Source organism: Paroedura picta, chromosome 1, assembly GCF_049243985.1.
Source record: "Paroedura picta isolate Pp20150507F chromosome 1, Ppicta_v3.0, whole genome shotgun sequence".
NCBI lineage: Eukaryota > Metazoa > Chordata > Lepidosauria > Squamata > Gekkonidae > Paroedura > Paroedura picta.
In genome coordinates, this window is record NC_135369.1 from 166,360,492 (window position 1) to 166,498,563 (window position 138,072).

At 44.8% G+C, this 138,072-nt stretch overlaps 1 long non-coding RNA gene across 4 annotated transcripts; it reads right to left on the minus strand.

Annotated features, from left to right (window-relative positions):
- Positions 1 to 1,197: 1,197 nt before the first annotated feature.
- Positions 1,198 to 119,009, minus strand: LOC143824154 (uncharacterized). Of its 4 annotated transcripts, none has more exons than XR_013226716.1 (7): positions 118,790 to 119,009; positions 108,524 to 108,626; positions 106,942 to 107,042; positions 83,078 to 83,251; positions 75,749 to 75,867; positions 2,284 to 2,390; positions 1,198 to 1,353 (listed from the first exon to the last, which is right to left on the minus strand). It is a non-coding gene; the product is annotated as an uncharacterized LOC143824154 (long non-coding RNA). The 4 variants fall into 4 exon arrangements; XR_013226713.1 differs by having other exon boundaries at positions 117,847 to 119,009; XR_013226715.1 differs by lacking the exon at positions 118,790 to 119,009 and adding an exon at positions 111,232 to 112,448.
- Positions 119,010 to 138,072: the final 19,063 nt, after the last annotated feature.

The following is a 138,072-nucleotide window of genomic DNA, read 5'->3' on the forward strand; positions in this document are numbered from 1 at the left end:
CAATGGCCATGCCTATTTGACATGCAAGTCTCAGCTACAGGTTTTGTCCTAAGGGCGTTTGTTCCATTTCCAAATTCTTCTGATGCTCCAATTGACTTCTCAGAGCTACCTTACTGTAGAAACACCTGAAGCGAGAGAGAAGTTTTGTTTCAAGAAATGCAGCTTCTGCTGGGCAATATGTTTCACTTTGATACGTTGCTTTCAACCCATATAAATCAGTTCCCCTAGTGTTAGGAATAATTGGGTGAGGATTGCGGCCCAACACAACTACAATAATTTCACTAGCATGAATGTGTTCCAGGAGAACAACAGCTCAACCCCTTGACATGTACATTACCGAATCGTATAAAGCCTAGGGATACTTGATCATATGCTGGTTCAACCTGCATCCTGCTTGCTGTTTCTGAATAGGGAGCTTCCTGGTTGCTGAGCTGTTCTCATATACTAATTTAGATATGTTAGCATAGATGTGGGTGGGTAGCTGTGAAGTCCAGGGGCACCTTGAAGACCAATAAAGTTTTATTCAAAGTACTAGGGGCCAAGCCCGTTGCATTCAGGAATACAACGGGAGCTAGATTTGGCGGGGGGGGGGGATTCCGCAGATGGCCTCTCCCTCCCCCCAGGGCTTGGAAGGGCTGCAGGCAGCTGTTATGGAACTGACTGGCAGGGACAGCTCTCACACTGCAGGGATCTGCAGCCTCCAAGTCTCTGAGTTAAGTGGAAGGAGGAGGGGGTGGTCAGGGTGGGGGACAGAAGGCCATTGGCTGCCCGGTGGACAGACAGGCAAAGTGGTTGGAGGAGGAGGCATTCAGGGGCGGGACAGCCTCCCTGAGTGAGTGTTAAGCGCTGAGTGGCACTTAAGGCATGAGACACGTTCCTCCTCCAAGCGCTTACCAGAAATATATCATGCGGAACAGATAAGCCAGGCTTTGTCAACTCGGGTTTCCTGGAAGGGCTTCTTGAATGGCTGGGTGTTAACAAATGTATACGTGTGTATGTGTGTGTATATATGTGTTTATTTTTTACATTTGTTAAACTTTTTTTTAATTTGGATTTTTGTTTGACAAAGTAGGCTTCAAAAAATAAAAGAGTTATGAAACATCTGCTGTAACATAGCATTCAAATAAACCCACCAACATATTTAGTACATATTAGTTACGTTTTAATAAATATCAAAATCTTGGAGATAAGGGGGAAGAAGGTCATTAGTGATCTCCAGCTGAGGTCCCTTTTTCAACTGCTTGAAATAGCCTTATGGAAGATTGATGTCATACTGGATTCCTTTTCGGCTTGGCTTGGCTCTTTGTTTGTTCAATAGTCATCGAGGTTATTGGATGAGGGTGCCTGATATAACTAGGAAGAGGAGAAGGACAAGCCAGGATCAGTTTGTTCAGGGATTCATTTGAGAAGGAGAAAAGAAAAAGAAAAAAGAGACTACTTATTGGGTGATATGATCATATATGGCAGTGGGTCCCCAACCTTTTTATCACCGAGGACCGGTCAACACTTGACAATTTTACTGAGGCCGGGGGGGTGGGGGGGTTAGTCTTTTGCTGAGGAACGTTGCTGCTGCCGCCTTAGCCCCTGCTCCACTTGTTTTCCCGCCGGTGCCCCGACTTCCCGCCACCCACTGGGGTGCACTGCCCCAGCTATGGCAGCTGCCGGAGAACACCAAAGGTGAGCTGGCGGCAGAGCGGCAGGGCAGCCCCCGAGGCAGCAGCCGGGGAGGAGGATGAGGAGGAACCGCGGCCCAGTACTGACTGATCCACAGACCGGTACCGGTCCCCGAACCGGGGGCTGGGGACCACTGATATATGGCGACCTATCCACCCCCTCCCAAAATGGCCAATGATGGGCCTAAAAGGGATGGGAAGGGGAGGGGAAGTGCCCTGGTTAGGCATGTCCACAGTTATGCTTCCCAGCCATATCCTGCACGATGGCACCACATCTAGAGTTTCTTAAAGCCTGAAGGATGTTTCAGGGGGTTCTGAATGGTTAGAAAGTTGGAAAAAAGCTGGTATAAGCTTTTATGTAACCCTGACTTGGTTGGCCCAAGCAAGCCCAATCCTGTCAGATTTTGGAAGGTAAGCAGGGTTGACCCTGGCTAGTATTTGGATGGGAGACTTCCAAGGAACACTAGGGGTCCTGATGCAGAACCACAAAATGGCCAACCACCTTGGAATGTCCCTTGCCTGGCTGCCAGACAATCCTCCTGGCTGTATTACATGAACCATTTGATAAGGAAATTAACAAGCTTTTGTGTGCATGCATGAAAGTTTATACCTGCAATCAAACGTTGTTGGTCTTACAGTGGCCCTGGCCTCAAACTTGCTTCATATAGCATGGTCAGACCTCTGTCTTGTAGTTGCCTTCCCACCTTTCTATTGCACCTAATTGTTAAAGGACACATTGTTAAAAGAGAGGGGGAGAAATCAATTTGAGATTTTTTGAGCTGTGACTTACCACTTAGAGATCTCTGTGCGCCTTCAGCCTCTGATCACAAACCTGACTAACCCTGCAATCTGTTGTTCTGATTACTTCTTGAACAGAAGCTGCTGAGTACACAAATGCCAAACGTAGGCAATGTCTGTCATTTAAAGGATGCATCTGATTACACAGATACAAAGCAGAGATGAACCATAAGTGATCCCATGGTAGGTAAGTCGGTCACTTTAAACGACCCGGCCCTTATCCGTGGGGAGAATGTGCCTCTTTAGTTGGCAGACTGTGAAGCTCCAAAAGTTGCAGCTAGTTACATCTGACAAAAGCAAGGTTTCTCAACCAGGGTTTCGTGAAAATCTGGGGTTTCTTGACAGCCCTGGAAGGGTTTCCTAAATGGGTGAGAGCTAATATTTAATATACTTTATAAATTTGGTAAACATTTATTGGGTGATGTGACCCTATATCAGCGATTCTCGATTGCTGTAATGCCACAACCCAAACTGCAGGGGCGGCAGGGGCAGCGCTCACATGCATGGGGGAAGGGGGCGCGCAAACCTGCTGATTGCATTCGTTTAAATTGTGTAGCCTGCCTTAAGTCTCAGTGAGAAAGATGAGCAACATTTATTTATGTTATGGGATGTATGTAGTGTAGCCAGGAGATCTGACGTCTGGCAGCCAGGCAAGGGACGTTCAGAGAGGTTTGCCATCTCCTGGGTCCTCATCATGACCCTTATCATTCCCTAGAGCAGCGGTCCGCAAGCTTTCGGCCGCTGCGGACCGCTGCTCCGGAGTGGGGGGAGAGGGCGGCCCGGGGGCCCGCACACGCACGGCAGCCCCAGCACAAACGCGCATGCGCGTTTGCGCCGCCGCTATGTCGGCGGCCGCGGCTTCCCTTCCCGGCCCCTCCAGGCCGCCAGCAAATCGGCCGCTAAAGCGGCCGATTAGCTAGCAGCTCAGCAAGCTTCTCTTCCCTCCCCTCCCGAAACAAGAAGCTTGCCGGGCCGCAAGCTAATCGGCCACTTTGGCGGCCGATTTGCTCGCAGCCGGGCGAGCTTCTCACTTGGGGGGGAGGGAAGAAGGAGCCGTGGCCCGGCGCCAAGGCCTTCGCGGCCCGGCACCGGGCCGCGGCCCGCGGGTTGGGGACCACTGCCCTAGAAGAAGAAGAAGAAGAAGAAGAAGAAGAAGAAGAGTTGGTTCTTATATGCCGCTTTTCCCTACCCGAAGGAGGCTCAAAGCGGCTTACAGTCGCCTTCCCATTCCTCTAGAGGAACTACCACCCAATTCTGTGGATGTCTCCCATCCAAATAGTAGCAGGGTCAGCCTAGTTAGCTTGAGGTATTGGGCTTGCCTGGGCTATGCAGTGGACAGGCCAGGGCACTGGATGACAAATAATGAACAATAAAGTAAAAATTATTTACTACCACCCAAATCTGTGGATGTCTCCCATCCAAATACTAGCTAGGGTCAGCCCTCTTAGCTCCGAAGAATATGATGGGTTTGGACTTTCCTGGCTATCCAGGCCAGGGCAGTAAAATACCAGCACCATACAATGAAGCAAGAATAAATTAATTAATCTTTGCCCCTGATGCAGAATGGGGAGAAGATACAGAACAGAGCAAAAGGCCTGCATGCACTTGTCAAAATAACTTCCAACAAATGGCTTACACTTCGGAATCGTTGCCCTATAGATCACGTCTTGCTGATAAGGGAACTCGGGGTGAACATCTGAGTCAGGTTTCTTTTTGACTGGGTGCCTGCCTGGGTCCCGCTGGCTCCTTGCCCTCCCGGCTCTTGTCGCTTAACAGGTGTGAAGTCTATAAAATGTTTGGGCAGCAGCTGTTGAAACACATGGACCAAGCTGCAGCCGCGGCTGGAGGAAATGACTAGTGGGCATCACATGGGCTTGCTTGTTGTTGGCTGGAATGTTGTCAGCAAGCTCCGTTCGGTCTGGGGGCAATCGGGGCACGGCGATGCATCATCCTGTGCTGAAGGGCTTCCGGCCAAATCGGAGGGCGCACAGGCCGCCTTTTGTTTTCAGGCCCGACCGGGGAAGGCGCTTTCTGATTCACTATAGCAACTGCCACGGCCCGGGTGTTGACAGTGGGAACTAAACGACGCTAAGTGAAACTGAATCGGCTTGGCTGGAAGGAGAGCAGCATTCCTAAAATATTTGACAGGGCATTAGGCCAGAAGGGGAAAGAGATCTTTTATCTGGATTGTCTTTCTTTCTTTCTTTCTTGGCAAGAATGTCCATAGTTCTAGCTGTTTAAAAAAAAAAAAAAAAAGGGAGGGGGGGGCTTCTTTTCCTTCTGGCTCTGAGGAAAGATGAACTCTCCTGTGAAATTCACCTGAAAATGAACACGGCCTTAATCCCAGATTTGGCGGGGGAAGAGGTTGAATCTGAACCTGCCAAGGAGGGGGGGGGGTTGTGGGGAAAGGCTGGTGCACAACCACATTTTGCTACCATGAGACGGGCTTTCCGCCACACAGCCTGTGATAAAATGTAGTCATAACTCTTCAAGCAGGCCCGGTTTAAGGATTCACAGGGCCCGTAGTACCTGAGCCAGTTTAAGAAGAAGAAGAAGAGTTGGTTCTTATATGCCGCTTTTCCCTACCCGAAGGAGGCTCAAAGCGGCTAATGATCCCCTTCCCTTTCCTCTCCCCACAACAGACACCCTGTGAGGTGGGTGAGGCTGAGAGAGCCCTGATATTACTGCTTGGTCAGAACAGCTTTATCAGTGCCCTGGCGAGCCCAAGGTCACCCAGCTGGTTGCACGTGGGGGAGTGCAGAATCGAACCTGGCATGCCAGATTAGAAGTCCGCACTCCTAACCACTACACCAGACTGGCTCCCACTTAAGAATTTGTGGGGCCATAGCAGAGCACAACTAATGCCGTTACTTGTGGTGTGACAGCAGGGCACCCTTCCCAGGGAGAGTTGGAACTTTGGAAACAACTGACAGCTTCACTTGGCTGAAAATGTGTCTCGAAGCTTCGCACATATGTGACTTTTGGTCCATGCTCTATGAGCGATGTGCATGCTCAGTTACTAACAGAGCATGCGTATCCCTTTTTTTTTTGCTTCTTGTGGTCCACAAGCTGTATATGAAGACCCTTCCCTTCACAATCATAGTGTGATGCCCCCCATAACTGTATAGCACTGCGGGGGCCCTTGGACTGTAGGGCTTGTAGCAGGTGCTACTAGGATAACCTGCTCCTGTCTCCATGGGGTAACCAACATTTTCTGCCTTGTTGATAGGACAGCAACTCATACCTCTCACCAAAGGCATGCAGGTCCCCAGAGATTCATCAGATTCAAGAGATTCATAAGACTAGTTGACTATCCTCCAGTTGTCCTGGCTCATAGAAATAAAACAACATTGTATTTGTTTGCCCCACTATGCCTTGCCAGCAGTGGAGGACAACGAACCATACAGAAGCTGCTTGCGCTCAAGATCTGGTTTTGAGACCTAATCTAAATGGCATATTTCTCCGTATTTACGGGGGAAAATGGTTGCCAAAGATGCCTTGCTTTCCAAGTACGGGTGCTGAAGCAGCAGCCCTGATTGGCTCATGTCATTCTTGCCTGCTGCAGCTGATTGGCCAGTGGGCCATTTTGAGCTGCCTGAACCTAGTCCAAGGCTTACTCCCTGGTCGCTCCAACTTAGATGAAAAAGGAGCCATAAGAAAACACTGTGGTTTCCCCCCTTTTTAAAATTACTGTCTGCTGTGAAGCTCAAAAGGACAGAGGGAAACAGATTTGTGTCACCTTGAGCTCCTTGGAAGAAGGACAGGATAAAAATGTAGTCAATAAATGAATATACTCATTGAGACTCTCCCCTTTATTGTGGTACTTGCATGCCCGGGCACAATTCCTCCCTCCCCGTCCCAATGACAGGATTTGTAACCACAGATCAACAAGGCACAGCGTTAAAGCACGAGGTTGACACCTTCTCTTTAGAAAAATTCAGCCCTGCAGACATACTAACAAGAAATGAAAAAGCAGCCCGGGCAAAGACACGATATATTTTTTTTTTCTCAAAGAGCATCCCAGAAGGCATGAGTTTCCCAGAAGTGACGCAGGAACGAGAAAAAGTTCTCATCGGCTCGAACTATGGCTAAGCCTCTGCCAATTATATTTAAGCATAATGAAAAATAAATACAGCTGAGCTATTAGAATAGCTGTGAGAGTTAAAGGTCTGTCATCACCTCCATTGTAAATCTAGTTTTTCAGTGGCTTAAACGTGCAGTAAAAATGGGTTCCAGGCCTAAACTTGGCAGACAGTTCCTGCGGTTTCAGACATTTTTTAGAGGAGGAAAATTGGGATTGGCCTTTAAAAAAAAGAAAGAAAAGAAAAGGCCATGCTGCTCTAATGGTAGACACTGACGTTTTCCAACCCTGGCAGGGTTTTTTTTTGTTGTTTTTGTTTTAAGTTCCTCTAATTCGAAGAAGACTTTGATTTAAAAACAAAACGATGCAAGTTATTACGGCCCCATAATAGGAACTCGACATGTGCAGCTTTTGGTATCGGTCCAAGACTTTAAAAGGCCCAAAGAGTTCAGCGATGGGTCAGCAGACTAAAATAATGGTAATCCTTTCGGGTGGGCTTTTAAAAGAGCAGCTCCACGTCCACCTAATAATTCAACCTGTGCTGGCTGTAGCCAAACCAATGCCTTTTTCCTACCACAACCCGGTCTGCCGTCTTGTTCATCTCACCTCTTAATCTTTATGTGGCCTGTCTTTAGATAAGAACATGCTTTGCTCATCTGGCATGCTAGAGGGTAAGCACGATATTTTATTGACGTTATATATGTCCACCTTGCTCTCATGGACTCAAGGCGGATTACATATAGTGAGTCAGTGCAGTTAACACAAGGGGACATTGCAGGAGCATAGAATGAGTGTTGATATGACATATTAAGCGGTACAGAAATTACCACTCACAATATGCAATAAACTAGCCTCTCTCAACTTTTTTACCGTCGAGAAACCTCTGAAACATTCTTCAGGCTTCAAGAAACCCCAGAAGTGGCGCAATCATGCAGAATATGTTTGGGAAGCAGAGCTGTGGACACGCCCAACTGGGGCCCCTCCCCTTCCCACCCCCTCTAGGCCCTTCGCTGGCCATTTCGGGAAGGGGTGGATGGGTCAGCATGACCATATATGGTCATATCATCCAATAACACATTTTAAAAATATAGAAAAAAAATTGGTGCCCACCCATTTAGGAAACCCTTCCAGGGCCATCAAGGAATCCCAGGGTTTCATGAAACTCTTGTTGAGAAAGCCAGATATATACAGAAGAAAACATTGATTGTTTCCGCAGCTGTGAAAAATGCTACAATGGCCTCCCTAATGTGCTGCGGAATAACAAACAAAAAACTGGGCTCTTAATGAGCAGATCTGAATGTTTTCCTTGTTTGCCATGTGGTTTGAGAATACTCACAAAAATTAAGTTCTTCCCACAACCCTGGGAGGTAATTTGTGCTTATCCAGTGAGGAAGATCAGGATCTGAGTCTGCTTCCTTCTCCATTCCCTTCTCAAGTGATGACATATCAACTCTGACCAATCATCTGCCTCTCCTCCCCCCCCTCCCCCTCCATAAAATAGAACCATAGAATTATAGAATAATAGAGTTGGAAGAGACCTCATGGGTCATCTAGTCCGACCCCCTGCACTATGCAGGATCCTCACATCCCAATTGCTCATCCACTGTAACCTGCTCCCCCTTGAACCTTCACAGAATCAGCCTTTCCGTCAGATGGCTATCCAGCCTCTGTTTAAAAATTTCCAAAGATGGAGAACACACCATCTTCCAGGGAAGCCTGTTCCACTGAGAAACTACTCTAACTGTCACTAACTTCTTCCGGATGTTTAGATGGAATTTCTTTTGAATTAATTTCATCCCATTCTTTCCAGTCTGATTAAAATTCGAAAACAAGGACTCCACAACCCACCCGCCTCCCCCTCCAGCATCTAAAAGCACTTTATGATTTAAGGTTCAATGGACCACTTCGTAAACAGTTGTGTAATCACAGCTGATGTGCTTTGTTTTCATGCATGCATGGTGACTGAGCGCACATCAACACAAGGCATCCCCCCCCTTGCTTGGGTGATTTGATGGAGATGGGGGATGTGATTCTTTAGAAATTACAGTACTTTTGGTCACATTATGGCACGTGTGTTATTGCACATGCTCAGACTCTCCCCCAAAAGGGGGTGAGGACAAGTAAATGCAAAAGAAATGCCACAATTAGAGTCCTGACCAGTAATGGGAGAAAATCACAGGTGCAGAATGCCAGGCACAAATCTGGAGTCTTAGAATCCGATGCAGTGAGAATGCACCACCAAATCATACCTGCAAAAACTTTTTACGTTGCTCCTGTAATTTCAAAGTTGACATACATAAGAATTCCTAATTCAAACTATTCTTTTAAAAGGCATTCTATTTATAAAGAATTATATAAACCTCCAACAATTATTCAAGACAAATCAGCCTGGTCCATTAGATACCAATATTAAATAGCACTACTCCCTGGAGTATATAATACCAGACAGGGCTCAAAAAAACCAAACCAGGAACAAATTGTTCGGGTTCTTATCATTCATAAAGGTACAAAACAATCCACAGTCAATCGCGTATCAGATAATATTTGTAGTTATCAATTGTTATCCTTCCATTTCTAAATTCGTTTAAGGCTGTCTTGTAGATGAATCTCCAATAACAGGGTAGCGGAAGTGTTAATATGACAGGTTACGCGGCGCAAATTCCACAACAGGATCCCATTTTCACGTACAGCAGAAAAAACTACAAGTGGTTATCGATCCATTTTGCACTGTGCAGGCATATTACCTGCTCAGAAAACCTTCTCGGATAGTCCCATGTTATATAGTTGGCAGAAGGCCAGGGTGGGAGACTTCCTGACCTCCTCAGGCAGACCATTCCACAAAGTGGGAGCCACAATGGAGAAAGCATAATATTTATAGGCCCTTGTTCATTTTACCCATTTGCAGAAACTCTTGTTAACACGAGTGGAGTTGGGTGCCCACTGAATGGATTAAATCTACGGCATGGCTCGGCTTTTCAGTGTCGAGCTCAGGATTGTTGGGTATACATACTCTAGACCAGTGGTCCCCAACCTTTTTATCGCCGGGGACCACTCAACACCTTTTACTGAGGCCCGGTGGGGGGGGGGGTAGTTTACTCCTCTACTCTCAACCACTGCCCTAACGCTCTCTGATCGCTATGGTAATGTTTAAACATCCCTTCAAAATAAGATACAGACACGCCACAACAATGAACATAAGGAACATTTTATTTTCGTGGAAATTTTAACTCATGACAATGACAAATCAATGGGAACCCTGAGCTTGTTTCTCTGCAACGAGATAGTCCCATCTGGGAGTGATGGGAGACAATGACACCCAAAGTGTGTTGTAAAGGGCCGGGGGGTGAAGTAAAGGGCCAGGGGGGGAGAAGGCCCACCTCCAATTAGTCGAAGGACCACATGTGGTCTGCAGCCCACAGGTCGGGGATCGCTACTCTAGACCAGTGGTCTCCAACCTTTTTATCACCGGGGACCGGTCAATGCTTGACAGTTTTACTGAGGAGAGGGAAGTAGTCTTTTGTGGAGGGATGTTGCTGCCGCCTGAGCTCCTGCTCCACTTGCTTTCCCAACGGCGCCCCTGACTTCCTGCCGCCCACTGGGGGTGCTGTCAGCAGCTGCTGCACAGTGCCATGCCGAGGGGGATCCCCAGCCACGGCGGCCGCCAGAAAACACCAAAGGTGGGGCAGAGTAGCCCCCGAGGCAGCAACCGGGGAGGAGGACGAGGAGGAGCCGCGGCCCGGTTCTGACTGATCCACGGACTGGTGCCAGTGTCCGGACCGGTTCCGGTCCGCAGACCGGGGGTTGGGGACCACTGCTCGAGACTGGTCACTGAAGACTGGTCTACTGACGTTTTAATTAGCTCCACTCCCACATGGATTTTGTCCATGCACATCCCCTGATCATAGCCTTGCTGGTGGTCAAAGAGACCCCCCCCCCTTTCCCTTTTTCACTAGCAGAAAAGCTGGCTGAATCCAACTCGATAACCTTTAATTGTGCATTGCGAAATCCTTTTCCTGAGTATTGTTCTTAGTGGTTGTTGCATTCTGGAGCTGCGCTTCACCGGAAAGGTCACAAATATCTCCAAATTAGCCGCCTCGCCCACTTCCAGATCTTTTGCCCATGGTAACAACATTGTTCTGGAGAATCCCATACAATCCTTCCTAATTGCATTCTTTCCACTGATGGAGGACATACACCTGTAATCTTCTGCATGTAAAGATGTTTCCAAGATGTTTAAGACATAATGGAGTAACCAATGGTAACTGAAATTCTGCTGGATCTCTATAGTCATCTGGAAGGTGCAAAAATGGTAGCCCTATGTCAAGCTCTCTTAATCAGACATTAGCCGGTAACTGGCAGGGAAACCAGAAGTATATTTAAACTTTCAGTGCAGGGATCCCATTTTCTCCAGTAGCACTGTATTCAGCATAATATTTAGATTTGTCTGGTATTTTCGCTCCCTAGGACCAAGGTGGTACAGTCTCAGTAATTCTTACATATCTGGCAATTTCAGAACCACATTATTGTGGGAATCTCATCCTTTAAAGCAGACTTTACGGAAACCCTGGGGTTTCTTGCCAGCCCTGGAAGGGTTGTCTGGATGGTGGGAGTTAATTAATTTTTAGATATTTTAAAAATTTCTCAATTAGGTGATATGACCATATATGGTCATGTTGACCCACCCACCCCTCCCAGAATGGCCAATGATGGACCTGGAAGGGGTAGGAAGGGGAGGGCCTTGGTTGGGAATGTCCACAGCTATGCTTCCTAACCATATCCTGTATGACCGCACCACTCTGGGAGTTTCTTGAAACCTGAAGAATGTTTCAGGGATTTCTCAATGGTTAAAAATTTGAGAAAGGCTGCTTTAAAGAGGCAGCTTGGTGTACTGGTTAGAAGTGCGGACTTCTAATCTGGTGAGTTGGATTTGATTCCCCGCTCCTCCTCCATTTGCTGCCAGTTGGGTGACATTGGGCTCGCCACGGCACTGATAAAGCTGTTTTGACTGAGGCTCTCTCAGCCTCACCTCCCTCGCAGGGTGTCTGTTGTGGGGAGAGGAAAGGGAAGGCGACTGTAAGCCACTCTGAGACTCCTTCTGGTAAAGAAAAGCGGCATATAAGAACCAACTCTTCTTCTTCTAAAGAAATTGTTTAAAAAAAACGCAGTCAATTTGTTGGAAACTACTCCCCCCCCCCCGCAATATTAGCACATTTGACCATTTATTCAGGTATTGGGACACTTTTTCCAACTCCTGGCAATTGAGATATCTTTGAAATGTGTTAATAATTTACAAACCTCCCCCCCCCCCCATATTGTGCCACCTGCCCGTGGAGTGTTTTAATGTGCAAGTGAGTGTTATTTGCACTGCCTAAGTCAGCCTGCTCGAAGCTTTGCTGGCAAAAATCTGTCGGGTTTGTTCTCACACAGTATGGGGATTTTCCTCACATCATTTTTATTTGCATAATAAGGTGAGTTGAGGATAAAGGATCAGACTGGTGTGTGTGTGTGTGTGTGTGTGTTTTAATTTGTTTTAAAAATTGTCTTGCCTCAATTGAACTTTGCCATTGTTTCTAGCCCAATCCCGTAGGATGCATTGCTAGGGCAAGCGCGCTGTAGGGTTGACTCAAAAGGCTGCGGATCACCGATCTCACCGTATCTTTGGATGCTACTTCTGGGGATGATTTAGTAGCTTTAATATATACGTTTGGTGTGTGGCGTGGGGGACTTCCAGGAAGTATAATCTGGGGGAACATTGCAGTGATTAAGGGCTCTTCTTCTCAGCCGCGATTAAAATGAAAAGGACCACTAAAATTAAAGGCAATTAAAAGATACTGTAAAGAGCTTTTTCAGCCTGCCGACCCACTAGGTTTATGATCCTCGGGGATACATTGGAAAGTAACATTAAAACATTGATTAGGCATTCCCCCCTCCCCTTTCTGTCACTGTGTATAATTTAACATCCGACTACCAAGAACACTTAAGTGTATTTTCCTAGCAGATGCTCAAATCACATTAAGCAGAGCAGTAGTCGTCTCTGGCAAGAAAATGTACACCAATCATTCCCACCCACCCCCCCCCAAAATTTTTTAAGCCCACCCAGCTGAATGAAAAAGAATTATGGTATGATCTTGTCAAAGTTAAGTGTTTTTACATGTTTTAATTTTCCTCTGAGCACCACAGGGGACTTTATGTGGATTTTAATTATGCAAATAATGTAAAAAAAAATATCATGGGAGGGGGAAGCTGAAGTCAACAACCTATTCTAAGAAAATAAAAACAGGTTATTTTGCTGTCAAGTGACAGTTGACTTAGGGTGACCCTGTGGGGTTTTCAAACCAACAGACATTCAGAGGTGGGTTGACGTTGCCTGATGCCACATCATAACTCCAGTATTTCTTGGTGGTCCAAAATACTAGCCAGGCATGCTAGCCAGGCAAAGCTTCTGAGATATGACACGATTGTACTAATCTGGCCTATCCAGGGCTGATTCTGCATTTACTTTGTTTTTTCCGTTGCCGATCCTGCTGAATTCATATTGATTTGAACTTGGGTCTTCCTCTATTCCTCCCCCCCCCCAATTGAAACAGAAAGTGTTCTGCACTTGGTTGGGGGAGCTCAGAGCAAGGAAGGGAGCCAAGCACAGCAGAAGTCTCTTTTCTTGAACAAAGGGGGTAGGGGAGGATTGGAGACAATAGAGGAAGAGGGAATAAATCCAAGAGGCAAATCTCTACTGAGGGAAGTTAGGGCTTCTGGAGTGCAGTCACTTTAAGACAAGCCTTGCAACCGGGAACCAGGAAGACTTTGAACTGATGCCTTGCCCAATCAGGGAAGACTGCTTTGCTATGAGGCAGGAAGTTAATTTGCAAAAAACCAGACATTTGCACGCTTACTTATGGCGATTTTTCAAATATTGAGGCTTATATCCAACTTCTGGATATCACAGGGGAAAGGTAGGGTCACTCCCGATCAATCATGCATGCTGCAGAGGGGAAATTTAAAGCGCCCCAAATCAAAGTGGAAATCAAATTCAGTGTAGATGGGCGGAATTTATTTGAACTGGGAGTGAGCAAAAAGCCCCCTGCAGACTACACCCAGGTCAGAGCAAATGTCAAATTGGGGAAAGATATGCAGTTCATTTTTTGCAAATGCTAGTGACATGTTGACCCGGTGGCATCTGCTATCAATGTTTAAAGAATAATCTACCCCCCTTCCTCTATGTTTGACCAATATCAGCTGGTTTGGAAACAGTAACAGCAATCCACAGGCCACTTCCTTTGCAGAGCCCCAGTTTTCCTACTGAAAGGTTTTCTGCTTCCCCGTCAGACAGATGGATTTACAAGATACAGGGATGGTGAAGCCCTGCCTTGAATTTATGTTTCCTTTTCTTGGTGCCGGAGGTACTTCTAGCTACCGGGTATACTAATATTGGTCTCTACATTTAGGGAATTTTGGTTTCAGCACCAGTAAACAAAGCAAGATCAAGCTTCAGGAATTCACTTTCAAGTAAAAATGGGAAAGTTCAGTGTGGCCCTGTTGAGACTAATGGGCCCTTAAATAGATCCAGGTGGGGAGCTGTGTTGGTCGGAAGCAGAATAAAATTTGAGTCCAGTGGACCCTTGAAGACCAACCAAGTTTTATTCAAGGGACTAGAGGAAAAGCCCAGTGCACCCAGGAATGCACTGGACGCTAGGTTTCACGCCTGGATAGTGGCCTTCATGGGTGCTGGCCACATGGCAAAAGGATAAATCATGGTTTTGACATTCTCCTCCCCCTGCTTCCCACTCGATCTTAAGAACCCCATAAGAGTCAAAGAGCAAGTCAAAAAAGGCTTACACCATCCTCCTGCAACAGCTTCTTCTGCCTGTGCTCTAGCTACGTCTCTTTCAGGCAATGGTCACTTGTAAAGCTTAGTGTAGTGGTTAAGAGAGAAGCGGCTTCTAATGTGGGAAGCTGGATTTGATTCTCTGATGGGTGACCTTGGGCTAGTCACAATCCTGTTAGAAACTGTTCTCACAGAGCAGTTTCTCTCAGAGGTCTCTCAGCTTCACCTGCTTCACAGAGTTTCTGTTGAAGGGAGAGGAAGGGAAGGCTAAGATAATCCACTCTGAAACTCCTTTGGGCAGGGAAAAGCAGGGGAGGTGCTACTGGGAAAGAGTGTTGCCCCCCTCCACAGGTCCCCATGGCCTCATGGTGCTTCTGTGCTCCCTCTACAGCTTCCCCATCCTCCATGCCCTTGGTCTCACCTTTTCTTTATTCTGATGGTCTTGGAAAGAGGGCATCAATACCAAGGTGGGTATCCATGTGAAAAGAGAAAGTCTACGTCTTCTCAGTCCAGAAAGCAGCTTGCTCCATTTCATTTCATTCCACTTCACACACACACACACACACACACACGAATTGAAAGAAGTCAGGAGCACTACTGGCATGAGGGCACACTCTGAGGCTGGGTCCTTTTCCACCCAGCATGCTCCTGAAATTGGGGGAAAGTTGGAGGTGAAGAGCTAATCCCTTATTAGCCCTTCCTAACTAAGGGCTCTCTCCTGATTGGGGCTAAACTACCAAGGCCAGCCATTCCTGGCTGAAGGCCATCTCTAAAGGGGGGGGGATATTTCCAGGGGAGGGGCAATCAGGTAGAGAGTGAGTCATCTGCATGCAATTTGAGCTGATTGGCCCTGGCTGACAGAGTACTCTGTTTCTATTGGTGGCAAGCCCCCATGGACGACTGATCAGGTAGGGAGTGAGCCTGGGGTAGTCAAACTGCGGCCCTCCAGATGTCCATGGACTACAATTCCCAGGAGCCACTGCGAATGCTGGCAGGGGCTCATGGGAATTGTAGTCCATGGACATCTGGTGGGCCGCAGTTTGACTACCCCTGGAGTGAGCAATCAGTTTGGCTTTTATAAGGTTTATACTTCTGTGTGCACACACATTTCCCCAGAGACGGACAAAAGCTGATACCTTGAATAAAACTTGGCCAGTCTTAAAGGGGCCATTGGGCTCAAGACTTTGTTCTGGAGCCCTTAAATGTGTATCATTTCCAGCCTGGTTATGTATATACTGGGTCAGCCTGAGAGAGGCACAATGTCAACCCCCTGGTCCCCATGGGACCATTTCTGAAATAGTATATCTACAGGGCAATCCTAAGCAGAGTGGCACCCCTCTAAGTCAACTTGGAAGAAGAATCATCAGTAAGTTCCTATCCTCTCTATGCTCAATATACACCTGCCCCCTGCAGGACTGCTCAGTTATGCACACTGCAGATCTTGCATAATCCAACAACCATAAATTGTTCTCAGCCCCACCTGCCTCACAAAGTTTTTATTGTGGGGAAAGGAAGGGAAGGCGATTGTAACTCAATTTGAGACTCCTTCAAAACCCCAGCTCTTCATCTTGCCTTTCTGCACCCTCTTAACTTTGGAGCCTGGACTCAAATCATGGCACCTATCATTCATTCATTCATTCATTCATTCATTCATTCATTCATTCATTCATTCATTCATTCATTCAATTTTGAATTTATAGGCTGCCTCTCTCTGGACGGTCTCAGGGCAGCTAACGATTTAAGGATTAAAACCCGTACAATATACATTACGAAGAATAAATTTTAGCAATCTAAAAAAAAGGTTTAAGCCCAGAAATTAGATGCTCTGTGCAATCTTCCCCTAACACACCCGGAGCCTAAGCAGAAGGTAATAGTAGTATCAACCAGCTACAAGATGGAGGGAGTGGGTGTCCAGATGGGAGGCCCATTTGGCTGGTAATGGTGGTCCTTGGCCTTGATCCAATGCCTGGTGGAAGAGCGCCCTTTGGAACAAGAATTAAACATTTTTCCTCCTTTAACCCCCAGACTTTAATTCAGGGCATTAAATATATAGAAGTTACAGTCGAGAGGCACGGGGAGTTCCACTTGATGTATTAGTAGATTCATGTATGATAACTTTCAAGGATAATGTCTGCTTGCTACTGGATAACTCCATTCTTGTAATGCAGGCAGCACAGTGGATCAGAGGACAATCCCATTTAGAAATTCCCTCTCTGGAATTTAGGCAGCCTGCAGTTCACAGACCAGAGGTTGGTGGCGCTGTGTGCCATTCAGTGTAATGAGGTGTTACTGAGAGTTTCCCTCTCTTCGGTCCTTTTATAGGTTGTGCAGCAAATTCCATTCTCGCAGATGTTTTAAAAGGCAAGATTTCCATGGAAGGTAGCATGTCTTGCCAAACGCTTGCAGCTGAACATTTTTGTTGGCATTGGTGCGCAGTGATTTCATTGAGACACCGAGCAACGCAGTCAAGAGCTGCTGCTGCTGAAAGACACCACATTAGAATCCAGGATAGCAAAACCAGAATTTGGGGTTGGCGGCCAGGGGAAGGCGGCGGCGAGGGTGGGGGGGGGGGGAGGGAATAAATTCCATCTTCAAGAATTCAAGGGCATGTCTTGGGAACTGAATTATAGAATTTCTACAATCCCTTCGTGCAATTTAAAACCTCCGTATAGAATGCCCGCAGAAGGATACCCGTCCCCATCATTAGGAGACTTTACAATGTTGTCGCGTTCAGGCTTAGGTGGACTTTCTGCTAGCAACTTTGCTTGTGCCGTATTTGGATGTCAATAAATAGACCTGCTGCAGATCCTATAAGTCAAGTAGCCAAACTTTGTTTGAAATTCAGATGATAGCTAAACGGTGTCTGTTTGTTCCTGACCAACACTCTCTGGGGGAAAAAAAAAAGGTTGCACTTTCTTAAAAGGCAGAAAATGTGGGCAAATATTAGCTCTTGAGACTGGGGGAGGGGGGGTATTCATTCACTCACCAGCACTTTCAAGCTATCAATCTTCCAGGTATTTCTATTAGCCTTAATCATCAAGGTTGTTTATTTGGAGCAATTTCTAAGAGAATAAAGGTACCTTTGGCTCTTATCTCCTGTCATCAAAGCATCCATTAGGAAATCTAAGCCCTGTAGGCGAGCTCAAGGGATTACTCAAAGAAGTTTTCTTGAAACAGGCAAGAATTCTGGGTTCTCTCTTCAGTGCACAGCAGTTCAGTGAAAAAAACAGAATCTGAAAGGAAAGATTTATCTTTGCTTTTTTGTACAATTTGAACAGGATTTTGTTCAAGGGAAATCTAGAGATAAAAGCATTTAAAGTGGCTTGAAACAAAGACAAGCCTTGCATTCTGACAGGCACTATTTCAAGGTTTCAAGTCAAAAGAGGGGGTTTTTTTCCCCCTTTGCAAACAATAACAAGAAGCAGGTAGTTGCAGAATCTAAAAATCATCCCAGTCTTTAGAGCCACCAGCCCTTAAATTCATTTCTTGCAGGGGGAAGCACTAATGGAGCCATCCTAAATGCAACAGAAATCAGCAGATGTAGAATGGGGTGATGCTGTTTAAGCCCGGATTCTAAGTATGGCATGATTTTCACACCCGTCCAAAAATGCTGAATTAGTGTCCACATGAAATTCTTGACAAATATAATATTTGCACGTTGGAAGGGACATGTATGAATTGTTCAATAGATTTTAAATTTATATTTATATACTGCCCTCCCGAGGCTCAGGGTGGGTCACAAAAAACGTAGAAACGATACATAGAACGTAGTTTTCATAATGATTTTCATACAACATAAATAATATGGACATTAAAGTGTAACATAGGTGCAAACTATAACAATACGAACAGGTCCAGAGCAGAACATATGGGTGGATTTTGTAGGAGGGAGGGAGCAGGGGCCCTGAAGATGTTGTTGGTCGCTCGGTCTCAACCAAATGCCTGGTGGAAGAGCTCCCTTTTGCAGGCCTTTCAAAACTGTTTTAGCTCCGTCAGGGCCCTGATCTCCTCCGGGAGCTCATTCCACCAGGTAGGAGCCAGGACCGAGAAGGCTCTGGTCCTGGTTGAGCCCAGGCGGGCTTCTTTAGGGCCGGGGATGATTAGCCAGTTGGAGGTGGTGGAGCGTAGAGTTCTATAAGGGGCATAGGCAGGGAGGTGGTCCCTCAGGTACACTGGGCCCTGACCGGGTATGGCCATAAAGGTGATTAATAAAACCTTTAGCCTGATCCAGAATTCAACTGGCAACCACTGTATTTGGTAGAGAGTGGGCCGAGAGTTAGCCAGAACTCCCTTGACTTCTGGGAATTTGTTTCTTCAAAAGAACAAGCTATCCCTCTGAGGGTTAGCTGGGATGCTCCAAAGTGGCTCTATGCTTTACTGGCCTCATTCCTTCCTGGAAACTAGACACCGTAAAATGGTGGTTGAGACTAGAATTTGTCCCTGTGGGATAGAGGGATAGAATTTGTCCATCAATTTATGGGATACCAGAGGGATCGATCTTATCCCTAGTTCTCCTTTCCTTTTCATCTGGAGATTTGCAGTAAATTGTCCCAATGTTCTGATGACACAGCTCATTCTCCTTTCCATCGAAATCTAGAGAGGTGGTAGAAATTTTAACCTACAAGGTGGCGTCAAAGGAAGAGCTACTTAAATTGGCAGGGGCTCATGGGAATTGTAGTCCATGGATATCTGGAGGACCACAGGTTGACTACCCCTGGTCTAGATGATCGGAGATCACTGAAACTTAATATAGGTGAGACAGAATTGCTTTGGGTCGGGACAAAAGCTGATTCAGGAAGAGGAGGTTGATGAGTTAAGGATGAAGTCCCACTTTCCCTGAAACATTAGGTACACAACTTAGGGGTTCTTTAGGACTCCACATTGTCCTTGGATAAACAAGTGGCAGAATTGCCCATCATGCTTTTTGTTTTTCAGCTGTACCTGTTAATGGGAAAAGACGACTTTTGCACCTTAGCATTTGACCTGTATGGTGCTATTCTTTAAGACAGTTTGGGAAGTACAGGTAGAACAAAATCTGATAGCAAGGTCTTTACTAGGATGCACTGCTGTTTCTGAGCCCAAAGTGCTTTTTCTGATCTTTGGAGCATATTTACAAGGTGCTAGTCTTAACCCAAATGGCTTGAGATGGAAGTACCTAAGGTTCTTGACATTCTTATAGGGGCGCTCTCCTCCAAGAACCAACATTTGTGGAAATGCGGCTTCCAGGGATGTAGGGGAGAACTTTCTCAGCCACAGCCCCTCACAACAGGAAAGGGGAATTGTGTAAGGTGGCTGCCAGATGTTCAAGCTCCAGGCTGAGTTTTTGTCTCCTGCCTGTGGATGGTATTTAAAGCATGGCCATAGCTAGAAACTGCTGATCCTAGTGGTCAACTTGGTAGATACCAGATCAATCCAGATGCTTTGTGTACCTTTGGTTTCTTTTAAAAGAAATTTAGACTGCATCTTGCTTATTTAAATTGTATTCGTGTTTTCTTTAAGCGGCTTTGGGCCGCCCATTGGGAAGAGTAAGGCTGGATGAAAATGCTTGAAATAATTGTGCCCATCCCTTCCTTCCAGCCTGCAGTGCCGTCTGACCCGAAGCCAGAATACGAATGCAAAATGTCTGCCTGGAAAGCAGAACACCTAAAAGAACAGAATAGCAAGCAGACAGGAATAATCACGTGGGGCAGGGGTAGTCAAACTGCGGCGAATGCTGGCAGGGACTTGTGGGAATTGTAGTCCATGGACATCTGGAGGGCCGCAGTTTGACTACCCCTGACGTGGGATTTCTATTTATTTAGAAGACATATAGCACATCTTTCTGCTGAACCATGTTGCCCAAAGTAACTTATATAAAAATTAAACCATCAATAAAGACAATTCATACAGAATGAAATCAGTGTCCTTCCCTCCCAAGACAATGAACCAATAATGAAACTTACATAAACAATACTTTGTAAAGCTGGACCAGTCCGTTCAATTCAATCATCTCCTGGGGGCAAGATCTATGTGCAGTTCTTCTGGATGATAAACGTGATTTACTAGATGGTATCTCACTTTCTGGATTTTTTCCAGCCTTTGTAAGCACTAAGTCACACACCAAGACACCAGAAGAACAACACGATTGGAATATTTCTGAATATTACTGACATTGTTAGGTTTTCCGTTCTATCCGTTATAATAATAATGTTTAAAAACAGGGACTTTGGGGTTTGGGTTCTGACTAGTTTTGTGTGAAAATATTTCCCTGGCCAAAAGATAGGTTCCTTTTTGTAATTTCACTCAGTGTTTTAATAAAACAAGATCTAAGTATAATTTGGGATATTTGACAAGGCAGAAGGCTACAGAAGAGGTAAGAGAGCAATTAGTCACAGGGGACTTAAAATGTTTTATTGCTTGACTACCAAGAAGATAATTTTTGTTCAGATTCATTTGGCTAATTCCGTCTACTTCCCAGCAGCACGAAAAAAGTCTATCCTACTTGAACAACTTGGATCTCCTTTACTGGTGTCAGTAATTTCAAAGGACTCAGCTTCCAGAAAGCGGTCTTTAGGATCACAATGGTTGTTTCCATCTTCTGTTAAATGTATATATTAAATGCTTGTGCGTAATCTAAAACGGCTAAAACAAGTTATGTCTCAAATGTGGGAATGGCTAGAAAGACAATAAGTGGCCACCCAGGTCACCCGGTGAGTTTCATGGCAGAGTAGGGACATGAACCCCAGTGGCTCAAGTCCATGTGTGACACTGTACCCACCCCAACGCAGCAGCTGAATAGAGCTATCTTCATTTCATGTTTCACACAAGGTATTTAACAGCAGCTTCTACTAAAAAAGGTCCAGAGTTGCAGACTGGAAGAAGAAGAAGAAGAAGAAGAAGAAGAAGAAGAAGAAGAAGAAGAAGAAGAAGAAGAAGAAAGTTGGTTCTTATATGCCACTTTTCTCTACCCAAAGGAGGCTCAAAGTGGCTTACAATTTCCTTCCCTTCCTCTCCCCACAACAGACACCCTGTGAGGGAGGTGAAGCTGAGAGAGCCCTGAGATTACTGAAGAAGAGTTGGTTCTTATATGCAGCTTTTCTCTACCCAAAGGAGTCTCAAAGAGTCTCAAATCTCCTTCCCTTCCTCTCCCCACAACAGACACCCAGCTCACCAGATTAGAAGACGCTGCTCTTAACCACTACACCATGCAGGTTCTCCAGTGTGAAATGCTGAAATATACTGAAAGAGAACGCTGAGTGTCTTTATGCAATGGACCCTCCAGCTGCTACACCCGTCCTATTTAAAAATTTTTAGTCTTCAGCATTTTCACTCCATTTATTTTCAATCTTGAGATCGCTGAATATTGTAATTGTTTTCTTTTACTATTCTGTATCCTTTAATGTTTTAATGTAAACCGTTTAACATCATTCCCCTTTATCATTTAAAAATAACACACGGTAAATGTTCTGCTAATAGTTTTGCCTAATTTATATTTTCAAAAGCTGTAAATATCTGACTAATGTCTTCTTTCCTCATCCCGTGACTGTATTTATTTAAGAAGCCTTATATTAACACTGTTGGTGTTTTCCCTAATATAACTAATGAGGGTGTAATTTTGTCTCGTCTGTAGATAATTGTATAAGATGGGCTCCTTCTCTTAATTGATTTTTGGAAAGGGTAGCAATCTCAGATGCATTCATCTGCCTGTTTAATCAGTCAATTAGAATTTTGACAACCTACCAACTAAAACGTTCAAGTGACAGCTCTAATTTCGGAAAGTATTCTTCACTTAATAGGAACACTGTGCATCAGGTAAAGTGGGCTCTCTTCATTCATTAGAGAAGTCTCAGGAACCTGTGTTGCATTAAAATCTCAATAGTTGTGAAAAAGCTCTGTTGGGCATCCTGACGTTCACATCTTGCCTTGCATGGACTTGTTTTTTGGGGGTGGGGGTTGTTTCTACCCCAATGAAAGCTTAGACACGTTTGTAGATTTCTGCTGAAGCTCTGCAAATCTCAGAAGAAGATGAATAAACCAAAGAAAACTAAAAAGCAGAAAAGGAAGATGCTTCCACTGAAGGCATAAACCATGGGGAAACGTCTGAACAGATGTTTCTCCTTGAAGACAAGAAAGAAAGAAAGAAAGAAAGAAAGAAAGAAAGAAAGAAAGAAAGAAAGAAAGAAAGAAAGAAAGAAAGAGCATGCAGGGCGTACTGATCTTCCTTCAACGCATTCTCGCATAGAAAGGACAAATGTAGCTCATGGTATTATCATGGTGGCAGATAGTATTTAAAACAATGTCTGAAGAAGAAGAAATGGCCCATGCATGTCTTTTCTGTGTCGGTGCTTGGTGCAATAGAAATTGGTACTGACTCATAGAATCATAGACTCACAGAATCATAGAATTGGAAGGGACCTCATGGGTCATCTAGTCCAACCCCCTGCACTATGCAGGCCACTCACAACCCTCTCGCTCATCCACTGTAACACCCCCTTGAACCTTCACCGAATCAGCCTCTCCGTCAGAAGGCTCTCCAGCCTCTGCTTAAAAATCTCCAAAGATGGGGAACCCACCACCTCCCGAGGAAGCCTGTTCCACTGAGGAACCGCTCTAACTGTCAAGAACTTCTTCCAGATGTTGAGACGGAATTTCTTTTCAGCTAGGTTGCCCCCAATTTCATCTTGCTGAGAGGGTAGACATAGCTAAGGGTCACTACTCTTACCCAGCAATCTGATTGGCCCTAAATGCTGGAGCTGCTGTGGTGTGTTAGGCATCATTTCATCTTTAGTGAAAAGCAGCCTGTCCTGGCAGGGCTCATGGGAATTGTAGCCCATGGACATCCAGAGAGCCACCATTTGGTTTAAAGGAAGAAGCGCAACCATACTCTACACATTTACTGTGCACAGTAACATATAGTCTGCAAGGACTCTGACCCAAGGTGCAGAAAAGATAAATGTTTTCTCTCCCTACTTAATTAATTAATTGTTTTACATCCAGCTTGGTAAATGGCTTCTCACAGAACTCAAAAGCTTGCAAACCATTTGGTGCAATTTAGAGACAAGTACTATTCCCTTCGACATCTGTTTTGATACATCAGTCTGGTTGGTCATAATTCCCCACTGTCACACATGAGAAAAGGAAGGGATATTGTCATGTGTTCTGCAACGGTTAATACTTATTCTGATATGCACAATAGTACATCAGGAAGTATTTTAAACCTTGTTATTGCCTCTCTAGAAGAGTGTGAGTTTAAACACGCCTTTGACAACGTACACAATAAAATATTTGGAAATTTGATTGCTATGTTACATTTACTTACTATATACAAGAGCCTCTTGTGGCGCAGAGTAGTAAGCAGCAGAAATGCTGTCTGAAGCTATGCCCATGAGGTTGGGAGTTCGATCCCAGCAGCCGGCTCAAGGTCGACTCAGCCTTCCATCCTTCCGAGGTCGGTAAAATGAGTACCCGGCTTGCTGGGGGGTAAACGGTAATGACTGGGGAAGGGAATGGCAAACCAGCCTGTATTGAGTCTGCCATGAAAACGCTAGAGGGCGTCACCCCAAAGGTCAGACATGACTTGGTGCTTGCACAGGGGATACCTTTACCTTTACCTTATATTTATATGCTGACTCAGGGTGGTTTACACAGAACTTAGGAGAACATAGGCTGGTGATCCCTGGCCTCAAAGAAGCACGTCGGTCCTCAACAAGGGCTTTTTCAGTCCTGGCTCCCACCTGGCGGAACGAGCCCTCTGAAGAGATCAGGGCCCTGCCTGAACTCCCACAGTTCCTCAGGGCCTGCAAAAGGGAGCTCCTCCACCAGGCATTCTCCTGAGTCCAACCAACTCAACAACATCTGCTGGTCGTCCCCCCCCCCCCCCCGCAGATAGCCCCTCCATGACCTGAAGCAGCCTGACCGCCCTGGAGGCTTGTCTAAGTTATCGTTCTGTTTGAAGCCACTTTTAGATTGTTGATATGTTATTTATGACTGTGTTATTTTAGACTGTATTGCCCCTGTTTTATGTGAACCGCCCTGAGCCGTACAGGAGGGCAGTATAAAAATCTAATAAATAGATAAGGATAGTACAGGGAATTGCTTAATTAATAACTTAATTAGTTTTTATATTAAAAAAATCATGGACAACTTATACATATGTGATAAAGATTTGACCACTGATGATGATCAATTTCTGTGCCATTTCCAAGAGATGAAACAGCAGCCAGTTCAGCTCTTAAAGTGAATGGGCGATGAGATAGGAATTCCCCATCATCCCCCCCCCCCCCCCACACACACACACACCTCAATCCACAGCAGGACTGGGCTCCCACAGCAGACCTGGTGACTCAGTAACATGTCATTTGGTGTGACCACTACAGGGCCATGCAGCAGGATAGTGGTTGCGTGTCCCCGTGGGACTCAATTTGAACTGCTGCAGTGGCCCTATTTAGAGAAGGGGCTCAGCTTTCCCCCCCCCATGCCCTTTTCCCAACCTGAAGTAACCTTGGGGGAGGGCATGAATTATCCAACTTTAAGACTACAACTATTCTCACATTTTCCTTTAGTAGGCAGTGTATGAGATAACTGTTGCATAGCAAGAATTGTCAAGCATCCTCCAATCTAGGACTGATGCAGTGAAATTTGCACTGTCAAGGCCTTCTTCTAGGCCAGGGTTTCATGAAACCCTGGGGTGCCTTGATGGCTTTGGAAGGATTTCCTGAATGGGTAGGAGTACCACTTTACTCTGCTCTGGTTTGGCCTCACTTGGAGTAGTAGTAGTAGTAGTAGTAGTAGTAGTAGTAGTAGTAGTAGTAGTAGTAGTAGTAAGACACAAATCTGGTTCACACAGAACTCTGGGAAGGGATGTAGACTTTCTGGGAAAATCTGAATTGGAAAATATTCTGATTTAAATAATGTTAGCACAAGAAGGCAAATACACCATGTATAAGTCTGCATCATGGACAAGCACTGGGGTTTGGCCATATTTCTTGAATGTTCAGAGATGCTCATCAGGCATGGTGATCATTGCCTGATGTACACCTATTAGATGCAGATAGACTCTCCTTTCACTGAGAGGCAGTTTACAGATAGACACTCAGAAATACCCTCCGTTAATATAATGGTGAAATATTGTTTGCCATAACATGCCTGGGCCACTACTTTACTACTAGTTTACTATTATTTACCACTACTTTACCACTACTTTACTACTACTTTACTTTTATTTCACTACTACTTTACCACCACTTTACTATTATTTCACTACTGCTTCACTATAACTTTACTACTGCTTGACTATTGATTTACTACTACTTCACTTTCATTCTACTACTACTTTACTACTGCTTCACCATCATATCACTACTAAACAACCGCTTCACTATTGCTTCACTGTCACTTTACTCCTACTTTACTATCACTTTACTCCTACTTTACTATCACTTTACTCCTACTTTACTATCACTTTACTCCTACTTTACTACCACTTTACCATCACTTTACTCTCACTTTACTCCTACTCCACTATCACAGCTTCACCATCACTTCATTCTCACTTTACTCCTACTTTACTATCGCTTTACTCCTACTTTACTATCACTTCACCCCTGCTCCACTATCAGTTTGCTATCACTTCACTATCCGTTCACTATCACTTTACTCCCACTTTACTATCAGTTTACTCCCACTTTACTCCCACTTTACTGTCAGTTTACTCCCACTTTACTCCCACTTTACTATCGGTTTACTATTGCTTTGCTCCTACTTTACTATTGGTTTAATATCACTTTACTCCTACTTTACTGCCACCTTACTGCTACTTTGCTCTCGATTTGTTCCTGCTTTACCACCACCTCGCAACTACTTTACGCCTGCTTTACTGCAACGTTACTCTCACTATACTCCTACTTCACTCTCATTTTGCTCCTGCTTTACTATTGGTTTACTATTGTTTTACTCCTACTTTACTATCACTTTGCTCCTACTTTACTGTTGCCTTACTCCTACTTAACAACTGCTTTGTTTTCGATTTCTTCCTGCTTTACTACTGCCTCACAACTACTTTACTCCTACTTTACTATCATTTTACTCTTGCTCTACTATCTCTTTGCTTCCACTATACTCCTACTTTACTACCACTTTGATATCACTTTACTCCTACTTTGCTACCATGTTACTATTATTTCACTATTTTACTACCACTTTACTATTATTCCACTACTGCTCCACTACTACTTTACTATTGTTTTACTACTTTAGATAGTGAAAAGCAGTATATATTTTTAAAAATTGCTTCTTTTAACAAGGGGTTTGGAATACAGACAAAATATCTCATCTTAGAGAAAAAGGTGATGTTAAGGAGGGATGTCTAGCAGATGAAATAAATACACATTAAACTCAAGAGCATCCAAACAAGGACAACAAAAGAACAATACGTCAACAATATACTAATGCTAAGTGAAACAGAAATTTCAGCTCCAACTAAGCCTGTAAGGGGAAGCTATTCCAGAATCAACACCACCTTCAAAAAGCTCTCTCCATCTCACCTCCCCCTCATTGGAGGCACAAAGAGCACAGTCCCCATAGATGTATTCAATGACCAGAACTGGCTGGACAATATGGAAGCAGATGATTCTTCATACATCGTGGCCCCAAACCATCATGGGCTTTAGTGCTCAAAACTAGCACTTCAGTGAGAAGTGGTATACAAATTGAATAAATAAATAATATACTAAAAGGCAATCAAAATCTCTCAATACAGAAATAACATGCTCACTGCATGGGGTACTTATCAACACCCTAGCTAAAACATTTTGGATTAGGTACATTTTCTAAGTCATTTCGTGAAAAATGCAGCTTCAGCACATTGTGTTAACTTCCATGAAACCAGGATGTCATAAATGCATGGATGTCATAAATGCATGAGTCACTTTGTAATGCCAGAGGTATGCAATGGAATTAGAACGCACAATATTACAAATGTCTATAAACAAGATCCAAATGTTGTGGGCTCTACTCAATTAAATCTTTTGCAGGAATGTGTGTCAAGCTTTTAAGGTGCCACAAGATTACAATGTGTAGAAACACATTTTGTGGTGGGACTTCTAAAACTGCTGGATCACAATTATAAAAGCTGTGCAGCAACACTGCTTTTGTGATTAACCTGCTATGATTTCACATGGTGTAATCGTTACAAAACTAAAATGGGATGTACAATTAAGAAAATATGTTGAAATACTGAAGATGGAACAGATATTAGAAAGAAGAAGAATAGTTGATTCTTATATGCCGCTTTTCTCTACCCAAAGGAGGCTCAAAGCGGCTTACAGTTGCCTTCCCTTCCCCCACAACAGACACCTTGTGAGGGAGGTGAGTCTGAGAGAGCCCTGATATCACTGCTCGGTCAGAACAGCTTTATCAGTGCTGTGGTGAGCCCAAGGTCACCAAGGTCAGCTGCATGTGGAGGAGTGCAGAATCAAATTTGGCATGCCAGATTAGAAGTCTGCACTCCTAACCACTACACCAAACTGATAGTAAGATTCTAGCCCAGTAGCACCTTAGGCACCAAGAATGTGAAGGTATACATTTTCAAGAGTCAAAGTTCCCTTCATCAGGGAGGAGCTTCGGCTCTCGAACGCTCATTCCCTAAAAACCTTGTTGACCTCTAAGGTGCTCCTGGGCTCAATTCTAGTTGTTCTACTGAAGATTGACACAGCTACCAGCTAAAACCATCTAGAGCAGTGGTTCCCAACCTTTTTATCATCAGGGACCGGTCTACACTTGACAATTTTACTGAGGCCCAGCAGGGGGGGTAGTCTTTTGCCGAGGGACATAACCGCCGCCTGAGCCCCTGCTCCACTTGCTTTCCCACCGGCGCCCCTGACTTCCTGCCGTTGGGGGGTGCTGCCAGCAGCAGCTGTGCAGTGCCATGCCGAGGGGGAGCCCCAGCCATGGCAACTGCTGGAGCACCAAAGGTGAGCCGGCAGCAGAGTGGCAGGGCAGCCTCCGAGGCAGCAGCCAGGGAAGAGGATGAGGAGGAGCCGCGGCCCGGTACCGACTAATCCACAGACCAGTCCCGGTCCTCGGCCAGGGGGTTGGGGACCACTGTTCTAGGCAATAGGGACATGCAACCGTGTGGACTGTGCATGACCCCCTTCCCGTTTTCTTCTAAGAGTTTTGTTATATTTGTTTCATCAGTTATTGTGTATTCTCATTTATTATACAAGGAACACCTGAAAGCTGCCTTATGCTGAAACAGATCCTTGGTCCATCAAAGTCAGTATTGCCTACTCAACGTGGCAGCACCTGCACCTCCCCAAAATGTACATTAAAAAATATGTACATAAAAATGTCCATTAAAGAAGAATTTATTTCACATAATTCAGTGTAATATAAAAATGTAACCCCCCTAAAAAAAGGAATATTTCATTTCCGTATGGATCACACACATATCAATCAAACAAACCAGTAATATGAATGGCTGTGACCCTGCATTTAAGCAGAATGAGGCCTTTGTGTTTTCCTGGGTCTGTGCTTTGCTATTCTTAGTTGGTATATACCACGGACGTTTCTCCAGGCATCTATCCGCTGGGTGCCCTGGAAGACAGTAGACAAAACTGTGTCTCTCTCTATGTGTGTGAAGTCAGAAGCTTAGCTTAAATATAGGATTTTTCCCTCTGAAAAAATCATGTGCATAATCTTTAAACCGCTCAGGGAGCGGTATACATATTTGGTTAAGGGTTAAATGGGCGGAGAGTGGGTATGGCCAGTCACGCGTCCCGATTGGGCCCTCACCCAGACTGGCTATGCCCATTATCTGCCCACCCAGCCAGCCAGGGGCTCTCTGTCGTCATTGGCGGTAGTTTGCCCCAGACGCTCCCCAGGACACATGTAAGTGCCCTGGGGTAGGGGGAAGGGAGGGGGTTCCCTTCCCCATAGACCCTAGTAAGTTAGATCTGCTCCCCACCCTCCCTGCCACTCTGATAACAGGGGATAGGAATAATGAGAGCTTCTGCCATGTTGGGATTGTTCTTAAAGTGCTTTAATGGGTATTTTAATGGGGATAGGACTATTGTGACCCGCCACGAGCCTACGGGGAGTGGCGGGAAATAAATCTAATTAATAATAATAATAATAATAATAATAATAATAATAATAATAATAATAATAATAATAATAATAATAATAATAATAATGGGAGCACACCTGCCACCTTGCAGAGGTGGGAGGTGTGCTCCACAGGCCCCGAGGAAGCCACGGTTTTGTCAGGGAGAGAGGGGGCTAGGTATGGCTTCCCTGGCCCCGCAGAGCGCACTCGCCTCCTCCCTGGTGTGGGGGAAGGATGGCTTCCCTGCCAGCCACCGAGTGCAGCCGCCACCTCTTAGAGGTGGTGGCTGTGCTCAGGGGCTGGCTGGGAAGCTGTGGAGTTGTCTGGGGTGGGTGGGAAAGGAAGGGGAGAAGGGAGAGGGGGCTGAGGCTGCGGGTGTGCTGCGCGGCCTGGGGGAAGGCCGCGTGGGTGACTGGGGGAAGGGGAGTTAGCAGGCCCGGGGGGAAACCGCAGGGGGGTGCATAAACGGGCTTTGAATCTAGTTATATCATATTTGTTTAACTGTGTGGTAGTGAATGGACCTCTGACAATATTATTAGTTGACTGATAATATTGGTTGAATTTAAAAAAAAATTGTATTACACTGAACTCTAGGAAATAAATTGCTCATATTTTAAAAATATTTTTAAATGTTTTTTTACCATACAGTTTTGGTCCCTCAATCTTTTTGGTTCTCAACTGTTTTTCAGGGTTTTTCATAGAATCATTGATTTGGAAGGTACCTCCTGGGTCATCTAGTCTAACCTCCTGCACCATACAGGACACCCACAACCCTATCGCTGAGAGTGTAACCTGCTACTCCCTTGAATCTTCACAGAATCAGCCTCTCCATCAGATGGCTATCCAGCCTCTGTTTAAAAATTTCCAAAGAGGGAGAACCCACCACCTCCCGGGGAAGCCGTTTCACTGAGAAACCGTTCTTTCAGGAACTTCTTCCAGATGTTTAGACAGAATTTTTTTTTGAATTAATTTCATCCCATTGGATCTGGTCCATCCCTCCGGGCAAGAGAGGACAACTCTGCTCCCCCCTTATATGGCACCCTTTTAAATACTAGAAGATGGTTATCAAATCCCCTCTCAGTTGTCTCCTCTCCAGGCTAAACAGACCAAGCTCCCCCAACCTTTCCTCATACGTCTTGGTCTCCAAACCCCTCACCATCTTTGTTGCTCTCCTCTGGACACGCTCCAGTTTGTCTACATCCCTCTTTAACTGTGATGCCCCAAATGGAACACACCCCCTTCTCTTCCTTGTTTGTTAACATGGCTATAACTCTGGAATGGAGATTAACCCCCCTCCCCACTTCATTTCTTCTTTACCTCCCCAGGAAAAGCACAATTGCTTGAGCATTGTCTCATAGCAAGAAAGTGACAGCGGAGCATCAGAAAGGAAAACACCCCGCCACATGCTAGGATGGCAAATAAACAGCCTTTAGGGAACCCCTCTGGAAACACCTTTTGGGTAAAGGATGGATGGATGGTTTTCTTTCTTTTTTAAAACATATTTTCATTCATTAAGAATAGAGTAAAAAAAAAGGTAAAAAAAAAAAAGCAAAAGTACCTTATGTATATCTGCTAGTATCTGCTAGTTCACCTAGGCTAATACATATCATAAGACCTACTTACTAGTAGAGTCCATATAGGAATGCCAGTGGTCTTGAAACTCTTCCAATGGTCTTCTATTCACCAAGCTTGGCCATTTTACAAAATCCTCCAACTTTATCCAGCCAGCCTTTCATCTCAGGTCAGTCTGGTTGCTTCCACCGCTGAGCAATCAACATTCTCGCAGCTATCGCTGTTGTAGCATGAAAGAAAATCTATCTGACATGACAGCTAGGCTTTCAGGGAGGACACTTAACAAAAAGTATTCAGAATACTTCTTTTATAGGAGGCCAAGCTTCCCTTAAGCAAGTAACGTTGTTATTGGTAAAATAAGTAAAGACTCTGCATAAACCAGGGCAGAGTCTGCACTTACTTTCTTTATCCCATTGTCAATCCTGTTGAATTCAGATCGCTTTGAATTCGATTCTTCCTCCCCCCCCCTCCCCATTGAAACAGGAAAGTCTTCTGCACGTGCTTAGGGAGGCTCAGAAGGTGTGTGTGTGGGGGGGGAGCCAAGCCTCTTTCTTTCTTTTCTTGAAGGGGGGGTGGGGAGAGGAGCCAGGCAGGGAGCCTCTTTCTTTTCTTAGAGGGGGGGGGGAGAGGATCGAAAAAGGCAGAGGAGGGAGGAAAAATCCAGGACCGACAGAAGTTGAGAGAAATTAGGGGCTTCTCCTTTAAGGCAAGCGTGTCACATGACCAGGTATAGCCTATCAGAGGTTCTCTACCACGGAGCTTTCTTTCCCAATCCGGAGCTTTCTTTCTCAAGCTGGATATTCAGGCTTAAAAGCAGTCTGAGATATCGCACATTAAAGGTAGGGTCACTCCGGATCAATCCTTCTTGCTGCAGAAGGAAAATTTAAATTGTCCCAAATCCAAACGGAAATCGCATTTTGTGTAGAGGGCAGGGACTGAATCGATCTGGGGTTGGAATAAAAGCTCCTTGCGGTTTACACCTAGGTTAAATAATTCGTTTTAAGTATGCTCATCTCTGGATTGGATTGTGGTACTTTCCACTTCTTTGCACAAAAGCAAGTGCATGCATGCTTGCTTGCATTGTTATTCACGTGCTCTGAGTATTACAGTAAATTCTGTTTTGCACTAATTAATTCATCCATTCTCCTTTCCATGCATGAGATTTTATGGCCATATACGGCCAACTATTTGGTGTTCGTGTTACCATTCCATACCTTGCCATATTTAAGATGGATGTATAATTTTGTATTAAGTAGTGGGCTTGGATTTGGTCTGATGTGTTGTTTCTCTAACTAAAACCAAAACTTACCCGTGGGGCATAAAGTAACCATGGTGAAGTAAATTAACAGCTTAAACTTATGTTTGCATAATAGTTCTATTTTTTTTTAAAGCAACATATGTTAACATCCATCGTAAATTTATTTTAACTATTGCAAGCAAGGTCTTTCCCCAAAAAACTTTAAAAAGAGAGAAAGAAATCTACCATTTAGCTAGGGCCATTCCACCATAAAATGTCTTTGCTTTTAAACTTCAGTACAGTGATTTAACAGAACTTGCATCTGGCAATTTTAATAGGAAGGAATAGGCATCTTATTAGTGGTTCCTTTCATGTTAACCATTATTACTTGTAAAGGATTGTCCTATAATGAGCTAAAGGTTGAAAAAAATGGTAGCAAGACATAAATGCTTAAGGGTGTCTTCAGCTACCTGAATGTTAAATGAAATCTTACGGCAAACACAAAACTGCGTTGCCATTTTATTGCATGTATTTTTTCCCTTTAATCAAGAATCTCTTTTTATGTGTATATAGGAGAAATAATTTCCATGTTCCCTGCAGCCTGTAGCACCCATTATTTCATAGCCTTATTTCTTTCGTTGAGAGGGATTATCCAACTCATTTTTACAGGCGTCACGTGGGCCGGCAGCTGAACAGTGAACATGTTCTTAATTTTTCATGATGTGCCATTATGTAGCTTAGGGGACTCATCTGTGAAAATATCCTAAGAAGCTACATGGGCTTCACTGGAATGGGCCGATTCTCAGTAAGGCACCAGCCGAAGTCTTGTTGATGCAAACCAAATCTGCCAACGTGGGCATGGGCGTGCATGCAGGAGCATGTGCCATGCAGAGAGCCTGAAATGACTCATTTTGGTCTGCCTTCATCATCACCAAGGCAAAACTTAGCACAGCTTCTGTTTCCATTCTAATCCAAGGCTACAGAACTTGCCCGCTGATGCCAAAGTTGAGAGATTTACTCCCTTCTGTAGGAGAAGCAACACATAACAACTGGTAATGCGGCACATAACACATCTCCCAATTTGAAGTCTACAGAAGTATTTGCAATCTTTGCTTTCTTCCAGGATGACCTACTTCTCCACTGGCAGGGGTCATTCTGTTTCTTAGACAATAGTCTAGGATCAATGAGGAATCTATTCTGTGATCAAGTGAGCACCGCTCAGCAGCAAGCACTACCTGGCTATGGTGCACATGTACTCAGGCATAGTTACAAATATTTCTGCATATTTCCATTGCAGGCCAAATCTAAATGAGTGATGAAACATTAAATTTGGAAATATTTTTTGTTTATCTTGATGATGAAGTCTGGCCAACCAAAGGTAAGGGAACATTGCTCCAGCACGCAGAATTGTTTTAGAAATGTTCTATATAAGTAAAGGGACTCTTGCGAGTCCCTTGGACTGCAAGGCGAACAAACCGGTCAGTCCTAGAGGAGATCAGCCCGGACTGCTCCTTAGAAGGCCAGATCCTGAAGATGAAACTCAAATACTTTGGCCACCTCATGAGAAGGAAGGACTCCCAGGAGAAGAGCCTAATGCTGGGAGTGATCGAGGGCAAAAGAAGAAGGGGACAACAGAGAATGAGGTGGCTGGATGGAGTCACTGAAGCAGTTGGTGCAAACTTAAATGGACTTCGAGAAATGGTAGAGGACAGGAAGGCCTGGAGGATCATTGTTCGTGCGTTCACAATGGATCGGACACGACTTTGCACCTAACAACAACATATAAGTAAATAAAAAGTGGCTTGTATGCCATTGGTATGTTACGTTGCTTATCTGGGTGGGGTTGCCATATACCCTGCTGAGAATAATCCCCTGCTCATGGGCCCAACGCTGCACCCTTGAGGAACTAGAGACAAAGTGGCCAGAATATACCACAGCGATCAGAGGAAATTCCTAGAACATCATCTGGAAGTGACATCACATCCTCCTCAAACTCCACCCACTGCCAGCATTTGCTGAGGTACTGCTGATGACCTTAATGTTGGGTGTTTTACTTTGAAAAACACACTTTTGCATAGTGTCCTTCTTCTTTCAGCCAGCAGTGGCAGGAAATCATGTTCATACAATTCCTTTTGCTGCAGAATTTGGCGAAAAAAGGGCTTCTTCAACACATTCTGTTCTATGCTTATTTTTAAAAGAGTACATCTAAAAATATGAACAATGAATGTGCAAACAGGTGCCCAGACGCACATGTAACATACAGGCACTCTCATCTGACAGCAGCAAGTCCTTCCTGACTGCACACACTTGGCTGCAAATCCCACGTTTACAGTGGAAATTTGTGAAATGGTCCAAAGAGGAGGCACAGAGTGAGAACCAAGTTAGGGTTAACAGTTAGATTTAAGTGCAGCAATAAATTATTGCCCAGAGCCACTGACAGAAGGCTCATCTATGTACATCTATATTACAAGCAATCATCTGGCAGCTCATGAAGCATACTGGTTCTAATACTCCTAATATATTTTAATTAAGATGTTGTAGAACATTTGACTAATTTCATTCATCAGGCAATCAAAATCAGGATTTCTACTAAAGAGACCAGGATTGTACATGACTAGCGAGTTTAGACTGCTGTTTGGACTAAGATTTGCTTAGAACAGTGTTTCTTGACAGCCCTGGAAGGAATTCCCAAATGGGCAGGAGTTTTTTTTTTTAATGTATTTTTTAAATTTGTTAAACATTTATCGGGTGATATGACCATATAATATGTTCATTTCAACCTGCTGCCCCATCCCCCCCCCAATGGCCAATGATGGGCCTGGAGGAGGTAGGAAGGTGAGGGCCCCTGGGTAGGCATATATGCCGCTATACTTTCCCACCATATTCTGCACCATGCCATTTCTGGGGTTTCTCGAAGGCTGAGGAATGCCTGCGGTTATATGTCTTGTCATCCGGACCTCCTTTTTATAATGCCAGTAAAGGTGTAAAGACTGAAGCCTGAGGACTATGTCAGGGTTTCTCAATGATACAAAAGTTGAGAAAGGCTGGCTTAGAGCAACGGTTCCTAACCTTTTTCAGAATCTTGACCACAAGTCCAAATTTACTGGATACAGACCCAGCCAGGGCTGGCCCAAAAGATTTTCTTTTTGCACCCTGACCTTAGCATCCATCTAGTTCAACATTTCATTTTCAGCAGTGGTGAATCAGATGTTTGGGGGAACGCAACAAACATCACACAAAAGGTGCAGTTGCCTACACTGTGAACCCCAAGCAGGTGGCATTCCGGCATATTCAGCTTTTGCCTATGGAGGTTTCACTCCAGCCTGTGACCTCCCTCTCCTTCCCCACTAGTCCTTCTATTGCATCCTAAGATTTTAGGAGACCCACTCAGAAACCTATCAGAACACATTTAACTTGATTAATATGTATATGCAGTGAAGAAAAAATACCAGCCAACAAAGAACATCCTGTTTCTAGAGGCAGATCTTGATTTTTCAAAGAGAACAACAGAAAGGGCAGGGAAGGCTATTAGGCAGGGCTGGCCCCAAACCTACTTTTGGGTCCTGAAACCACAGGTTGGGACATACTGGCTACTAATGGTGATAGCAAACACTCTGTGCTCAACACACAATCGCTGACATTTTTCTGAGCATGCCTGCTAAAAACCGAAAAACGTATGAAGTCTCCTTTTCCAACCATAAGGTAAAGGTAAAGGTATCCCCTGTGCAAGCACCGAGTCATGTCTGACCCTTGGGGTGACGCCCTCTAGCGTTTTCATGGCAGACTCAATACGGGGTGGTTTGCCAGTACCTTCCCCAGTCATGACCGTTTACACCCCAGCAAGCTGGGTACTCATTTTACCGACCTCGGAAGGATGGAAGGCTGAGTCAACCTTGAGCCGGCTGCTGGGATTGAACTCCCAGCTTTATGGGCAAAGCTTTCAGACGGCTGCCTTACCACTCTGCGCCACAAGAGGCTCATATTCCAACCATAAAACCTGTCTATAGGAAAAGAGGAGACTACCTGAACTAGCACCCGAAGGTTAAGAACCTACGATTTCTCTTCAAGCTTGGACGTCATCCTAGACAAGTCATTAGCAGGAAAGACAAGTATCGGGCAGTGCGTTTCTTTGGAACCATCTTGGGCCCTGATAATGCTACTTCCCGTGACAGAAAAGTAAGATTTTGTTTTGCTTTTGAAAGGCTGTGAACATTTTGTGAACAAGATGATCTGGCTCAGATTGACATGATATCTGTGTCCAATTCCTAAAAGACACAAGACTTTTGACCCTTCTGGTTTGAAGCATCACTCAGAGTCACTAGTGGCGTGACCCAAACGTTCATCCCACGTCAACCCGATTTTGGAAACTTAAAAAAAAAAAATCTCCTACCTATGATAAACTCATGATTTCGTGAATCGCCAAAACTGGATTTATATCCTTAAATCATGCATCCCATCTGTGATAAGCCCGTATGAAGGGGAAAACCTGCAATAGCAGCTTTGTCCCTCCCTCACACCCGCCCTCCCCTCTCCATTTCCTGCTCCGAGTAATTTTTTTAAATGGCATAGTCCGAAGAATCATAGAACCATAGAGTTGGAAGGGGCCACACAGGCCATCTAGTCCAACCCCCTGCTCAACGCAGGATCAGCCCTAAGCATCCTAAAGCAGTTAGGATCCGTGTTGCAGAGTGACCGCAAACCTACATTGTCAAAGGTAAAATGCAATCTTCTTTAAAGTGTCCATGGTCTTTTCAGGATCAGGCAGGCAAAACACAGCCCCTTTTCTATTTTCTGGAGGTGGGCAATGAGCTGGGAAAGGGGGGGGACAGGTTATCGGGCAGCCTTCTCCTGATCAAACAGGGGTCTGAGCACTTTGTTTATAAGCCGACCATTAACACAAAATGTCTTTCTGGGCTCCAGGGAAGATGAAAGAGAGAAAGACAGGATGAAATAGAAATAGACAGAGAAACACAGAAAAGAGAGAAAGAAAGGGGAGAGGGAAGGGAGGAGGGAAGGAAGATATTAGTTCTCCTGGAGAAAACAGCTGCTTTGGAGGGGCACTGGTCCTCCTACCCCCACCCCCATACAACAGTGGCTACACAGGTCACCACTGCCTTCATTTTCCCATCAAACCCCACATCTTTCAAAGGCCAGGCCAGGCAGGCCATGGAGGGGGTGGGCTGCTATCTTCCTGCCCTCCCACACAGTCCAAAGACTGGGCTAGGTGGGGAAGGCCATGGGGGGAGGGGGCTGCCTCTTTCCCACCCACCCCCACTTCCCAAAGGGCATATTCCATTATGGATCCTTCAGAGCAATAAACAATGACACAATTGAAAAGGTAATGGAATATGGTGCTCAAAATAGACAAGCGGAACAAAGGGAGACGGCAGGGGGACAGGTGGACATATGTCTGTAAAACAAGGGAGGAAGAACTCAGTGCCATGTTTTCTTACGTTTTAAAACTCCTTCATGAGTCATGTGGCATACGTTGGGAAAGTGGCATTCTGAGTTTTAAAAGAAGAGGGCAAATGTGGAGTGGGGGGGGGTGTACAAAAGTCGTTGAACTCGCCATCAACATGGCTATATTCTGTTTCCACAATAAGTTCAACCTTAGGAATGTCCACATTGTTTGGCAGGCTCTTGGTGCCAGAACATAGGAGTGTTGTGAGCAAAATTAATGGTGAGTCCATCCCATGAAAAACCGTAATTTTAGGTTGTGCAGATATGAGATCTCTGCATCAGGATACTTTGTTAATTGTTTTGTCGCACAATAGAAATCCGATGGAGGTCTGATGACGGCTGAAGCACATTATATTAAATCTGAATGGTTCTCACATGAGTTTCTACTTGATCAAAAGAGCAGTGTGAGAGCAACTTAAAATCAAAGCCAATTTTATTGGGGTTGAGTCTAATTATTCGTTGCTGCTCTTCCATATCTGTTTGCAGGGGTTCGGAAGGCTGAGGGGAGGGTGTGCATGTGAAACACAATTTTATGACTTAAGCTATATCAAATCCTTTGAACATTTCTTCAAAATGTTTCTGGCGCGTGTGATAATATATAAGCTGTACTAAAAACTCCCCAAAACATCTTTTCATGGCATGCATAGGGCGGAAAGCTAGTGGTATGATTGAAGTAGGATCTGAATAATGTTTTTAATTTGTGTTCAAATGTAGGCTGCCTTTCAGCTCCAAAAGGCATCATCCAAAAGGCTGTTTATGGAATGTATAAAAAGGGAGAAATACAAAATGCAATGATCTCAAGCAGGGGTAGTCAAACTGCGGCCCTCCAGATGTCCATGGACTACAATTCCCAGGAGCCCCCTGCCAGCAAACGCTGGCAGGGGGCTCCTGGGAATTGTAGTCCATGGACATCTGGAGGGCCGCAGTTTGACTACCCCTGATCCCAAGAGTGACTCACATAACAAACCTTCTTTGCCTCTCCTTTCTCACCATGGCCTGTTGTAGTACCTGGTAGGTTGTTCATCGTAGTCTGGGGGATTCCGATGAACCGCAAGGGTTGAAATGCGAACAGCTTCAATGGGAAGAAGAAATCTTTGACATTTGCTCCCTCCTCCTTTTGCTGGTTGTATCCAACCCCCAAATAATAAAAAACTTGAAACATCAAGCTATTTTAGGCTTGTTATAGGGCCAAAGCTCACACTGATCTGTAGAAAACGTTTAATGTTAAGCTCTCAACTTAAATCTGAAAATATACCTGTCAGGATGGCTCTTAGAATGGGTCAAGTATAAATTGTTTTGTAGATGTATCTGTATTAAGGATAAGGAGAAGCTATGAAATCTTCTTGTAATTTTTTTTTTTGTACATCTTTAAGGCAAAGCCCTACTTTATTTTCCCTTCATTAGAGTATTGATACAGGGCCAAAACTCATACTGTTCTACAAGAAATGTTTAATGTTAAGCATCTAACTTAAACCTAGAAATATCTGTCAGGATAGCTTTCAGATTGTATCAAGCAGTTAACGTGAGGTCTACGATCTCTCAAGTAGGTTGATTATTAATAACTTATCTTTTGTATATCTAAATAGGCCTTTTTTTAAAATGTAGTGGAAATGTGGATGGCTCTCAGACTCAGCTTTGGGCAAAAGTTTATATCATTGTGTAGTTAATGTGGGGTCGTACATTTTCAAATGATGATTATATTTTATATTTTACTGTTCTTTGTATTAATAACTGGTATTGCATCCTATATTTCTATCTTTATGAAAATAAAAAAAAACTTGTATATAAAAAAAAAACTTGAAACAGCAGCAATAACAACTACGAAACATCCAGCCCTGGCCCGAGCCTGGTGGACTGAGCTCCCAGAAGAGATGAGGGCTCTGTGGAAGCTAAATCAGTTCTGCAGGGCCTGCAAAATGGAGCTCTTCCACTGGGCTTATGATCAAGGCCAAAAATAACATCTACCATATACGGCTGGCCTCGCCACTAAGAAAGGAAGGGAGAAGGAATGGGGAAGATCGGCTCTGGCCACATCATCTCCCATTGGGATTTTAGTCAGGGACATAAATGATGTTTAAAAAAAAAATTGTATTTGTTTTTATGTTGTTACCTGCCCTGAGCGCTGAAAGGGTGGGGTATAAATAAAAAAATTATTACTATCATCATCATCATCCTTATTTACAATCAGAAGCATTAATAACAAAACAGTCTTTTGTAAGAGAATATAGTCACCAAAGAATTGTGTAAATGAGCAGACTGCGGCTAAAAATATTACTAAAAAATTGGTGCCAGGAGAACATATTTTGTTATCTTTCAGAGTATCTTCAGCTAAATGTATTAATCATATCTAGACCAGATAGCAACAAGGAGGCAGAGACAGAAGAAGAAGAAGAAGAAGAAGAAGAAGAAGAAGAAGAAAAGAAGAAGAAGAAGAAGAAGAAGAAGAAGAAGAAGAAGAAGAAGAAGAAGAAGAAGAATTGGTTTTTATACCCCTCTTTTCACTACCTAAAGGAGTCTCAAAGGGACTTACAATCACCTTCTTTCCTTCTCCCACAACACACATCCTCTGGGGTAGGTGGGGCTGAAAGAGCTCAAACAGAACTGTTCTGAAAGAATTGCTCTAGCAGAACTGTGGCTAAGATCACCCAGCATGTGGAGTAGGAGTAAGGAATTAAACCCAGCTCTCCAGATTAGAGGCCACTCCTCTTAACCACTATACTAAGCTGGCTTTCATAGAAGTTCTTGGAATGGTAAGAAAGAAACAAGAAAGGGGACATCCTGGGATTGGGGGGGAGCCATAAATTCTAGGCTTAAACTGATTTAAGATGATTGAAAATGACTTAACACCATGATAACAGATTGCAAATGCTGTTGGGGATGTGATTAGATTTGTCACGAATGGTGTGGGAACACTGGATTGCCTTTCAAGCCCTAAGCAACTCAGGTGGGCATACAGATAAACAGTTGGAAATGCAAACACATTTTGCTTGCCTCTTCCCTGAACGAACCCTCCAAAGCTATTAGGCCAGCTCGTCCCAAAGCAATTTATATCCCTTTCTCTCGCCCTCGGTGTATGGCTAGGCTTGAATGCTGGACTTCTCTGAAGGGATTCCTTAATATTTTCCCCCCTGGTCCTGATGGAAACAGCTGGAAGTAAATTGGAAGATGGGCAGTGGAAATAATGTGCAATCAAATGCTTGGGAATGTGTAACAGTCAGGAAATGTAAAAAAAAAATACCCTGCCTCCTTTTCAGATTCCAGTGAAGATGAAATACAACCAGTCTGGGCATTCAATGTGCAACATATTTCTTTTCCATCGCTACTTGTTTATGCTGGGTAATACAGAAGCCGTGAAACATATTCTTCCCCACCAGACATAAAAGGGTCAAAAGTTCATATTACAAATGGGATGGTGTAGCCCTTTCGCAAGAGGTCTGCGGATCAGAGATAGCAAGGGTTCCCATCTGTTGCTGCGGCTGTTACATTAGAAGAAAAATAACTTTTTTTATTATTAAAATGCAGAGCAGACAATCACATAGACCTTATGAAAATTGCCTCAGCACACATGACTGCTACAGCAATTTTCCATTTGCCCTTTTCTTTGAGGCCGAAGGTTTCATGATTTTTGTCACAACCATGGTTTCTTTTTGCCTGTCGTCCTATGAGTTCTTTGGCTTCACCTCTGTGATCTCTTTAATGCATAAAAAGCCACTTCAGCATATGCATTTCATGGCCTCGACTTTCATGACTGTAATAGTTTTTAGGGGCATAAAAAGATATAGTCTGGGTGGAAAGCTATCTCCTTTGCCTGGGTCTTGGTTACTAGGGACCTGAGTTGTGTCTTTTAGCTTCCATTTGCCTGCTTTATGGCAAAAGACCTCCAGGTAATTGCAGCCCTTGCCCATGAATGCTCACCTGGTTGATGGGGAGAAATTGGAACCAAACCAAGAAAGGGCAATTGTTCTGGAAGAAAAATTTAAAAGAAGCAACAAAAGGTAGCTCTAGGAATTGCCAGGAACTTTGTGGTAAGATGACCAAAGACATCCAGCAGAAGCTTGGGGGTAGGTATACGGGAGGTGTCACATGTGTCATCATGTCACTTCTGGAGGGAACCAAAAGTGATGTCATGTCATTATAGGAATCGCCAGAAACTCTATGATTTTATTGGCAATTTCTTGAGCTGTTTGATGTCACTTCCAGATGCTGCCCAGAAGTGATAGCACCTCACACACAACACCAGCATTTTTTAAAGCAGTGATGGTCATCAAGGCAGGTATGTGGTACTTCAGATATGCTGGTCCCAAGCCATAGGACTTTAAAGGTCAACCTCAGCACCTTGAATTGTGCCTGAAAGCCAAAGGATATACTATAGTGGCCAAACCTTTCTGCCCAGGAAAGGCACAGCTAGCTAACCAGTCAAACCTGGGTGTAAACTGCACGGAGCTTTTATTCCAGCCCCAGGTCAATTCAGTCCCTGCCGTCTACACAGAATGCGATTTCCATTTGGATTTGGGGCGATTTTAATTTTCCTTCTGCAGCAGGAAGGATTGATCCGGAGTGACCCTACCTTTATTGTGCGATATCTTAGAGTGCTTTTAATGCTCAATATATTATAAAATCGCATTGTTTTGAATCTGGGCTCTCCTCCGTGGTAGAGGACTCATGATTGGCTACAGGTGGTCATGTGACAAGGAGAAGCCCCTAATTTCTCTCAACTTCTGTCGGCCTTGGATTTTTTTTGTGCCTTCTTCGTTCCCCCCCCCCCACCTTCAAGAAAAGAAAGGATTTTTTCCTCCCTCCTCTGACTTCTTGGATCCTCTCCCCCCTTTAAGAAAACAGAGAAAGAGTCTCCATTTGCCTCCCCCCCCTCTTCTGAGCCTCCCTAACCACATGCAGAAGACTTTCCTGTTTCAATGGGGGGGGGGTGGAGAGGAAGACTCGAGTTCAAAGCGATCTGAATTCAACAGGATTGACAATGGAATAAACAAAGTAAGTGCAGACTCTGCCCTAGTTAAAAGGTGCTTCTGGTAAAAGGTCCTTCTGCCACCAGCTTATCCAGCAGGAGGCCTGCATCTAAGATCCCGTACAAATTATGGACCTGTTGCTTCAAGAGGACTATAACCCCATCAGAACATGTGACACCTTAAGTCTCAGGTCAGACTTCCTGCTCACCAGCTGCATTTCCATCTTTGGGAGATTAAGTTTTAGCCTATTAGCTCGCATCCATTCCAAAACTGCCTCCAGGTACCAGTTTAGGGTTCCCAGCCTACCTGGGATCAGCCAGAAGTGCAAAACAGAGCTGACAACCCAGCCTAAATCTGTAGATGACCTCACCTACGTAGATGTTGAAAAGCATGGGAGACAAGCTGGAGCCTTGTGGAATCCCATAGGCCAGAGCCAAGGGGCTGGCCAACTATCCCCCACCACTGCCTCCTTCTGAAACTTGCTCCCAAGGTAGGACTAGTACCTCCACAAAATGGTGCCTTCCAGTCCCAGCTAAAAAGGTGGTACAGAAGGATACCATGAACATTAATATTGGAAGCCATTGAGAGACACAGGAAAATCAATGGTAAAAAAAAGTATCCACATCCAGATAGATATGGATCCATAGCCGCACAGATCATTCACTGGGGGACCGAGCAACCACCAGGTCTGAAACCAGATGGGAAAGGATCCTAACAATCTACTTCATCCAGGAATGTTTGAAAGTTGTCCATTCACCGCCCATTTAACTGTTTTGCGCAAGAACAGAACATCTGAGACTAATTGATAGTTACTAAAATCTCCTCAGGGTTGAATTCTTTAATAGTGGACTCACCACTGCCTGTTTCAAAGCTGGGTCAACCAACCTAACTCTAAATGAGGCGTAAATTAATTCCTGGACCCAATCAAACAGACCAAAACATTTATTTTAATAACTGGGGTTTTCCCCAATGGGAGACTAACCTGCAAACTCTATTTGGAGATTTGTCTTAAACTACAAAATGGTTTATGTCATTTTTATGCTGTAGTTGGATTAACAGCTTTGTTAAATTTGCTGATTGTATGCTGTTTTGTGATTCTATAACTTTTTTTTTCACACTGTAAACCACCTTGGCCAGGTTCTATTGAGAGGAAAGGTCTAAACCAGGCTTTCTCAACCAGATTTTTGAGAAACCTTGGGGTTTCTTGGCAGCTCTGGAAGGGTTTCCTGAATGGAGAAGAAGAAAAGTTTGTTCATATATGCCGTATTTCTCTACCAGAATGAGTCTCAAAGCGGCTTACAGTCGCCTTCCCTTTCCTCTCCCCACAACAGACACCCTGTGAGGTGGGTGAGGCTGAGAGAGCCCTGATATCACTGCTCAGTCAGAACAGCTTTATCAGTGCCGTGGCTAGCCCAAGGTCACCCAGCTGGCTGCATGTGGGGTATCATGGAATCAAACCTGGCTCACCAGATTAGAAGTCCACACTCCTAACCGCTACACCAAACTGGCTCTCCGGGTGGGAGTTAATTAATTTTTTATACATTTTTAAAATGTGTTAAAGATTTATTGGGTGGTATGACCATATACAGTCAAGTTGACCTGCCCATCCCCAACCCAAAATGGTTAATGATGGGCCTGGAGAGGGTGGGAAGAGGAGGGGCCCTGGGCGGGTGAGTGGCCATGCTTCCTAACCAGATTTTGCATGATCGCACCACTTCTAGCATTTCTTGAAGCCTGAAAAATGTTTCAGGGCGTTCTCAGTGGTAAAAAACTTGAGAAAAGCTGGTCTAAATAAATAGAGGGATCATATCCTGCTGGATAACTTTTGAGTATGCTAACTGGATCTCTTAGCTACTCACTAAACCCCCTCCAGGTTGTTGGCAACTTAGCTATTTTAGGCTTGGTATTATTAACATCATGAACACATTCGGCATTTTAATTCTGGGGAGTAGAACAATAAACACTGTTATGCCGGTAAAGCCATGTTGACTGGGATCACAGCCTTGATCATTAGTTGCTCCGCGCAGCTGAAGCAGCCACATGCTCCTTGGGGACGGCCCATAGATGTAAACATGGAAATAAGAGATCCTCTTAATGGACCGAGGTTTGTTTAAAAATTAGAGTCACGCCGCTCGGCTTGATGAGGTTTTTCTCCAAGCAGTCATTCTCTTGCTGCATTCAAATAAACCAAGAGCGGTATAATGAGATTCAGAGGGAGCACAACGAAGCCCCTTTGGAAGGATCAGAAACCAGCTAGCTCCTTACCTAAGTCAAACTGCACATGGACTTCATGGTCCTTATAGTAGAAGGGCCAGCATGTCGCTGCTAACAAGGAAAGCTACAGGTTTATCCAGCACCCTTTTAAAATCCTGCCCTTGACTCCAAGGAGATCGAGGTGGCGTATGTAGTTCTCCTTTTTGCCATTGTGAGAAACATCAGGCCAAGAGAGGGAGACTGGCCCAAGGCTACCAAGAGAGCGTTGCAGCCAAATAAACATTGGAAGCCTATTCTGCACACAATAGATAATGCACTTTCAATGCACTTTAGAAGTAGATTTTCCTGTTCTGAACAGGAAAATCCAGCTGCCAAAGCACATTGAAAGTGCATTATCCTATGTGTGCAGAATGGACCCTGGTCTCCCAGATCCTGGTCTGATCCTCTATCCACTACATTACTTGGTCTCTCTGACTCCACTATTTCTCTAGAAAAGCTCTTTAAGCCATCACTCTCCTACAGGCTAAAGAATACACAGGGGTAATGTGGTTACAAAGAGGCATTTCCCTATTCTCTGTGAGCTTTGAGGATAGGTCTTGCCACAGGTGTAGGTATGCACTTGCTCATGCGCTCCAGGGCATTTTGTCCAAGGAGATCCTACACAGGGACGCAAAACAGCACACATGTTTGTCATTGTGCACAGCCAGACTAATGTTGGTGGTGTTCTGATGATTCTAAAAATATAAATATATTAATAACAAATGCCACAGTTGCACACCTACAGGTCTATTGCCCCCCTTTTTTTTCAAGTTTCCTTGAATGCTCCTGGGAATCCAGGAATTCAAAGCAAGGGCAGTATCATTTCTCTTCCTGGCCCCTCCCCTCCTCAGGAATGGTACCTAAAGAGAGGTGGCAAACAGTCCAGAGAGCAGATAAAAGATAATTTAACAAGGAGCAAATTGTTAAGGGTGACAAAGTGCTATTTCCATAACAAGCTTATCTGAGCAAACTTTCCCAGAGCCTGAGTGAGTTCCTGAACAGGGTGTGGATTTGGCAACAGCAAAGAAACAGGCCACACAAAAGAACGGCTGTTGAGCTAATGAATGCCACTGAAGTGGTTGACTTTCATTTCTCTGGCTTGGATCCCTGCCACCTTTACTCTCATGTCAGACTTTGCTTAATTGGCAAATACTCCTTCAAAGGCCTGTAGACTCCTCCACATTGCTCCCTAGGCTGTTAATGTTTAATTGCGATTGTTAAAGGCATACTAGCAGTTGATAAAAAACTAAGAGTCTGGGTGCTTTATGGCGGTACAGGCCAGCAACAATATGGTATCTGTCGGTCACTGGCAAATGGGGGCCTTTTGATAGCATAGCCTAAGTTTAAAGTGGTACTGAAGGTTCTATCTCTTTGGAGACAACACCGAAAGTCTTTGAGAAAATAGGTCCATTATACATTGCGCGGGGCAATGAATGATTTCATTTGGAAAGACTGACATATTTAGTCAATCATTTGGGATCTGCAAAACAGCTTTGGAGATTATTCTAAACATCTCACCATATGCAAAAGGGGGTGGTTTCCCCCTTATTGTGGAAATACTGTACATTCATTGCTGTTTTAAATAGTATCTGCTTGAGTCAAGGATTTGTAGATAATACTACCATATTAAATTAGTGGTGGCTGGAGGGATGCTTCTCACTACCATGGAGAGGAAGGCGTGTTCCCACTGGGGAAATGCCAGAAAGCAGTGGGGATATGGGCAGTCACTCCAATGTACTTAACAGTGGTCAGTCGGCTCATTTATGATGGTCCTCCAATATACAATAACAATCATAGTTTAAGGTGTAAAATATAAACTATTTTAGAATTAATAAATGTTTATTTAAAAGATCATAAAATTTCATCCATCTTTGCTTCATCCTCAGTTGCCTTGTTTCTGATCTTACAAACCTGAGCACAGAATCCAGCTACCTGGCATATCGTCTGATGGTTCCTGTCGGAGAGGAGATAATTTAGCTCAATTGTATCGGACTGCCCCGGAAACCCATCTAACAAAGGGCCAATGAATTCAGTGTGTATTTAACTGTGATGATGTTATCCGTTCAGTCATGTCCGACCCTCAGCGATTCTATAGGAAAGTATTTTCCATGCGTCCCTGTCTCTGTCTGCTTCTTTTAATGGTCATCCCTGTATCAGTTTTGATCGTGTCAAGCCAGTGGATCCTTTGGCAACCATGTTTCCTTTTGCCGCTGACCATGCCAAGCATTAAAGATATTTTACTGTATTTTGCTGTAAAATGGGCAGTTGAAAAATATATGTTCAATTGATTCAGTCTCCTCTTGTAAACAGTTACAAAGCCTTTGTTTATAACATCTTTTCTTGTAATTCCCTTCCAAAACTATGGAAGGCAAGACTTCAGTGGTAGACTAGCTAAGAGTTGGAGTTGCCAGGCACAGGCCAAACACAGTGAAGTTTTAAAGGCTCAGTCATGGGGAGGGGGTGCCATACAACAGGGGTCAACTGACACTCTCATGGGTAAAGTCAAAAGACACTGGGGTAATTTCAAGATTCACTCAATGTGGTGATTTCACTCCTAGGTCTTTACCTGGAAGTGGTGTCACTGCATAACACAATATCATTTTCCCTAAAGTAGCACCCTACATTCCCAGCAAGGGCAGAGATGGGGCTCATGAGTAGGGTCTGACTGCCCTTAGTGAGCAAATGGCAACCCTACTACGAGTGTGCAGTGCCAAACCAGGTGCCTGATGTAGGTAATTTCAACCACGGTTTCAACCACTCTTCCAATTCAGGTACCATGAGATGGGCACTATTGTGGAAAATTGCTTCCTATCATAACAATCCATCCTTCACCTCTCAACAGAACAAATCTATGAGGTGAGAGGCACATTATGGGTTACCATTTAACATGCATTGTCTGTGAGCCCAACCTTTGACTACCCAAAAAGGTAAAACAAAGGAGATCCCCACTTTGTTTCAGTTTATACAGACGCAAAACTTTTTCAGTTCCATTCCGAAGAGCAAATGCACACAGCTTTTGAACTAGAAACTCCAGTAGTCAAAACAAGTCAGAACCATGGCTAGAAATAACAGCTTTCCTTTCTCACAAAATCGGCAGCTTGTCAGCTGTAAGGAATTATCCCTATTTCCAAAGGCTTCAGCTGAAAGAGAAACACTAATAAAATGATTAACAGATTTCCCCTCCCCCAGCTTGTTTAACACTCAGCACCTTTCCTTACATTTCAGCTTAATTTCATTGGTTCATTTATTTTTACAAGGCCTGTTCAAGAATACCTTGGTATTTTTTAAAATAGTTTACAGGGAGGCCTAGCTAAGGAGATCTGAAAAGAAAGGCTCATAGAAAGACTTCTGCAGACAAAATCATGGGTTCTCAGCCCAGCTGGCAAATATTACTGATTTGTCTCACACAGGGAATATACTGCAACTACCCATTTTTGCATGCTTGCAATCTTTGTGAAATCTAAAGAAAATGCCTCTTATTCCTGTGCTGTGGTCAGATCATGATCTGCTGCAGGCTCAAGTGATGGTGATACCCCCATCCTATGGTTGCCAGACCTCTAGTCTCAGTCTCAAGGAGATTTCTTGGGCAGGGCCTAGGGATGGTTGGGTCTGTCACGGAAGTGATGTCACTTCCAGACAAAGCTCTAGGATAAGGTGACCAGATTGTCCCACTTTTGGAGGGACATCTGGGGTTACCTGGCATGTCAATGGTGTCCCACTTTACCAATGTTAAAATCTGGTCACCTTACTCTAGGACACACATCCCCTTTCAAATCTCTGTATAAAAAACCACAGGGTCCGGGCAATTCTTAAAGCAAAACCTGGAAAGTACATCGCTTCTGTGTCACTCCTCCTCCTTCAGCCACTATGAAAACCAGTAGCAGTGGGAACAAGGCACAGCAGTCAGGAACTGTCTGCTGGAAGTGGACACTTAGTAAGCCTACACCTACAAAGGTAGTAGACTGATTAGTAAAGGCAAATTTCCCAATGGGTAGGGTTTTCAACCTGAAAGTGGTTAAATCCATGGGCTCAAAGGACGCCGGGACCACTGGGAATTCAATCGCTCTAATGTAAGAAATTATTGTGATCTCAGCATGGGGTTACAAGAGGCAAAACTGGACTGAGAAACCCTTGAAAAATCCCAGCTTATACACAGTAGCAAACAATGGCTATTCCCACTGGTGCACGCTATTGGTCAGTTTCAGCTTAAAGTGACTGGATATTGCAGAAGGGATCTAGCCACACATTGGTCTATTACATTGCCTGCTTCAAGCTTGCCTTGGACTTCAAGCTCGGTCCTCAGCAGAGCCACAATTACAACAAAAATGGTGGCTGGAGAGCTCCTGAGATTGCTACTAATCTCCAGGCTTGGAGAAAATGGCCACTTTGGAAGTTAGATTCTATGGCATTAAAGGCCGTTCCCCTCCTCAAACCAGCCTCTTTCAGGGTCTGCCCCCAAAATCTCCATATATTTCTTAACCCAGAACTGGCAATTCTACATTGCTTCAGAAAGAGTAATGGATGTTCCATTACTTTCTGTTTGCCCTGCTGAGCTGAGTGACCCATGCTTTGTTATCATGTAGCACCACAAGGGCCAATCAGCTTGGCTCACTCCAAGATTGCTTTCATGTCATAGTCTGCTCCTGCAAATTAGGCTAGTTTGCCTGCATCTGGTAATGGATCCTAGGAGATTTCAAGAAGCACTGGGGGATCTGGGGGTCTAGTCAGTGGCTGTAGAAAGTCTGGTTGGAGCCCGGAATGACCTTCCAGATGATAAGATTGCCCCAGGTGTTCTCTGTCCCTTCAAATAGGACTCCATGGTTTAGAAAAGAGGTTAATGGAAAGGGCTGGTAGACATCCAGTACACTGGAAAGCCTCTGGGGTGGTTGAAACTATTGGCATAGGCGAGATCTATAGTGTATATGTAAAGAGCTTCTTGTGGTGCAGAGTGATAAGCGGCAGAAATGCTGTCTGAAGCTGTCTGCCCATGAGGTTCAGAGTTCGATCCCAGCAGCCTGCTCAAGGTTGCCTTCCATCCTTCTGAGGTCGGTAAAATGAGTACCCAGCTTGTTGGGGGGTAAACGGTAATGACTGGGGAAGGCACTGGCAAACCACCCTGTATTGAGTCTGCCATGAAAACGCTGGAGGGCGTCACCCCAAGGGTCAGACATGACTCGGTGCTTGCACAGGGGATACCTTTACCTTTACCTTCTGATATTTTTCAAATAAGCTCCTTCTGTGTCTTGATTGGAGCCTTCCTGGTCCTTTGAGCACACTTCCTCCCTGACTGTCTTTAGATGAAGAAGAAGAAAACTGAAGAACACTTAGATGACTAAAAAGAAGACGACAAAGAAGAACTGTTTTTGTAATCCACCTTTTATTACCTGAAGCTTCACAAGGTGGCTTACAATCACCCACCCTTCCTTTCCCCACAACAGACACCCTGTGAGGTAGGTGAGGCTGACAGAACTATGACTGGCCCAAGGTCACCTAGCTGGCTGCATGTGGGAAAGTGCGGAATCAAATCCAGTTCTCCAGATTAGAGGCTGCCGCTCTTAACCTCTACGCCAAGTTAACTCAAGTCAGACTGCTGGGACTCTCTCTCTCTTTACAATTCTGAATAAAGCTATTTATTCTTTAAGCAGCTGGCACTTTGCCTCTTTGCCTGTTTAAGCTCTGCCAACAGAAACTCTAGCAAATGTGAATGACAGAATGCTGTGCTGTTGCCCATCAATTACCATCTGCCTACCTACATACCTGTAGAAATGAACTACTATCATTGTAGTTGGAACACTGCAAATATTTCTAAATGTCCTGCCTAAATGTCCTGCGAAATGAATCTTAGCATGTGCAGAACATCTTCAAAAGATCTGAACTTTAAAAGTGTAACCAGTGGTGGGTCTTCTGTGGCTAATAGCTTCTTTTTTGCCCAGGTGAATTCGCTTCCCTTGTTTTCAGTAGCCCTAATTGTCAACACTGGCCCACAAGAATTCTCTTGCTGGGTCAGATCATGCCCAACATTCTGTTCACATCACAGCCAGATGCCTCTGGAATTTCACAGTTTCAAAGAGAGCATGAAGATGATTGGCACACCCTCTGGCTGGTCTTTAGCACCAGATACTGAAAAGATATATTCCTTCTCTACAGTATTTCTTTAAAAATATGGCTAAATATCATTGATAGAGCCCTCTTCCATGAATCACTCAGCCCTTTGAAAATAAATTAAAAATTATTTTTATTTCAGAACATCAGATACTATAAAGTCTATGACAGAATAAACAATATCATTCTGTTCTGCATAAGTATTAAAATTATTCGCAGTTACTCCTTGCAATGTAATTTGGGATTTACTGCTCAGAATCTGATTACTGCCAAAACTTCTAGGAAAAGACATTTGCTTTCCCTTAATTTGTAATTGTTGGTATGCAAGAAAGGAATATCTTATGCCAGATGTCCCTCATTTTAAGTAATAACACTTATCTTAAAGCATTGTCTCATTCCAGAATATCATTGACACACGGATATAGCACACACAGATATCTCTTTTTCCCCAAAAAACACTGGAACATAATAAAACCTTGCAGAAATAATTTCCGATGTGGTATGGTTTCAGATAGAGCAAAATCCATATGCTTATGTGTACTTTGTTTAGTATACTCAAAGAACAGCCCATTGGAGGCCATAAATGGAAAGATTGAAGAGGATGCCAGACGGTGCACAAGATCTTTGATTGTCCAAGGCAGAAAAGCCTAAATAATCCCTCCTCATGGTAAACTTCAAGGTTAAAAAGTTAATTTTTAAACTCAATAATAGTTTACTGCCCTGCTTCCCTGGAATCTGCCCCCACCATGGCAAACAGTAAGGCTAGACAGAATAAAAGAAGAAAAATGTGATTTTCTTGACTAGATCAAGCCATTCAAATCAGCCCTGGGCTGGGGACCGGTACTGGTCCATGGATCAGTCGGTACAGGGCCGCGGCTCCTTCTCGTCCTCCTCCCTGGCTACTGTCTCAAGGGGCTGCCCTGCCACTCTGCCGCCGGCTCACCTTTGGTGCTCTCCAGCAGCCACCATGGCTGGGGCTCCCTCTCGGCGTGGCAGCTGCTGCTGGCAGCGCCCCCCCAGCGGGCAGCGGGAAGTCAGGGGCACTGGCAGGAAAGCAAGTGAAGCAGGGGCTCAGGCGGCAGCGACGTCCCTCGGCAAAAGACTACACCCCCCCCGGGCCTCAGTAAAATTGTCAAGCGTAGACCAGTCCCTGGTGATAAAAAGGTTGAGGACCACTGCTGTAGATGGTTTCAGCTGGTAGCTGTGTCAATCTTAAGTAGAACAACTAGAATTGAGCCCAGGAGCACCTTAGAGGTCAACAAGGTTTTTAGGGAATGAGCTTTCGAGAGCCGAAGTTCCTCCCTGATGAAGGGAACTTTGACTCTTGAAAATGTATACCTTCAAATTCTTGGTGCCTAAGGTGTTACTGGGCTAGAATCTTACTATCAGTTTGGTGTAATGGTTAGGAGTGCGGACTTCTAATCTGGTATGCCAGGTTCAATTCTGCACTCCCCCACATGCAGCTAGCTGGGTGACCTTGGGCTCACCACAGCATTGATAAAGCTGTTCTGACCGAGCAGTAATATCAGGGCTCTCTCAGCCTCACCCACCTCACAGGGTGTCTGCTGTGGGGAGAGGAAAGGGAAGCTGACTGTAAGCTGCTTTGGGCTCCTTCGGGGAGAGAAAAGCAGCATATAAGAACCAACTCTTCTTCTTCTATCACCTTCTAATGTCTGTTCCATCTTCAGTATTTCAACATATTTTCTTAATTGTACATCTCATTTTAGTTTTCTAACGATTACACCATGTGAAATCATCTGCAAGGCATCCCTCTTTAACATCACCTTTTTCTTAGGAGTGCGGACTTCTAATCTGGCATGCCAGGTTAGATTCTGCGCTCCCCCACATGCAACCAGCTGGGTGACCTTGGGCTCGCCACGGCACTGATAAAACTGTTCTGACCAAGCAGGAATATCAGGACTCTCTCAGCCTCACCCACCTCACAGGGTGTCTGTTGTGGGGAGAGGAATGGGAAGGCGACTGTAAGCCGCTTTGAGCCTCCTTCGAGTAGAGAAAAGTGGCATATAAGAACCAACTCTTCTTCTTCTTCTTCTTCTTCTTCTTCTTCTTCTTCTTCTTCTTCTTCTTCTTCTTCTTCTCTAACTAAGATGAGATGATTTGTCTGTATTCCAAAACCCCTTGTTAGAAGAAGCAGTTTTTAAAATATATCCTGCTTTTCACTATCTGAAGTAGTAAAGCAATACTAAAGTAATAGTAAAGTAGTAGTAAAGTAATAGTGAAGAAGTAGTGAAGTAGTAGTGGAAGGATAGTAAAGTGGTGGTAAAATAGTAGTGAAATAATAGTAAAGCAATAGTAAAGTGATAGCAATGTGGCAGTAAAGTGGTAGTAAAGTAGGAGTAAAGCAGTAGTAAAGCGGTAGTAAAGTAGGAGTAAAGCAGTAGTAAAGTGGTAGTAAAGCAGTAGTGAAGTGGTAGTAAAGTAGGAGTAAAGCAGTAGTAAAGTGGTAGTAAAGCGACAGTGAAGTGGTGGCAAGGTGATAGTGAAGCGGTAGTAAAGTGGTAGTGAAGCAGGAGTAAAACAGGAGTAAAGTAGGAGTGAAGTGGTGGCAAAGTAGGAGTAAAGTGGTAGTAAAGTGGTAATAAAGTAGGAGTAAAGTAATAGTGAAGTGGCAGTAAGTGGTAATAAAGTAGGAGTAAAGTGGTGGTGAAGTAGGAATAATGTGGGGTAAAGTGATAGTAAAGTAGGAGTCTGCTGAGTCCAGTCAGTTTAAACTTGAACAGATTAATAGCACAGAGCCATTGTTGGCTTGTCTATATAAGTTGTGGTTTTTCTGGTGTGTGCGTTTTTTAAATTCAGTTTCAATTCTTCTTGTATCCTGTTGGTACAAGAGCTCATTAAAGAGTTTAAATCACTTCCATTGTCCGTGTCCATCTATGAACTCACAGATTAACACTGGCGATGAGAATGGGATTGCAATGCCAGGTATGCAGCCTTGGTAAGCGATCGCCTGCTGAAATCACTGACTGCGGGACCATGCAGTGGAGGGACAATCCGCCATCTGAAATCACGTTTCCTTCAGTGCCTGACTTCCAGGGAAGGGACCAACCATTCAGAGAGCAGGCTCAGCCACACATGGAAACAATGACCGCCAGCAGCCAAATCTATCCTTTTGACCCTGCACTCCAGCCATATGGGCAGACTACAAGCAATGCATCTCCCACTACCTCATAGTGAATGCCATCACTGATGTAAAGTAGGAGTAAAGTAGGAGTAAAGTGATAGTAAAGTAGGCGTAAAGTGACAGTGAAGCGATAGTTAAGCAGTAGTGACATGATGGTGAAGCAGTAGTACAGTAGTAGTAGAATGATAGTAAAGTAGTAGTAAATCTGTAGTAAAGCAGTAGTAAAGTTATAGTGAAGCAGTAGTGAAATAATAGTAAAGTGGTGGTAAAGTAGTAGTGAAATAAAAGTAAACTAGTAGTAAAGTAGTGGTAAAGTAGTTGTAGTGGTAAAGTAGTGGTAAATAATAGTAAAGTAGTGGTAAAGTAGTAGCCGAGGCACTTTATGGCAAACAATATTTCACCATTATATTAAAGGAAGGGTATTTCTGAGTGTCTCTGTAAACTGCCTCTCAGTGAAAGGAGAGCCTATCTGCTAACCGTGGATATATACTACACAGGGCTGTGTTACTCTTGTGACCTATTTTAACATTACATCTAATAGGTGTACATCAGGCAATGATCACCATGCCTGATGAGCATCTCTGAACATTCAAGAAATATGGCCAAACCCCAGTGCTTGTCCATGATGCAGACTTATACATGGTGTATTTGCCTTCTTGTGCTAACATTATTTAAATCAGAATATTTTCCAATTCAGATTTTCCCAGAAAGTCTACATCCCTTCCCAGAGTTCTGTGTGAACCAGATTTGTGTCTTGATACTACTACTACTACTACTACTACTACTACTACTACTACTACTACTACTACTACTACTACTACTCCAAGTGAGGCCGAACCAGAGCAGAGTAAAGCGGTACCATCACTTCCCACGATCTGGACATACTTGGTTTGATACAGCCCCAAATCCCATTTGCCTTTTTAGCCACCGAGACACACACTGCTGACTCATATTAAATGTATGGTCTACTAAGACTCCTAGATCCTTTTCAACTGCTAAGACAAGTCTCCCCCATCCTATATGGGTGTATATGGTTTTTCCTACCTAACTGCAGAACTTTACATTTGTCCCTATTGAATTTCATTTTATTCAGTTTAGCCCACTTCTCGAGCCTATCAGGATCATCCTGTACATCAGGCGCATATCAGAGAAATTCCCTGCTTACTCTCTTGAGGGTACTGCTCTTAAGCCACAGGGGAGCTGCAGGGGAGGGCAATATATAAGTAAGTGATCATGTAAGCAAGCAAGCAAGCAAATAAGTAAATGCTGTGACCCTACCCTAATCAAGCCAAATGGAAATTATGTCGAGCAACCCGTCCAGAGCCTGATAAGTCATTTCCTCCCTTATCATTTATTGGCAGAGTTTGAATTTGCAAAGAGGAATGCGACATCAGGATGCTTGAAGAATAAAATAGTTTTTATTGTGAAGAGAAACAACAATGTATAGAAAGAGGAGAGAAGTGAGTGCTGTCTAGCTATCTAACTGCTGTTGTCTGCTATCATTCTTCTGTTCTGGAGGCAAGCAGGGAGGAAGTATGCCCAGAGGAGCAGGAAACCTCTCATTGAGCCAATTAGGCCACTGGAAATTATTTGAAAAATATCAGGCAGTTCCTGATCTAAACATGCTAAATCCACATCTCCTCTGATGCCCCCTGCAGGACACTGTTTATATTTTGCTCAATCATGCAAACTGCACATCTTGCATATTCCACCATCATAAACATTACCTGCAGACACAGGTATGATTTATTTTAACTATGGTTAGTTTGTGAGACCAGGGCTTGGCTCACTCAAATGTTGGTTTGCTTTCAGAACAAGCAAAAGAATTGCTATGAACAAAGCCGATATTAACCAGGAAATCATAATTAACACCGTGGTGAATCAACAAATCACAAATAGGTTTGCCAACTCCAGTTTGGGAAACTCCAGGACATTTTGGAGAAATGCCTGGGAAGGGTGGATTTTGGGAAGGGAAGGAACTCAATAAGAATGTGATGCCATAGAGGCAGCCCTCTGAATCTCCCATTTCGCCCAAGGAAAGTGATTTCTGGAGTCATTTAGAATTTTGTAATGTTATAATTCCGGGAGAGATCTGGGCCCCCACTTGAAGCTTGGCAGTCCTACTTTCAAATCGGTATTTCAGATCCTAACTAGCCACAGTGAGTGGAGTGACCCATGTTCTGATAATCGCCATAACCGTAGGTAAACCAGGGTTTCACATTACATAGTTATCCAATTCATCCAAAGCTAGAGACCATTGTGGAATCAGCTCTTCTTGCTTCAGTAGTTATATAGCCAGCCATATGTAAAAACCAAAGGACACTGGTATTGACAATCTTATCACACTTTTTACTGAGTACGTACAGCATTTGACAAATTGGCATCCTTTCTAGTAACTTAAACTGTATTTACTTGATTAGCTCTCCTACAGACATAAGACATTATTGTTTGGTTTGTGGTTCTAATAATTATTCTGCTGAGCTTGAAGTCCAAGCCAGGATCAAAGTGAGCAATGTAATTTACTGACGTGCTGCTAGATCCTGGATTCAGGATCCAGCCAGTTTAAACCAAAACTGGACTAATAGCATGCACCGGTGGCAAGATCCATTGCTTGTGAGTGAATATGTTGGGGTTCTTGAGGGGTTTCTGGGTTCAGTTTTGCCTCTTGTAAAACCATGCTGAGATCCTAATAAAGAGCTGATTGAACTTGCAGTGGTCCTGGGAGGCATAGCGGAAGAGGTGGTCACACAGGAACGAAGGTCCAAGACCATTTAGGGCCTTCAAGGTGAGAACCAAACCTTGAACCAGATTTGGTCTTCGATCTGGAGCCAGTTCTACTGGGAGAGCTCTGGTCAAACATGTGCTCTCCGCCTGGTTCCTTTAAGAATCCAAGCAGCCACATTCTGAACCATTTGGAGTTTCCAGATCAGATACAAGCTGGGTGACCTTGGGCTGGCCACAGCACTGATAAAGCTGTTCTGACCGAGCAGTAATGCCAGGACTCCCTCAGCCTCACCCACCTCACAGGGTGTCTGTTATGGGGAGAGGAAAGGTCGCTTTGAGACTACTTCGGGTAGAGAAAAGCTGCGTATAAGAACCAACTCTTCTTCTTCAGTTGGTAGAAAGTCTGGTGGGCAGCATTTGTGACTTGGGCCTCCATTGATAGAGAGGTCCATGGGCTATTATGCATGGCCGGAAACCTTGCAAAAAGTCTGTCCCAAAAGTCTGTTCCCCCCACCACACTCCCCCGGAAAGAGTTGTCAGAGACTTTACCGACCAAGTTGGATCTCTGCCTTTGTCCCATTAGAGCACCCAACCCCCGGGCCTCAGTAAAATTGTCAAGCGTAGACCGGTCCCCAGTAATAAAAAGTTGGGGGACCACTGCTTTAATAAGTTTGTGAAATGTCTATCACAGGATGTCTTATTTTATGAAGCAGAAAAAAGGGAAGGGGAGGGGGGAGGGAGATAGACTCAAATCTCACTATTATGAAATTCTCTTGCCCCTTTAACAAAGGCTTGATCTGCAGAAATAGGCAGGTGAAACTTTTCAGGCCACTGAGGTGATTTCAGGTGTTTATTTGCAATCATTGACCAGCATCAGAAAACAGATAAAACCACAGTCACATTATGAAAACATTTTAACAACAAACTCACTTCACATCAGCCAAGGCCCCTCCACACACACACACACACACACACACATATGTCACTTCATCTGTGTCAGTCACCCGAGACCACTATTGAGGCACTCCTGAATTGGGGGGGAGGGGGAAAGGAGGAGAGTTTAATGCTGCTGGGGGGTGTTACTAACTGTGGGTTTTAATTGGTGGTTATGTTTTTATGTTGTGGATTTTATGCTCTATGATTGTAACCCGCCACAAGACAGTTTCCAATAGCGGCAGGAAACAAATCTAATGAATAAGTAAATAAAATAAATAATAGTTTGTCAATATATCTAGAGAACGGCAGTAACAAAGGCGATATCAGACTACTTCTGATATCCCTGTAAAAATCAGAGTGCGCTGAGGTAAATAACATCCCATTAAGCCTTTGTTAAAATGGCACGGGATTTTTATTACAAGTGTTATGTAAGCCTGTTGGCAACTCTGTTTTCAGGGCAAATACTCAAAGTTGCTCCTTGTCAGCACCATTGTTTTTTAAAAAAATTAAAAAGCCAAGAGTCATAGTTCATCCACCGGTCAATTTGTTGTGAGGGTAGAAATCCATTTTGGGCAAACACCTGGCCGGATAAAGAAATGCATTTGAACTTCCCTCCTAATTCAATGGAGAGATAGCCACTGAATGACTTGAGATAAGTTTTTTACAAGTGTGGAGTTATCACCGAAAACGTTAGGCCCTGCACAGGGAGAATTTTAGACCTGGGTCTACATCTGAAGTGAAAAAAATGAACATTAGGGCACGGGTAGTCAACCTGTGGTCCTCCAGATGTCCATGGACTACAATTCCCATGAGCCCCTGCCAGTGTTTGCTGGCAGGGGCTCATGGGAATTGTAGTCCATGGACACCTGGAGGACCACAGGTTGACTACCCCTTTACTAGGGTAGCCAGCTCTAGGCTGGGAAATACCTGGAGATTTGGGGTGGGGTGGAGCCTCATGAGGGTAGGGTTTGGGGCGGGGAGAAACTTCAGTGGGGTGTAATGCTGCAGAGACCACTTTCCAACGTGGGAACTAATCTGTCACTGGAAGAACAGTTGTAGCAGTGGCCTATCTACAGCCAATACCTGGAAGTTGGCAACCCTATGGAACACTCAGGTGGTAAGCCTGTCAACTAACCAGAAAAAGATCAACAAGGAGGCCTATTCCCAAGCTCTTAAGGGCAGCTAAAGATTCGGTAATCAGCAAGTAAAGCTTTACATGGTGTAAAAATAAGCATTAAAATGTATATAGTCAAATCATATAGTAAAGCTATTAGAACAAAAAAAAGGACAAGAACAGCAACATTGAAAACAGTTAAAACATTGGGCAGGAAAGAGATGTTACTGAGGGGACATCCCAGATTAAGCTGCTATTTAAAGGACAGGAACAGGGACTGAAACCCTAGGGCAGGGCGGGCTGAACTGTGGCTCTCCAGACGTCCATGGACTACAATTCCCATGAGCCAGTAGCATGAACCCCCAGAGAAACACAGTTTGGCCACCCTTGCCCTAGGAGGTGGTAAACTGAACTGTTATCACTTCAAACTGCTATCTAATGCAGGCATTCCTTGCAAATAAAAAAGAAGAGGCGGGGGGGAGACACTGTGCTACTTTACCTATAGGGCACTATTTATATGCAAGAGCATTACAAGTGTGATGTCCTATCTGAAAGGGTAGTGTCCATTCTACCATCTCATTCAACAGCATGTGGAGACCAGGCCCCGCTTCTTAAATGCAAGCAAAGGAGACGGAGCATAACCTTTCCTTTGCAGCCTGGTCACCCTTTCCACATTGCCCCTCCTGCATAAACCTTTAGGACTACTCCACAGGTACAGGAAAACCAGGGGATAAGTAGTGATGCCAGTCTCCAGGTGAGACCTAGGGAGCCCCTGGAATTATTGCTGATCCTCTGGAGAAAATGGCAGCTTGGAGAGTGTACTCTAGAGCAGTGATCCCCAACCCCCGGTCCTGGGACCGGGACCGGTCCATGGATCATTCAGTACCAGGCCGTGGCTCCTCCTCATCCTCCTACCCTGCTACTCTGCCGCCGGCTCACTTTTGCTACTCTGCCGCCGGCTCACTCTCCAGTGACTGCCATGGCAGCGCTCCCCAGAGAGCGGCGGGAAGTCAGGGGCACCGGCGGGAAAGTAAGTGGAGCAGGGGCTCAGGCAGTGGCGACGTCCCTCAGCAAAAGACTAACCCCCCCCCCCCGGGCCTCAGTAAAATTGTCAAGCGTTGACCAGTCCCCGGTGATAAAAAGGTTGGGGACCACTGCTCCAGAGCATTATACTCCACTGAAGTCCCTCCCCACTCAGAATCCTGCCTACTCCCGGCTACACCCCCACAGTCCAGGTATTTCCCAGCCCAGAGCTGGCAACTCTAGTGGTAGAACAGACTGTACTATTTGAGGTTGCAGGTGAAAAAGGCCGTTTTTGAATTCTCCCCGCATGGACAGAATAGCCAGCAAATGAAGACAAAAGGACGTTCTAGAGAAGCCAGCTCTTGCTGTGCTTGTTTTCTATAGGCTGGAAACATTTTTAAATCATTGTTGAGCATTCAAAAAATATGTGCTCCCATGTACTGGTACACCCCGATCTTCCCCATCGGGCAGAATTGCCAAAAGGTCTGTAGAAAAACACCCAGTCCCTTTAACACAGCACTCAAATGGGGCTGCATCGCCTGGTAAACGACATTTCAGTCAGCCTCAGTTAAGGGGACTGGGAATTGTCTTCTTCCAAAAAGTTAGCAACACTACTTTTTGGAGTCTCATTCTGCTGTATATCTAAAGCTGAACTTTTGACCCGATACTGACGAAGCAAAATAACTTAACCTGTGTGAATTTGCCCTACTACTCATGACCCATAGCCCCAGACTTCCAGGCTCTGGTGTGCTTAGAACAGGCTTTCTCAACCAGGGTGTTGTGAAACCCTGGAGTTTCTTGATGGCCCTGGAAGGGATTCCCGAATGGATGGGAGGTAATCAATTTTTTATGTATTTTTAAAATTTGTTAGCCATTTATTGGGCTCTGGTGTGCTTAGAACAGGCTTTCTCAACCAGGGTGTTGTGAAACCCTGGAGTTTCTTGATGGCCCTGGAAGGGATTCCCGAATGGATGGGAGGTAATCAATTTTTAATATATTTTTTAAATGTGCAGCCAGCTGGGTGACCTTGGGCCCACCACGGCACTGATAAAACTGTTCTGACCGGGCAGAGATATCAGGGCTCTGTCAGCCTCACCAACCCCACAGGGTGTCTGTTGTGGGGAGAGGAAAGGGAAGGCGACTGAAAGCCGCTTTGAGCCTCCTTCGGGTAGAGAAAAGCAGCATATAAGAATCAACTCTTCTTCTTCTTCTTCTGCATGAACACTACTGCATAAACATATATCTTCATAATTAATACACTGGTAGCCAACAGCTGGATTTTCCTAATAAATAGCCCATATGGTTTGCGTAAGCACAGGATATTTTAATTTCATTAAACCACTAAAGCTCTCTCCAAAGGAGCACTCCCTGGCTCTCCAGCTGCATCGTGTGTCCGTCGTCCTCAGTTCATCCACTTTTACTTCACAGTTTGCCCTTTGCAATACTAGCAGTTCAAGCAGAGACTCGTGTGGTGTTTGACAAATGCACGATACGGGAGGTGAAATAAAGGACCTCTAAAACTTGCACTTTTGGAATGCCACATTTGCTTTGGAAAAACTACTCTGAGAAGGAAAAAAAAAAACCCAACAGCTCAGAGGACCCAAACATAAAATCGACCTAAGCGCTTTATAATCTAATCAGACTTGGGGTTTCGGTGGCTTGAAAAACACAAGGTTGGCCATTGTGCGCTCGTGAAAGAATTACGAGCTGTGGTTTTCCTCAACTAAGTGAAAGGATATCTTCCTTCAGTCAGATTTCCCCCGCCAGGTCCAACGAACAATCAGTCACCAGAACCTTTAAAAAGAAAAGCAAAAAAAAAAGAAAGAAAAGCAAACTCTTAAAAGAAAGTGTGTTCTGTTTCTGTGAGTCTAGGGAGTCTACTGACCACAACTTAGTCTCCTGCAGACATGGTTTCCCCATCCCATAACTCTTCCTGCACAGGACAATGGCCTTTTCATCAGGGTAAAAGTCAGTGAACTCGCAAACAATAAGGTGTTCAGGACTGATAATTAAAAAAAAACAAAAAAAAAACAGCAACTAAATCCACAAAGTACTTTTTTTTTTTTTTTGCAAAGCAGAACTGTTTTGTTTTCTAGCTTTCCTAATGTCATTGGGAAGGACCGTGCATTTCTGACTACCTTTTACAGCAGAATGTTTTATCCTGGAATCAGCTGTTTACCACAGTTTTCCAGCTCTTGTATGCATGGGCTGCTTTCAGGCGGGAGTTAGTTACTAAACTGGATTGCCGGCCCTCACAAGGCTCTCAGAGGACAGAGTCTGTTAGCTCAAGTGTTCCTCCTAGTTGATCTGGTCTTGTGATGATTTAATTTAAAAAACACACACAGAGATTGTAAATCTTTCCTTTCATTTTCCAGTGCAGGATTGCTGCAGGTTTTCCTCCTGTTTTTTTTTTTTCCACTGCAGGATTATTGCTTGTCAAACATGCCAGCCGCTCCATCAGTTTGGGATTAAAATGACGGCTTCTTGGGATGATCGGTACTGCCATTCATCAAGCCCAAATCCTCCATTGAATATCTATGGCACCCTTTAGGACAGGGGTAGTCAAACTGCGGCCCTCCAGATGTCCATGGACTACAATTCCCAGGAGCCCCCTGCCAGCATTAGCTGGCAGGGGGCTCCTGGGAATTGTAGTCCATGGACATCTGGAGGGCCACAGTTTGACTACCCCTGCTTTAGGAGGTGTGTGTGTGTGTGTGTGTGTGTGTGTGTGTGTGTGTGTGTGAGAGAGAGAGAGAGAGAGAGAGAGAGAGAGAGAGAGAGAGAGAGAGAGAGAGAGAGAGAGAGAGAGCCTGATATCACATCTGTTGAATTTCCATCGATTGTAGATTTGATGACCTGTTAGGGGTTGTGTCCCTAATGAGAACGGATGGCTAAAATGTTCCCTGAAGTAGGTGCTGAAAACACTGTTCTACAATGTGTATTGCACTTTTTCCGTTGTTACATTTTACCACATATATGGGGAGAGCGAACTATGCACGATTCTCTCGGTATATTACTTTTATTCTCGAACCATTTTAACCGATCGTGGGACCTGTGGGTGTAAGTGCAGAATATAAATCCACATCCGTAACTATTATATAAGACCTAATGATCTTTGGGCCTCACAATGCCCTTTTGAACCTTACAGTTTAAGGGCCAATGAATGCTCCTGCTTGGGCCTGCCTTGGCCTTCACAATTTAAGGGCCAATGAATGCTCCTGCCTGCGTCGTCCTGCCGCCTGAGTGGCCAGCTGCCCTATGACCGGCCGCCCAATCAGGCTGCGCCTCCCACCCCTTACTGTCATGTCCCGCTCACTTGGTCATGCTTACTGTCATGCTCCCTTCGCCTCAGACCACTGACAGAGCAGGCAGGTGCCTGGGGAGTGCACTCCCAGGGGCTACTGCCTCTCTGCAACAGATGGTGACCAGAGCCAATGAGAATGTGGGGAAAGGAGAGTCAGCCAATCAGAGGGAGAACACTCTAAACTTAAAGCCCGGCCTCCCTGTCCTGTGGGAATTTTGAGGGGAAATCCCTCCGTTTTGGGGTGGCTGGAAGATTCCTTGCCCAAGATTTTAATGTTGAACATATTTTGGCAGGACACACAGGCAGCCTGCTGGGTGACCTTGGGACAGTCCAAGTTCTCTCAGAGCTCTCTCAGCCACACCTCCCTCACAGGGTGTCTGTTGTGGGGAGAGGAAGGGAAAGCAATTGTAAACGGCTTAGAGATACTTGAGACCTGCTGGGCGACCTTGGGACAGACCTTGGGAAGCTGATCTTTGTAGTCTGGAGATGAACTGTAATTCCAGGAGCTCTCCAGGCCCCACCTGGAGGTTGGTTACCCCTGGGCTGGAAATATTCCTGGAGGTTTGGAGGTGGGCCTTAAAATGGTACAATGCCTCAGAGTCCACCCTCCAAAGTAGCCATTTTTGCCTGCAGAGCTGATCATTATAATCTAGAGATGAGCAGTGATCTAGAGACGGTGGTAGAGGCTTGCAGACTGAGGTTGTGGTGGAGTGGTGTGGGTGTGTCCCTCCTGGGTTAAAGGGTTTGGCCAGCCTTTACCAGCCATTTTGTATTTTGGGGGACAGACAGACAGACAGACCAGCCTCGGTCCTGCAAGCCTGGAAAGTGCAGGAAGATCTAAATAAAGAATATTTACAGCCTGAAACTGTCAATGGTGAACAAGAATAATCTTCAAACTGTCTGAATTGTGTTTTTTTGTAAATGTCTGCATGCTTATGAAAAGTTATCACTATACAAATCCACACAGGCACATACACCCCATTCTTACATAGCGTCATTAATTTTTATACCTCAGCATTCATCGTTAGAGATTACTCATCCTTGAGTGAAGGAACATTCATAAAACTCATACTTCTTAAGGATCAGTCCCTGTCCTTTGTGGCCACTAGCACTAAAATTAAGACAAGATACTACCAGAAAGATTATTGGCCTGTAATTAGGGATTTGTAATTACCTAATTGGGAACCAAATCTTTTCTGACTCACTGATTCAAATAAAATGCAAACGGCGAGTAGGTCATGCTAATTGGGGGATCCGGTTGATGGAGGCCGGTCATAATCTCAAGAGTGTCCTGGTTTCCTCTGGTCATTTCTAATGAGCCACAGTCAGCCGACTGTGAGGGAACAGTGTCAGGGTGGTTATTAGGCTGAAAAGACAATTTTTCCATGATATGTTTTGCTGTATTCAGAAGCTATGGTTCTGTAATCAAGCCTAACAGGTTACCGATGAGAAGAAATATAGTAGAGATGCACAGGTCAGAGCAAGTCTATGGCATTCCAGCAATGATGAGTGGATTATACTTATCAAATCTAGGGGTTGCCAATAGCGGAGTGGGGCATCTGTTGTTTGTAGTTAAAATCTGAATGCATAAAATGTAGGGCAAATGTTATAATCCAGCTAATGCGAATATTACTGAAGACAGATTGCTTTCTAAGGAGAGGAAGAGCGGGGAAACCAAGAAAAACGTGCAATTGAGTGATGTTAATAAATGTCCACTGGTTCTGATTTTACAAGATAGAAGCATAACTAGCAAAAATGAAATAGTCTGCACTTTCTGTCCCTTAAGTTCAGTCTGTTGAATACCAGAAGCTATTAAAGAATACTTATTGTGCACCAGCATGGTTGGGGGGATTTTGTAAGGGATGCTTTAATACCACCAAAGCAGAAAAATGTTCCAGTTGTACTATAGAGCTCTTTAAATAGCAGAGAAATCCATTTATAATAAAGTGTAAAAATTAATGCTTATAACTTTTGGCAGAAGAATTATTTGCTTTTAGATGAGATGTTCTAGTCCAGAGGTCCCCAACCTTTCTGAAGTCAGGGACCGCCTCCAGGGGTGAGGGGCCAGCCGATGTCCCGGGCACCACGCATGCACAGTTGCCGCGCACACGTGTTTTCGCCACCAGAGGGCCCTAACGCGCATGTGCGTAGTTGCAGCACATGCGCATTTTCACCACCAGGGGCGCAAACTCGCATGCGCAGCAACTGCACGCATGTTTGTTTGTGTCTCTGGCGTGCCGGTGGCCGCGCCTGCCTCTTCCCCTCCCTCTCGCAGCGAGAAGCTAGCCGGGCCCGGAAAGCTTCTCGCTGTGGGGGGGGGGGAAGCACGTGCGGCTGCCGGCAGCCCAGTACCTGGCCGCAGACCGGGGGTTGATGACCCACAGACTGAGCAGATCTGTAACTAAACTCTTCTGTCCTGTATCCAACCATTCTGCTCAGCCATGCTTTTTTTCAAACCAAGACGTCTTCCTCTAGCAGAAGAGGTCTCTATAATACAATAACGGTATATTACATTCAGCACTAAAATGCATTGTTGAACTATTTTATACAAATGCTCACAGTGCCATCCTTAATCCCGGTTTAGGATAGCGACCTAAGTTATGTGCTGTCATAACACAGAAATTCAATTTTGCCGTACAGTTAAAACTGCCCCCCCGCCAATTTTTTTTAAAATGGTGGCTTAGTCAGCTGAATGTTTGAGTCTTCCCATGATAGTCTCGTTAAACTGTATGACAATGGGTTAAAGAAATTCACCCTTTCAACTATATGTCAGAGGGAGAGAGAGAATTAAAAACAGGAGAGCCCTCCTTCCAGAACCTAATGGATCCCTGTCTTTGAAAATCTTATGACATTCTGACTTGAAACATTCTCTGTTCTTTGCTTCAACAGAAACAAATTATCTATGAGTGGGAGCTCCCTTTCAAATGAATGATCTGTCTAAAGGGTAAAATGATATATATCAGGGCCCTTGTGGAAAGGAACTTATTTCTGGAACAAGTTATTAATATAGACTGGTGAAATTAGTACACCAGAGTTCTCTTACACTCAACAAAGTAGCTATATGGGACAGGTTATTGAAACAGTTGATAAATTCTGAATGTTGATTTTAAAAATCTTTAAAAAATCAGAGTCCAGTAGCACCTTTAAGACCAACAAATATTGAATAAATCTTTGTTGGTCTTAAAGGTGCTACTGGACTCTGATTTTATTATGCAACTTCAGACCAAAACAGCTACCCATTTGAATCTATCCTTAAAAAATCTTGACACTGATGACTTGTTATTCATTTTGACTGTGTTGATTGGGTTTCAAGTTATTTAGTTCTGTGTGTAGGGCTTGATTTTGAGGGGTTTAAAAAAACTTAATAGATTCAGATTTAGTTTATTAGTCGGCCACTGGACATTTCCAGCAAATTGACTGTACAGTCCAAAAGTCAGTTAAAATTAAGACATCAAACGGATAAAATCGCAGGGAGTAATAAAAGTAATAAAAGGTTACACAGATAAAAGAAGCCATAATGATTAGGGTTTTAATCCTAATTGCAGAATTTGGACCCGATTTTCCTGGCTGCGAAAGCAAACAGTGCAACTCTGTTGGTAACGTAGGCATTGATATCAGAAAATTAAAAGGTCATATACTCAGTTTTTGAGAGGCCTGAGGTGGTAGGGAGTATTCTTTTAATAAACTTTTTTAAAACTTAATATTTCAAAATCCTCTGCCTCTTTTCATCAGGAGGAACAGTTACCTGTGTCAATATTGATGAGATTGTCAGAGGACCGTGAAATGCCCTGTTGCCTTGTGAGGTTGCCAAATTTCATCTTTTTGCAAAAATACAGCAGGTTTTCTCCATCATCTCTTGATGCTTTATGGCGCTGGTCTTCTTGAAGTAACAGTGTAAGCCCCCTAGTTCATCGGAGGTATTTCCTCCATCTCACCGAATTCTTAAATCAATTATTTTACATTATTATGTTACCTTACAAATTATACAAATTATGAATCCAGCTTCTTCAGTACTGATCTGTAATTAAATTAGGACTGTGACAGATGGGAGGACTTAGTGGCAGAAGGCAGACATCCTATCTAATGAGAAATCACAAGAGCATTTTGGAGGCAGGGAAGAGATGCGCAAGCATTATGCATGCAGGAGAGCAATTATGCTAAGGGTATTACCATCTTACAGTTAAGAGAATCAAGGAGTTATTCTGATCAGTTTAAATACCTAACCGTTACACAGGGCTTGTCACAGCCAGCAGCTCATTGTGCTTGGCTTGTACAATGTTCAACTTGTACAAAGTTTTGTTTCCTTTTTTACATGACTCAGGTTTCCCACTTCATTTCAGAACGCAATTATTTTTCTGTGGCTCTTACGCCCAGTAAGTTTTGTGGTGCCGTGCTCCTAAGGTATGACAGTCAGCCTTCCTGAAGTTAACTCAATATGCAGGGAATTGACATACACTCCTAAAAACTTGGAAATTCATACTGGATAGCCCTAACTAGCTCGAGGTGTCTGGCTCCAGTTGCCTCAGGCAGAAACTGCCATCCTTTCCACCTGCTGTTCTTTCTGCCCGAGAGCCAGATCATCTTGGAATATTCTCTTTCTCCTGGCTTCTCCAGGCCCTTTTAAAACTGCACGGCAAGCCAAGCATACTTTACACGACTTCAAGTGGGTAACCTGATTGTCTGAAGTAGTAGAACAAAGTTTGGGTCCATTGTCCTCTTTAAAACCAATTTTATTATTTATTATTTATTTATTACATTTGTATACTGTGTTCCCCTGAGACTCAGGGAGGTTCATATGGACTGAACACTGAACTCAGTTTTTTGTATCAAATAGAAATACAGCAATTGTAATGATAATAATGTTGTTGTTGTTAGGTGCGAAGTCGTGTCTGACCCATCGCGACCCCATGGACAATGACCTTCCTGTCCTCTACCATTCCCTGAAGTCTATTTAAGTTTGCACCGACTGCTTCAGGGACTCCATCCAGCCACTTCATTCTCTGTCGTCCCCTTCTTCTTTTGCCCTCAATCACTCCCAGCATCAGGCTCTTCTCCAGGGAGTCCTTCCTTCTCATGAGGTGGCCAAAGTATTTGAGTTTCATCTTCAGGATCTGGCCTTCTAAGGAGCAGGCAGGGCTGATCTCCTCTAGGACTGACCGGTTTGTTCGCCTTGCAGTCCAAGGGACTCGCAAGAGTCTTCTCCAGCACCAGAGTTCAAAAGCCTCAATTCTTTGACGCTCAACCTTCCTTATGGTCCAACTTTCACAGCCATACATTGCAACTGGGAATACCATAGCCTTGACTAAACACACTTTATTTGGCAGGGTGATGTCTCTGCTTTTTAGGATGCTGTCTAGATTTGCCATAGCTTTCCTCCCCAGGAGCAAGTGTCTTTTAATTTCTTTGCTGCAGTCCCCATCTGCAGTGATCTTGGAGCCCAGGAAAGTAAAATGATGATAATAATAACAGAGAATAACAATTTAACAGGATAACAATCAAACAGGACCATGTTTATTCCGTTCAGGTACATGGGTTCCTGGGAAGGTGTTTCAGGGGCCTAATGGTCCTAGACCCATCTCTGTTCTGGTCGACCTCAACCAAAAGCCTGGCGGAGGAGCTCCCTTTTGTGGGCCCTAGAGAACTGTTTCAGTTCCATTAGGGCCCTCATCTCCTCTGGAAGCTCATTCCACCAGGTGGGGGCCAGGACAGAGAAGGCTCTGGCCCTGGTTGAGGTCAAGTGGGCTTCTTTTGGCCCAAGGATCACTAGCCAGTTGGAAGGGGCAGAGCAAAAAGCTCTTTGAGGGGTGCAAACAGAAAAGCAGTCCCACAGGTACACTGGGACCTGATTACCAGAACCTTTAGCCTGATCCGGAATTTGACTGGTAGCCACTGCAGTTGTTGGAGGATGGGCCAGATGTGGGACCTCCATGATGTTGCTGTGAGGACCCTGGCAATGGCATTTTGGACCAGATAGCCCCCAGTGCTAGTCACTTGGCTTGACAAAGGTAGTAGGCCAGTCACACTACTCTAGTGATCTGAGCTACCTTTGAGAGGGAAGCATCCAGGATCACGCCCAGGTTCCTATTAGAGTGAGCCACTGACAGCTGCGCACCATCCAGGTTGGGTAGATGTGCTTCCTCACATAGCCCCTTCCTGCCCAGCCATAGGACCTCCTTCTTTGAAGGATTGAGCTTCAGATGACTCTGCTTGAGCCATTCGGTCACTGCTTCCAGGCAGCTGGTTAATGCTTCTGGGGGAGGGTCAGGGCAGTCATCCATCAGGAGGAAGAGCTGGGTGTCATCTGCATATTGATGACATCCCAGTCCAAACTTCCATACCAGTTTGGCAAGAGGGCGCATGAAGATATTGAATAGAACTAGAGAGAGGACCACTCCCTGTGGGACTATGCAAGTGAATTTTCAGTAGCTTGCTGATTACAATCCTATTGCCACTCTCTGTCTGCAATCCCAGAGGAAAGAGATCAGCCACTGAAAGGCTGACCTTGGAATTCCAGTATTGGCAAGGCAGTGAGCTAGATGCTTATGGTTGACTGTGTCGAATACCGTTGAGACATCTAGTAGTACCAGCAGCGCCAACCCACCTTGGACCTGCTGGTGACGGAGATCAACCATCAGGGTGATTAGCACTGTCTCTACCCCCATGGCCAAGCTGGAAATCTGACTGAGATGGGTCTAGGACTGAAGCTTCTTCCAGGAATGCCGACATTTGATCTGCGATGGCCCTTCCTGACAGAAATAAAAAGCTAAGTTTATTAAGTTGTTTGGGTTCAACTCTGGGGAGAAAATAGTAAAAGAAATAGTAAAATAGTAAAAATAGTAAAGGGAAGCTTAATGGACAGACGCATTCACAATTGTGTAACCTGAGAGTAATTAAAAAGAGAACCTGGCAGTATGCAGGCCCTTGTATCTGGTAAACATCTTCATCATGTTATGTACTAACCCATGACCCAGCCTCTGCTTATATATGTGGTCTTGTAACTTCCATTTCATTGTCTGACAAAGTGTGTGTGCACATGAAAGCTAACATCTGGAATAAAACTTGCTTGGTCTTAAAGGTACCATTGGGCTCAAACTTTGTTGTTCTAGGACTTCAGAGACTCTCAACAAGATTCCCATATGCAGTGACAGTTCAGTCATCATTATGGTCACCTAAGCAACCGTGTAATCTGTAAGACATCCAAAATGACTGCCACCCCACTGGGAAGTGCTTACATTATTTCCATCTAGGGCTGAAACTGTGGCTTGGGAAATTCCTGAAGAAATGCGGGGTGGTGCCTGCAGATATCAGAGGACAGTAGGGAGAAGGTGTCCAGGGAGGATGTAATGCCATAGAATCTGCTCTCAGAAGCTGCCATTTCCTTCTGGACAACTGATTTCCTTATTCAGGAGCTCAGTTGTACATCTGGGAGAATTCCGGTCCCTTCTTGGCGGTTGACAAGTCTATTTCCACTGAATGATTGCTCCCCAAGGGCTATTCAGAATGAAGCACATGAACCAAAATTTCACAATATAGCTTTATCATCAGCCAGTATGATGAGAGTTTCAGAACAGGAACTGGGAGATCCAGATTCAAATTTCTACTCCACCATGGGAGTCCATTAGGTGACCTTGGACCTATCACACACATAAGAACATATGAGAAATCCTGTTGGATCAGGCCAATAGCCTGATCCAACAGAGAACCAGTTTGGTGTAGTGGTTAGGAGTGCGGACTTCTAATCTTGCATGTCAGGTTCGATTCTCCACTCCCCCACATGCAGCCAGCTGGGTGACCTTGGACTCGCCACAGCACTGATAAAGCTGTTCTGACCGAGCAGTAATATCAGGGCTCTCTCAGCCTCACCCACCCCACAGGGTGTCTGTTGTGGAGAGAGGAATAGGAAGGCAATCGTAAGCCGCTTTGAACCTCCTTCGGGTAGGGAAAAGCGGCATATAAGAACCAACTCTTCTTCTGCTTCTAGCCCATCCAGTCCAACATTCTGTGTCACAGTGGCCCCAAACCAGGTGCCACAAGGAGGTCCACCAGTGGGGCCAGAACTCAAGAAGCCTAGGCTTGTGCACCAGGAGTCCAATCCTGCCCTATTTGGCTTTGGCGCCCATTAAAGTCAATGACTATGGTATTCCCAGTTGCAATGTATGGCTGCGAAAGTTGGACCATAAGGAAGGCCGAGCATCAAAGAATTGAGGCTTTTGAACTCTGGTGCTGGAGAAGACTCTTGCGAGTCCCTTGGACTGCAAGGCGAACAAACCGGTCAGTCCTAGAGGAGATCAGCCCTGACTGCTCCTTAGAAGGCCAGATCCTGAAGATGAAACTCAAATACTTTGGCCACCTCATGAGAAGGAAGGACTCCCTGGAGAAGAGCCTAATGCTGGGAGTGATTGAGGGCAAAAGAAGAAGGGGACAACAGAGAATGAGGTGGCTGGATGGAGTCACTGAAGCAATAGGTGCAAACTTAAATGGACTCTGGGGAATGGTAGAGGACAGGAAGGCCTGGAGGATCATTGTCCATGGGGTCGCGATGGGTCGGACACGACTTCGCACCTAACAACAACAAAATAGTCAATGACACCATTAAAGTCCCATTGACTTTAATGGGATTTTCGGCATTTCTGCCTTTCCTGGGGCCTGGGGGAATTTCAGTTACAGCCTACAAACTTTCAGGGTATATCCAGGAGGCTCTCCCCTCTGAATTTCACAACAATTGGCCCACGAGGTCCACTTCCAGGGATTTCGAAAGAGAATGCCCCAATCTCTCCATTCTATCCAATGGAGAGTCTGTCCCATTGGATAGAATGGAGCGGATGGGGGCACTGTCTTTCAGAACCCCTGAAAGTGGACCCCGTGGTCCAATCGATGTGAAATTCAGAGGGGGGTCAGGGAAGAGCTTCCTGTAGCTACCCTGAAAGCTTGGAGGCTGTAATTGAAACCCCCACCACCACCCAGGTCCTGGGAAAGGCAGAAACACCGGAATTCCTATTCGATCCAAGGCACCATTGACTTCAGTGGGCACCGACGCCGAATCGGGCTGGATCAGGCCCCTAGTGCACAAGCCTACTTCCCACTGTTGCCTCCCAAGCACCAAGAACACAGAGCCTCGCTGCCCCAGATAAAAGTGTTCCATCTATACCCTGTGGCTCACTGCCACCGATGGACCTCTGCTCCATCCAGTCCCCTCTTGAAGCTGTCCATGCTTGTGACTGTTACCACTTTCCGAGGCAGTGAATTCCACGTGTTAAATACTCTACGGGTGAAGAAATACTTTGTAAACCTACTGCCCATTTATTTAATTGAGTGCCCAGGTGATCTAGTGTTGTGAGAAAGGGAGAAAAGTAATTTCTCTACTTTCTCTATCCCGTGTATGATTTTGTAAATCTCTGTCACAGGGGTAGTCAAACTGCGGCCCTCCAGATGTCCACGGACTACAATTCCCATGAGCCCCTGCCAGCATCCGCTGGCAGGGGCTCATGGGAATTGTAGTCCGTGGACATCTGGAGGGCCGCAGTTTGACTACCCCTGTCACGTCACCTACCCCTCAGTTGTTGTTTCTCCAAGCTGAATAGCCTTAACCTCTTTAACCTCTCTTCCCAGGGAATGTGTTCCGTCCCCTTAATCATTTTAGTTGCCCCCTTTTCTGCACTTTTTTCCAGTCCTATATCTTTTTTGAGTTGGAGTGACCAGAAATGTACACAGTATTCCGAACAAGGCTGCACCACAGATTTTTAAACTGGCTGATTTGTTTTCAATTCCTTTCCTAATAACCTCCAGCATCGCATTTGCCTTTTTTAAAATCACCATGACGGACTGAATCAACATTTTCAGTGAGTTATCTAACACAACTCCAAGATCTCTTTCCTGGTAATACCACCGGTTTGGACCCCATCAACATATTTGTAGTTAGGATATTTGGCTCCAACAGGCCCTTGCCCACTTTGCATCCCATTTGCCACATTGATGCTCACTTGCTCAGCTTCGACAGATCCCTCTGGATCACCTCACAATCCTCCCTGGTTCTCACCACCTTGAACAACTTGGTGTCCCCTGCAAACTTAGCTACTTCACCGCTTACTGCCAACTCCAAATCATTAACGAATAAGTTAAAAAACAAGGGACTTCGTACCGAGTCCTGTATCCCCCCACGGCTTATCCCCCTCCACAGTGAAAACTGCTCATTGATACTCAGCCTCGTTTTTCTGTTAATAAACCAATTTTTAATCCACAAGAGGACTTGTTTTCTTCTCCTATAACTATTGTGCTTACTTAGGAACCTTTGATGAGGAACTTTTATCAAAAGCTTAATTTTCCACCTCCTCTCTCATCACTGCAGTCTTATTCACACCCTTCCTGAAACTGGTGGTTCTGGAGAGGGCAAATGAAGTCTTCGTTAGTGAAGACAGAGACATTTAAAAAATTGCATTTTGCTTTTCTTCCACTTCCCTATCTTGCCTTAGTAATTCTTTCATCCTGAGGTCATCCAAGGACCCCACTGTCTCCCTGACTGGTTTCCTGCTACTATTGTATTTGCAGAAATTGTTATTGTTGGTCCTTAGTTTTTTGGCAGTATGTTCCTCATAATTCCTTTTTGCCTGTCTGATCCCTGCCTTGCTTTTTATTTGCCACAAGCTGTGCTTCCTTTTATTTACCACGCTTGGACTATCTTTCCACCATTTTAAAATCCTTCTTACATATTTCACTTTACCTTTATTTTGTCAATTAACAATGCAGGCCTCTTTATACCTCTTTGTACCCTTCCGAACCTGGAATATACATACATTTTATCCGAGCTTCCAGGTCCGTAGTTTTAAATGGTCTCCCAGCTTTTGGAAAGGATTTGACCCTTCTTACCTTTCCTTTCCGTTTCTTCGTCACAAGTACCCTCACTTGACAGAAGTTCCTCTTTCTAAAGTTAAATGTGGTTATGTTGGTCTTTGGTGGCAACTCCCTATTCACATAAATGTTGATCTTAATAACATTATGGTCACAGTTCCCAACTGGTGCTATCATATTTACATCTAGGTCTTGGGCATTACTTAGGACAAAGATCACCTCTTCCCTGATCTGCTCCACAGCACAGTCATTAAGAGTAGCGATCCCCAACCTGTGGGCTGCGGACCACATGTGGTCCTTCGACTAATTGGAGGTGGGCCCCGAAGGACGCCTTCTCTCCTCTCCCGGCCCTTTACAACACGCTTCGGGTGTCATTGTCTCCCATCACTCCCAGATGGGACTATCTCGTTGCAGAGAAACAAGCTCAGGGTTCCCATTGATTTGTCATTGTCATGAGTTAAAATTTCCATGAAAATAAAATGTTCCTTATGTTCATTGTTGTGGCATGTCTGTATCTTACTTTGAAGGGATGTTTAAACATTACCATAGCGATCAGAGAGCATCAGGGCAGTGGTTGAGAGTAGAGGAGTAAACAACCCCCCCCCCACCAGGCCTCAGTAAAAGGCGTTGAGTGGTCCCCAGTGATAAAAAGGTTGGAGACCACTGATTAAGAGTATCTAGAAACCCAATACCATTCTCCTGACTTGAACATATATTGACCCAATCAATGTGTGGGTAATTAAAACCACCTATTGTGACACATTATTTATTCGACAATTTTTAGACCAGCCATTTATGTAACAGAATCTCACATATCTTACATTCTCTGTCATACTGGAGTGTATACCCTCTCTGACATACAGAGCCATCCACCTCTTATCTTTGCAATATAATTTATATCCAGGAATCACTGTATCCCTCTGATTTCCTTCACCCCTCCAAGTTTCTGAAATGTCTGCAATGGAGCCAGTCACACTGACTGGGAGCTAACGGAGAAAGGAGATGAATGAGTCAGCTTCTGGTTGGTTACCGAAAGGTTGTACCAAGGGGAGCTCCTCAGATCTCCTCTCCTTCTCAGGCTGCCCTTTACTTCAAATGCTGATTTTGTTTTTAATGGTAGTTTAGCCCTTCTAGGCCTGGATTAAAAAGGGGCTCTAGCAGAATAACCTCAACAGTTACAGGATGTATGTAACTGTGTGTTTCCTTGTAGGGAAAAAAAAGCCCTTCTTCAAAGAATTTGAGATTTAGTTTAAAATTGGACCGTGTTTATTTTTTCAAGCCCTGGTTATATTTAAACACTATGTGCAGTTTGTTTGTTTTTTTTAATTGGCTTTCCCTTTTCTGTTACAAAAATCTGCCTTATCTATGGACCCTAGTCTCTAATATTATTGCTTTAATCTATAGGTGTAAGAAATTTTAAAGTGATACTGGAGTTTAAGAAAGCCCTGTGTCCTCAGTTTTAATCCTTGTCCTTTGGCCCTCTGTTTAACCCTTCCTGTACTGCAGCAAAACTACCCATGAACTCCTGAGACTTTTGAGAAGTAAAATTAGCTACACCTGCATAGTTTGAGCAGCTGCAACCAAACAAAAAGAAGAACACACTCAGATTAACTTACCTTGTATGTTGTGGTGAGGGTAAGAAGGCAAAGCGATTCTGCACTTTGTTTTTTCTGTTGTGGAACCTGCTGAATTCAGGTCGATTTGAACTCAGGTCTTCCTCTGTCCCCTCTGCCAACTGAAACAGAAAGTGTTCTGCACTTGATTGGGGAAGCTCAGGATGGGGAGGGGAACTAAGCGCAGCAGGAGTCTCTTTCTTTCTTTTCTTGAATGAGTGGGAGGGGGGAGAGGATTGGAGACAGCAGAAGAGTGGGAAATAACAAGAGGCAAATCTCTGCTGAGAGAAGTTAGGGCTTCTGGAGCACAGTCACTAAGGCAAGCCTTGCAACCTGGAAATTTGAACTGACACCCTGGCCAATTAGGGAAGATTGCTTTGCTACCAGGCACATAAGTTAATTTGCAAAAAGCACGAAGCTGCATACTTACTAATGCCTGTTTTTCAAATATTGAGGATTATATCCACTTCTGGATATCGCGGGGGAAAGGTAGGGTCACCCTGGATCAATCATGCATGTTGCAGAGGGAAAATTTAAAGAACCCAAAATCAAATGTTAACTCAGTTCAGTGTAGACGGCAGGTATTTATTCGGACTGGGAGTGAGTATAAAGCCCTGTGCAGACTATACCCAGGTTTCCTCAGACAGGAGCCTCTGCCTATTTCATGAACTATGTAAAGGAAGGGTTAGTTTGGTGTAGTGGTTAAGAGTGGCTGATCTGGTGAGCTGGGTTTGATTCCCCAGTCCTCCACCTGCAGTCAGTAGGATGACCTTGGGCTAGTCACAGTCCTGCTAGGGCTGTTCTCACAGAGCTCTCTCAGCCCCACCTACCTCACAAAGTGTGTGGTGCAGAAAGAAAGGGGAAGGTGTTTGCACGCAACTTTGAGATGCCTTCAAGTAGTGAAAAGCGAGGTATAAAAACCAACTGTTGGCTTTATATTGAAGGAAGGCATACAAAGAGATCATTGCTTACCAATACCATTAAGACAAAAAAAAGCATTTGATTATAAAATTCAACAGGATGTTGTTTAAAATAGGAGCTGAGTGGAGACAGAACCACATAAATCATCTAGTATAACTATATTTTTCTAGCCTCCTTCCTCATCTTCTCTGCCCATCTTGCTCATTCAGCAAGTGTGATACAAATGTGTAGAGCAGCCTTTCTCAACTTTTTACCATTGAGATACCTGTGAAACAATCTTCAGGCTTCAAGAACCTGCAGAAGTGGTGCAATTGTGCAGAAAATAGTTGGGAAGCATAGCTGTGTACATGGTCCTCTCCCCTTGCCATCCTCTCCAGGCCCATCATTGGCCATTTTGGGAGGGAGTGGGTCAACATTGCCATATATGGTCATATCACTTGATAAATGTTTAACAGACATTAAAAAATGCATGAAAAATTAATTCACTCCAATTCCGGAAACCCTTCCAGGGCCATGAAGAAACCAGAATGCAATGTCTGCTGATATAGTCAACCTACATATTCTTTTTAGAAACTAATCTATCTTGGAGGGTCTTTCTTCTAGAATGATTTAAAATTAAAGGAACATGATCAATATCTATGTATCTAAGGGTTTCCAACCAAAGACTGTCAACCAGCGGAGAGTTTTGGGGAGGGCAGATACTTACCTGTCTGGCATCCTCCCGCTTCACAAAGTTGCTACAGGCACCAACTGGAAGTGAGATTAACATGTTGGGCTTGATGGTCTACAATGTGCCTGAAGCTCTATGATTTTATCATAGAGCTATGGAGGAATTCTAGAGTGTTGCACCCAAATGCTGGCATCATTTCCAAGAGCTCTGCAGGAGCTTTCACGGATCCACAGGGCCTGTAGAATGGAGCTCTGCCGCCAGGTCTTTGGCTGAAGCCAGGGTATAGGAGATCACAGGGGGCTCTCCATAACCAAGAACTATCGGCATCCCTTAGAATTGGGACCTAATTTAATGAGACATGTCTCCTAGTTCCATGAGGCTAAGAAAATCTTTTCCACAGGTTCTGCCATTCCTTTCTTTGGATTCGTAATTGTTCATTTTAAAACATTTTAGAGCATGGCGATTCCAAAACATAAGGCGATTTTGTCCCTTGTTCAGTAAAGTTTACATTCTGAAATTTGAGACAAGGTAGGAAAGAGATGAAGGCTGGGACTGAAAGTAGAACTTCATTTCTATCTTCTATACACAACACAATTATAGCATGATGCCCAACTGTCCGACACAAGTCTCATACGTTGGCTCTGTAATTATTCTTTCAACTTGTTTTCAGGGTAGTCATCAATACCAGGAAATTGTTCAGGGATAAAAAGTGTGTCTGTAAGTCATTTGAGGATGGTCACAAATACAGATAGAACATAATATAGATCGATCCGAGAAAGATTGCTGCTATGGGCACACATGAATCACATACTTTTGGCTTGTCTGAAACAGAAAGCCTTCAAAAATCTGTCAACCTGGCTCTACCTCCAAGTACAAAGACATAACAATATGATACACTTAAGCCCCCACAATGTTGGATATTGTGTTATCATTGTACTACAGAAAATATTCGTACCTGAATCCTCCGGTGTGCCAAACTCCACCCAGTTAGGAATGACAGTGCAATACCCAGTGATGTGTGACGCACTTGTCTCCTTCATTTTGTCAACTGCATCTTAATATCACATGGAATATCACAAGTGTTATCACATCTACATTGACACACAAATTCTTTTGTTTCCACATTCACAATTTGCTCAGCAACTGTCCATCTGTGATGCAAACAGAGGCCTAGATTTTGGGGTTCGTTTTTTCTTGATAAAGGTCTTGACATCAAAATAACACACAAAACAAGCTTTTAGGTAGATCGGGAAGAGCTCTGGCCGATCAACTCAGTGGTCCAATGAGGCCTGCGTCCTCCTTCACATGGCATGCAACCACTGGTACAGGAAAACAGGGCATAAAAGCCACAGCCTTCCCATGAGCGCTAGAACTTGCAGGGTTACTGCTGCTGAATGAAAATCCCTTTAGTCACCATGGCTAGTAGTTGTTGATGGCCTTGTCCTCCATGAATATGTCTAAATTCCTTTCAAAGCCACCTGGGCTTGCAGCCATTGTTACATCCACTAGCAAGGATTTCCACCATTTAATTACCCATTGATTAAAGGAGTATTTCCTTTATCTGTCCTGAATTTATTGCCCATCGACTTCTCAGTTCTAATACTGTTGAAGAAGAAAAAGCTCTCTCTGCCCATTCTCTCCACAACCTATGTATGTGTGCGGTGCCGTCAAATCACAGCTGACTTATGTTGATCCCAGCAAGGCAAGTGAAAAGCACAGGTGGTTTGCCATTACCTTCCTCTGCAAAGTTTTCCTTGGTGGTCTCTCGTCCAAGTATGGTTCGTGCTTAGCTTCCGAGATCTGTCAAGTTGGGCTATACCGTTCTGCCTTCCCTCCCTCTCCACCCAATACATAATTTTATTAAATCCTTATCATGTCCCTCCACTATTCATCTTTTCTCTAAATTGAAAAGCTCCAGGCTCTTTAGCCTGTCTCACAGGAAAGGTGCTCCAACCTCTAATCATCTTGGCTGGTGGTTCTCCTCTGTGCTTTTTTCTGTCTCTCTAATATCTTTTTTTATGATACGACGAGAAGAAGAAGAGTTGGTTTTTATACCCCACTTTTCACTACCAGAAGGAGTCTCAAAGCAGCTTACAAGTGTCTTCCCTTCCTCTCCCTACAGCAGACACCCTGTGGGGTGGGTGAGACTGAGCGAGCTCTGAAAGAACTGGTATGAGAGAACAGCTCTAAAAGGACTGATTGTCCCAAGGTCACCCCTCCGGTTGCATACGGAGGAGGAGGGAATAAAACCCAGCTCACCAGATTAGAAAACTCCGCTCTACCACCAAGCTGGCTAGAATGTTCCAAATGCAGGTGCATCACAGCTCTATAGAAGGACATCACAGTATCGGCCATGTTATATTCACTCCCTTTCCTAGTAATCTTTGGTGTGGACTTTGTTTCTGCTGAACGGCTTACAGCCATGAGGCATCACTGCTCTTTAAGGTGGTCTTAATGACAATGGGATATCCATTGCATTGTAAAAGGACAACACAGTTTCTTTCACATCCTGCATTTGAATCCATTATTACCACAGTGTGTGGGATGCAGCAATTAAGGTTTCAATACTCTGAAAGCAACTCATTATAACAAAAGGAGGAAAAGTCCTAGATTCCAAGCAGATTTGAAGAGGTGGGGTGCAGAGGCCCAGCCAGAAGACTCCATGCTTTAAATGAGAAATGTTGCAAGAAGTACAGAATCTAGTTTGAGGTCCATAGAATGAATAACATTTACAGTTATATTCAGGTGGGTAGTCATGTTGGTCTGACACAGCAGAACCAAGTTTGAGGCTAGTGGCACCTTGAAGGCCAACAAAGTTTTATTCTGGGTATAAGCTTTTGTGTGCAGGCATTTTTGTGCACACAAAAGCTTATACTCACTTTACAGTTTTGCAAGCATTTGCACTGCATTCAGATCCCAGTACCAGATTGCTGGTCAATTGAGTTTCCCCCCCAGGTCAGTGTTTCAGAAACTGTTACAGTAGTTTACAAGCATCAACCTTTGATAAATGCTAATAATGGGGATTAACTCACCAGAACATATTGACTCCGATATTTCCAAAATTTGAGAACTTGTTATGGTCTGATAATTTCTCCCTGTCTTATGTGGCTTACTGTAATTTGGTCAGCTGTTCTTATTTCAAAAATCCCCCTTTCTTACATGGCGATTGCTTTTTTCACATTGATTTCTCCTTGAATTTTAATGTCTTTTAATATCCTTTCAAAAATTATTTCCACCGACCATTAAAGTTTTTATATTTGGTGCTTGCTCTGGACTCACCTGCAATTATGGGGCTTCAATTATTAGTATTACATGGCAAGTCTTTTTGCAGCTATCTATTCTAGTACCGAACTGTATCAAAGTTCCAAATCTTGATGGGCAAAACATTAAGAGCCTCAGAGCCGCAGCTGGACATGTCATATGGCAGGAAGTTCAATTCTCTCCAGAGACAAAATATAAAGGCCAAACAGGACCCAACACACTCTTAGCTGACGTTAGAAAAAGACAGAAGCGGTTGAACCCATAAATCTGGTATATCAGCCATAAATGCCAATCAACAAAACAGAACTTTGCTTTTTCCCTTTTTATAAAGAATCCCAGAGGTCTTTGTGAATACTGATCCCAGATGTAGCCTAGGCTGCTGGCAGATGTCCTCAATAATTATATGGTTGCATCTTTACTATGTTTAGCATGATACTGGCATATGGCAATGTTGCTACAATACGAGGGCATGGAGCCAACACTGTCATTTCCTGTTTACAAAGTAATACGTTTTGTGAACCAATCGCCATTGGGATAGAACGGAATCTTCCGATAAAGCGTTCACAGGCAACAGGAGACATGACATGCAAATGTACAGATTAAGTGCTTCATTTTGATTAACCTATTAATTAACCCAAAGCTCAGAATGAACAGCTGACCAGAGAGGATTTGGAATGGATAAGATAGAGTTAATTTCTTCTTATCTGTCGGATTCACGGCATCCTGACATTCGTGCCTTCGCGTTTGTTGTGTTCCCCAGTTCTTTCACAAAGCTCTTTGCAAATGCTTTTTGTTATTAGCACTCATTGCACAGTTCTTCTCCCTAGTCGTTGCTTAATGCAAATCCATTGGATAACAATCTCATGCTAGGTATGCATATGTGTGTGTGAGCTTTATTAATGCTTCATATACATTACATAGATGGACATTATAAACCTCCACTCACCACTTGTTTGATGACTATTCGCATCCATATCCATATATGGCAATACATTCAACCTCTTGATTTCATAACCCTCAACATTCACTATAGCAGGGATTCCCAACCAGGGGTCTGTGGACCCCCAAGGGGCCACGGGAGCTTCAGAGGGGGTCTGTGGCCTTTCCCCTTCTACCTTAATGAACTTGGCCACAATTAGGGAACTAGCTGCTTCCATTGCACCCCTCCTGAGCATGAATGAGTCCCCTCGTTGTTTCTGCTCCTGGGAGGGGACGGAGCCTGCACACGTACTCCCATCTTAAACCACCTCCTGTCTCTCTCCTTCCCCAGTCCTCCTCAAGCCTGCTTGTTGACACAGGTGGTAATGTCACTTCTGGTGACATGGGACTTCCAGGGGGGCTTGGCAGAGAGGCATGGCCAGCTGACATCAATTCTGGGCCTGAAAAATGATGTTAGACTTTCTCCATGGTCAAAAGGTTGAAAAAGGCTGCACTATAGGCCAGTACGACTTAAGAAAGTGACATTGTAACAGGTGATGAAGAGAGGGCTGAACTGCTCAATTCCTACATCTCCTCAGTCTTCTCTTCTGGGGGAATCGTGCTCAACATGGCAAAATCATTTCACGTGATGAGGAAGGAGAGTTGTGGTCTAGGACAGGGGTCCTCAACCCCCGGTCCGCGGCCCGGTACCAGGCCACGAAGGCCATGGTACCGGGCCACTAGCAGCCACGCCTGCCTCCCCCCTCGCAGCGAGAGGGGGGAAAGAGGCAGGTGCGGCCGCCGGCACACCAGTGACGCAAACGCACACATGCGGAGCTGCCGCGCATGCGTGTTTGCGCCCCCTGCTGGCAAAAACGCGCACACGCAGCAGCTTTGTGCATGCGCGTTAGTGCCACCTAGTGGCAAAAACGCATATGCGCGGTTACTGTGCGTGCATGTTTATGTGCGGCGGCGGCGGCGGCCAGGCCGCCGGCTCTCTCCCACCCTCGGAGGCGGTCCCCAACTACAAGAATGTTGGGGACCGCTAGTCTAGGATCACTGTAGGGGCAGTCCATAAACACCTAGTTTCTTTAAATGAAACCAAATCCTCTGGGCCCGATGAATTGCATCCAAGGGTACTAAAATAACTTGCAGGTGTAATTTCTGAGCCTCTCTACATTATTTTTGACAATTCTTGGAGAACAGGTTGTGTGCAAGAAGATTGGGGGTGGACAAATGTTGTCCCCATTTTCAGGAAGGGGAAAAAGGAGGATCTGGAAACTACAGTCCCGTCAGCTTGACATCTATAGCTGGCCACATTTTAGAACAAATCATCAGTCAGTCCTTGAGCAGCTAGAGCGGGTGGGTGTGAGTGTGTACATAGCTATGCTTCCCAACCATATCCTGCATGATCGCACCACTGCTGAGTGTTCTTGAAGCCTCAAGAATATTTCAGGGCGTTCTCAACAGTAAAAAAATAATAATTGAGAAAGGCTGCTTTATGGTACACAGCAGTGTACAAGCAGCTGGTAAGATGACACAGGTGCATTGCTTGCTCTTACTTCAGACATATCCCAGATGCGTTTATTTCGATATATTCCTTGAACATAAAAAGCTGCTAGTTGCGGTTCTTGTCCTGAAACCGGGAAGGAATTCAGTTCTTTCAAGTAAGTGCAGTAACGGTTTAAGAACTGGCATCAGTCCAGTTGCGTGTCACCTTAATGAAGCAGAAAACCCTGCCAAAAAGAAAGGGAATATCTCTGCATGAGCCAACGTACGTAAGGAAAGGGCAGGCCAAAACTCTTCCACAACAAAGGGTGCAATTACAAATTACGTTTCACATTTGCCTTCTCCAGGGCCGAGAACTCTGAGTTCCCCAAGGGGACCCCAGTTCTTAAGCACAGGGGACTGTAATTTGGATCAGGACTATGGCCCCAGGCACCGTTTTCCCCACACAGGTGTCTGAATATTTAACGCATCAGTGCAGTCGCCAGTGAGACAAATGGCACCCCAGAGCTGTTCTGGGTCAGGAAAGGGGTGTGGGTGGGAAGGCAGGATCCTTTTCTCCCCAAGGGCCAGGCTCTCTATTTGGGCCCAGGGTGTTTTTGATCTGAGTTCCCACCAGGGAATGCACAGCAGATGTCTGACTAGAAGACCCCGTGGAGCAGGGGTAGTCAACCTGTGGTCCTCCAGATGTCCATGGACTACAATTCCCATGAGCACCTGCCAGTGTTTGCCAGCAAACGCTGGCAGGGGCTCGTGGGAATTGTAGTCCATGGACATCTGGAGGACCACAGGTTGATTACCCCTGCCGTGGAGGACAAGAGTAAAGTATGACTTGAGGCAAGATCCGTAGTCTGAAGGTAACCTACTTCCTCACTGACAAAGGAAATCCATCTGGATTTTTTATTTAAATCCTTTTTTTCTTTTTGCAGATTATTTTTAAAAGTATAGATAAAGCACGTCATCATATATTTTCTATTTTATTGGAGGAGGTTTGCAAGACCAAGTGAGGAAATCCACGTGAGGTCTCACTATCATTGCTGCAGAAGCTTGTAGGATAGATTTTTTTTTAAAGGGACAGATATCAAGCAACAGCTTTTACATGAACTCAGATCCACTCCTTGCTAAAGAAATGCCCTAACCTGGGTATTTCTGCAGGGTGATATTGAAAGGAATTGTGATACAACGAGCAAGTTGTGTATGTGTATTGTATTAATCAACGCTACAGTGACCTGCTTGTGCATTTTCCCTCTGGAACTATTATAAGATTATAATAATCTCCCATCATCATATTTGACTGTGCTTAATTAGGTCATTCCTAACTCAATTACTTACGATGCATTGTTCTTGTGCATGCCATTTTGTTGGGGGGGGGGGGGGGGAAATCCTCAAATTATGCATTCTTGTCCTTACAGAGATTTAAAAAATCCACACAATGGGACTACGCAGAGATTCACACTGGGCTTCTGCATTGTTGGGGAGAATACTACAGGTTTTACAAAAAAGAAGAGAGGGGTTTTAGAAAACAGCAAAATGGTGTATGCTTTAAACTATTTAACAGAGGTAAGATTTGTATGAGATTAAGGAGCATTCTCTTACATTATGTGATAGAACATTTAATGATTTCAGGATCATATCCTTTTCAGGAGTTGAATTATCCATTTGGATTATCATTATTACATGCAAGTGAGAGGCAGAGTATAGCTTTACTTGTATATGTATAATTTCTTTCAATCTTAAAAGGTATTAATTTTGAGCATTTAGGTTTAGGACAACCACTGAGGAAAATTACCCTTTGAAAACGGGATCTATCTAGAAATTGTTTTGGTTGGATTCTACACTACAATAAAGCCACAAAGAACGAAGAGACTTTTTATTTTATTCTGTACAATTTTTGAAAATATTGTTAGTAGCCTAAGGGTAGGTTTTCTGATCGTAGACACTACAAACCGTCCCATTTGTCTGTATTTGCTTGTGAATCATAAGCAGGCAATGACAGACATCATGGAACCTATGTGGATAAAAAACCCGTACAGCATAGCAGGCTAACCTTCATCTGCATACGTCCCCCCAGCCCTTCATGTCACTGTTTAGAACAGGGGTAGTCAAACTGCGGCCCTCCAGATGTCCATGGACTACAATTCCCAGGAGCCCTTGCCAGCATTCGCCAGCGAATGCTGGCAGGGGGCTCCTGGGAATTGTAGTCCATGGACATCTGGAGGGCCGCAGTTTGACTATCCCTGGTTTAGAAGTTCACGGGAAGCTAATGGGGAAATGGGGAAAGGAATGTAAGCAAGCTCAGCCTCTTCTAGCATTTTCCATCAGCAGTGCATAAACTACAACTCATTATACTCTACATTGTGTCCTTGTCTCCAAATCACATTTGCTATGAGAAGAAGAGCTGTTTGTTTGTACCCCACTTTTTACTACCTGAAAGAGTTTCAAAATGGCTTACCATCACCCACCCTTCCTCTCCCCACAACAGACACCCTGAGGGGTCAAGTGAAGCTGAGAGAGCTTTGAGAGAACTATGAAAGGCCCAAGGTAACCCAGCTTGGCTGTGTGTGAAGGAGGAGTGGGGAATCAAATCCGGTTCTCCAGATGAGAGTTCACTGCTCTTAACCGTTGCGCCAAGCTGGTTCTCACATGGTTGCCAAAGAGTCAAACATATGATACACTTCGGTGCAAGGTCAGAGTTTGGTATTAGACCAACTTCCAGATAATTTCACTAGGAAGCAGTTTCAGATCCCTGCACAGGGAGATAGCAAGTAGCTACTGAATTTCCAAAACTCATGTTTCACTACAGAATAGACTGCCTTTTTCATACGTGGTGCAATTAAAAGTTTATTTTAAAAAAAAGTCCTTGTAGAGTTCCTATAAGTGAAAGCCAGCACCAAGACTCCCACAGACTGTAATGCATTTAGATCAGGCTTCCATTGCATTCCAAAGTTAAAATATTTCCTCTTCAGAAATACTTGAGAAAAGTACAACTCATGGGTGAAAGCCATCTTTAGATAAGTTGATGCAGAAATGTGCAGGCGGGTTGATTTCATCCTAAATGGCGATTAGATAGAAAGGGGAACCATAATAAAAAGTGCTCTGTCCAAATAACTTAGACATTTAATGTTAAGGAAATACAATATGGTTAGGAGAGAAAGAAATCTTCAAATATAAAAGATCAAAAAGATGGAATCCTGCATATGAGATGCATCAAAGAGAAAGAAGTTTTTGTTGGGAAGCGCTTTTGGGAATAAAAATCTTTCTGGATAAAGGGAGAATATACTATTTTTATACGTATCTTGGAGCATATGATAATGGCAATGACGATATTATTGAAAATCTAAGTTTAAATGAGAATTTGAAAAAAAAGGAGGGAACTGGCAAATAAGCAATAATGTAATAATGGCATGATATTTTGGACCTGAAAATGAGAAAGGTGATGGTTTTCTAGATGGGAAAAGTGTTATGTTTTATTTTTTGAAATATAAACTTATAAAGGTAAAGGTAAAGGTATTCCCTGTGCAAGCACCGAGTCATGTCTGACCCTTGGGGGAATGCTCTCTAGCGTTTTCATGGCAGACTCAATACGGGGTGGTTTGCCAGTGCCTTCCCCAGTCATGACCGTTTACCCCCCAGCAAGCTGGGTGCTCATTTTACGGACCTCGGAAGGATGGAAGGCTGAGTCAACCCTGAGCCGGCTGCTGGGATCGAACTCCCTGCCTCATGGGCAAAGCTTTCAGACGGCTGCCTTACCACTCTGCGCCACAAGAGGCCCTTCATAAACTTACTACTATAAGCTTATAGAAAGATATAAATATTAGCAATTAAATGTTCTTTATTTAGTTATATGATACGTGAGAATTTGAGAATTATTTGGGAATTTAAAGATTTACTGTTAAATACTGGAATACCCATTGTTATTGTGAGGTTTCTTCAGATCGTTCAAAGACTCAAATCCTTGACTTGGTGCAAAAGACACGTTAACCTGACGTTACCTTGTTGGAACTAAAGCAGGGCAGAATAGAAACAGCATATAATACTCCGACCACTTCCCCCTACCTTGAGAACCCGTGAAATGTGGGAGATCTTCAAAGGACTAAATAGGCTGACACCCAGGGTCGAGGCGCTGAGTTCCAGAGACAAGAGATGGATTGGGGGGGGGGGGGAGGTGAAACAGCTCAAGCAATAAAACTGGCCATGCGGCAGGAGAGGAGCAAGGACCTGCAGCATATAGCCCTGGGTTTTATGATGTGCCTGGGGCAAATCCAGCAGGAACTCCAGGAGTTGAGGCTGCCAGTGGTGAAAGCACGGGTCTGCACTTTACAAAGATGTACTGAATAGCAACTTGGAATGCTAGAGGACTGACTCAAGGGAAAGAAACGGAAAATTATTTATTACGTTTCTATACCACCACTAGAGCCTCTTGTGGCGCAGAGTGGTAAGGCAGCTGTCGGAAAGCTTTGCCCATGAGGTTGGGAGTTCAATCCCAGCAGCCGGCTCAAGGTTGACTCAGCCTTCCATCCTTCCGAGGACAGTAAAATGAGTACCCAGCTTGCTGGGGGGTAAACGGTAATGACTGGGGAAGGCACTGGCAAACCACCCCGTATTGAGTCTGCCAAGAAAACGCTGGAGGGCGTCACCCCAAGGGCATGACTCAGTGCTTGCACAGGGGATACCTTTACCTTTACCTTTTATACCACCACCACTTATACAGCCAGCTCAAAAAAACATAACATAAAACATAAGAAATAATAACACCCATGAACACACAATCGATGGTGGCAAAAATGTTTATCCCTGGCTCACCCCCAATGTCTCAGAGTACTGGATACACTAAGGGGGATGATCACCCAAAATAGTTCCAAATGTAGTCTAACACACAGTCCGGAAGACACGGGGAGGGACCCCAATCTTATACCCTGGGCCTCCCATCTGGCCTCAACCAAATGCCTGGTGGAAGAGCTCCATCATACAGGCCCTGCAGAACCTGGAAATCTCTGTCTGAGCTCTCAGCTCTTCTCGCAGAGCAGAGTGCCCTGCAGGGAGCAGAAGGAAGTAAGTGGTCCTGCAAATAAGCCATGTTAAGGTCAAAAACAATACCTTGAACTTGATCTGGAAGTGACCCGGCAATCAATGCAGCTGTCTCAGCAGAGGCTGAACATGGGTCCTCCAAGATGATCTAGACCCATGCAGCCACATTCTGCACCAATTGCCATTTTCAGGTCAAAGACAAGGGTAGGCCTATGTAGAGCGAGTTACAGAAGTCTAACCTGGAAGTGACTGCTGCATGGATCACTGTGACCAAGTTTTCTGAGGACAGGTAGGGCACTAGTAGCCACACCTGATGTAGGTGGAAAAATGTCACCTGGGCTATCTTGGTGACCTGAGCCTCCAAAGACAGCAAGGCCTCAAAGGTCACCCCTAGATTCCTGGCCAGTGGTGCAGATGTCAGTTGTACCCCATCCAGGCAAGGAGAGCATGTTTCCTGATCCTGTTCTCTTCTACCCAGCCACAGGACCTCCATTTTGGAGGGGTTGAGTTTCAGGCAACTCTGCCTGATCAATCCAGCCACTGCTTTCAAACAACTGGGAAACATTTCTGGGGAGAGATCCAGCCAGCCATCTATCAGGATATACAGCTGGGTATCATCTGCATACTGATGACATCCCAGCCCATAACTCTGGACCAAATGGGTCATAGGGCACACATAGACATTAAAGTGTGTAGCAGAGAGTATCACCCCGTTTACACCATCCATACCATCCATTTACACGAAGGGGGTCAGACAACTCATCCCCGTACACAACCCTCTTTGACCTATTCTTGAGAAAGGAGGTTAGCCATTTCAAGGCCATTCGTGCTATCCCTGTGTCCCCGAGTTGGTGAACCAATTGCTCATGATTGACCACACCAAATGCGGCCAATAGATGGCCAACCCGCCTTGGTCTAGATGGTGGTGGAGATCATCTTTCAGAGATCAGTACAGTACAGCCCCCACCCCATGACCAGGACAGAAACCAGATATGGATCCAGGTCAAAAGAGAAATGGTCAGGTTGAACATTGACCTCCTTGGCATCAGTGAATTATATTGGACATGATAGTTTCTTTCAACTGGAGAATTTTGACATCTACTATTAATACACAACTCCATAAGAATAAATAATGTGGCTTTCATTACAAGCAAAAAACATTTCTCGACCACAGGGACATTTTTTGATGATCAGTGATCGAATCATGATAATTTGAATTTGTGCCAAGCCAATAAATATCACAGCTGCCCAAGTATATGCTCTGACAACTGATGCATCAGAGGTGGAAATTGAAGACTTCTATATCACAATTAAAAATACTTTAAAACAAGTACCCAAGAAAGATGTAATTTACACAATGGGTGACTTTAATGCACAAGTTGGCACACAAGTAGAGAGACATTACTGGCAACTTTGGACTTGGAGAAAGGAATTATGCAGGGGATTGTCTGGCAAAATTCTGTCATGAAAATTGGTTTCACATCATGACCACTTGGTTCAAACAGCATAAATGTCACCTATACACTTGGAATGGAACCACATTGACTATCTTATATAGCCAACGATGGTCCAGTTCAATCCTTACTGTCAAAGCATATCCAGGTTCTGATTGTGGATCAGATCATGAACTGTTACTGGTTAATATCAAAACAAAACACCACAACATCAAGAGAACATTAGAGTTGAGGAAGTTCAATGTAAATAAATTTCTGCTGTATGCAATAGAGTTGAAAAATCAATTTCAACTATTGGATGCAACAGAGAACATGCCTGTTGAACTTTTTCAGGAAATTCATTCAACTATTGTTGAAACAGCAGTTAAACATATACTACACATGGAGCCAGAAAAAAGATTGAAGTGGCTCTCAGATGAAACTATAAGAATAGCTGAATGTAGAAAAGCAGAAAAAGCTGCCGGCAAAAGGGAGCAAGTAAGAAAATTAAGTGCGGGTTTTCAAATGGCAGCAAGAATAGACAGTGAAGCTTATTAGAATCAGAAATCCAAGTAGTCAGAAGATTACAAAAAGGGACACATGAGAGATGCTTTCAGACAAGTTAAGAGGTTCTGAATGCCTGCTTGCGAAAGTGTTATCAAATATAAACAAGGAAAGGAACTGACTGACAAGCAGAGCATCAAGAATTGGTGGCAGGAATACACAGAACAGTACACACACCGAATGGAAGTTCGCTCTCTTCAAAATAAAAAAGAAATAGAAATAGAACTTGAACTGGCCATTCTTGAGGGGGAAGTGGAACAAGCCTTAAGTCAATTACCAAACAACAAGTTCCCAGGCATCATACCGGTGGAGGTGCTGAGATGTATATCAATCAAAACCATTACATATTTGTGCCAGAAAATCTGGGAAACTAATAACTGGCCAGAGGAGTGGAAATGATCTGTGTTCATCCCACCACCAAAAAAAGGGTGACTCAAAAAATTGTTCCAATTATTGTACAATAGCCCCCATTTCTCATGCTGGTAAGATCCTGCTCAAAACCATACAATAGTGCATAGCAACAACCATCGAAAGAGAATTACCAAATGTTCAAGCTGGCTTTTGACAGGGGCATGTCACTTGTGATCACATAGCAAACCTGCAATGGATTTTGGAAAAGTCACAGAAATATCAGAATGATGACTACATCTGCTTTATTGACTAAAAGAAAGCTTTTGAATGTGTGGATAAATTGTGGGAAGCCCTACAAAATGTGGGGGTGCCAGTTCATTTGATCAAATTGATGCAGTCACTCTACACAAACCAAGACGACATTGTACATACATCATTTGGTGACACTAACTGGTTCAAAATAAAGAAAGGAGTGTATTATTTCCCCCTTCCTGTTTAACGTATGCTGAGATCACTATCAGAGAGATTGAACTCAAAGAATCAAACACTGGAATTAAGATTGGAGGAAGTAATATAAAGATTCTTTGCTATGTTGATGACACTACTCTCCCATCAGAAACTAAGGAAGGCCAAGAACAGCTGATTAATGGTCAATGAAGTCAGTAAGAAATTTGGCCTTTTCTTAAAACAGTAAAAAGACAAAATAATGACCACTGCCAAAAAACAAACTTATCACAATAACAATTGATGGTGAAGAGATCAAATGCGTTCAAGAATTCATTTCTCTTGGATCAAAAAACTGATGTGAGTGGCAATTACAATATGGAAATAAAATTGCAAATTGCTCCTGGCCACTCAGTAATAACGAGGTTGAACCTAACATGGAAAAGCAAGAACATAAGCCTGACTACCAAATGTAGATTAGTTAGCTCTATCATATTTTCAATAGCCACTTATGATTGTGAAAGTTGGACAATGAAAAAAAAATAGTTTGAACTCTGATGTTGGGAAAGGGTTTTGTGGGTTCCAAGGACAGCAAAAGTCACAAACAAGGACATACTAAAAACATAAAGTCTGATATATCGTTGGTAGGCAAAATCACGAAACTCTGGCTCACTCTGAGATCCAACTCAATGGAGAAAACTGTTACACTAGTATTGTTCAGTGGGAAAAGGAAACCAGGCCAACAAAGAGCATGGTGGTTGGATGCAGTTGGGATGGACACTGGCCAGAAAATTGCACGTTTGAGGGAGCCAGTGCAGGATCAGGGATTGTGGCAATGGCTGTGCCATGGGATTGCCAAGAGTCAGACTCAACTAAATGGCTGATACCAACACCTATTTTCAGTTCAATCACACAGTCAATTTTGCAATGAAGAAGGAGATTATCACATTCCCTTTCCTCGAAGACGTTCCCCAGGTCCCAATATTCCTTAGGTAAAACATTCTACTCTTCCTTACTCAGGACCACCCGCTTAGTCCCAGAGGTGTGAGAGGAGGCTGTCTCCTCCAGGACTCCCTGGGCAGCATGACTAGGCACCGGTGTGCTCAGCATTCTGGGTCATTAAATGTCATCACATGGGCTGTCCAGCGCACGCTGGGATCATGATGTCAAAGCTCACTAAGCAAACTGCAAAAATTCAGTTAATGCCCATCCCTACAAAAGGACAATTTCAGTAGAAGTTTCATATATGTATGTACATACATATGTGTCTGGTGTGCATCTTCCATTCCAAAGAACTGGAATGGTAACAATGGTGTTGTTTTTAAAGTCAAATGCACTGATCAAATGTACTGCCCTCACTGTATCGTATCTCTGCCCACTAAGAGCCAAGGGGAGGGGGGACCCCTATCCACACCTACACCATGCTAAAAGCTAAAACATAGACTATTCTCCCCACTATATACCAGAGAACTCTGCATGCCAATTTGAATCCAACTCAACCAGGAACGAATCTCTCTTTAAAAAAAACTCCCGTCACAAGGCATTTGCGCAGGCCAAATGAAGGGGAGTCTGGGTTCCAAGCCATAAGAGTTGGCGATTTATCTAAAACACATTTCCTGCCTTTTAAAGGTATTAATATTTAGCCTACCAAATGATTTCGGTGACTGTATATTTAACGATTCAATTAGTCATTCCTAAGTGAAGCATGCTAATTGATTACTTTGCCGCATCCAGCGGTGATAAAGTTAATGGATATTTTTGTTGAGTAAATTGGCTACTGCTCTTAATATCACTTTCTTGATATCTTTGCTCTCAAGCAAATGGCCAGGCAAATGTCTATAAATAGGCCAGTGCCTGGCAAAAATGAAGTGATGCATGTTTCCTGATATTGCAGATTCCTACTGGTTTTAATCTCGGCAAGTGTATGCCCCTTGAGCCACCCTTGTGCTTTGCAGGTCAGAAGAAATAACTAGGGAATTAAGGTAGTGAACATAAAGAACAGAAATAGAAACTCATAAAAAATGACCTAGATAAATACCAATGGTGTATCATTTGGAGAAACTGACATTGTCCGAAAGGAGCTGAAATATAAGCCCCAACTGCTGGCACGAGTCCCGTACTTCTTACAATTAATGGGCCATCAATTCTGACTCTTGAGCTAGGATACTTAAAAATGCACACTAAGCCATATTGACTGAAGACTTACAAACCGGTGGGGTTTTGTGTGCGTGTTTTTTAAAGGACTGCATAGGGTTTCACTGCTCCCCAGACAGGGGCAAAAGGCAAAGGGGAGAATCAGGAATTGGCTTAAATTCCTGTTTGGCTTCCTTCTCTGGTCATCCATGACGACGAGTACTTTAATTCTGACGAGCACCCCTCCATCACCTATACCAGGGGTAGTCAAACTGCGGCCCTCCAGATGTCCATGGACTACAATTCCCAGGAGCCCTTGCCAGCATTCGAATGCTGGCAAGGGCTCCTGGGAATTGTAGTCCATGGACATCTGGAGGGCCGCAGTTTGACTACCCCTGACCTATACAGTCTTCCTAGGATATCACAAGAACACTAGTTGTAATAACTATTGCAATCAGGCTCTTTGCCAGTTCTGCAGTGGACGGAAGGGCTCTGGCCTTTTGCCAGGCATAAATGCCATACGGTTTGGAAGCAAAAGCAGAGTGAAATTCTGGCTTTTGTGCCCATTTCATCCTTTCTCCCACCCGCAAGGAAACAGCAACTGATGTGAATCTGAAGAAAATTCCAGAGCCAGTCTGGCTCCATCATGTACAAGTCCTACTGGATCAGCCCATTAATGCAGCATCCAGTTCCGTGCAATGACCAACCAGGTGTTTCCAGGACAGTCCCAGGGGTTTTCCACACGCCAAGTGAACCACGCCCCCACGTTCAATACGCGTACATAAATATAATGAAGCACCAGTTGGCTCAGACATGCTTACCTCGGAGTGAATCCCGTGGAACGTAGCAAGATTTCATTCCCACAAGATATATGGGATAGATATAAACGTTCACAAGTGCTGCAGCATTATACGTGACACTCCCCCTCCCCTTCAATGTATCTTTCTTCTGTCTTCGCCTTCCAGATTTACTGCCGGTTCCATGCACATTCTGCCGTATCTCAGCTTCCCTCAGTCTTGAAAATAATATTGCTCCTCCAGAAACAGTGGCATGAAAGATGATAAATCTTTTCCTAGAAGCACGTCTAGGCTGCAGCAGCCATTCACTTTATTTTTCTCGATTCTAGAGGGGCTTTTATTTATTTTGTTATACAGATGTAAACTAAATTACATGCCAAGTGGAAAATAGGTGGGATAAATCACTTTGCTATGCCCCGTCTTCTAATTTATGTTACCACATCCTCACAAGAACATTCTAACCATGCTGTTATACATCTCTCTCTGTCCTTTGCTGCTGTTGTTGTTGTTTTGGCCAGACGGCTGTGCTAGCAGGCATACAAGGCCCAGGAGGAGCCGCAAGTCAAAGGGGAAATATAAACAAAAGAGGACTATTGTGGCACTTGCTCAAACACGCAAAGAATTCCAGTGCACAGAAGACAACCTCAAACAATGTGTGTGAACAAGTTACCTCATCCCTTAGGTAACTTGTGTGGCAAATTATAAATGGGAGTGCTGATAATGACCACACAAACTCTACGAGGTCAGTTTTTGACTAACGTAGCTGTGATTATATTGGATTCCCACCCCCTCCTGGAAGAGGCTCTCCAGCCTACTGCATATCCTGTCCATATGATTATTGATGTCATCACAAAACTTGATTGCGTGAGATCTTTGAAAGGGAGAGGGTTAACATAGCAGAGAGGGGTAGAAAGGTCCCTAGAGGAATTAAACCACTGTACTAGATACATCTACCGTTCTGTGTCTAGAGAGGATTCATCTAGCTATAATCCTTCCTCTCTGCCAAGATATGGACAAGTTACATCATCTCAAGGGAGGAAGCACCAGGATCCCCTGATGTAGCTCCTGCTATAGCTAACAGATGTGGGAAATCCTAGAAGCATCGCCTTTTCCCAAAAGGAAGGGATGGAATGAAAGGAGATAGTATTTACTAGGCTGCAATAGAGAGGCCTCCCCATTGTTAAAGGAACTGACTGCATCTATAAAGGTGTATCTTTCATCAGAGGAATTGTGGCAACCCAAGTGTTCCTAACAAGTCTAGCGTCATTTTTAAAAGTCCCAAATCAATTGCAGCACCGTTTATATGCCTAATTGTTGTTTGGATTCTTTGGGTTGGATCCAGATTCAATTTTCTGCTTAAGTAAGGACTAGGATAATTTCTACTGATTCTCCCTACTGGAGACTCTCCCCCCCCCCATTTTGCCCCTCGTGCTGCTCTGAGGTTTCCTATCTCCCAGGAGCAATATTTCAAGGAATCATAGAATCATAGAGTTGGAAGGGACTTCCTGGGTCATCTAGTCCAACCCCCTGCACTATGCAGGACACTCACATCCCAATCGCTCATCCACTGGAACCTGCCACCCCCTTGAGCCTTCACAGAATCAGCCTCTCTGTCAGATGGCTCTCCAGCCTCTGTTTAAAAATTTCCAAAGATGGAGAACCCACCACCTCCCAAGGAAGCCTGTTCCACTGAGGAACCACTCTAACTGTCAGGAACTTCTTCCTGATGTTTAGATGGAATTTCTTTTGCATTAATTTCATCCTATTGGTTCTGGACTGTCCCTCTGGGGCAAGAGAACAACTCTGCTCCATCCTCTATATGGCACCCTTTTAAATACTTGAAAATGGTTATCAGATGCCCTCTCAGTCGTCTCCTCTCTAGGCTAAACAACTATTCTTCTTCTAGATTCCCACATCCTTTGTCAACCATATCCTTAAGGATCCTGAAGGCACTAGGGGAATTACCCTGTTCTCTAACCTAGCGGTCCCCAACCTGTGGGCTGCGCACCACATGTGGTCCTTCGACAAATTGGAGGTGGGCCCCGAAGGATGCCTTCTCCCCCCCCCCCTGGCCCTTTACTTCATCCCCCCCGGCCCTTTTCAACACACTTCATTGTTGTGGCATGTCTGTATCTTATTTTGAAGGGATGTTTAAACATTACCATAGCGATCAGAGAGCATTAGAGCAGTGGTTGAGAGTAGAGGAGTAAACTACACCCCCCACCGGGCCTCAGTAAAAGGCGTTGAGTGGTCCCCGGTGATAAAAAGGTTGGGGACCACTGCTCTAACCAGCCTAACACCAGGGCAGTCAAAATGTGAATTAGCATAAAGGATGGAAATCTTGTCTTAGAATAAGCTTCCTGGCTTAGCTTTTCACAAGTTCTCCCTCTTTCACAGTATTTACATTTTGTGGTGTTTAAGGATCCTGAAGGCACTACGGGAATTACCCTGTTCCCATTCTCTTTCTTGTTTGGATTCTACCTGTGTAGGAGATGTAGGAAATGCTTTGAGACTCTGTTGTCTCCCCCTTGAAGTTCTTCTCTTCCTCCAACCCTGCAGACAGCACCCCCCAAATCTCCAGGTATTTCCCAGTAAGCTGGAACCCAACATCCAACGTACGACACGATCCGTTCCTCTTTCTCCTTCTCTAAACAAACACAATCTTTCTGCATCCACCGTGGGTACCTTTGCCGATCATAGTGCACCAAGTGTGTCAGCTGATTAACAAAATCAGCAATGCAAAGGGTAATTAGGCAGGAGACACGCTGACAGCACATACTAGCTCTGGTACATACGTACTCACACAGACTGAAAGAGAGAATTCAGCAACCCTCTCTGCCTTATCAGCAGAATATCGATTGTCATGTTTTATACACACAAAAAGAGCCCTTTCTTGATGAATGCCATGCAGACATCACCACCACCTGGCCAGACAGAGGAACAGGATCCTAAATCCAGAGAGCTACAGAAGACCGCAGCTAGTGAAAGAGGAACGGTAGCCTGGTGGAGCCGTCGCTTCCTTTCTCACACCAGGGAAATATCCGTTGTTCAAGTTTACCAGCGAAGGAACTGATTACACAGGCTCTGTGACTGGAATGTAGATTGACACGTCTGTATGGGTATTGCTTCAGATTCACAGCCAAAAGAAGCAAAAGAGATGGGCAAAAGGAATCTTAGAGGAGTCTGATGTTGCCTAAAGGTATGTATGGGGTTCTGTGTACCCTGTTTGAAAACAGGTCGTTTTATTCCCTGATGTTTCACCAGTAACTACGGCTGGCATCATTAGGGGCAGGCCATGGCAACATTTCACACTTTGACATGAAGAGATGCCCATCTTGCCATGTCCTACCTCTGAAAATGCCAGCCACAGTGAGTGGCGAAACATCAGACGCTAAAACTACCAGACCACCCAACCGAGAAAACCCACAAGAACCCGTTGGCCTGCTGTCATGTTCTTTTAATAACATAGTCTTCATTCCCTCTTCCCTACATCCAAAATGCTTATAGAAGACTAGTTAAGGTCTCTCATCTGGTTGTACAACCAGTTCGTTTGTTTTGACAATTCTGCAGCTCCGGGTACTCTCAGCCTAGTAGGCCATACATTTTGCATGGCAAATCGGGATGTACCCGGGTCATCATAATAGTCATGCAACAAGAGCTTAATTCCTGAAGCAAGAGGTATGAAGACTCAAGCATGCTAGGAAACCATTTTATTAGATCTGGGAGCCTTGAACTCCCTGTGGCTACAGAGTCAAACCAGACAAGACAATCCTTAGCACAGTGGTCCTCAACCTTCCTCATGCTGGGACCCTTTAATACAGGGGTAGTCAACCTGTGGGCCTCCAGATGCCTATGGACTACAATTCCCATGCTGGCAGGGGCTCATGGGAATTGTAGTCCATGAACATCTGGAGGACAACAGGTTGACTACCACTGCTTGAATACATTTCCTCATGTTGTGATGACCCTCAACCATAACATTAGGCAAGTGTTCTCTCACAGAAATTAAACCGAAACTGACCAATGGCGTGAAGATCCATTGTTCATGATTGTATATAAATTGTTTTTTTCCCCCTGGGGTTTCTCAGTTCAGCTCTGCCTCTTATCCCACCATGCCGATCTCGCTCTTTTCCACTGCTCTAGACAGAGGAAAGCTTTATCTCGATCTACCCTGCAAGGCTGTTGTATGGATGGGACCTCCCCGGCCCAGCTGCTTGCCCTGCCACGACTCCTGTGAAAGGGTCTTTCAACCCCCAAAGGGGTCCCGACCCCCAGGTTGAGAACCACTGCCTTAGCAGGATAGGCAGAGCACTAGGATGTCCCTGTCTGAGTCAGAGATGCAGTCCAAAGTTGGGGCAAGCAGCAGTCCGGAGTATAGTCAGAATCCAGTCTAAGGGTGGGATAGGCAGCAGCCAGAAGTGTAGTCAGAATCCAGTCCAAAGCAGCAATCAGGAGAATGGTCAGAGGCTGGGCTGGACATCAAGACAGGCAGAGGGTCAAAGAGGGTCACTTCTTGTCTGGAAGCAGTACAAGAGGTGAAGGGAAGGGTTCCAGAGCAGGCTGGGCCCTGTGCAAAGGTGACCCTATACTCATACACATTGCACACATACTGACTTGCTGTTGCAAACCGCTTATGTAGGGCATGGCAATCCCCACATTCTGATCTTCGACTTACTTCCAGCAACTGGATTTCTGCATTCAACCCTCATCCTGTGAAGATCTCCCATCTTCTAACAATTCCCTGCGATACCAAACCTGTAGATGAGCACTACATCTTCTCTTGTTACATTCTTGTCTCTTTGTTATGCTTTGATGATACGGATGCTTCAGGTGAGCTGGGTACTTGTTTTTCTGACAGTGCTGATGGCTCAGGTGCGGGAGGTTTGTGATCAGGAGATGAACCTTCTGTAGAATCTCCCTCCAGAGACTGTGCTTCAGGCTGTTTGCTGGTTAGGTTTGGACCCGAGCTGACAGAGCCAGATTCCTCATCTCCCAAGGAGTCTTCCAGTGCTGAGAACTGCCTCATGACAGCCTCCAAATTCACCCCAGGCATGCACCTTCATTTTGTACACTGAATTCCCACTGGGAACTCCTTTTAACAGCACTGCTAAGCCACAGTTGTGGACAGAACCACTGTGTCCTGGGGAAGGAGGGGCTCCCTATCCAAAACAGCACTGGGAGAGGGGAGTTAGGCCTCAGTGAACAAAAGCATGTGTCTCAAAGCACTTTTCCCCTTTAAAAGACCCAACCCCACAAATCCACATAGAGGCATGTCTGCAAAAGGGCTTCTCCTGCTTCCAGGTTAGTGCTAGATCAAAATTTTGGGAGAGAGTTTCTGAAATAGAAGTAACTTAGGGTTACCAACTCCAGGTTGGAAAATTCCTGGAGATTTCAGGTTGGTTTCTGAGGATGTCAGGGGATGGGGAGGGGTCTCAATAGGGTATAATGACTTAAAATTCACCCTCTAAAGTAGCCATTTCCTCTAGGAGAATTGATTTATGTCATCTGGAGATCAGCTTCATCCAGGACTTCAGGCCCCACCTGGAGATGGCAACCCTAGAGGAATGATTGGTGCTTTCACATGCACTGAATGATGCACTTCCAATCCACTTTCAAAGTACTTTGCTGCCAGATTTTAGGGTGTGAAATGGCAACATCCAGTTGCAAATCCTCCAAGATGCATTGAAAATGCATTTATTCAGCTTGAGTGACAGCATGTTGAATGAGATCTTGGATGCTGACAGTTTATTTTTCTGCATCAGAATTCAGGGCAAAATGTGGGCTGTCATTGAACAGTTACAGCAAGTAAACACTTCTGAAATCTCAGGATTTCTATCTGTGAATCACATTTAATCCTGTTCTTTCTTCAAGGACCTCAAGATAGTGAACATTGACCCACCCATTCTCCATTTTTTACTCTAACAACCTTGTGAGATAGGCTGATGGAGGTCAATTGGCCCAGGGTCCCTCGATAAGTTTCTTGATTGAGTGGGGATTTGAACCTAGATCTCCCCAGCCCTAATCCGTCTAACACTGGTTGATTGGCTGCCATATTTGATATTCGTGATGTTACCTATACAACAATTTGAGATCCACTGCATCATGGTTCGGGAGTCTGTAGGTTCTACAGATTAGTTTGCTATAAGCATGAAAAACTAACTTATAAATTAACTCCTCTATTGGACTTGTCCTGTCCCCCCAAAAAAGATGCTTTCTAGCATCCTTGTTAAGTGCTTGAAAAATCCAGAGGTGTTTCTTTTGTTTGTTTCGGTTTGGTTTTTGAACATTCATCATGGATTCTCACTTTTTAAAAAATACACAATATGGCATAAACAAAAAAAAAAGCATCCTTTATTATTTTTTTTTTTTTTAACCAAGCACCAAAGCTGGCCATTCTCAAGATAATGTACTATGAATGTATGCCATTTTCTGCTTTCTGACTGTGTTATCGATGTAGTACTGTAAAACTTCAAGGTAACATCTTAAGGGAAAAAAACATTGCTGTAAAGGAGGATTTGAACACCATGGGGTAAGGGGCTGCAAAATTTGGATCTACTCTTGGGTAGGCAAAATTTTGTGCTGAAACTTTATTGTTCAACTCTTTAAGAACACTGATGTGATGGTTTGCTCTTGTGCGGAAAGGATCAGAGAATCAAAATAAAGCCCTTCTTCTAAAACAAAAATTAGTGTCAACAGCACTTTGGAAAGACACACCTATCAGCACAATATCTTTTATGACAAGAACTGTGCATCACTCAGCGGACTGGTGAAGGTCCATGTCACTTATTTATCCACAGACTCCTTTTTTCCCCTGATATCCCCTTCCTTTGATATTTTGAACTCTACACCAGATAGCCAGGCCCAATCTTGTTGAATGTAATTTCCCCAATCATGCTGAATGTAATTAATTTTCCATTAGGATTGGCTGTAACAAGTTATATTAAGGTGTGTTCAGTTTGGGTTCTAATTTGTTAATATCAGAACGCTCATCCTTTCCTCTTCCTTTTTCCTTTGGCTGAAGAGATGCCTCAGAAAGGGTTACTCATCTTCCTTTTCTTATACACCATCTGCCTGTTGTTTATTTGAAGTCCATCTGTTACCTGAGATTTTGCTTCTGTGGTTTTTTAACAATATATCATTAAAACTCAGGCACACGATGCACCCACAACAAACTGCACATCTTGTATCAATGTATTTTTGTCTTCATAATCACACTTTCTATAACAATTTCATTTTTAAAATTTCATTCCCTCTTGTTTTAAGCAATTAAGTATACTTATGAGTGGTGATCTTCTATTTCCTTCACTTATCAATCCTATTCAACAATAATGCTCTCAGTGCTTCACTGCACTGGTATAATAGACCAGGGGTAGTCAACCTGTGGTCCTCCAGATGTTCATGGACTACAATTCCCATGAGCCCCTGCCAGCAAATGCTATAATAGACCATTCATTCAGTACCATTTTTAGATATCTTGACTGCATCCAGGACATCTGGATGCTTTTTGCATGGGTGTATAAAACAGGTCTTAGATGCAATCCTGCTTTTTCCATTATGTGTAGCTAGCAGCTTGCAGAGTAGCTCCCTGCAATAGACAAAGGGAGCCTCTTTCTTCCTTTATCCCCCAAGCAAGCAAGCGGTGTAACACTTTGCTCTGTTGCCCTTAGGCTTATTACATATGGTGGGCCATACTGCAATCTGTGCTGTCCATTTCTTTAAATCGTTTTGTCTTTTGACCTTCAAAAACATTTGCCATCTAATGGTAGTAGACTGACTGGTGTCTCTGTGGGTGATTAGCCATGCTCACCTAAGAATGTTCAGTCAAAGTCCAATTCAACTCAATGAAGCTTATTACTAGGAAAGAAGCCTACCAGAGAGCCACTTCACAGACAAGGTAGAGAATCAAATGGGACTCCCTAGCTATTAAAAACAAAATGAAATGTAAATGAAACAAAAAAGAAGGACCCTAGAAAGCTGGTCTGATGAGGACTAAACGTGCTCCTGCAGGGATGGACTGTTATGATCAATTCAGATCAACACTAGGCCCATTCTTCTTGAAACCTGTTCTATATATGAATTTATAACGATAATAAACCTAGTGGGCTAGTCAGCCACAGCAGAATTCAACAGACATCCGGTTACAACTCTGGCATTGTGGTCAGGATTACTGAAATAAATTCACCAATTTGAACCCATTGAAGTTCTAGAGTGGTGTGAAGAAATGCATGTTTTGGGTAGAGGACTGAGAAAAGCCTTTTACCAGGAAGTTCTAGAAGTATTTTTCTCTGGGTAGAGAACAGGCAGGGAAAGGAAAGTCAGTTTAATTGCCTTCCAGGCTTACCTCAGTCCACCTTCATACGAATGCTAATAGATCTAGGAAAAGAGGTCTCACCCCCTTCTCCAAGCAGGGCTGTGGAGGACTTTATACAAGAAAAGCTCCAGGAAGAATCTCCAGGAAAGCTTCTGTGGCCTGTCCTGACCTGATCAGTGGATGAAGAAAGAGAGAAGATCAAACTCCTAGAAGCAAGGAGTAAGGGTCTCTTTTATGTTGAGTCCATCAGAACAGAGAAGACAACTGAAATCTGGAGGAGGCCTGAACAGTTGGAGGAATCACCTAAGTAATGGAAACTCTGTAGAGATCTAGAACATTCTAAGTTAAGAAGCCTGTTCTCTATCTTAATATCTGATTGCACATGTATAAAGAGGTTGATAGAAGAACTGCATTTAACCCATTACTTTTGAACTCCTTGCTCAATCTGGTATTGTGCTAAAAATATGCCTGTGAATATTTTCTCTTTAATACATTCCTTATAACATGTGATGCTGGTAGTGGTTCTATGTACCACATAGACCTCCACCATCTTAGACATGCTATTTTAAAAGCAGCACCAGGGGGAAGGCAGGCAGTTAACAAGTGGATATTCCTCCTGTTGCCCAAAGGGCAGTAAACAGTCCCTGTGGTGACCAAGTGCTGGGCAGCAGAAGACTCAGAGGCAAGGCTTCTTGGAAGGGAAGCTGGGAGATATGACCCTCTCAGCAGGCAATTTTGTATAAAGTTCAGTGGTGACAGTGGTTCCCTAAGATGGAAAGAGAAAAAAAACCTTTCTAGGAGTTGGAAACTCCTTGGAGTGGGCAGGGCAGAATAGGGCTTGTAGGCCGAAACAGGCCCATTCCACCACAGCACTTTTGAGGTATCTTTCTATAATGGGATAATGTGGGAGGAATGTCAGAGGATTGCTGGATCTTGGAAGGGAAAGACGAGAAGAAAAGATCCCTAAGGCTAAGGACTTAGTAGTAGATTGCATGGTGTACTTTAGAGAGTGGCTGGAAAAGATGGAGAAGGGGAAATCTGGCAAAGACCAAGGTGAATCAGAGCAACTGGAATGATAAAACAGCTAGCTCTCTGACATTTATGCTAGGTGACAAGGTGAGGGTTTTCCTGCCTTGGCACACTGGCAAGCCACTAACTGCAAGGGAAGGACCTTGTATGTTTATGAATTGGTTAGGCAATGTCAGGTGTATTGTCTCTAGGAAAAGGAAAGAGAAAAGGAAAGAGAAAAGGACCAAATATGTTAAGGTGAACAGGTTCATTGTCAGCCCAGATTTTGAGAAAATTGACATAGGGGTTTTATAAAGTGAATTTCTGTCCATTAACAAGCCTTCTCTCAAACAGTACCACTTTCACTCACACACAATATCTTTTTTTTGCTGGGTGACCTTCAGAATTCCCCCCCCCTCAGTGTTATAATGGCACCATTGAGGTGTCCTGATGCCATTGAGTCTGACAATAGCACTGAAGCGCTCTATTGGTTTAATGCTATAGCGCTCAAGGTACAATGTTCCAAAAGATTTGGAATATCATTCAGCGAAAAGGAGCAGGGCAAAAACAGCATTGTAGAAACAACACACTATTGCAATTCGGTAGTGCAATGAGGGATTAGAAAATGGAAGAAAGTGATAACCCTCAAAAGCAACTCAACACTCCTTTGCTAATCCTACACAAGTGGGCTTATTTGAACAGGTAAATAAATTCTGCTGTTAGCTGGTTACTAAAATGGGTCTGTCTGAAATGACAGGGGGAAGAAATCCACCAGCAACCAGTTACTAAAACGGAACACAAAGGAAGTTTGAAAATAGCCTCAGTGGGAGACAACTGGTTGTCAAAATCCAGAACCAAATTTTTGTTCTGATTGGTGGTTGGTGGCAGTGGCAGGTCTTAATTACAAGTAAAGCACTGACATCTTAGTCAATGGAATAAGTGCCTCCCCCCTCCCCCTCCCCAAGCTATTTTAAATGGGGGGCAGGAGTTACCAGATAAGCAACCCTATAAATGCCAAAATCTGGCTGTTCACAGAGATCCTTTAGATCAGGGGTAGTCAAACTGCAGCCCTCCAGATGTCTATGGACTACATTTCCCATGAGCCCCTGTCAGCCCCTGCTTTAGATTCTGCAGTCCAAAAGGAAAAGTAGGCACCCATTAATACCTGATAGGCGTCTCTGCTGTGCCCTCTCTTATACACCTCAGCACAACCCACACACAGAATACAGCATTCCATCAGCAGCTTGTACAACACTTTGCTTCTAATGTTGAACACAACTAAGTGGACAAGGGGATCCATAGTTCCCACCAGAGGGCACCAGGAGATGGTCACTGTGGGGCCATGGCTGTGGTCTGCCAAAGATCCCAGGTCCAAACTCTGAAATTTCCAGGTAAACGGATTAGCTAGAACACAAAACTGTTCTGTCAGGCCTATGGTTGAGGCGAGGAAACTAGCATTGAAAAAATAATGCCCTCCCTGCCTGTGAACCCCACCCACCCACAAAACACCCTGATCTGCCAGTATGAACTAGCCCCCCACTCCAGTAAGGTTTTTAAGGAGGCAGCTTTTAATGTAATTTAATTTAAATTTTTATAGAATGATGGTTTTCATCTATGGAATTGTAACCTTGTTGTAACCCACCCTTAGCCAATCAGGAAGGACGGGCTGCAAAATAAAGTTTTTGTTATAGTGAAAGACTGGCAGTGACTTTCCGGACCTGTTACTCTGGAACGCTACTGCCAGTCAGAATAGTGGACAGTGGACAGAAATGGTCCGACAGTATAAGGCAACTTTATGCGTCATATTACAAGGTGGCCTTTCTCAACTTTTTTACCCTTGAGAAACCCCTGAAACATTCTTCGTACACAATATGATTGAGAAGCACAGCTGTGTACATGCCAGCAGAGACCCCTCCCATTCCCACCCCTTCTGGCCTATCACAAGAAGAAGAGTTGGTTCTTATATGCCACTTTTCTCTACCAGAAGGAGTCTCAATGGGGTTTACAATCACCTGCCCTTTCCTCTCCCCACAACAGACACCCTGTGAGGGAGGTGAAGCTGAGAGAGCCCTGATATTACTGCCTGGTCAGAAAAAGTCACCCAGCTGGCTGCATGTGGGGGAGTGGGGAATCAAACCTGGCTTACCAGATTAGAAATCCATACTCCTAACCACTACACCAAGCTGGCTCTCTTATTGGCCATTTTAGGATGGGCGTCAACATGACTATATATCGTATCACCTGATAAAAATTTAACCATTTTTTTTAAACCTATTAAAAATGGATTGCCTCCCACCCATTCAGGAAACTTTTCCAGGGCCATCAAGAAACCCCAGAGTTTCATGAAACCCTGGTTGAGAAAGCCTGTAACAAGGCATCAGGGCTGTTGCATCAATACCATGCAGGCTGAGTACATAGCACCACCTCCTGAGGGGAAGGAGTGATGACACTGTGGCCAGCCCCAGGCACTCCCCCCCCCCAACCATCCATTTGCTTGTTCACTACTAAGATAGGATTCAATGGGCTTCCGTTGTTCCCACCCAAGTTTCTCAGGCAGAGTGCAGGGGCAGATCTTTGCTTACCTTTCCATCGTGCCACCAAGGGAAAGCCAATCCAGCAGCAGAAATGTAGTGTCACACCTAAAGCAGAGACAGGGCAATCCTAAATACATAGCCAGTTTGGTGTAGTGGTTAGGAGTGTGGACTGGTGAGCCAGGTTTGATTCTGCGCTCCCCCTCATGCAGCCAGCTGGGTGACTTTGGGCTCGGCATAGCTCTGATAAAGCTGTTCTGACTGAGCAGTGATATCAGGGCTCTCTCAGCCTCACCCACCTCACAGGGTGTCTGTTGTGGGGAGAGGAAAGGGAAGGCGAATGTAAGCCACTTTGAGACTCCTTCTGGTAAAGAAAAGTGGCATATAAGAACCAACTCTTCTTCTTCAATAATATCAGGGCTCTCTCAGCCTCACCCACTTCACAGGGTGTCTGTTGTGAGGAAAGGGAAGGCGACTGTAGATTTCAAAAATCATGCCAACCTCGCTTTTCCTTGATCCTAGAGAATGATTACTGTGCCCATTTTGTTTTCTTACAGAACACAGCCTTAAGAGGGAGAAATTTATTTTCCCGTTTATCCTATTTTGCCAGTGAAAACTGTCACGCACACACATCCCATCTGCTTTTACACACACTGTGGGGGGAAATAGGGCGGGGGTTAGTTCAGCCGTAAGCATAAGGAAGGATGGATTGATTTAAGAAAGAAAAACCCTTGATCGTTTTCGGCCCACCTCTAACAAATGTTTAACTGTTTGCATAGCTTTGAGATTATGTCTTACTTCTTCAGGAAAAGTCACCTCAGACTTCACACAGCTGACCTCTCCTGCATTCCTCGCATTGCTCCCATCAAGCCTCTCTGGCAGGAATCCATAAACAGTCAATTTACCGGACATGAAGAAGGGTTTGCATGACACCTCAGGTTAAAATTCAGCCTAGGCTTAGCTAAGCTAGGCCATAAAACATTTTCTTAGCTTGTTGTTCTTTTAAAACCCAGGACAGCGATTTCCCCTTCCTGCTTGATGGATGTCTTCAGGCTGTTTGAGCTGAAGAGTCAAAGGAGGGAACATTTTTCACTAAGTTGTTGTCTATACATTGTCTGTGGTGGTGAAGGAGGTTTTATTTGACCATTGTTCTTCTCTTTTTCTTCATTGGACATAGGTATTTGGTGGTTCACCCACCCACCCGTGTGATTTTGAATTTTCAAAGCTCTTCATCTGGCCTGGGCTTCTCCAAGGCATTTTGGTGCTGGAGAAACATAAAATGCCTCCTCTTTTAAACCTGACAAGAACATAATAAATTACCTGACATCTTTCTGGCCTTTAATATTGCCCTTAAAAGGCCCACCTCACTGGAGGTCTGGTCCTGATAGTTGGGTCATCCTTATCTTCTAAGTGGAAATTATCTGAAAGATGGAGCATAGTCATAAAAAGAATGATTTAATTTATGTTTGCCAAGAAATGTAAAGACAATTCATTAGCTGCAAATTCTTTTATTGTATTATCAGCCTCATAAAGAGTACCACAAATATGAAAAGACAAACTTAGGATGTGTCTACTGTACGGACCTTTTAAATTCTTTCTTTCCAAAAAACAGAGAATTATAGTTCTCTGAGAGATATATAAGCATCATTAATAGAAACATCTTTATCCAGTCTCAGTTCCCATAATTCATAGAGTGAAAGCAAGGACGGCTAAACTGATATAAAGCCAGTATATTGCATAAGATAGATATCCTTAACCTTTACGATTTAGGCAACAGAACCAGTGCTACTCATCCAGAGGGCTGTAAAATCATAACTATCAACTTTACATTCTGGTTAGTCACATGGTATCCTAGAATCTATATGGTAAAAAAAAAATTCATGGGCAATACCCTATAATAACAGGTAGGAAATGTTTCTGATACCAATTATCACAAATGTGACCAATAAAACATATTTTTAAAAGCAGGAAAGGCAAAAAATAATAATGGCTGAGTTAAAGAATATCAAGAACTGAATGACCCTGTAAAGATAATGGGCTGCATAAGGATAGCCTGTCATTTATTTAACTTTAATTTCTGGTATATCTATCATCACTAAACTTTATAAAGTTGAAATTGCCTACAGCCAACTCACTCCATACTTGATTGGTCCTGAGGTTTGCTGCCAATAGGGAGATATCAGTCTGCCAGCGAGGGCCAATCAGTTCAAATTGCACTCTGCCAATTAGGGCCAATCAGTTCAAATTACATGCAGATAACTCAATCCCTGCCTGATTGGCCTTCCCTGAGAGTGTGCAGACAATAGGGAAAGAACACTCTGCCAAAGCAAGCCAATTAGTTCAAATTGCACTCTGTCAATAAGGGCAAATCAGTTCAAATTGCACTCTGCCATTTAGGGCCAAACAGTGCAAATTACACTCTGCCAATCAGGGCCAATCAATTCAAATTGCACTCTGCTCATTAGGGCCAAGTAGTACAAACTGCACTCCATCAATGAGGACCAATGAGTTTAAACTGCACTCTGCCAATGAAGGCCAACCAGTGCAAATTTCACTCTGTCATTGAGGGCCAATCAGTTCAAATTGCATGCAGACAACTCAGTCCCTACATGACTGGCCCTCCCTGAGAGTGTGCAACCAATATGGAAAGAACACTCTGTCAATGCAGGCCAATCAGTTCAAACTGCACTCTGCCAATGAAGGCCAACAACTGCAAATTTCACTCTGTCAATGAGGGCCAATCAGTTCAAATTGCAAACAGACAACTCAGTCCCTATATGATTGGCCCTTCCTGGGGCATACTGCGAATAGAGAGAGCACTCTTCCAATGAGGGCCAATCATGGGGCTTATCTGTCATCTTCTTCCTCTTCCTGTTGCATGCTTGATAGAAGAGGTGCTGACCTCTCTGAAAGGCCCTGCTGCTGGTAAGTTGCTCCATTCTTAGCCTCTTCCCATCCTCCATCGCCCCCAGACAAGGAAGATGTCGGTCTGAGGCTTCATCTCTCTGTTGGAAGGAAGCACTGATGAGCTACAAGGCAGGCAGAGATAATCAGTATTTTAAAAACAGAATGCCAAGGGACAGACAGAATGCAATGAATGTCTTAACTCAATCCAGTGAGTCAAGGGTTCCTTCAGGTAGTTCAAAGGCATCAGCAGAAGGAGCAGGTCACAGGAGCAAGGTCCACAACCCAGGCCTCCCAGCCTCAAGTTAATATAGGTTGTCAGCAGGATCTCATCCCTCACTCTATGATGACTTACAGTCTTCTGCAGTCAGTAACTGTCTTGCCAACATGGTGTGGTGCCTTTTAGACTGGAGCTCTTCCAGCACATAGCTGGTATTGCTTAATTAGCTCTGTTGAGCCAGGTGGGCTGGCAAGACAGGGAGCTGCAGCTGGAGGCTGGCCAGAAGAATGAGGAACTCCTGCAGCAACTTTGGAATCTAAGCCCATTTTCTGCAGCTCCATTCTCTCCTGCTGGTCAAAGTTCTCTGCCTGTTGAACCTCTGACTGGGCTAAGCTCTCATCCAGCTGAGGCTCAGGTGAAGCTGGGAGCTCCTGGCAAGACTTTTCCTCTGAGGCATCCTCCCTAACAGGACCTGGGCTCACAACACCTCCCCCGACCCTGCAGCTGGCCATTAGAGTGTTCTTTGCTTTCCCCAACCATTCATCTCCTCAGAGGGGCTGGGGGGATCTAGCAGCCTTCCCCACCCAGCCTGGCCCTTGGGAGATGTGGAGAAAGGGACAGGAAGGAGGTAGCTCCCCTGCAGACTTCTTTGCCTGGCCCAGCCTTTGGGAAATGAGGGAAGGAAAGTGGTAGTTGTCCCCCTCCACAGCCTTTCTGGCCTGGTCTTTGGAAGATGTGTGGGAGGGGGAGGTGGGGACAGCGATGACCAATATAGACACTGTTATATGGGAGTGGGGGTAGGAGGACCACTGCCCCTCCAAATCAGCTGTTTTCTTCAGGAGAACTGATGCCTTCCTCCCCTCCCCTCTCTTTCCCCCTTTTTTTTCATCCTGTCTTTCTCTCCTTCATCTTCCTGAAGGTTTCCAGGCCCCCACCTGGAATTTGGCAACCCAGCTGGCTGCATATGGATGTGAAATCAGGAATCAAACTCACCTCTTGAGATTAGAGTCTGCTACACTTTAACCACTTCACCACACCGGATCTCAAGATTGGGCAAGGAGTAGGGCCAGAACCCAGGAAGGTCACAGTGCAGGTGTATGTGCTAGCGCCCACTGCATTTCTGGGTGCAACAGGCTTTGTTCCTAGTTTACAATATTGTGAATGTATAAATACAAGACAAATTTTGGATCCCAGTTCCCAGTACATATTCTCTTACAAACTCCCAAACTCCCATATCCTAATGTTGTAGCCTTTTAACCATATGCCTGTAATCATACTACACTTCACTATTGGCAACAGTACTGCTTCCATGATCACAGGGAGGCAGGCTGAATGTGTAATCGCCTTATAATGCAACTGTGGCTCTCCAGATGTCCATGGACTACAGTTCCCATGAGCCAGGTTATGCTATCAGGGGCTCATGGGAACTGTAATCCACAAGCACCTAGAGATTGGCCATCCCTGTTATAGCGAGTCAGACCATTGGTCAATCAAGGTCAGTGTTGTCTGCTCTGACTGGTTGTGGCTATCCAGGTTCTCAGACAAGGGCCTTTCAAATCACCCACTCCCCCACATTTTAATTGGAGATACTGGTACTGAACTTGGAACGTTCTGCATGCAAAGGCCAATGGTCTACCACTGAGCCATGCTCTCACTCAAAAGGAACCTGGGATTGAAAAAAACCCATCTGACCCTGGCTAGAAGCCTTTTACAAAGAGAAAGAAATGGAAGGTATAAAAATACATGAGAGAAAGAAACTGAGGAACTGCATTTTTATCCTATCCTTTCCACTGGAAGAATCTATAAGTTGACTCTGGGCACACACATGCACAATAGGGGCCTGGATCCCTTGTGGGCAAGACTTGGATGCAGGAGCTGACTACTGGTCTGAGGATGACCAGAACAAGCCACAGACCACTACAGAAAAAGACAAGGGGACTGTGATACACCTGGCACAACTGGACTCCATACAGAATCAGGGCCTTGGGAGAAGGACTTGCCCTTGATGCCTATCAAATCTAAGAGCAGCGAGCTCCTGTCTTCACAGGGTAAGACTCTGGACCAACAGTTGGCCAGGTTCTCCCTCACCTAGTAGCAACAGTGGAGTCAGCAGACCACAAGGTGACAACAAAGCACCAGGCTAGTGGCCTGTATTCTGACTACTGAGGCAGATCACAGCCCATATAGTTCTTCATAGGATTAGGGCCCTCACTAGATGAATTTTAAAATAATAAATAAATAAATTTGGCTACTTCTGTTCACAGACCCGAGAAAAGCATATATACAGTATCCCAAACTACATTGCACTATACTAGTCACAGTTGTGTACAATCTACTTGTTCAAATCAATTATTCCAATTAAGAGATGAATTAGAATACAGAGGACATTTCTGGGGGATTGTTAAGAGTATAGGTTTCTGGGGGGTCCCATTCTGGGGGATTGTTAAGAGTATAGGTTAGCATATATAGTGAGTTAAGAAACCAACGTCCGTGTTGAGTCCTGGGGATTCCATTGTTCTGAGTACTGTAATAACTTGCATTTCAGCTATTTCCCTTTCCATTCCGTTCTTGAAGTTCCTTTGTAATAACATGGCTACTTTGAGGTCATCTATTGAATGGCTTGGAAGGTTGAAGTGTTCTCCCACATGTTTATCAGTCTTGTGGTTCCTGCTATCAGATTCGTGTCCATTTATCCTTTGGCATAGAGTTTGCCTCAATTGTCCTATGTAGAGAATAGAGAATGGGTCCAATTACAGAGAAGAGTAATTTTTCTACAAATTCAGGAGTCTGTACAGGAGTGGTTTAAGGATTTGCAGGGCCCATAGCACCAGAGCTAGTGTAAGGATTTGTGGGGCCCTACTGGAGCACAATTGTTGTGGGAGCAGCCAGATTAGGGTAGAGGGGGCTCCCATATTTCAAAGGGGTGTCACTCTTAAGTGTCCTTAAAGAGGGTAAAGGCAGAAGGAGAGAGCCTACAGCCCTGTTCTGGAGGGTAGGGGAGGCACACTGCAGGGTGCCTGGAAGTGTGGGGCCTGCAGCATGTGCTACATGGATAAGCCAGTCCTGGGTCTGTTGCTGTTGCAGGTCTTTTAAGGAAGTGGCATGCATAAGGTCTGTCAATAGGTAATAAATATGCACAGGAGCAACCTGCATGATTGATTTAGTACTCTAGCATAAATCTGCACTTGGTTTGCATTTTGATTACTGGCAACTGTTCAATGCATCTCTAAGACCATTAGTACTGTAAATATCCTTGCCTTTGCATTGCACTTTCATCTCCAATATACTTTAATGTAAAGATTTTGTATATTGAAACGCATTTGATTCCAGAGTCATGGGATGAAGACCTATGCAACCCTGAACCTTTAGAAATAACCCTGTGTAATCCTTAGAAATAATCACCACTCTTTTCATTCCGGGTTAAAGAAAACAAGATAACCGGCCTTAAAGTTGAGAGCCCACCAAGCTACTCCATCACTAAATTAGAAGTTCCACTCAGGACAAACACAAACCAGGGTATATTATGCATCACGGAAAACCCACAAAAAAGACTGCTAAAAACAATGTCTTATTTTTCAATTCTTAACGTGGCACCATTTTCATGATGTGAAGCCCATTGTGTTATTTTCGTTTTTGAATTGGTCCAATTACAGAGCTGGCCACAGTTCCGGCAGCGTTTTATCAGCAAGGCTTCTGAAACTAGCTTTACAGTGACTTTTATTGTGTTACGGCACTGAAAACAGACTTTATTTGATGCATAAATAGCATGTTTTTGGTCTCCTCCCCTTTCTGCTCGCAGTCCCTCATCTACCAATGGGAGCTCGTGCATTTGCTGCTGATACTCTGCCTGTCAGTGATCATGTGAACATGACATTTGCCCCGGCAACCCAGCCAACATCATTGCTATGTAAATTAGTAGAAATTACCCTGTGGTATCCGGGAATGCTCCTGAGACTGCAAAGCACTACCTCTCATCAGTGACCATGAGGAAGGGGGCAGCTCGAGGTGCCTGCTGCTGATTTCTACTTCCTCAGTATCAGCAATCAGGTGAACATGCAATTTGATTCAGTCTCCCACTGCCCATACTAGCTTGAGGACTGCCTGGGTGTTCCACGTGGCTTTTTCCTAGGAAGGAAGGGTCTTTGCCTTAACTCTGTGTGGCTTTCTGGTAGCCTATTTAGAGCAATTTCCCCAGAAATTAGTCCTTCATAGCTTGATTTCCTCAGGCCAAGGTTCTGTATCTTAAAAATACTACCTACAATTGAAATGCTAATTGCAGACAACGCTAATTGGAATGTGAATGACGTTTCCCTCCTCAAACTCTCGTCCCCCTCCCAGAGTTACCATAAGAACTTTTTAATGTGCATAATCGCAGGGGGGGGGGCAACGCAGTATCACAGCTCATGCATAAATGGGAATGTTTTAAAAACATTTTTTTAAGGACGATTTAAAAGGGTTGGCAAACTGACTGCATTGAAAAATGATACATACACAATTAGCCCAGCTCTCTACTGCCCACACAACAACTCTAGAGTTTTGCCCACCCTAATTCATTGCAGAGAGATAGCCAAGAGAATTTTGTAATCTCTTATGGTAGAAAAAAAGATCTTGACACTTTCTTTGCATGTATCAAACAACACCCAAACGCCTTGCAACAAGAGAGTCAAGACAGATTATTACATTGCAGTTATCAAGCTAATTGAGGCAGGGGGGAGCATACTGTCCACATCTGTAATCAATGCATTGGCAAAACTGATAAGCAGAGTGTTAGCAGAACTGGGAAAATAAACCAGCCCCGCATGTAGGGAGTTGCATTCTGTAAGTAACAGGCTGGCAAGAAGCAGTCATTAACAATAGCCCTAATAGCAGAAAGACCTTCAGAAAATATGTACTAGTTTACAGGCAGAGTGAAAACACAACAAGAGGCAGAAAGAAAGGGAAGAATTCTTTGAGTTCTAAACAGTAGAAGACACACATCACAGCTCCCAGTTTCGACCCTACTGGGTCTTCATCAGTGGTCAGAACTGTGATCATACACTCTATATAAAATATTTATATTAAACTCATTATCCTTAACACGCCCGCGGCGCCGCGTGCGCCGCGGACTAAATAATTCGTTAAGCCCTCAGGCGGAGGGCTTTGTCCGTGATGAGGAAGGGGCCTAATTGGCCCCTTCCTCCTGACAGACCATCGGCCGGGCCAATCGGCAGGCGCAAAGCGCCTGCCGATTGGCCCGGCCGATTCCTAGGCTGCTGAAGGAAGCAACTGCGAGCCGCGCGGAGCGCGGCTCGCAGTTGCTTCCTTGAGGGCGGCCTGACGCGTCGGGAGGCGCAAAGCACCTCCGACGCGTCAGGCCACCGGCAAGGGAGCCCCTGGCAGCCGCGCAGAGTGCGGCTGCCGGGGGCTCCCTGCCCGGCGGGCTGACGCGGCGAGAGGTGATTCGCATCTCTCGCCACTTCAGCCCGCCCGCAAAGGGAACCCCCCGCAGCCGCGCGGAGCCCCGCCGAGGGGGAGCCTGGAGCCATGACGTCATCGCCGCGCCCACTGTACCTCTCCCGAGAGGAGCAGCAGCCAGCCCAGCAGCTTCAGCGGCGACGGGGGGAGGGGAGCTGGCCCGAGCAAGGCCGCCTGGGATCCCGCAGCCGCACTCCAGCTGCAGCCAGGCTGGCCGCCGCCACTGAGTTCCTGGAGGAGGAGGAAGACGAGGCGGCGGCGGAGGGGAAAGAGCTGCAGGTCGGCTCCTGGCTGCCGGTGCTGGTGGAGCAGGTGGTGAACGACGCCCTGGTGGTCACCTTGAGCTGCAGGGAGCGGCGCTTCACCGGGATCCTCCTGGATTGCACTAAAAAGTTGGAACACTTCTCGCTTATTCTCCCCTCCCCCGTGTGCGTGTGTGCGTGTCTGTGCCCCCCCCCTTTGCAAACCAACCAACAACCAACAACAAAACCTTCCCGAGAGGGGCTACCCCGAGAAGCTTGCTCTCCTCACTTGGGGCCTGCGAGGCGTCCAGCCGGGCAGGAGGCGACCTCAGGCCATATTATTAAAGCGCTGAAGTTGCAGTGCCGCTTTGCGGTGGGGGAGGGGTGGGACGTGCGGTCATGGCGCCGTGGGGGGGGGTGGAGGAGGAGGACGGTGTCAAATTATCTCCTCCTCCCCCAGCGGACGCTGTGCTTTCATTTTCTGTTTTCAATCCAACGTGCCAAAAAAGAAAAAAAAATCCTGTTCAGGGGGAGAGAGAAGTAAAGTCAGGTTTGCAAGTTTGTGCAACACGCACTGATGGACTGTTAGTGACTTCTTTTTTTAAGGCCATACTTCTTATGGGCCGAGGCTCTTTAAAAAGGTGTGTCCTGCGGGGGGCGGGGTCCGAAGACCAACCCGGCCTGCTCGGAGGTCTCTCGGGCGCTGCAGGCAGAAGAAGACGGCTCTTCTCTGAATGTTGCGAGTTTGCTGAAGTTTGTTCCTAGCCTCTCGCCGCTTCAGCCCGCCCGCAAAGGGAACCCCCCCGCAGCCGCGCAGAGCGCAGCTGCCGGGGGTTCCCTGCCCGGCGGGCTGATGCTCCAAGAGGCGCGAAGCGCCTCTCGCACCGTCAGCCCCCTGACACACGGAGCTCCGGCAGCTGCGCTCCGCGCGAATGCCGGGAGCTCCGTGGTCTAGCGCCCGCTGCATTTGGCTGCAGCGGGCTTGATTTCTAGTAAAGTATAACTGAGTAGTTGAATGGGATCTGTAAATTATGGCTCCAACCAATATATGTAAATTTTATCCTTTTTGGAGACCTATGATATATGACTAGGGTCGCCACTCTTCGCTATTATATAATTCTGTGCTGAGAGTATGCCTCATGTGTGTCAGAAAAAAAAGCTACATCATTGTATTGTATTTATAATAGATCCCATTCAACCACTCAGCTACACTTTATAAAGAGTTTAATATAGATATCTTATAGAGAGTGTATTATCACAGTTCTGACCACTGAGGAAGACCCAGTAGGGTCGAAACGTGTTTGGTCTTATGTGCAGTTAGTTCTGTATAGTTTAATGAAGTTTTTAATTGTGCACTATAATAAATAATCAACAAGTTTTACATTGTTTTATTGTACAGCTCAACTTCTGAGTTCCTACTGGTTAAGTTTGGGTTGTGTTCCTTTTTTAGTTTTGGTTTTGCTTTGTGGGTGCCGGCCACATGGCAAAAGGATAAATCATGGATTTGACACACTCCCCCCTGCTTCCCACTTGATACAGCATGGTGTGGTGGTTAAAGAGTGGCGGACTCTGATCTCAAGAGCTGGCTCTGATGCCTCCTCCACGTGCAGCCAGCTGGGGAGTCGAGTTACAGAATCAATAATTGGCTGTGCAACAAAATATGTTTTGACTAAATAGACAGCCAATTATCAATTTGTTTCTCAGCTTCTACTTTGTGGGATCAACAGGTTTTTGTTTTTGAACTTCATGGAGAGACCAGCTGGAGATCTTGAGGAATTACAACTGGTCTCCAGGCAGCAGTTCCCATGGAGAAAACAGGTGCATTTGAGTATAAGCCTCCCCCCACCCCCTAGTTGAAGAAGAGGAGGAAGAAGAGTTGGTTCTTATATGCCGCTTTTCTCTACCTGAGAGAGACTCAAAGCAGCTTACAATCGCCTTCCCTTTCCTCTCCCCACAACAGACATCTTGTGAGGGGAGGGAGGCTGAGAGAGCCCTGATATTACTGAAGAAGAAGAGTTGGTTCTTATATGCCACTTTTCTCTACCCGAAGGAGTCTCAATGTGGCTTACAGTCGCCTTCCCTTTCCTCTCCCCACAACAGACACCCTGTGAGGTGGGTGAGGCTGAGACAGCCCTGATATTACTGAAGAAGAAGAGTTGGTTCTTATATGCCACTTTTCTCTACCAGAAGGAATCTCAAAGTGGCTTACAGTCACCTTCCCTTTCCTCTCCCCACAACAGACACCCTGTGGGGTGGGTGAGGCTGAGAGAGCCCTGATATTACTGCTCGGTCAGAACAGCTTTATCAGTGCTGTGGCGAGCCTAAGACCACCCAGCTGGCTGCATGAGGATGAGGAGCAGGGAATCAAACCTGGCTCGCCAGATTAGAAGTCTGCACTCCTAACCACTACACCAAGCTGGCTCTGCAGAGAGGGCAGGGAAAAGTACTGGGCTGGCAGTTGCTTATCTGTGGCCTGATGTAGGTCCTACCAGGGGAATTTCATGCACACAAACATGCATGTCATCTCAAAGTGCTCATCTCCAGAGTATAAAGATCAGCTCTGCAAGAGAAAAGGGCTGCTGCAGAAGGGAGACTGTGAGGCACTGTGCCATCTTGAGGCCCCAGCTCCACACCTCCAGGAATATTCCCATCCAAGGGGTCACTAACCTCCAAGTGAGTAAAAATTCATGGGCAGACTATACATGTCAGCTCCACTGGCAAAAAGGGTACCTGAGGAGAGGAGACTCTGTGATCTTGGACCCCACTGAGGTTCAGGAGAGGAAAGGGAAGGTGATTGTAAGCTGCTTTGAGACTCCTTCGGGTAGAGAAAAACAGCATATAAGAACCAACTCTTCTTTGCGAGGATTTCCAGAGGAGGGGCAATCAGGTAGAGAGTAAGTCATCCGCATACAGTTTGAGCTGATTGGCCCTAGCTGGCAGAGTGCAGCTTGAACTTATTGGCTCTCATTGGCAGAGTGCAATTTGAGCTGATTGGCTCTTGTTGGCTGAGTGCTCTGTTTCTTTTGGTGGCAAACCCCCAGTGAGGGCCAATGAGGTAGGGTGTGAGCAGTCAGTTTGGGTTTTATCAGATTTACTGATGATGATGTCTTCAAATATGATTTTTATACAGTAAGAGATCCTGCCGAATTCAGGCTTACCCAATTCTGTAACCTGTTTTACTTTATGTGCTAAGCTGGGCCTCCATACTATTGAATCTCGTGCTTGGACTTTATCCATTAAATATTGGATCCATCTATTTTTTTAGTCCTCCTTTAAATAGCCTCCTTGCGCTTCTACCATCTGACCATTATACTTAGAAATGGTCTCAGGCCATAGCCTCTAAAATAAAATAGCCAACTCTGGAGAGGACCATATATTCCAAACCATCCAAAGAATAATCCTGACCTCCAGGTAATTTATGCTGGTGCAGGGGGATCATGTTCTCCAGCATCTCTTGGTCTATGCTGTGTCCCAAATTCTATGGCACCTTATTTTTCCAACCTAATACTACCATCATCTCACAGAGCATTTCTGTTAGCTTGACTAAATTTATTTCCCTCTGCAGTGGTTGAAGGCAGGTATAGGAGAACTCCCTGTAAAGAAAGAACTTGCAGTTATTGTTGTATAGAACCGGACTCAATTGGCCATATTATTTTGCGATGCAATGTGCATAACCGTCAATGTCATGATCTGATTTCCCCGCTTTTGCCTTCCCCTAATGTTGCAAATGCAAGGTAGTTGCTACTAGCTGATAAATGTTTAGAGGCCACTGAGCTGGGAGCCAGGTTTTTATCTGTAGTTATGGCCCACAGGCTAAAGTAGTTTGAGCTGATTGGCCCTAGTTGGCAGAGTGCAGTTTGAGCTGATTGGCTCTCGTTGGCTGAGTACTAGTTTTGAGACTTCGTTCCTACTGTTCCGTGGTCATCTGCAATTTTTCTTGTTTTACAGATTTGTGTCATCAAATTAATTTTATATGCTATTTTACGTCTTGGATGCCATTAAAGTGAGGTGACCAGATTGTCCCACTTTTGGAGGGACATCTGGGGGCACCTGGCAAATAGTACTTATGTTGAAATTTAAAATATATATATTACAATACTATTTTTGCGTTCTATGAAGCTTTTTGTTGCTCCATATAGACCAAATTTTTAATGAAGAACCCCCCCCCCCCTGGTCAATGGTGTCCCGCTTTATCAATGTTGAAATCTGGTCACCTTACATTAAAGGCTTTTTTCCCCCACTGCATTGCAATTGAGGTTCACAGCATAAAAAGAGGTTCACAGCATAAAACACATGCAGCAATTGTCAGACATTTTCTTTAAGGCCTTAACTTTGTCTGCAGCAATACCGAGTAGAAATAGCAGCTGGGCCTAATGATGGCTATTCCACAGGAGTAAGTTCCATCGATTCTCTTCGCTTAGGACGTTTGTTCAGCTTTGCCATCTGATTGTCACAAAAATATTGACTAGGAAGGTGAAACTGCCATTTTTCTTCCCTGAATGATCCAGGACATACAGGAGTCAGTGTTGGCTGTATTGTTCCCTTGGGCCAAAGATGGCGTGCATGTCAGCTGCCTGAATAGGAAAAAGCCCTGGGTTAAAATAATAAAGGTAAAGAGGAAAAACTCCATGGGTCACAGCGCCAGAACATGGCTTACATTTCCAAACTGTCTGCCTCTGTGCTAAATGGAGCCTTTTGCTGCCTGCCTTCAGAACTTCAGAGCCATACCCCCCCTAACCTCTCAGGAAGTTATGTGAAGCCTTTTCACAGTCCATAATTTAAACGATCCCATTGGGGGTGGCCTGTGTGCGAGCGGAGGACGGGGAGAGCGCATGCCCTAGCTGCCCTGCCGATGATGGGGAAGAGATTAGGCCTGCTGGCGGAGACGGCTGAGCAACATGATAGTGAAGATAACTCAGAGGAGAGCTGATCCCTGGAATGATTCCTCCCCCCCCCCCTTTGCGCTCTCTCTTTTTACAAAACTGCAGCAGTTAAAAGGAATGTTTTTCTTGACAGCCCCCCTACTAAACTGGGATTAACTTCAAGGCTCCAAGGCGGGAACAGCTCCAGAGTGACCAGCAACCAAGACAATAGACAATGCTGCTTTCTTTAATCTCAGGCCTGCTGAAACAGCCCCTTGACAGGTGATGGATTAGCAGAAACTAACACAACTTCCTAATGTCTTCATAGAAACACTGTATGGTTTCTCTTCGGGCACACTGCGGCCATTCTTTTGCCTCTTGCCGGGCCTGCTTCCCCTAATCCTGCTCTTTCCCTCTTGCAGCTGAGCCCTTCTCCTTGGTTTATCCTTCTCCCTCTCGCTCTCTCATTCTCTCCAAGGCCGCCAGATTCCCCTTAATCAGCATCTAGCCGGCTGCTGTCACAGCAGGAAAATTGATAGGATCTGCATTGCAGATGAATCGCCAGAGCGCCCATTTCCCTGCTCAGGAGGAGGCGTCCTCCTCTGCTGCTGTAGCTCGGTTTCACTCTCAGCATTTCCTTTTGTGTTGCCCTGATGTCTGCACAAGCGGGCAGGTTGGAGGCCTTCAGCTGCCGGTGCATGCAAGCTGCAGCGCCGCTGACAGACGGTACGGTCTCATTCACCTAAAGTGGCTCCATCTAGATTAAGGTGACCAGATTGTCCCACTTTTGGAGGGACATCTGGGGGTACCTGGCAAATTGTACTTATGTTGAAAGTAAATATATATATTTATATATATATTACAATATCTTTAAACAGCCCGTGGCGCCACGGGCGCCACGGACTATATAATTCGTTAAGCCCCCTAGAGGTGGGCTTTGTCCGTGATGAGGAAGGGTCCGGGTTGGACCCTTCCTCACGACAGACAATCGGAGGGACCAATCGGCAGGCGCGAAGCGCCTGCCGATTGGTCCCTCCGATTCCCAGGCTGAGCAACTGCGAGCCGCGCGCAGCGCGGCTCGCAGTTGCTCCCGGTCTGATGCTGCGGGAGGCGCGAAGCGCCTCGCGCAGCGTCAGACCGCCGCCCAAGGGAACCCCCAGCAGTCGCGCGAAGCGCGGCTGCTGGGGATTCCCTCCTTGCCGGTCTGACGCTGCGGGAGGCGCGAAGCGCCTCGCGCAGCGTCAGACCGCCGCCCGAGGGAACCCCCAGCAGTCGCGCAAAGCGCGGCTGCTGGGGATTCCCTCTTTGCCGGTCTGACACTGCGGGAGGCGCGAAGCGCCTCGCGCAGCGTCAGACCGCCGCCCGAGGGAACCCCCAGCAGTCGCGCAAAGCGCGGCTGCTGGGGATTCCCTCTTTGCCGGTCTGACACTGCGGGAGGCGCGAAGCGCCTCGCGCAGCGTCAGACCGCCGCCCGAGGGAACCCCCAGCAGTCGCGCGAAGCGCGGCTGCTGGGGATTCCCTCCTTGCCGGTCTGACGCTGCGGGAGGCGTGAAGCGCCTCGCGCAGCGTCAGACCGCCGCACAAGGCGACCCCCCTTTCAAAACCCCTTTTTATAAAGGGGCTTTGAAACTAGTTTATATATAATATATATTACAATACTATTTTTGTGTTCTATGCATTCTATGAAACTTTTTGTTGCTCCTGGTCAATGGTGTCCCGCTTTACCAATGTTAAAATCTGGTCACCTTAATCTAGATGTCAAGAAGAGGGGATTAATGGGTGGCCGGCCTAGTTTCTGGAGCAGGAGCCTTCAGGCTACGGCTCTAGAGCCAGAGGTGGCTCGCTCCATAAGCTAACACGACTCTTAAAAGAAAAAATTTCTAAAAATCAAATTTTGAAATGAAGGAAGGCTAGATAGGTTGGTGGGATGCTAGAATAACCCCCGTGTGACGGGAATGGTGGGCACAGATTTTCTGGAATGAAAGGGCTGTACACAAAGGGAAAGGGTGTAGAGGTAGACAGTTAGTAGTGATCTAAAGGGGAATGATGCATAGATGTACACTATTGCCTCAGGCCAATTGCATGGGGTGTGCCTGGGTATACTTAGGCCGATTCCGCACAAGGTTCAATGTGGCAAATTGGTTTCGGAAAGAAAAACGGAATTTTAAATAGTGGAATTCGGCGTAACGCATACCTGCCTTTGTTGCATTTCCTCCAGTTGCATTTCAATAGTTTCCCACAGGTTTCCGGTCTCGGCAAAAATCGCTAGAAAGGAAGCAATTTTTTTCGTGCTTTGTCCCGCCCCTGGCCGTCAATCAAGCGAGCAGCCAGTGGGCGGTTGTTACCATGCTTTGGAAAAGCCCCTTTGCCTTTAAGAACAGGTTTAAAAAAAAAAGAAAAACACACGTTGCAACAAATATGCCTTGATTCCTTGATTCCTTGCTTCCTCCTAACGTAGAGACCCATCTAGCTGGCAGCTGGCCTGTGAGCTGCCGATTCAATGTTGCCACACTCCCCCGAGTGAAACCCCCCCCCCCCGTGCACGGGCGCGATTTTCGGCCAAAAATAAAGGGAACTTGCAAATGGGACTGTGTTGTGCTTGGTGACTTAGGGGAGCTTTAAAGCAGCTCTGTGGAGGGACTGCAGCTGGAGAAGCCTCGCTGGGTGAATGAAGGCTCGCCGGCTCATTGCTCTCTGCTTGCTCCGAGAAAAAAAATGGTGATCACTTCACGGGAAGTTCAGAGGAGAGAGCCAGGGGGAGGGACTTTGCTGAAACTGCAACAATGTTAATGCACAGGCCTTTTTCGCTAGTGTTGCAGATTGCTTGCAAGAGAGTAGCGCTTTTCGGAGGGTGAATCCCCTTTTTGGGATTTCCCTAGAAGCGCTTCAACGAATCGCTTTTAGCGGGACTGTTTCAGGAGTGAGGCAGATTGTGTACGACGTCATGCATAACTGCATATTAGTAGCGATTACAATTTGCCACACTCCTGCAACATTGAACTTGTGCGGAATGGACCTTATTGTGAGGCTGTCCTGATAAAGGACATGCAGGAGCCAGTATTCTGGATGCAGGAATTTTAAGCAGCACATCAGTTCTGCAATGGGACTTTCTTTTATTAAGGTTGCCAGTCCTGGGTTGGGAGATAGCTGGAGATTTGGGGTCGGAGCCCGGTGACTGCCTTCAGTGGAGTATAATGCCAGAAATCCCACCCTCCGAAGCAGCCATTTTTTGCAGGGAAAGTGATCTTGGTCATCTGGAGAACAATTGTAATAGCAGGAGATTTTTCCGTTCCACTTGGCCAATGTACAAGGTTTGAAAGAGGGTGGGGCTTGCAATACATTCCAGAACCTTTGTGAAACTTCTTAAATAGTTCTTTTTCACCGTTTCCCTACATTTTTAAACTCCTTTTCTGTTATTTCTCTCTCTTGTACCGTTGTTAATGGTTTTTCAATGAGTAGCTTATTGTATTAAGAGCCTCTTGTGGCACAGGGTGGTAAGGCAGCCAACATGCTGTCTGAAGCTCTGATCATGAGACTAGGAGTTCGATCCCAGCAGCCAGCTCAAGGTTGACTCAGCCTTCCATCCTTCAGGGGTCAGTAAAATAAGTACCCAGCTTGCTTGGGGGTAAAACGGTAATGACTGGGGAAGGGAATGGCAAACCACCCCCAGTATTGAGTCTGCTATGAAAACGCTAGAGGGTGTCACCCCAAGGGTCAGACATGACTCAGTGCTTGCATAGGAGACACTTTTACCTTTAGCTTATTGTATTATTTCTTTTGTGCAGTCTTGGAGGTTGAGAACCTCATTGTTGAAGCCTTGCTCTGAATTTTGGAATAGTTTTCACTCTTTAATTGTAAAAAAAAATTCTGCATAAATGGATGTGGGAAAGGTGAAACCATTGGCCCCGGGCAACCAGAAGAACCAATGAACCTAAAGCAATTCCTACTTGATTAGTACCTATGGACCTAGATCCCTTGAAACAAAATAAGAAAGTAATGCTGACTATGGTTTAGTTAGTACTATATGGGTCACATCTGCATCCCACAGTTCATGGATGCAGACTACACTTTGTGCAGATTACCTAGTGCATTGTTTATATAGCTGTTCTCAAAGATCTGTGGGGTATGTAGCTCGCATTTCCTCATTTATCATCAAAACAACCCTTTAAATGAAGCCGAAAGACAGTGACTGCATAGTCTTAAAAATAATATCCTGGGCACAAGACTTCCTGAGCATTCCTGAGTATGATTCTGAGTAGATCTGGGCCCATTCCACACACATAGGATAATGCACTTTCAATGTGGTTGGGCAACTGCATTTTCCTGAGTGGAACAGGAAAATCTACTTCTAAAGTGCTTTGAAAGTGCATTATCTATTGTGTGCAGAATAGGCCCTGCCTAGGATTGCTCTCTGGTGGTCCCAAGGTTATACCAGAGATCTTAATGGCAGAGTGGGTCTTTGAATCCAAGGGCTTTTGGAACATTTACCTTCCCTGTGCATTTTCACAGTTGTGGAGTCAGTTTTTTTCCTTCCACACATGGCTTAAATAATGAGGATTTTCAAGGAAGGTTACTGTTGTCACTGGTGCACTAAATTATTGATCTATTGCTGGAGCGTTGTAACAGCAGGGATGAATTCCCAGTTTTCATGTGAAAAAAATCTCCCAAACCATGAGCCCCATCCCAAAGAACTAAAGACTTTTTTGTTGGATGAAAGCTGAGAATTCAGAAAGCCTATTGTTACCACACTCTAGCAATATATCAATATTTTAGTGCCATTTTTAAAACAAAAAGAAAGCACTCGTTTTCATGGTACAGTGGGAAAAGATGGAGAGGTTTGACCAGAATAGGGCAATCATCATCAAACTGTGGATAATGCGCTTTATACGCGACTCTCTTCGGCTGGTCAATCAATGCAGGCAACCAATCCCCTTTCTCCATGTTTTAAAGGTCCCACAATGCCCACTATTTTTTTTAATTCATACTTCTCCGTTTAAACACCTATGCATCTAATCATAGATGCATAGTGCTTTTTGAATGCCACCCCTTATGGAATCACGAGTCTTGAGTCTTTTAAAAATTAATCTTATTCCTGATTTTGGGGGGAGGGACTTAAGTGAGGCATGTTTTGTGTTACAACTTTGGGCAAAAATTATTTCTGGCATCGCCTGCATGCTTGTCCGCCTATTCGTTGCTCCAGGATGTTAGCCATTTTAAAAAAGAAATTCCCATCCCCGGGAACAAGGGAGAGGGTGGTGGGTGTGAGGGCGGGATGAGGGAGGCGCTTTTAACGTGTTTTACCTTCCATACCTTCCCTCTGCTGGTTGCCTTCTGGTTGCTCTCCTGTAAAAAAAGGTAAAGGTAAAGGTATCCCCTGTGCAAGCACCGAGTCATGTCTGACCCTTGGGGTGACGCCCTCTAGCGTTTTCATGGCAGACTCAATACGGGGTGGTTTGCCAGTGCCTTCCCCAGTCATGACCGTTTACCCCCCAGCAAGCTGGGTGCTCTCCTGTAGCTCATACTAAATAGGTTGGTGAATCTACTTCATGCGATTCCCCAACTCGCGCTTTGAAACAGATGATGTAGCTGGCCGGTTACTTCCTAGATGCTGGATGTTGGCCATGTCATATGGAGGGGGTCGGAATATAATGATTATGTAAGGTAAGCATTTCACTACATTGTGCAGAAATGCCCACAAAATTCCATGCAAACATGTAAAAGTCTTCAGAGGGGAAGGGAGGTTTTGTTTCTATCATAATGGGACATAAATTCTTTCACAGAGTGACTGGCATAAAATATGAAACATAGAGAAGCACTATCCTAGGGAATCCAGTGGCCCTGTTCTCACCTTGTTGGCCAAGGAGAGAGACCCCTTCTCCTCTTTATCCAATATCACCCCACTTGCCCAGGTGCATTCTATAAAAAATAATGTTAATTACTTCCACTACTGGGCATGGGAATCATTATCATGACATACTACACACATTTTGAAGAATCATTCTCTGTTTATACCTGGCTCCAGCTAGCTCTCCCGCATGAGACATGACACAGGCAAAAAGAAGGAAAAACTGAATGACAGAAGGAGAGAACTACAACAGCTGGTCTGCTGATACAAAGGGAAGGGTGTAATAAAATCTGACTCCCCCCCCCCCATGCACATCAGCTGCTCACTTTGAACAATTCCCTCAGCGTGAATATGAACAGAGGCTGCTCTGTAGATGCTTGTTTCTGCTCCTGCTAGCAAAGAGCAGAGTGAAATGTCCTTTGCAGATGTCTTGACTCATTTGAGAGAAAAAGTTGTAGGACTCAGAAATAAAAGCAAGAAGTTTTATTGAAAGTAATTTAAAAAGTGGTTCGGCCTTAAACATAAGTTGTTGTTAGGTGCGTAGTCGTGTCTGACCCATCGCGACCCCATGGACAATGATCCTCCAGGCCTTCCTATCCTCTACCATTCTCCGGAGTCCATTTAAGTTTGCACTGAGTGCTTCAGTGACTCCATCCAGCCACCTCATTCTCTGTCGTCCCCTTCTTCTTTTGCCCTCGATCGCTCCCAGCATTAGGCTCTTCTCCAGGGAGTCCTTCCTTCTCATGAGGTGGCCAAAGTATTTGAGTTTCATCTTCAGTATCTGGCCTTCTAGGTCATTATAAAATAACCCAGTCTAGGAGGCGAGACGTATTCTGGATCTAGGATTGGTGACCACCATGAGATCCACAGGAGAAGCAGGGGTGAGGAGCTAAAGGGAGCTCTTGGGCTTCTGTTTGCCTGTCAAGGTGTTATCCAAGAGATGATTCCAGAAGAAGACCAGGGCTGATTCTGCACTTACATACTTTGTCTATTCCATTGTGGATCCTGCTGAATTCAGATCGATTTGAACTCAGGTCTTCCTCTCCCCCTCCTCCTCATTGAAGCAGAAAAGTGTTCTGCACGAAGTTAGGGAAGTTCAGAAGGGGAGGGGGGAGCCAAGCACAGCAGGAGCCTCTTTCTTTCTTTTCTTGAAGGGGGGGGGGAGAGGATTGGAGACAGCAGAGGAGAAAGAAAAAAAACCAAGAGGCAAATCTCTACTGAGAGACGTTAGAGCTTCTGGAGCTTCTGCTAAGAGAGGTTAAGGCTTCCCCTTTAAGGCAAGCTTGCAACCTGGGAACAAGGAAGCCTTTGAACTGAAGCCTTGGCCAATCAGGGCTTCTGTTGGAGGCTCAGCAGCTAGTGATTTCAGGGAAAAGCAGAGCTGCATGCTTTCTCATGCCGATTTTTTAAATATTGAGGGCTATATCCACTCTAGCATATTGCGGGGAAAAGGTAGGTTCACTCCGGCTCAATCATGCTTGTTGCAGAGTGAAAATTTAAACCGGACAAAATCAAAATAGAAATCGCATTCAGTAGAGACTGAATCGACCTGGCATTGAAATAAAAGCTCCGTGCAGATTCAGCCCAGGGCTCCCCTTCCCAACTGAGTGTAGTTAAGTCAGATCACTTTGATATTCCAAGGTGTAACTGTTTTTGGCTTGGAACTGCGGAAGAGTGATAAGTATTTGACATAACAGATTTGGGTAGGTAGCTGTGTTGATCTGAAGCAGTGGAGTCCAGTTTTAGTCCAGTGGCAACTTTAAGAGCGACAAAGTTTTATTCAAAGTATAAGCTTTTGTGTGCACGCACTCTTTGTCAAGCATTTGACATGAAACTCTCCCCAATGTTATTCTTTATGCTTGGATGGCACAACAGGAAATAAGCTGTTGCTTTAAATTTACAATAACCTGTTGCTTTAAATTTACAGCAGGGTGAAATGCTGATGTTTTGAAACTGTCAGGTTGATCAAGGTAGAGTCCCTCTCAGGGGAAACAAATCATCCTTGAGAAGACACTGGGAGAGGGGACGCCTGGGTCTTTTGAACAACCCCATGCCATGAAAAACTTCCACTGCCCAGATCTACACACTAGTTCTCTTTTAAAGGCACAAGACACGATGATGATGAAGAATTGTCACTCAGAGATTTGACTGGTGAGGGTGTTCTGCAATTTGATATCTAGCCAAGTTCTTTGGAACTGCAGATGTATCTTGACAGGATTTTTGCTGTTCCAGGGAATACTATATGGTCCAGGTGTTTTTTTAAAGACTTTTAGGTACTGCTGCAAGGGTTCCAATGATAACTTGTCACAATGGTAACCTTCTTCTCCTAGGGACTCTTGTAGGTCTTGGTATTTAGTGGTGGTCTCCTGTTCTTTCTTTTCTGTCCTGCAGTCTTTTGGGTTTGCAATGTCAATGATCTGATCAAACATATTTCTCATTTTATTCCGCAACTGAGATGTCAGGGGGGTTATGCTCCAGGTGTTTATCTGTTAGTAATCGGAAGTCCCAAAGAATCTTCGTTTCATCATTTTCCACGATCTTTTCTGGTTTGTGCTCCTATGAATATCTGGCCCTACTGCTTGCAAAGATTCCAGTGCAACATAGCTGCAGCTCTATTGCAATGTTTTTCCTAGTCAGTCTGACTGCAGGCCATATTGCATCTTCCAAAACACAACACTGAAAGCTACGTGCGGTTGTGCAGTTTTCCTGCACTACAGATGTTTTTGCCCTGCTCAAAGATTCTGTCTCCACCCGTGTGCAAAGGAGATTCGGTTAGCAGCATCAAGATGGTTCTTACCCTCCCAGGATGCTTTTAAAAAGCCTGAATCATGCTGAATGTTCCTCTGGAGAAGGCAGAAGCAACAGCCAGTGAGGTCATTGCTCTTGTTTCCAGTAAAATGCAAACAGCTGCAGAGACAGGTGAGGAGCAGATCTGGTTTTCCAGGGAGCAGCTGAAGGGGCTGGGCTGTAGCCAGAGTATTACATTTTATACATGGCAGTCTCCCCCCCCCTTCCCTTTTTTTGGTTTCTATGCCTTTCCTATTCTCAGAGTGACAGAATGCCTTCATTTTTTGCGCATCTGCAAATGCCCACACAGTTTGTGGTGGGCACACGATTTCAAACAGCTGAAGCTTTAACCTTCAAGAAGCAGAGTTTGAAGCTTTTCCTCCAATATTTATTGTAAATGGAACACCTGGCTGACGCAGAGGCAGCTACGTCAAAACACCCCTTGTGGCGTTTAGCAGTGGCGGCTTTGGAATCCACAACTTTTAGCTGTCGGTAGTTTAGAAGCACTGTGCAGAAATGCAGTTTGTTTCCATCCAGACCCCTCCACATTTGGGTCCCTTGTCACGGTTCTGTGGAAACGGCGCGGTTTCTCTGTGTATCAAAGCAGGAGCAGGCAGTGTCGGCATTGCTGGATTAAACAGCTTGGAATCACAGCCAGGCACTAAACTGGAAGATTCGGGGACGGCTTTAAAGCGTTTCACTATCAAGGAGCCTTATGGATTGCAGCCCTGTGGTTTAGCTTTACAATAAGGCCCCTGAAGGCTTGAGTGAATTGCTACAAAGCCTAGTAACGTAGTAAATTAAAGCCACCTCTTGAAACATACCTAACAGGTAAAGGGACTGCACGTGAAAGGGCAGCTTCTGTGAGGGGCCGTGATTTGATTCTTTGAGGTCCAGTTTCATTGGTAGCCAAACAAGAGTCCCTCAGGAGAACTGGTTGAGGTCTAGGATTTCCGGTATCCCCAAGATTAGAACTGATGCCTCCTGTAGAATATTCTTCTTATCCTTTTGAATCATGCACACTACAGATCTTGCATATTCTACGACGCTACATAGAATAATATCTCACCTTCGCAATGCCTCTCTAAACAGTCTAGGATTATCCGTATTGCCGATGTGGACTGGGGGCTGGAGGTGGTTTACGTAAGGTCACAGTGGGTTTTGTGGCTAAAGCCAAATTTGTACCTTGGTGTTCTGAGTTCGTCGTTGACCACCTTAACGACAGCGTCGAAGGCATTTAAAATGGATGGCCTTGGCGTGAGCCAGGGAGTCAGCCCAGCTATGTTTACACCAAAGAAATCCAAACGAGGAAAGTATTGTGTGTCCTGGGCCAGTGTTGTTGCAGTATCTGATGTATAAAGCTTCCTTGTTCCCTTCCCATGTTTTGAGCACACACGAAACTGCCTTAGGCCCAATCAGTCCACCCGTCCATCAATGTCAGTATTGTCTATCCAAACAGGAAGAGCCCTTTCTGGGATCTTAGGCAGCGATTTTACACCACACCACACCTACTCCTTTTGATTGGAGATTGCCAGGAGTTGAACCAGGGACCTTCTGCATGGCAAGCAGAGGTTCTTTCACGGAGCCACTGCCCTTTCTTTCTCTCAGGACAAAATACATGTCCTGTAGCCTTGCTGGACTTCAGTGATACAGTGAAGATCTTCATGCTGGGGTGGCAGCTTCTATCAGGAGCACTTTTTAAACACCTGCCCAGTCCAGCAGAGCTCCAGGAGTCCATCCAAGTCTTGCTAAGCAAAAATCTCCCTTGGCTTTTGCCTCCATTCTAATACATTTGTCAGGCACCTGAAAAGGTGCTCACGGGTACCAAGTTGGGGCCCTCTAGGCTGGCGTTTCTCAACCAGGGTTTTATGAAACCCTGGGGTTTCTTCACAGCCCTAGAAGCTATTTTCCGAATGGGTGGGAGTTAATTCATTTTTAATACAGTTCTTTAAAAATTGTGAAACTCTCGTTGGGTGACATAAACTCTTATTGGGTGATATGACCATATACGGTCATGTTGATCTCCCCCCCCCCTCCTGGAGGGGATGGGAAGGGGAGGAACTCCAAGTGGGTGTTTACACAGCTATGCTTCCCAATCATATTCTGCACAATCGCACCACTTCTGGGTTTTCGTGAAGCCTGACGAATGTTTCAGTGGGTTCTCAGTGCTAAAAAAGTTGAGAAAGGCTGCTCTAGACTAATATGTACCATAGAGGAAGGGGGACAGTGCAGGAAGAGCAGTGAAGATGGTTGAGTATAGATTTTGGTCCAGGGGATCAAAGAAGAATTGTACTAAATGGCATCATTGCAGTGATATAATGATAAAGCAGTATTATTACACTGATAGCAGAAAGCATAGATTTGGCAGCAGTAGTCTCATAGTACTAGTTAGGATATAGCACTGTCTAAACCAGGGAATCCCAAACAGAGGTCTGTGGACCCCTGGGTGTCTGCAGGAGCTTCAGAGGGGGTCCACGACCTTTCCCCTCCTACCTTAATGGACTTGGCCACAAGCTAAGGAATTGGCTGCTTCTGCCCAAAGGGCTTGGTGAATAGGCCATGGATGTAAACATCAAAGTGGGGGAGTTGGTTGTGGTATGGTATGTTTCTAGCTCCTCCCCTTCCATCCAGCCTACATGAGGCAGAGCTGCCATGATAGGAAAAGTGGGGGGATGGAGTGAAAGTTGTGTGTAGTGATGTCACTTCTAGTGACATGTCATTTCCAAGGGGTGTGGCAGGGAGGTGTGGCCAGCTGACTGGGGGGTCCTTGAATCCTGAGAATTTATTTCAGGGGCTCTTCCACATTCAAATGGTTGAAAATGGCTGGTCTAAACTATAGGAAGGGTTGTCTCGGTTGTCCTGATGAAAGCTAGCAGGCCCAGTGCATAACTAAACTACTAGAGGTTTGCTAAAAGCCATGAAGATACCTTGCTTCCCAGCAGATGCTAATAATGACATTATGTACAAATATGTTTCAGATGTCTCATTCTTCTATCATGAATGAAACATTTCTGCATCAATATGAATGGAGACAGACTGCATGCTACAGGGAGAGGGGGATTTTGCTCACTTATTTCAGTGTCTGCCTAAAAGCTAAATACAGATGACTGTAGCTTACTTTGCATATCCCATGGGTTGCTGTCGTGACACCCCTAGTTACTGTCTTGTCCTGTTGCTACGGACTGAAGACAAGTTCTGTTCACCCACATATTCCTGCAGCATTCTGGAATAACGTTCTATTTATCTTTCAGAGGTAGGTGGCTTATTCTGTTTCCTCTGTCTTTACAGTTAACGCACGTTGATTGTGGTGGTGTTTGCCTTGGTTTCCAAAAAATTGTTAATATCTTTTTTAAAAAGATTTCCCCCCCCCCTTTTTTTTGAAAGTGAAGCTGTTTTTCTATCCACATTTTTTTCTTCAAACCCTTTTGGCTTTAAAAATTAATGTGCCCATCATGTGGTAATTCCTATCAAAAAATTTAAAAACCCACATCCTTCCCATTTCATATGTTAAAATAAATAACATATTTTTATACACACCTCATCACTGTTACCACATAGCGTGTAAAAATGGAACTTAACACGTATCAGAATACACTTTCTCAGTGAAGAGGGCCCATGGCTCTGTGGCAGAATATCTGGTAGAGAAGAAGGATCCAGGTTCAATCCTTGGCATCTCTAGTTTGGTGCCAGTTTGGTGTAGTGGTTAGGTGTGTGGACTTCTAACCTGGTGAGCTGAGTTTGATTCCCCACTCTGCCCACACACCCAACCAGTTAGGTCAGGGGTAGTCAAACTGCGGCCCTCCAGATGTCCATGAACTACAATTCCCAGAAGCCCCTGCCAGCATTCGCTGGCAGGGGCTTCTGGGAATTGTAGTTCATGGACATCTGGAGGGCCGCAGTTTGACTACCCCTGAGTTAGGTGACCTTGGGCTCACCTCTGCATTGATAAACCTGTTCTGACTGAGCAGTAATATCAGGGCTCTCTCAGTCTCACCTCCCTCACAGGGTGTCTGTTGTGGGGAGAGGGAAGGCGACTGTAAGCCGCTTTGAGACTCCTTCAGGTAAAGCGGCATATAAGAACCAACTCTTCTTCTACCTCATAGGGTGTCTGTTGTGGAGACAGGAAAGGGAAGGCGACTGTAAGCCGCTTTGAGACTCCTTCAGGTAGAGAAAATATAAGAACCATCTCTTCTTCTTCTACCTCACAGGGTGTCTGTTGGGGGGGAGAGGAAAGGGAAGGCGACTGTAAGCCGCTTTGAGCCTCCTTCGGGTAGAGAAAAGCATCATATAAGAACCAACTCTTCTCCTAGTTTGCAGGATGAGGTAGCAGATGATATGAAATACCTCTAACCTGAGACCCTGGAGATTCGCTGCCAATCTAACTAGTCTTAGATAGACTACTTTGATACACCAAGAGCCGTATTTGCAATAGGGCAGCTTGATGTGTTCAGCTCACAGCAATATAATGGTTATTCCATCTCACTGTGGAAGCAACAAACCTTGACCACCCACCGACAAAGTAAGGATTTCTACATTCTCAGGGGGAGGGGAGGGGAGGGATTCTGCAGCTGTGGATAAAATCATGGCAGTGGACCAAAAGAAAAGTGGCTTGTGGAGAACTGAGCATATTTAAGGAGGTGTGGCATGTGGAGCACAGCTGAGAGTCGGTGGACTGAACCTCCTCAAGCCCATGAGAGCTTGTAGAGTCCGGAAAGGGGGAGGTGATTCTGAGGCAGGAGGATTTGCTGTTTGGTCTTTCCCACAAGCCTTCGAGGGCCCATGAGTTGTGGATTTGTTGTAGCAACCAATCCGACCAACGATGTAGTTACAACATTCGAGGGCCTTACTGCTGTTGAAGAATTCCTTCTCGCTCATAAGGATTCCAGGGAAATCCTGGTTTCTAGTGATTGCAGGGACAAAGCCCCCCACTCAGCTGGGCACCAACGACTAAGCCCTTGCCTGCCAGATGTGAAGGCCACTCCGGGGCAAAAACAAAGAAGGATGAGGCCGGACTTATCGGCTCTCCGAATCTTGGGGGAAAGCTCATCCTGAGGTGATTGTCAAAAAAACTATGACAAGGCCTCTGCCCTCTTTAGGTTTGCCATGAGCAACATGAGAGACGCCAATTAGGACAGGTTCATCGTTGCTCCAGGCAGCCAATGAGCAAGTTAGAGGAAAAGGAGTCCTTAAGGGAACAGGCAACTGGCCAACCAGGAAGAAAACCCGGACTGGCAAAAGGAGCACGTAAAACGTTATTCAATTCAGTACAACTCTAAGCCAACATTTCATAGCATACTGACTGTCACTTTTTCTTCAGTGAAACGTTGTGGTTTGTGCCAGACCCAGGGCTTGAAAGATTTGCATTCAAATTCCCAGGGGCTTTCCGCACGCCTTCAAAATCGCACAATGGTTGCCAATTGAAAACGCTACTGATTTGCCGTTATGCACAACGTCGTTGACAATCTGCCACACACCTAAAACCGATCCGCAAAAAGCGCTTCCTTGTAGCGCTTTCAGGGAAATCCCCAAAAGTGGATTCACCCTCCGGAAAGCGCTACACTCCTGCAACCAATCTGCAACACTAGCGGGAAAGTTCTGTGCGTTACCATTGTTGCGGTTTCTACAAAGTCTCTCCCCCTGGCTCTCTCCTCTGATCTTCCGGCGAAGCGATCGCTATTTTTTTTTCTCCGAGCGAGCGGAGATCAACGCACCGGCGAGCCTCCGTTTAGAGGCTTCCCTGGCTTCAGTCCCTCCCCAGAGCTGTTGTCACTAAGCACAAACAACAGAGAAGCCCGTTTGCTGATGTATTTTCCCTTTATTTTTCACACTGTTTTCGGCCGAAAATCGCGCCCGTGAGGGGGGGGGGTTCACTTGTGGGGAGCATGGCAACGATGAAACGGCAGCTTAAACACACCTGCCAGCTGGACGGGTCTCTCCATTGCAATGAAGCAACGCATATTCGTTGCAACGTGTGTGTGTGTGGTTTTTTTTAAAACCTTCCTTAAAGGGAAAGGGGCTGTTTGGGAGCATGATAACAGCCGCCCATTGGCTGCTTGACGGCCAGGGGCGGGATGAGCTTGGCAATAGCGCTTCCTGTCTAGCGATTTTTGCCGAGACCGGAACCCTGTAGGAAACAATAGAAACGCAACTGGATTCCACTACAAAGGCAGGTATGCATAACGACGAATTCCACTATTTAAAATGGCGATTTTTCGTTCAGCAAACAATTTGCTACAAGGATCCCGGTGCGGAAAGCCCCCCACTCAGCCATGAAGCTCATTGTGTGGCTGTTTCTCTCTGTCAGCCTAAACTACCTCGCAAGGTCCTTGTGAGAACAATGTACATCAATTTGAACGAGAGGTGGCATAAAAAATGCAAGAGATAGAATGGCCATCATATTTACATTTTGGGGTCTGCCCTTCTCTGCATTTTTGAAAAGAAATGTGCTTTTATTGATGTAAAAGAGCAACCGTTTTGGATAATGCACTATGTAATTTTTTGAAACCCCCTCAAATTTCACAGCAGTGGCCAGGATACGTTTGTGTGCTGTGCCCCCCCCCCCAATTTCTCTTCACTTTCATCACTTTTCTTCTCTTGGTTGTTTGTATTCCCATTTCACAGCCTGATTTCACTGCATAAAGGGCAAGGAAAGTTTACTGAACAGACAGACCTTAGAGTCTACAATATCAAACAGTGAGGTGACCTCAAAGGAAAACATATTCCTTCAGGGGGGAAAGGGGAGGGGAGGAATCCAAACCAAAACAGAGGTAGAAGTTTCCTTGCAAGCCCTGGCTGTTGTACCCACCCGTATCTGCCTCTGCGGTAACACATGTTTCATATGAGCCAATATTAAGATGAATTTTAAGTACAAATAACTAGATACAGCTATGCAGTAGGAGGGAATTCCTCCTGGATGATGTCAAGTTTCTTAAGCAGTCAAATTAAAAATAGCACATTAAAAAAAGAACCCCCCAAAACCCCCTGACCAGTCAATTTGGCTCTGGATCCAACTGACACATTTGGGAAACATTATCAAGTTGGGGGGGGGGGAGGGACGTATCACAGTAAATCTGCTCCTGTTTATATACCATTTTATTATTCATTTCTGACATGTTCCTTTTTTCTTCCACCAGTTCCTCCCCTGCCTTGAGCAAATAAACATTGCCCTGGGCTGAAATGCAAGACAACAGACTGAGATTTTCCTTGCGTTCCCCTCTCCCTTTCCACACAAGGCTGGAAAAGATCTACACTGAAGCAGAAACAAATGGCAAAATGACTGCTCTGGTTTCTAAGAAAGAAACAGGAAAGTGACCCAAGCTTTGAGGTGGTTGAGAGGATTCATCTAAAAGAAGGAGGGCATGTGTGTGAAATTTGATGTGGAACGGACAAGACAGGTTAACAGGGACATGGGATAGCTTCTGCATGGCGTATTGCACAGGATTGTCCACAGTAAGATACTGCTGGAAAATGGCAAGGATACTACACATGTTTTGCAGATCCAGTAATATACAGTTGCCTAAAAGAGCACCTACTGCAAACTCCTAGCCCAGGCTGTCTCAGCCAGGGTTTCGTGAAACTTGGGGGTTTCTTAGCAGCCCTGGAAGGGTTTCCTGAACAGGTAGTTAATTAATTTTCATAGATTTTTAAAAAATTGTTAAACATTTATCAGGTGATGTCGATTCCCCCCCCTCCCAAAATGGCCAATGATGGGCCTGGAGGGAGTGGGAAGGGGAGTGGCCCCGGGTGAGTGTATACACAGCTATGCTTCCCAACCATATTCTGCACAATCGCACCACTTCTGGGGGCTCTTGAATCCTAAAGTAGCGGTCCCCAACCTTTCTCAGGTCAGGGACCGCCTCCGGAGTGAGGGAAGAGCCAACGGCCTGGGTGCTGCGAAAACGCGCACGCGCAATTGCCGCACATGCGTGTTTTCGCCACCAGGTGGCGCTAAAGCACATGCGCGGCAACAGTGCGTTTGCGTCACCACCTTGCCGGCGGCTGCGCCTGCCTCTTCCCTTCCGTCTCAGACAGAGGTCCTTCACATCACCTGATACCAGATCCTTTTAAAAGTTGGAGCTGTCAGGGATTGAACCTAGGACCTTCACATGCAAAGCAGACCTATCACTAAACTGTAGCTAGCTCTTGCAGATTAATCAAAGCATTGAGCCATGACTAGGGATTTAAAATTTCAAGACATTTTGAAACCATGGGGGAAAATTAGAAGATATGCAATACTAAGGGCCATTCCGCACCTGCTAAAAAAAGTGAAATTCTTACCATATTTTTGGCGTTTTGCAAGACGTCGTGAACATCCAGCGTTACAGCAGCAAACAGGCAGCTACATCCTCCATTTTAAAGTGCTTGCAGGGGAATCGCATAAACTGGATTCCCCATGCCATGTAGCATGAGCAAGAGGAGAGCAGCCAGCAAGCTACTCAAAAAAGACACGTGCGTAACTAAAGTGGCCGAAGTAGCGAGATCTCCAGCTCCAGCGCTCCCCTCCCTTTCTCTTCACCTGGAACAGGGCTTTCTTTCTTTTTCTTAAAAAAAACCTGCCTGGAGCAATTAATAGACACACAATCGCCCAGGCAGAGCACAAAATAAACTTTTCCCCACCAGTTTGCCCATAAAGCATGCCTCTTCCCCGCCAAAAAACAACACATTGCCAATTTTTTTTAAGCTTCAAGGCTCCAGATTGCAAGAGAGCTTGCCGTAAACGCTACCCAGCTGGATCTTGGGATTCTTTCACTACATCTGCAGGGTATAAAGGTAACAGCTAAGTGGTGTGCACAAGTATGACAACAACATCGTGGTTTTAACCACAAGGTCCCCAAGTACCTTATGTTTTTTTTAAAGTGCAGCATGGCCCTTTCAACCTTTCTTCCCAAGACTATGGCTCTTGAATGCTCCAAGAGCCAAGCATTACATCATGGCCAAGCCATTCAAAGCTGAGGTCTCATACAGTTCTAGAGCTTCTTCCTGGTAGATGCTGGGATCACATTTGTCACAGAGGAGTCCTTTTGATTCGTGTCTACTGAATGTCACTGTGCAAAGGGAGCCTTGTATAGAAGGCCCAATCTGTGCAATGAACATTAGCTAGCCTTTTGTAGTGCAATGATCACACTCATCAGGCTTAAAGGAGCAGGCCCAGTGTGAAATTCAAAATGTAGATACTATACAGACCCAGAGCTGGGGAGATACAAGCCCTTCTACCATGCAAATATAAAAAGGTGAACTGGCATTCTGGTCCAAATTCCAGCTTCCAGAGGAGAATGTCAAGCAAGTAGCCTCCTTTCACATTTTCCACAAACTGGTTTTGGCATGACCTTTCTGGGAGGACAGTATTCAAAGACATTTTGGTCATTGTGTGGATGGGTGGACCTGGGCAGAGTCTGCACTTACTTTGTTTATTCCATTGTCAATCCTGTTGAATTCAGGTCGCTTTGAACTCGGGTCTTCCCCCCACCCTCCCCATTGAAACAGGAAAGTGTTCTGCATGTGGTTAGGGTAGTTCAGAAGGGGGTGGGGTGGGGTGGAGCCAAGCCTCTTTCTTTCTTTTCTTGAAGGGTGGGAGGAGAGGAGCCAAGCAGGGAGCCTCTTTCTTTTCTTGGAGGGGGGAAGGAGAGGATCGAAAAAGGCAGAGAAGGGAGAAAAAATCCAGGACCAACAGAAGTTGAGAGAAATTAGGGGCTTCTCCTTTAAGGCAAGTTTGTCATATGACCACCTGTGGCCAATCACGGGTCATCTACCACGGAGGAGAGCCCAGATTCAAAACAGCCTTTAAATATTGAGGCTTAAAATCACTCTAAAATATCGCACAATAAAGGTAGAGTCACTCCGGATCAATCCTTGCTGCAGAAGGAAATTTTAAATCGCCCCAAATCCAAACGGAAATCGCATTCTGTGTAGAGGGCAGGGACTGAATCTGGGGTTGGAATAAAAGCTCCGTGCAGTTTACACCCTGGCGTTTTGGACCTCCCCAGCCTCACTGGTGACCTTTCCCCTCCCTCTCCTTTTGCCTTCTCTCCACCATCATTGATAGGCTTTCAAAAACTTGATCATTGCTGCATGGCTAGAAGACTATAGGGATCTTGCTACCACTAGCTTGATTTCTTTTCTTTTTTAAACAGCAAAAGG